This window comes from Onychomys torridus, chromosome 3 (genome assembly GCF_903995425.1).
Source record: "Onychomys torridus chromosome 3, mOncTor1.1, whole genome shotgun sequence".
Classification (NCBI taxonomy): Eukaryota; Metazoa; Chordata; class Mammalia; order Rodentia; family Cricetidae; genus Onychomys; species Onychomys torridus.
This window is the reverse complement of record NC_050445.1, coordinates 48,023,059-48,167,237: the sequence shown is the minus strand read 5'-3', so window position 1 is coordinate 48,167,237 and position 144,179 is coordinate 48,023,059. Positions and strand designations below refer to the sequence as shown.

The 144,179-nt window shown below is 39.4% G+C and overlaps 2 protein-coding genes across 3 annotated transcripts in view; one reads left to right on the top strand and one right to left on the bottom strand.

Moving 5' to 3' along the window:
* The window catches only part of Kcnd2 (potassium voltage-gated channel subfamily D member 2), a 507,175-nt gene extending 504,189 nt beyond the window's left edge, over window positions 1-2,986 (top strand). Inside the window, exon 6 of the mRNA XM_036181188.1 lies at window positions 362-2,986. Coding sequence (XP_036037081.1) covers window positions 362-539 — 178 coding nt within the window. The 3' untranslated portion in view covers window positions 540-2,986. The remainder of the gene's footprint in view (window positions 1-361) is intronic.
* A 46,662-nt stretch (window positions 2,987-49,648) lies between these two features.
* Window positions 49,649-113,757, bottom strand: Tspan12 (tetraspanin 12). Of its 2 annotated transcripts, XM_036182478.1 has the most exons (9): window positions 113,718-113,757; window positions 113,277-113,432; window positions 112,172-112,307; window positions 100,445-100,527; window positions 99,199-99,334; window positions 75,814-75,888; window positions 71,917-72,024; window positions 67,986-68,129; window positions 49,649-50,155 (listed from the first exon to the last, which is right to left on the bottom strand). In XM_036182478.1, exons 3-9 carry the CDS (start codon window positions 112,235-112,237, stop codon window positions 49,850-49,852), a joined length of 918 nt encoding a protein of 305 aa, XP_036038371.1. In that variant the 5' UTR covers window positions 112,238-112,307; window positions 113,277-113,432; window positions 113,718-113,757; the 3' UTR covers window positions 49,649-49,849. The 2 variants fall into 2 exon arrangements, with proteins under 2 accessions (XP_036038371.1, XP_036038372.1); XM_036182479.1 differs by lacking the exons at window positions 113,277-113,432; window positions 113,718-113,757 and adding an exon at window positions 112,665-112,726.
* Between the last annotated feature and the right edge of the window lie 30,422 nt (window positions 113,758-144,179).

The window sequence follows — 144,179 nt, the reverse complement described above, 5'->3', positions numbered from 1 at the left end:
TTTCCATGGAATGACATTCCATGCTGGTACCTTAAGCTTTTCAAAGTTCCCGCCAAAGAAAACTATTTCACTTTGCTGATCTCAGACATATAGTTGTCATCTGAGCCCTTTTCCTTATATTTGTGCAGAATATACTCTGAGAAACAATTGATTGAACTAAGTCGATCATGATTTTAGGGATATAATTCATGTTAATTAATTAACATTTAAGATCATATATATTAAAATTGTTGTAAATGTGGTATTTCTTACATATTTTAAATGTTATTTATTAGTAGTAAAATATACATTCTTCAGTTACAAGAAAAAAGCTTTTAGTAAATAGCCTAACCTGTTGAAACCTACTTTCCTCCCTCATCAGCCGATCCAGCTTAAATGCCAAAATGGAAGAGTGCGTTAAACTAAACTGTGAACAACCTTACGTGACCACAGCAATAATAAGCATCCCAACACCTCCAGTAACCACACCAGAAGGTGACGACAGGCCAGAGTCTCCTGAGTACTCGGGAGGAAACATCGTCAGGGTGTCTGCTTTGTAAGACACAGACCTTGTCACAGGTCTAAGAGAATCGGAGCCCTGAATATGGAAAGAATCTAAAGTAGAAGAAAGAAGAAATAATAACCCTTTTTTTGCAGATTAAGACAGCAAAGCGAAGGTTGGAAGTGAAAAAAAAAATCTTTCAAAGTTGAGAGGATGAATCAAAACAGCAAAAGGCATTTCTAGACAGAGTTCGACCTGCTCACAGAGAAGTCTCTGTGGCCCTTTGACTTTGTGAATGAGCACAATGAAATGCCACCTATTGATGCTTCTTACGATCAGAACTCTTTTTTAATAAAACAAATAAAATGAATCTTTGAACATAATGTTCCAGTTGAATGCAAAACAAAAAAAATATGGAAAACATTTTGATAAAATTTTTTCCTGTTAGAACCATGAACATTGGCTCTGGTGAAGATTATCATAGATGAACAAACTCATATGATCCATTTGTGTGGACTGAAGGAAACCATCCTAATGCATGCTAGAATTCTTTGGAGCAGTGATCTCAGTTTCCTTATGTTGTCTTCAGAATAGGCATGATAAACTATACCTGTAGAAAGGGGAACTTTCTGTGCACTTACAATGAGCTGATTGTCCATGTTCCATGGTGGGCTGTGCAAATAAACTCCTTTTAGCACTGCAGTGTTTCTCATGGGGATGCACAATAGTAAATCTAAAGTGTTTGGATAGTTCAGTATTAATTATTGTTTAACCTTGCACCTAGTCATTGTTATAACTGCAATAATTCATTCTATATCTGTTGTATCAGGAATCAGGATTTTTTTTTGGACTCTCCATATATTCATAGAAACAGTAAGAGCCACATTTATAGAAAACCTTCTTGTGTGGCCAGGTTTTAGGTGACTTTTTAATCCAAAACTATTGTGTCTTGAATGTTTTTTGGTAGTATTCTTTGGTCCACTGTATTCCAGTGACCCAGTGCATTATCTGTTCCTAAATCTCTCTAGTGTCTTTCTTCCAGGTTTACCCACTAATGACAGGATTAGATTTACTGTAGTAAAAATAAAAAGGTTTCCTGCTTTTGTATTTCCCAACTGGTTATTATAAGTAGACTGTCATCAATCCCCTTGACAAAAACTGGAGTAAAGGAGTTGACATGAACCGTCCGTCTCCACTGTTCTCACTATTGAGGAAAACGCAGATCCTGGAAACACCCTTATGTGTTCCATGAGAGGAGTTAAGAGGGACTAAAAATTATCCACAGAATGGATGATCTCAGAATCTATCTCAGTGGATTATTTATATTGCTTCAGATCTTGAATACATTTGAGAACACCTGAAATGCAGAGGTAAACTGAAGTGCTTCACATAGCAATATTTAATGAGAGCAGGCTTTTGAGGCCATCCAAGAAAGCATCAATTTATCTCAAAAGATCCTGTGTATCTAAGGCACAAAGTTCTCTGCAAAATTAGAACAGGAGTGTGATGATGTGAAGCTGACCACTATGTACATTGAAGTGAAGAGTCTTGCTATCTTTTCACCCTTAAATATCTGCAGACATGTCTGCACGTGACAGTGTAAAAAGTTTTATGTCATGAAAAGTTTTGTTCATTCCAAACCACCACTGTAAGAACGAAAGCTTAGTTTCTATACATGGTAAAAGTTAATGATTACTCCTCTGTCATCGAGATTTTGAAATGCTTATCACAATTTACCATAAAAAGGAATTAATCCAACCATTTTCAGGTAAAGCCAGAAGTCGTTGATTCCCGTTTATAGAATAGCTTCTAGAACTGTGCTAGGCACACAGTAGATCTTCATCAACAGCTGAGTGACAGGAAGGAGAACTCAGCTTTCTCTTGGGAAGACCTGGCTTTATTCCTAGTGCATCTTTTTAAAAGTTACTAATCTTCCTGCGGCGTGAATATTAACAATTCTATTAACACATGCCTCTTGTCACTTTATGCTTCTAGAGCAAATATATAGTGAAACTTCTTTGATGGCATTTATTGACAAACCTTTTAAAATATAGACTAAGGAAAATACAATCAGGAACACTTAACATCTTTTAATTCCCAATAAGAAGTTCTATTTTCATGTTCTTAGTAAATGAAATATACTTAGCTGATTTTGGTTCATAATTATTCTTCCTCTTTTGAATTGTCATTTATCACAAATTATTAATTTCTTCAGATTTTCACAGAAAAGAAATTTTAAAAAACCTTTTGATGTTTTAGGTGATTTAAAACTGTACTGTGATGGTGGTGAGTGACTATTGATGACTGTGTTAAGTGCATCTGTATTGTTAAGTGACATGTAATTATTTCTGTGTATCATACGGAGTAGTTAAGGTCATTGTTTTTTGACAATTTTGTTTGAAATTCATATATCTTATTTCAAAGGATAGCATAATATCTGCATTATGCTGGAAAAATAGACTTTTGGAGAATACTTAAATAAAACATGTGCATGCTTGAACAGGACAATGTGGTTGACTGTGGCCCTTTTTTCTTAGATGTAACTCCTTTCCAAAAGATATGTCACACTCATCATAAATCTGAGAGAATCCTGCACTCATATAGATAAAAAAAAAACAAACAAACAAACAAAAAACTCAGTAGTTCACCGTAATCTAAACTGATTAAGACAATAGCTTTTCAACAGTGGGGCACCAAGAAGAGACTTTATAGGGAAAAAAAAAAAAACCCTTAGAAGGCCCAGACTTTAAGCTATGTACACCCTTACCACTCTTGCTCATAGCAAGCAAAGTGAAGCTTTGAAGGCCAGTATTAGGTGGACCTCAGTTCAATTCTTAGTCAAATAGAGGAGTTTGGGTTAGGAAAATGGGTGATTTATATGTCTCTAGCTATGTGTGTAAACAGATGATAAATGCTGATAGAAAGATAAAAGGGATAGATAGATAGATAGATAGATAGATAGATAGATAGACAGATAGATAGATAGATAGACGGATAGATAGATAGATAGATAGATAGATAGATAGATAGATAGATGGATAGATAGACAGATAGATAGATAGATAGATAGATAGATAGATAGATAGATAGATAGATAGATAGATGGATAGATAGATAGATAGATAGATAGATAGATAGATAGATAGATAGACAGACAGATAGATAGATAGATAGATAGACGGATAGATAGATAGATAGATAGATAGACAGATAGACAGATAGACAGATAGACAGATAGACAGATAGACAGATAGACAGATAGACAGATAGACAGATAGATAGATAGATAGATAGATAGATAGATAGATAGATAGACGGATAGATAGACGGATAGATAGATAGATAGATAGATAGATAGATAGATAGATAGATAGATAGATAGATAGACAGATAGATAGATAGATAGATAGACGGATAGATAGATAGATAGACAGACAGACAGACAGACAGACAGACAGATAGATAGATAGATAGATAGATAGATAGACGGATAGATAGACAGATAGATAGATAGATAGATAGATAGATAGATAGATAGATAGATAGACGGATAGATAGATAGACGGATAGATAGATAGATGACATGACAGGTATAAATAAAGTTTTGTTTTAAAATGTTTTAGCTGGGCGTTGGTGGCACACGCCTTTAATCCCAGCACTCGGGAGGCAGAGGCAGGCGGATCTTGGTGAGTTCGAGGCCAGCCTGGTCTCCAAAGTAAGTTCCAGGAAAGGCACAAAACTACACAGAGAAACCCTCTCGAAAAACCAAAAAAATTAATAAAATAAAATAAAATAAAATGTATTATAATGTTCATGTTTTTAATTAAAATATAATTACTTCACCACCCCTTCCCTTTCTTCTCTCAAGCCCTTCCCATGTCCAGGCCCTCTAACCTTTCCCATGCTCTTCCCCAAATTGATAACCTATTTTTGATTACTGTTGCACTTATATGGGCAAATATATAAGTACAATCCACAGAGTCCACCTCTATTGTTTGTGTATATGGTTTCAGGAATGACAACTTTGGATTAGACAACCAATCAGGGAGCTCATCCTTGTATAAAATATATGCATGTACTGGCAGCCTTTTCAATATCCTAGAGGAGACAAAAGGGGGAAATTACATTTTTAATGAATTTTTAGAAGGAAAAGAGACAAGCCACTTAGTAGAGAGACTAATTTTCACTCTTTCTGTATATTATCATTTGGGGTATACAGTATCCATGCTTTTGTTAACTGTTTTCCATGATGGGCTGTGACTCCTGAGGTATCAGTCTTGCATTAAAAGGGTTCATTACATCTCTCTTCCCTTCACTTTTGTCACAACAATAGCTTGGAAACAGCCTCTGGGGAGTTATACTCCTGTCTGCCAGCAACACTGCTCAAAAGAATAAAAGCAGTTCTTGATATCAAACACCAGTCCTCTGAGTCTCATAAGATAGACATGCTTCTTCCCTGAAGAGTTATTGCAGCGTTTGCTTTGTTAACTCACGGGTAGAAGGATAGTTATGGCACTGTGTGAACCTCCAAAGATTTTTCAATACAACGGTTTAGACAGACCATTTTTTTTTTTTTACAAAGAATAAGAACTTAAACTATTTCTTTTTTTATTTTTTATATTTATTTATTTTTGGTTTTTCAAGACAGGGTTTCTCTGGGTAACTTTGAGCCTTTCCTGGAAATAGCTCTGTAGACCAGGCTGGCCTTGAACTCATAGAGATCCGCCTGTGGGATTCAAGGCGTTGGCCACCACTGCCTGGCTCCTGTTAGTTTTCTAATGAGAGACGTAAGAGAGGTGGAACCCTGGGAAGAACTGAGAGGAGCAGGGAGAGAAATCAGATCAGAATGTATTATATTTTTAAAAAATCTATTTTCCACAAAAGGAGGGGAAGGTAGATCAAATTTCCTCAAGGAATTAGGTAGTGGCAATGGCTGGACCCGATCTATGTCTCCCTGCTACAAACAAGCCTATTCTGCAAAGTTCTGCCATATTGAAGCACTACTTTGCCTCAATCTCCTGAAGACATTTCCCTGAAAAGCACTATATGTAGACAGTGATCTTTAAAGTCCTTCCTCAGATCATTCCACAATGCTATTGAAACCTTCTCTGTGTAGGCCATGGTTCTTTTTCTACCAAGGGCAAAAGGCCAACACATGGATTCCTGCTTATTCATAGAAAACTCAGGAAAAGGAAACAAATCCAAACCAGAGGCAGAGGTTTGATCATTGGCAAAAAGAAACTTCCCTTTTCTTGGTTTTCTACTCCACATTTCATATCACAGTTTCAGAGAATATAAGAAGCAATTATTAGAATGAGATTTTCTCCAGGGTGCTTATGCTGCTGTGATTCCTCACACCATACCTCAAATGAGTTTACATAATTAATCTTATCGAAATATATGAGCTGATAGGACATCTAAAAAGAAGCTTCTCTCCAGAACTCAACATAAAGAGGGATCCAGATCATCTATGGTAACTCCAAAGCGTGGGAAGAGCTGGCAGAGCACATGGCGTGAGCAGAGCCAAAGAGCCAGAGGCAGGCTTGGAAGAACACTGGTAGAGGAGAGGAGGGTGTTGGGACTAAATGGTAGTAAAAAAGCATCCTTTAATTCAATTTTAATTGATGAGCCAACATTTTTAACATTTTATTTTAATCTGTTTTAATTACTTTGTTGGAGTTATAAACTAAAACACCAAAAGTGTTTTATCAGTTTTCAGTAATTACTCTCAGAGATTCAAAGAGAGTCTTTGACTCCGTGCACAGCAGAGAATAAAACCTAAGACAGCACAGTACGGGATAAGTCCTAAGAACTGCAAAAAAGACACGTGAGAAAGTGGAAAGAGCTTTGAATTGGCTTCAATGTTCGTCAGATTTCCCTATTAAAATGCCTTCTTGGAGGGACGGAAGATTTTATATCAGAATATATGAAAATTGAGATAAAATATTATATACTTGACAATGTTATGCAATACTTAAATTAAACCTACAGTATTTTTGTCCTCACAGTCAACCTGGTAAAAAGAAATCAGTGCACAAATCTTAGAACTCAAACCCTAACACGCTCTCTCAGTTTACAGCTTTTAAAATAGATTCACATTGAGCACTAAATAATGATGAACTGTAATAACCATGAATGTAAAAACAATGTACCCACCCACTAGGTAACTGCAGAAAATCTCAAAACTGAGAAATAACAAGTCTGGATTTTCCTAGTTAAAAAATATAACATTTTTAATTGAAAAATGTCACTCTGTGAAATGGCCCTGTTGTGTAGAAATATTGAGATGTCATAGTTCTTCTAAATGCAAACATTATCAAGAGAGATAATCAATTTTTCTTCCTCTTTTCTCAATCCAGAAGTGTTCTTCTCCTAAAAAAAAAAAAAAAAAAAAAAAAAAAAAAAAAAAAAAAGTGTGCTGCCAAGAACTGCTTCTGGGTTCACTATTGGCAAATTAAAATAAAATGAAAAGCAGCTATGCAATACTATCCTAAATAACGAAGGTTTTCTCAGGAAACCCATGACAGTGCATCATTATGTGTGTCAATGGGAATGGAAAAGACTGTGCTAGATCATCTTGCTTTCATTTTGAAGTAAAATCTGCCAAAACTTTCTAAGTCTCTGACCAACTGTGCAATCACAGTCTGTAGCACCTACAGCTCCCAGTCTACATCCTAGAGGCTTAGGATAGCAGACTATAAATATTCCAAAATTATATAAATAACCTTGATTTCTTCACTTTACTACCATTTCTAACTTCTTAAAGTCTTGAAGAAAATTTCATAGAATGTTCGCAAAGGGCATATTGGCATCTAATACCACATGCAAAATGAGGCTCTAAGAGACCCCGATGAGTGAAACTGCATCCCCCAGCATTCTAAATAAATACGGTACAGTTACAATACCCCTGGTTGTTTCCATCTTCACAAAGAAATTTGAAAATTTTATTTGTCCCTAATAAAATAAAAAGCTTCAATAAAGTGTAAACACAGGCATTTGATTTATAGGGAACTGTAGGAAATTTAATGTACCTTTTTAAATGGTACTTGGGAGGTAACTACCTGCCATAAAACTTCTTCTTTTGGCTTCATCGTTTTCTTGTTTTATGCTCAAAAATCACACTAGCCTAATAATAATTTCTCTTTATCCTCCCTTTCAACCTTTCCCTTTCTACCTCTCAAGTGGTAAATTTATTATTCATTGTATTTTTCCCAAAACTTCTTTGACATGAAAGTTTGAGGTACAGCTAACATTGAAAGACATGCACTGGGGACACATGTTACATGCAGTTTATTATAGGGTAATCTGGATAATAAATTACATAAATTTGATTGAACAAATCATAGTTTTATAAAATTTTTTGATTCTACAAAGATATGGCTTCTCAAAATTACCTTCAGAAAGAGAACTATCACTTCTGGATGATTTTCCACACTAGGATTATCTATCAAGTAAACCTTACCATAAGTGCACACTACATTTAAAAAGGAGATACATCAGAAGGTGCCACTGTCTAAAACAAAATGCATCTGTTCACCCAAGGATGGAAGAGCCAAATAATTGAGTCATGAGTGGCTTAAAGAACTGGAACCCAGAAAGTCTTTCAAGGACCCAAGCTTTGAGCCTAGAGGGATTTGGTATTAGAATTTAATTTACTAGCAAAAATTTTGAGAACTTAGATTTTGATGAAATTATTTTTAATTAGATATAGACTTACTAATTTTGTAAGAGTGACTAAAATTAATTCACTACAGTACCTCTCTACTAGCTATTTCTTCTAATTATACTATGACAGCTAAATTTTTAGCAAATGTAGAAGAGATTACAGTGAACTCAATTTGAAGACTGAGATTCAGGGCAAAAATCAGAGACATGTTTGGTTTCTGTGACTGATGTCTCTGATTCTGATTAAACATTTTTAATTCTTCTGAACCGTATTCAAAATTTAAATACAAATGAAGGTCAGAAAACCTATTGTTTTCTCTTTTTTAAAGACTATAGTTCTTTCTGCTATTTTAAATTTTTCATACAATATATTTTTGTCATATTCTTTCCCTTTTACCAATGCCTGACATATTCATCCCTGCTCTATATTCACCCAATTTGGTGCTCTTTTTTTTTTTTTTTTTTTGAGACAGGGTTTCTCTGTATAGCTTTGTGCCTTTCCTGGAACTAGCTTTTTGTAGACCAGGCTGGCCTCAAACTCAGAGATCTGCCTGCCTCTGCCTCCCGAGTGCTGGGATTCAAGGCGTGCGCCACCAATGCCCGGCCAACTTGGTACTCTTTATCTCTCAAAAAACTTCAAAGCACACACGTACATACATGCCCACGTGCACAAGGCCTGCCTTGTAGTGTGATTTCCCCTCTCATCAGTTGTCAATCGCAAGTCGTTCCTTGACTAGGGCTTGACCAACTCCCCTTCTCCATGTTGGGACTTTGACTAGCTTGAACTTATGAAAGTCTTCACATGCTGCCAGTCTATGTGAGTTCACATGTACATCAGCCCTGCTGGGCCTGAAAAATATCGTTTCCTCAAGCCACCCACCACCACTGACTCTTTCTGTCTCTTCTTCCACATGGATCCCCAAGCCTTGAGGAGAGTGGTTTGATGAAAACATCTTATCGAGATTATGAGTGCTCCGAAGTTTCTCACTTTGCACAGTGTGGTTGTGGGTTTCAGTGTCCATTACCCTTCCTGCAAGAACAAGCTTCTCTGATGAGGCTTAACCAATGCACCGGGTATACGGATATAACAATATGTCACTAGGTGTTTTTTTATTGTTGTGTTCTTTTATCAGAACAATAGTAGGTTTTCCCCCAGTGATATGGCCTATCTAGTCTTGTGTTCTTGTCCTTATTAAAGGTATTAGGCATAGGTCCTATCTCATAGAATGAAAGCTAAATCCATTTAAAAAATAGTTGGGTACTCCCCTAACATTTGTTGCATCAGTAAACCCAGCTTGCAAGTAGGTTGTTATAACTAGCAGAATTCATAGATGAAATTGACAATATCTTTTCCCCTCTGACACCATGCATAGCACTTTCTAGCACTATGAAGAGTAGCCATAGGAGTGAAGCTTCCAGCTGAGTATCAGCTAGATTTTTCCATGCCTTAAGTGTGTAGTGTCTTCAGCAATAGGGTCTTAGCACTGGGTTGTGGAAGGTAACCAGAAGCATTGGAGACAATCTGCAATGTGCGGGAGAGGGAAGGCAGTTGGTCCCTTTGGGACCGTTTTTGGCAAATATCTCAAAAAGATGTAACCCAACCCTGCTATTGAGCTTTTATTTAGTAGCATATGATGTCTACTGGAGGTATTGTCTCCCTCATCATATGGTAACTCCATTTAAATTCCTTTTATACATGTGTATATTTTATAAAGCATCTACAGTAATAGGCTTTGATACGACTTTTCAAAAGACCTTTGTGTTAGTTGGTAAATTCAAAGATGAGTATTAGATGGAATAAGATGAGGGATAATTAACACTCTTGAGTTCCAATTAGACATATTAGTGTATCACTTCAAAGGAGAAAACTATATTGAGTGTCCAAAATATGTCATAAAAGTTTAATTTCAAAAACCTATTTTGTACAATATGTGAAGAAGCCAAATATACTGATTTAACTGCCAGTGAATTCCTCATAAAAGAGACACATAAATTCATATGATGAAAATATGAGTGTTTGAGAAATTTATTATATGTACGTTTCTATATTCAATCATTTTATCACAAAGTATCTGTCTTTCATGTCTCAAGTAGAACTTAGAAGAAAAAAGCTTTAAAGGAAACAGTGAACAACTGTGTTCACAGACACACTTACACACATATATACTATTGGTGAAATTATTAAGGCCACTCCATGTAGTTAAAAGGGAGGTTTATTTTGTGGGGTAACTTACAAATGAAGGGGTAGGTTGCAGGGTCTGGCAAAGGTATAGCGCAGTCCAGCAGTGTTCTCTGGAGAACTCTGCTCGGTCTACCTCCAGCGTCCAGGGTCCCAGAACCAAGAGAGAGACCTCCTCTAGATCCTTGGTCTTCTGCTTCCTCCTCCGCCCTGCCTTGTGGGAGTGACCATTACTGAAGCCTCAATGGGGGTTGGAACTTCCAGTCCAATGCTGGGATGGCTACCCACTACAATATACTACATATACAAATCTAGACAGGCAGAATGAGAAGTTCCAACACAATGTATAGCCTGAAAAAAATGTGAAATGGATCTGGATAAAAAATATCTTCTTCCTAGAAACTATTACACTTTCTAGGGTTTTGTTTTCTTTATCAGTTGTAGAAAATTATCATATGACAATGTCCATACAAGGCTTTTTAATGTTCTTCTCTAAAGAAGCAATTTAAAGTAGCATCTGTAGTATTACTGAATAATGTTAGCCTTTTTTTCTGAAGATGGAATGCCTGGGAGGCTGAAACCTGCACCAACAACTAAAAGAAGAGATAAATTGGCAATGAAGACACATATGAAAAGAGACTCACCATTGTTTTTTGAATTGAAAATACTACCTTTTTATTTTAAAGTATTTTTATGTAATATATTTTGATAATTATCCCTTTTCTCTCAATTTCTTCCAGATTCTCCTCATATCTTTAGCTCTCTCTTTCTCTTTCTCCCTCTCTCTCTCTCTCTCCACACACACACACACACACACACACACACACACACACACACACACACATGAAAACAAAACAAAACAAAAAAAGCCAATAAGACAAAGAATTCTAAAACAAAAAAAAAAAAAGACCACAAAAAATCATGGAATTTGTTTTATGATCACCAATTTATCCTTTATGTGAAGATAGTCTTCTTAAAATGTAATCAGCCTCTTAGATTTATTTGTTTTAAAATTTAAGGTAAGTATATCTGATGCTGATGTTGTAAAACCTAAACTTCTATTTCAGAACTATGAAATTAAAGAACACACCAAAATGTCAAATCCTTTTTCACTAAATAAATCTATGAGCTTCTAACCTGGTTAAGTAACATTCTTTGGATTTTGTCTTTTATAAGGGTCACAGCTATCTAAACCCACATTCATTGTCCCTCATTAATTGCTGTATAGGATACTTCATGGAGGACTAAGGACACACCTAGATAAAAGCAACAAAGTCCCTTCAATGATAATTTGGTATGTGCCCTAAATATCAAACAACGTGAAGCACAGCTCAAGAAAAGTGTATGTTTCCTTCATAAACAGCACAAATCTGAGAAATAAATTAATAAGCAAATTACAAGAAAGTATCTAAGATGATGAACTTTCCCCTTCTCTTACAATGATCATTATATGACATTTCAACTAAGACTCAGGGATCTACTGAAAACCACACTGTGTCGCAATTCTTCTTATCCATGTCCTTTGTAAGTGAGATGTGTATTCCAGATGCTAGGAGCAGAATAATACCAAAAATCCTCTTTCAGTAGTATCTGGGGTGTGCTGTTATTCTGGACCCCAAGTAGATTGTAATAATCTATATTTATAGTAAGATACACCCTGGGGAAAATAAAAACATCTAGAATGCTCACAACAACAATACAATGGAAATTCAGGGATGCACGATAAGTAAATGAGAATGATTCTAGCAGGAAAGGCACATGATAGCTGAAGTAGAAATAATCCACCACCAACCCCATTGCAGACCTGGGAAGCATACATACAGTTACCACTAGAATGTAAAGAAGCAATCTATGGGTGAGTAGCATTCACAGCTTTTAAATGCTTTTACATCTGTTGCCTAAGGTCAAAAATTGAATAACTTCAGCCAAAATTTTGACAGATAAATAAACCACTGGTTTATCAGCCTTGTTTCCTGTGTAAGTCCCTTTCATAGGTAAGTGCCAATATAGAGGTTGTTCAGTGAAATATAATAGTTAACATTTATCAATTAACCAACCAAGCCTTTCTTTTAATTTTATTTCTCTCCCATGACCATGTATGATGGTGTTAAGAAAGCCATCTTCAAAACAAAGATTAGTGAAACCTAGAGAAACAAAGTAACTGGCCCAAGGCCACTTTGGGAGGAGATTCAGACCAAGCTCCCATAGCAAAGGCCATCCACTTCCTCAACAAAAACTTTTCTATTGAAAAACTACAATGAAATGCTATTCAAGCTGTGTGCAACCTGCCACTCTAGATTTAATCACTTAAGTGCAAAAAGAATGGGAACCTCTTGTGACCACTTTACATCTAAATTCGCCACTAGTGGTGTCTACACCACTGAGATGACCATGAAGCAGTTATTATTCACATTTTGCCCATTCACTTTATCAATCCAGCAAATATTAAGTACCTCATCTGAGACAGATGCTCCTCTAGACACTTAAAACAATTGCAAGGCAGATATTATCGATGTCATTATAACATTTGTGTCTATTTAGGAAAACTATTAATCAATTAAATAGAGAGATAACATATCATTGCAATTAGTGATGACATAATGAAAATTCATGGGTACCATGAAATGCATTGGGAAGGGGATCTGCAGTTAAAATCCTAAGTTCAGAAAAGCTTTCTTTAAAGAATAAATAATTGGATTATTGGGGTCAAATGAAGTGGACACTATCCAAACAGGAAGAGACAATTTCCCAGGCATATTCTAGAGACAAAATGATAATCTGCAGAATATAAAAGGTTTTCTAAGCTTTGGAACCTCCTAGAAAGACTGGGCAGCTAATTCACAGTGACTGGAGGAAGCAGTGACTATGGGCCAGAAATAGGATGGGAGACTTGTCATGGATGAACTTATTGACCTTTCCAGCTAAGACTACTGGAGCTTGTCCTTGGTCTGATGGGAAGAATTTTGAGATGAGGGGTGACATGATCCAATTTATGCTTTTAGAAATTCAGCCTAGTTGCTGTGTGCCTAAGAGCAAGTTGGAGGAAAGGGCAGATGAAGCCAGGAGACCAATTTGGAAATCATTACAGTAAGTAACACAAGTGAGAAGTGAGGCGTAGCTGATTTAAGGTGGGACCTGAGAGAACTATGTGATTGGGATGACAGTTTGGAATCAAAGTGAAGGATCCTGGGTAATGATTAGTGTCCATTCGAGAGATACAAAGGGAAGTCATAAATGTCTGATTTTAGTAGCCGACTGACAGAGTAAAATGTCATTTGTTGAGATGATCAGCAATCCTGTTTTGACTATGTCCATGACTCATCCAGGAGGAACAAATAATAGCAATGACAAGAAGAATTAGTATGTACTTACCATGACTGTTGGTCAGGCAAGATTTTGAAATTAGGATGTTTAAAGCACTTGATTCCATATTGTAAGATGAAAATGGACACCTAGAGTTCTGACTCTTATTCCAAAGCTTCAAAACAGAACAATTCCAGTAATATCTCTTCTTGATTTAAAAAAAAAAAACAACCAAAAACCATGCTAGATACAGAATTGTGTGTCCCAGAAGAAAGTCTGAGAATTATTTATATAGAAACAGCAGCATAGAGGAGGAATTTAAGTTGAAATGTATTGAAGGTGCAGAATAAGAGAGAGCTCCATAGAGTGAACCAGAAAGGACTGTAGAGTAGTGTGAGGGTGTCCAGAATGACAGAAGGAAGCTGGAAGACATGAGGAAGTTTCTGAGATGAGTGTATGACATCACTGACCTGCAGGAATGCTCAGGAGAGTAGGAACTGAAACAGGTTAATGAGTTTGAGTGACTATTGCTTCACTGAGCAAATAACACCAATAAAAACCTGGGTGGACCTAGAGATGCCAGAGAAGAGAACTGTTGAAGCCCTTGGTTCTGAGCACAGGTCAGAAATGAGCTATCTTCTGAGGGGGCTAAAGGAGAAGTTGCATGGTGAGGGGTCGGGTAAATAGGTGAGTTTTCTATTTTCTCTACATGATAGGATATAAAATAGCACACTCAAATCCTGCAGCAATGATCTAAAGTCTAAGAAATGAAGCAGTGGTATGGCCTGAAAGAGAAGTAGACTGAGGAGTGTCCGTGAAAAAGTAGGAGAGACAAAGGGACATTGAATCAGGACATATGAGGAAAGAAACCCAGGACAAAGCTGGCTTTCTCTCAGGGACTTCAGTGAAGGCTCTCCTGTGTGACTGTGTGTGACAGGAGACAGTCACTGATGCACACTCTTACTGCCCTTTGCTTGTGCCTACCGAGGAGTGACTGCATCTCCAAGAAACAGGCTTATATGTTCACTATTCTGAATGAAAAGGAAAATACCAATCATTAGGGGGACCTTCAAAGCAAGAGGCTGAGGAGGTTCTGAAGATACTCAATAGGAACTGGAGATGGACTTCTCTGACTCGGGGTGTTGCCCAGTCCTATTGGTAATGGGTAGACTATAATACATGGGCATGTCACCACAACCAGCATGCTGAGGGCCCTGGTGTTTCCTTTCCTGAGACTTGTCTATGCATTCTTATCTTTGACTGTCATGGGCAAGGGGGCAAGGAGGGCAGTACAACTATAATGACTCAAAGGAAGGTACAATGACAATGTGAATCTCTAGACATTTGCATTTGACAAGAAACCGAATAAATTTCACGAATCTAGAGAAATGAGTTCCCTGGGGATTCTCATAAACCCTGTCTATACTACCAATTCTGTCTAAACAGCCTATCAGTCAGAGTGACCCTAAAACCAGATACACACACACACACACACACACACACACACACACACACACACACACACAAATGTACACACATGCATAAACTCAAGAAATACACTCAGGCATATCCACACACTTGCTATACCAACTCATACCGCAGGCACCAACATATGTACACATCCATAAATATAGAAGTACATGTGCACACAGTCTGTGCTTATGGAAGAGGAAATACAAATAATGCAAGTATGTCTTGCTAGTCAGCAGACAAAAGGAACATGTATTTAAAAAAAAACTGTCACATCAAGTTTGTATCTATTTTAAGTGAAATAAAAGGCCACAAGAATTTTTAATGAGTAAACTGTACTGATTTGCTTTTCAAAACAACATAATGGTTATAGTGCACAAAAAAAAAAAATCCAGCAAAATGCCTAGGAAAAGGGAAAGAGAGAGAGGCAAGGAGGGAGGAGGATGGAAAGGGAAGGAAAAGAAGGGAAGAGTGAAAAGATAAGGAGGGAGGGAAAGAGAGAGGGAGGGAAGGATAAGGGAGAAAGGTATGGAGTACTCTTAAAGGTCTCCTGTTGTTAAATAGTGGTAGGTTGAGCTAGAGTGTTAGCAGTAGATATAGAGAAATTTGAGAAAGATTAAGCTAAATTTTGAAAGAGATGCTAGCAAGACTTGTCTGAGACTCAGCTATGAGACAAGAAGAATTTAAGCAGGTAGGTAGATTCACTAAAAATGAGAAGGCTGGAAGAAAAGCAGGGTACTCAAGAGTTCCATTTTAGCTATGGTATGTTTGAAATTGATGTGTTCTATGTGAAAGTGTCAAGGAGAAGCTGCATATATAAAACTGAAATTGAAAGGCAAGGTCAGGGCTGGAGACAGAAATAGAAGAATGATGAGAATGGAGATGGTATATAAAGCGTGGTATTGGATGAAGCTGTAAGGTGATCGTGAACATAAAGAAGAGGCCCTGAGCAGATGGAGGCATCTAGCCTTCAAAGGCATGCAAAGGGGAGGGGGCGGGAAAATAAAAGGAACCATCAGTGAAGGATGGGACAGAGCCTGAGAACTTTCATCTGTTTTTATCAGTTTTACTAGTGTGTGAACCAGCTGAAGAGGAATAAATCTACTTTATGTTCTTTCTCTTCCTGCAAAAGCTGAGAATTGGGGAAGGCAAGGTTTTAAAGCTGTGTCCACAAATTCTTTGATAAGCCTTCATTTGAGAAATAGCTTAATTTTCTTCCCTGTGTGTGGGCAACATTTAATGATTCTCTTCTAATTAATCAAGACTGGCAGTACTATGGAGTAACAGTTCGAGATTAGATTACAAAGATACTGCAGCTCCCGTCTTGACTCTTGCTGACTTTCTCTGGAGTCATTTGCTCTGAGGTGAGCTATATAGAGAGAGGGTCCATGTGGACATCTGAGAATCTTGACCAACAGGCACAGTCAACTGGCTACCATATGAGTAATGTAGTCTTTAAAATGGATCTTTTAGACTCACTTGAGGATCTGGGTGTCCACAGCCTCATTCAACATCTTTCCTGCATCTTCAAAACAGAATATCTAGGGAAAAATGACTCTCAGAAATTTTGAGATAATAAAAGTTTGTTATTTAATACTTCAAAGCTTTGGTGGTAATGTGTTAGGAGGCAATAAATGGTGAATGTATCAGCATAATGGAGCAGAAAATGTCATGTAGCTATGCATAATAAGTTTTTTCCCAACATTCTTATTGCTTTGGTCCTAAGAAAAAACAAATCACAACTGGTAAGCGTATTTGGAAAACAATACTGTTTTCTCCACACAAAAAATATGATCCAATGGCATGGTACTCTGCAGCTAACATCCTCCACCTTCAACTAGTCTAGTTAAATACTGCCTACCCTATAGTATTTTTCTTAATGAAACATGACCTCTTAGAGGCTAGTTACAGCATATTGTGGTTTTGATAAGGCATTCCAAAAGGGATCACTTTAAGTCATCTCCAGCCTCACTGGCATTGTAAGGGCAAGACATAGTACCCAGTAAAGAATTCAAAGGTTGCAGTTATAATGGTTGCTGTGAGACCGTGGAAATCTACCCAGTTTGTGTAGCCTTGTTTCTTCCCTTTCTGAGATTATCTGCTAGTCCTGAGTTGTCAGAGAGGGAGGGTTAGATGAAGTGAGGCATGTGAAAGCCCTTTTAATGTACAGGATTTTAGGACAATCATGCCTACTATCCTGTGGACTCATTCTTTCACATGTACATTATTGTTGATGCTGGATAGAGGCCAATAATGCAGTTGCATTTTTTCTGGTGACCTTGAATGTTCCTTTTCAACCTCCTCACATACTGTAGTTGCCTAGTATCTCATATTTCAGAGCAGGCATTTCTAGCTGAGTGGCATCTCCATGTAGCCTGTTATACGTGATTCAATTATTCTTACATTTTACTTTTCAAATAGCTTATTTTTTGTTCTCTTTCATAATTCTTGGTATGAGCGTTTTTTTAAAAATCTGAATTAAACACACAGGAAATCCTATGGCATATCTGAACCTGAATCAGGACATCTGGGATTTTGAGCCTTAGTACCTACTCTGATTTCTCTCCTTTGGAATCACTGAAAAGAATGATACTAATCAGAGCAGCCAATTGTAAGTAAGCAGGTGATCAAATTAAAGGTGACTTTCCCACAGAAAGCTCGAGCTTTCTGCAGGACCCTTTACAAAAGAAAAGTGTTAAACCGGGCATGTATTCATTGTCAGTTACTGAGACAGCTTTGGTATCAGACTTAAGTGCTTCCTTTACTGTGTTCCTCCTTTCCTAACTCTAGGGAGGAGTACCTAGAGTTATGCCTGAAGGAAGCAGCAGATCACCAAGAAGGGATGAGTAAGACCACCAGACTGAGCAAATCAGTCCCACTAACTATTCAAAGACATGACATATACAACCCGCATTTCTGTATTTAAAAATTACTAAAAATGTAAATCATGGAAAGACATGGGCCCTAACAGAAAACCTAATAGTCTTCTCCTGCGAAATGGACATAATATCAAACTATCTTCTAAATATTTATCTTTATAACCATCGACTGTTGCAGCTCTCAGCCTCCATGAGAATACAACTTTTTGCAGTTGGGTTAATACAGAGACTCACCACCATTCAAGTGCAGAGAACAAGTGACTATGGAGAGCTAGGCTTAAAGAACATCACAGAGGAGGGAATGAAAGATTGTAAGACTGGAGAGCACTGTTGGGAAACAGGGCCTTGTGGACGTGACAGGGTTGATGCCGCCATGAACTCAGCAACTGTGATTACCTACACAAGAACCACACAAGACTGAACCGTTCAACATTTCATCCTGGAAGAAATGGCTCGTGAGGCTGCACTTCTCCCTGAGGGACTAGGGACAAGCACAATAGCTGCTAGAAGGAATGTCACCTTCCTCAGTGGCATAACTACCCAGTTGCCCAGCTCCGGTATGTATCCACCCACCCATGCTCACTCGGGCCACCTAATAAAGTTAGTGGATCACACACAGTAAAATGACAAGAAAGCAGAAGGGGGATTTGGGGAAAGAAGAGTTCCAGCCAGAGGGTAGGTGACAATAAGATAGCACAGAAAGAGGTAAGGACTAACATCCATTACACACATGTGTGAACTTGGCAAAAAATAAAAATAGATTTATTTCAAAAGTCAAAAACAAATTTCATTTATTCATTAATTTTGTCTTTGTCTTCTAGAAGTCTCTCTGTCTGCCTGTCTCTGTCTCTCTGTCTCTCTCTCTGTCTCTGTGTGTGTGTGTGGTCTGTGTGTCTGTCTGTGTGTGTGTGTGTGTGTGTGTGTGTGTGTTACTAGAACCCAAAGGCAAATGCTTTACCCTTGAGCTACACTCACAGTTCAATAGGCATTTTTAAAAAAGAATTCTTTCTAGGATTTTTATTTTTAAAATTGGTTTTTCCAACAGGCAATGTTTTCACAATATGAACTGTACTACAGACGTATTTAGTTACAAGTGTTAGTTTCATTTCAATTGTTTAAGATGTTAAAATATCTTAATATAAAATATTTTGAAAATACTGAAAATTAGAAAGCATAAACAAACATTTGTCTTCACACCATTAAGCGCCAACAAATGTTAGTGTTTTGCCTTGGTTCAGAAACATCTATTATTATTAAGAAATGAAGCATTGTAATTGAAAGTGGCATCCTTCACTCTGGCTGTCTTTTTCCCTCTGACTCACATGGTCCTAAGTTTGTGAGTCACACTGTCCATCTATGCTTTCATACTTATAATTGTCATTATGAGTCTCCTAATGAAAACCTAGCACACCACTATTAACTCTGCCAACTCTCTTTTTGCCCAGGGACTGTACTAAATAGCAGTTATAGTAATTTGGGGGCTGTGTCAACTTGGAATCCTGTTGTTACCAAATTCCAGAGACCTGAATCACCTCCATGTCCTACCAAAGTCATGTTGGTCCTAGAATTGAATATATTGAATTTCCGGTACACTGAAACTGAATTTTCACAAGTTGTCATTAAACCTGATGATATGCCTCTTTTTGCTCAGTATATAGTCTCCTTTTCTCTGTTTCATCCTTTTACTTGAAAAACAAAGAAACAAAAAACTCTTGTTCCACCCCCATCCCAACACATACACACACTTTGAGTTCTATTACAGGGTGAGCTGAGGTTTGTTTTTTGTTTTGTTTTGTTTTGTTTTGTCAAAACTTCCTGGATAATCTGTGGGGTTTGCTGTCTATTTCTTCTCCAATTTATCCCTCCTGTGAAATGTAGCTTGATTTCAGCCATTGTTAATCTTTTTATAGGGAATATGCCTGTGTCTCAGGATTCTTGAGAAAGTAGATTCTTCTTCATGAATTTTTAGTAGAAAGAAATTTAATATTGTATTTGGATATGGAAGGAATGTGCCCTATATTCTAAAAGCAAGAATTCTTGAGACAAAGCCACCAATGAAAATCCATCCTAGCTGCCACAAGATGTGAGAAGTGGGCCTCTGAATTTCTTAAAGTGTCTGTTATTGTAATAACTCCAAAACCACAAAAGTAAAGCATTTGATGAGCTAGTTTCAAGCTTATGAAAGAACACTTGGGGGCAAGGATGGTAGTGAGTTAAATGACAACCCAATTGTTGCCAAGGACCTGTACTCACCTGTCTAGAAATACCCAACCCTAAGCTCACTCTCTCCCCCTAAAACTGTGTCATCCTGATTGCCAACACACTCTCAAAAGTGAATCCAAAAACAAAACCTTCTGTACAAGCCTGTCTTTGCTCTTTTCGCCTTCTGTGTTCCTCGAAATCTTTGACTTTTAAGGCACAGAGCTCCTCTTTACTGCTGTCTCCGTCAACTTCACTTTTCCCTACTTCCCAAAGTTAGTGTCTTCCTTCTCAAAAATGTTCCAACCTTACTTAAAGTAACCAACACCTGGGCAGTTTCTCTATTTGCCTCTCCTTGCCTTGGTGGTATTATTTTCTTAGTCTCTCCTGGGAGTGACACTGATGTAGAACCTGTAAGGGATTCACCACATTTTCTGAATAAATCCCAGAACGCTCATGAAGTCTTCTCATTTCTGTTTCTATCTCCTCCACCTTGTCCAGCCAGAGTATGGTCCTTCTAGACCACACACACACACACACACACACACACACACACACACACACACACTCCATCTCTCTGATTCTTTTATTTAACCTAACCTAGAATACCAACCATATTTTTTCTCTTTCAAATCTGCCTTATAGAAGCATGACCTTTGAGTGCTCTGTGCAAGATTCTCCTTCCTGGATACCTTCATTCTATGGTATCTTTACCCCATGCATTTTTATAGAGCCTTATGCCATTTTTTTTTTTTTTGCAGAGCTGCCTCATTCAGTTCACAGACTGATGGATTCCTTCACTGTACCAGAGACTACAGCAGGCACTCAGTAACTACTCTGTGTCCACATGCCTCCCTGCTCAAGGAAACAGAGAGCTCCTTGAGTCAGAGATTGAATTTTATCATTTTCTTCTGGTCTCTAGTGCCCATCCCAACTCATTCTCTGGAGCAGATGCTTGGTATTTCTTCCTGCCTTGAATTGAATTGCTCACAAACTTGGCAGGAGAAAATAAGAAAATGAATTCCAAGTAAAACTAGGAGACAATAGAAGAGAATTAGGAATTACCATTAGACATTTGATTGTCAGATTGATTCTCATTGAACCTTAAGCAGAATAATAGCTCAGCCTTTCCCACCATAATTTTCTCCTTCTGAATATCCAGAGAACAGCTTTCCAGCAGATACAAGATTTTAAACCTATGTGTGTTAAATTCTCGTGTTTATTCTATAAAATATAAAAGGCAATAGTTTTAATTTTAAATTTCTTAAAAATACATCTTTTTTTTTCTTTTGCTATTCTTATAGTACCCTGCCCTTAGACAATCTAGGGATCAATGACAAAACTAGCCAGCAACATTTGGAAGACTGAGGCAGCAAGACAGAACTCAGGAATTAAGGGTCACCCTGGGTAATACAGCAAGGCCACATCTCAAAAATTGGTTTGCCTGCTTTCCTAATAGATCAGACAACATTTTTTCCTCATTTAGGTTTGCAAATTTACCCATAAGAATAAAAAGGGGCCGGAACTCCCATCTGGACCAGAGGTGAGTGCCTGGGTTATAGTCAGAGAGGCACCTGTGCCAGGGTCCCACTGATGGACACAGGCCACCCCAGGAGGACCTGACCAACTTGGCCCCAGTTTCCTGCCAATTGACGGGCCTTGTAGGAAGGCTCCCCTTTTCCAAGACTGCAGGCAGACACTGCAGTCTCCACATCCTGCCCCCACACCCATTTGCTGGAGACCCCGGCCACTTCCTGAGACTCAGAGACCAGCCCCAAGCTTCCATTCTGCCCTGGAACTCCCATCTGGACCAGAGACCAGAGGAACTCCCATCTGGACAAGAGGAGTTCCAATCTGGACAAAATAAGAAGACCCCCAGGGGCTTCCCGAGACTCAGAGTCCAGCCCCCCCAGCTCCTATCCAGCCAGCACTCTCATCTGGACCAGCACTCCCATTTGGCCCAGAGCCTCCATCTGGACCAGAGAGAGGCTCCCTAAATCTGTCAGCTCTCGCTGGACCAAGTACACTGATAAGACCAAGAAAAATCCACAAGGAGATGGGCAGACATCAAGGCAGAAGTACATACAACAAAATAAAGAGTAATATAGCATCACCAGAACCTAGCCCTTCTCCAACAGTTAGACCTGAACATCACGGAATGGAAGAAGAAGAAGAAAACAACCTTATAAGTAACATCATGAAGAGGCTAGAGCCTTATATAGAAGAAATCAAAAATAAAGTAGAGGAACAGACAAACAAAAAATGGGAAGAATGCTATAAAAAACTAGAGGAAAGGACAATTAAAGCAGAAGAAAACAATAAATCCTTGAATGAAAATCATGAAAAAGCAAGGGAGACAATCCAAGACCTGAAGAGGGAAATAGAAAAAATGAAGAAGACACTAGCAGAAGGAATGTTGGAAATAGAAAATCTGAGTAAACAAACAGGAACTTCAGAGGCAAGTATAACCAACAGAATGCAAGAGATGGAAGAAAGGATCTCTGGTGTTGAAGATAAAGTAGAAGAAATAGATTCATCCGTCAAAAAAAACACTAAAACCAACGAAGTCATGACCCAAAAGGTCCAAGAAATTTGGGACACCATGAAAAGACCAAACCTACGAATAATAGGGATAGAGGAAGGAGAAGAATACCAACTCAAAGGCACAGAAAATATATTTAACAAGATCATAGAAGAAAATTTTCCCGACTTAAAGAAGGAAATGCCTATGAAGATACAAGACGCTTATAGAACACCAAACAGACTAGACCCCCCAAAAAAGTCCCCTTGCCACATAATAATTAAACAACTAAATGTACAGAATAAAGAAAGAATATGAAGGGCAGCAAAGGAAAAAGGCCAAGTGACTTACAAAGGCAAACCCATCAGAATAACACCCGATTTCTCAAAGGAGACTTTGAAAGCCAGAAGGACCTGGACAGATATAATGCAGACACTAAGAGACCATGGATGTCAGCCTAGACTAATATACCCAGCAAAACTTTCAATTATCATAGATGGAGTGAACAAGACCTTCCAAGACAAAACCAGATTTAAACAATACTTATCCACAAACCAGCCCTACAGAAAGCACTAGAAGGAAAATTCCAACCTAAGGAAGGCAGATACACCCATGAAAACACAGGCAATAGATAACACCACAGCAGTAAACCCCAAGGAAGAGAACTACACACACATTACCACCAAAAAATAAAAATAACAACAGGACTGAAAAATCACTGGTCATTAATATCCCTTAATATCAATGGACTTAATTTACCTATAAAAAGACACAGACTAACAGAGTAGATACGAAAACAGGACCCATCTTTCTGCTGCATACAAGAAACACACCTCAAATTCAAAGACAGACACCTCCTAAGAATAAAAGGCTGGAAAAAGACTTTCCAATCAAATGGTCTTAAGAAGCAAGCTGGTATAGCCATCCTAATATCCAGCAAAATAGATTTCACACTAAAATCAATCAAAAGAGATGATGAAGGACATTACATACTCATCTCAGGAAAGATCCACCAAGATGAAGTCTCAATTCTGAACATTTATGCCCCAAACACAAGGGCACCCACATATGTAAAAGAAACATTACTAAAGCTTAAATCACATATAAAACCCCACACATTAATAGTGGGAGACTTCAACACCCCACTTTCACCTCTGGACAGATTGGCCAAATTGAAACTTAACAGAGACATAATGGACTTAACTGATGTTATGGTTCAAATGGACTTAATCAATATCTACAGAACATTCCACCCGAACAAAAAAGAATATACCTTCTTCTCAGCACCCCATGGAACCTTCTCTAAAATCGAACACATACTTGGCCACAAAGCAAATCTCAACAGATACAAAACAATTGGAATAACCTCCTGTGTTCTATCAGACCACCATGGTTTAAAGTTAGATTTCAACAACAGAAAAAACTATAGAAATCCTACAATCTCATGGAAACTGAATAATGCTCAACTGAATCACCACTGGGTTAAGGAAGAAATAAAGAAAGAAATTAAAGACTTCCTAGAGATCAATGAAAATGAATATACCACATACCCAAACTTATGGGATACTATGAAAGCAGTGCTAAGAGGGAAATGCATAGCACTGAATGCCCACATAAAGAAGCTGGAGAAATCTCACCCTAGTGACTTGACAGCACACCTGAAAGCCCTTGAACAGAAAGAAGCAAAGTCACCCAGGAGAAACAGACACCAGGAAATTATCAAATTGAGAGCTGAAATCAATAAAATAGAAACAAAGAGAACAATACAAAGGATTAATGAAACAAAGAGTTGGTTCTTTGAGAAGAGCAACAAGATAGACAAGCCCTTGTCCAAACTAACCAAATAACAGAGAGAGAGCATCCAAATTAACAAAATCAGAAATGAAAAGGGGGAGATAAAAACAGACAATGAGGAAATCCAGAGAACCATCAGGTCATACTTCAAAAACCTCTACTCCACAAAACTTGAAAATCTAAAAGAAATGGATAATTTTCTGGATAGGTACCACATACCTAAGTTAAATCAAGACCAGAAAAACCATTTAAATAGTCCAATATCCCCTAAGGAAATAGAATCAGTCATTAAAAGTCTCCCAACCAAAAAAAGCCCTGGACCTGATGGTTTCACTGCAGAATTCTACCAGATCTTCAAAGAAGACTTAATACTAATACTCTTTAAATTGTTCCACACAATAGAAGCAGAAGGTATATTACCAAACTCCTTCTATGAGGCTACAATTACCCTGATTCCTAAACCAAACAAAGATGCAACAAAGAAAGAGAACTACAGACCGATCTCCCTCATGAACACTGATGTGAAAATACTCAATAAAATTCTGGTGAACAGACTCTAAGAACACATCAAAACAATTATCCAACATGATCAAGTAGGCTTCATCCCAGGGATGCAAGGGTGGAACAACATATGAAAGTCCATCAATGTAATACACCATATAAACAAACTCAAAGAAAAAAATGACACGATCATCTCACTCGATGCAGAAAAGGCATTTGACAAAATCCAACACCCCTTCATGATACAGGTCTTGGAGCAATCAGGAGTACAGGGAACATACCTAAACATAATAAAGGCAATTTACAGCAAGCCAACAGCCAACATCAAATTAAATGGAGAGAAACTCAAAGCAATACCACTAAAATCAGGAACAAGGCAAGGCTGTCCCCTCTCCCCATACTTATTCAATATAGTACTTGAAGTTCTAGCCAGAGCTATAAGACAACATAAAGAGATTAAGGGGATACAAATTGGAAAGGAAGAAGTCAAGCTCTCCCTATTTGCAGATGACATGTTAGTATACATGAGTGACTCCAAAAATTCAATCAAGGAACTGATACAGCTAATAAAAACCTTCAGCAACATTGCAGGATACAAGATCAACTCAAAAAAAAAAAATCAGTAGCCCTACTATATACAGTAGCTAAACAGGCTGAGAAGGAAATCAGACATACATCACCCTTTACAATAGCCACATGATATAAAATAACTTGGGGCTACTCTAACTAAGCATGTGAAGGACCTATATGACAAGAAATTTAAGTCCCTGAAAAAAGAAATTGAAGAAGATGTCAGAAAATGGAAAGATCTCCCATGCTCATAGATAGGCAAGATTAACATAGTAAAAATGGCGATCTTACCAAAAGCAATCTACAGATTCAATGCAATCCCCATCAAATTACCAACACAATTCTTCACAGATCTGGAAAGAATAATACTCAACTTCATATGGAAAAACAAAAAACCCAGGATAGCCAAAAGAATCCTGTACAATAAAACAACCTCTGGAGGCATCACAATCCCTGACCTCAAGCGCCACTATAGAGCTACTGTAATAAAAACAGCTTGGTACTGGTATAAAAACCAACATGTGGACCAATGGAATCGAATTGAAGACCCTGACATTAACCTGCACACCTATGAACATATAATTTTTGACAAAGAAGCCAAAAATTTACAATGGAAAAAGAAAGCATCTTCAACAAATGGTGCCGGCGTAACTGGATGTCAATGTGTAGAAGGCTGCAAATAGATCCATATTTGTCACCCTACACAAAACTTAAGTCTAAGTGGATCAAAGACCTCAACATAAATCCAGCTACTCTGAACCTGATAGAGGAGAAAGTAGGAAGTACTCTTGAACACATTGGCACTGGAGATCACTTTCTAAATATAACACCAGTAGCACAGACACTGAGAGAAACAATCAATCAATGGGACCTGTTGAAACTGAGAAGCTTTTGTAGAGAAAAGGACATGGTCAACAAGACAAAGCAACAGCCTACAGAATGGGAAAAGGTCTTCACCAACCCCACATCTGACAGAGGGCTGATATGCAGAATATATAAAGAACTCCAGAAATTAGACATCAAAATGCCCAACAGTCCAATTAAGAAATGGGCTATTGAACTAAACAGAGAATTCTCCACAGAGGAAGTTCAAATGGCTGAAAGACATTTAAGGAATTGGTCAACATCCCTAATTATCTGGGAAATGCAAATCAAAATGACTCTGAGATACCACCTTACACCTGTCAGAATGGCTAAGATCAAAAGCACAGAAGACAGCTTATGCTGGAGAGGATGTGGAACAAGGGGAACTCTCCTCCACTGCTGGTGGGAATGCAAGCTTGTACAGCCACTTTGGAAATCAATATGGCACTTCCTTAGAAAATTGGGAATCCATCTCCCCCAAGACCCAGCTATAGCACTATTGGGCCTATACCCAAGGAATGCTCAATCATACCACAAGGGCATTTGCTCAGCTATGTTTGTATCAGCTTTGTTTGTAATAGCCAGAACCTGGAAACAACCTAGATGCCCTTCAACTGAAGAATGGATAAAGAAAATATGGTACATATACACAATGGAGTACTACTCAGCAGAGAAAAACAATGACATCATGAGGTTTGCAGGCAAATGGATGGATCTAGAAAAAATCATCCTGAGTGAGGTAACCCAGACTCAGAAGGACAAACATGGTATGTACTCACTCATAGGAGGATACTAGATGTAAAACAAAGATGACTAGACTGCTACACAACTCCAGGGAGGCTACCTAGAAAACGGGACCCTAGGAAAGACCCAAGGATCACCCAGACAGAAAAATGGATGAGATCTACATGAACAACCTGGACAACAGTGGGAGTAATGAAGGGCAGGATTTGAGAGAAAGAAAGCTTAGGGGAGCAGAAGATCCCAGCTGGATCAAGAACAGAAAGGGAGAATGAGGAATAATAGACCATGACAAATGAAGACCACATGAGAACAGGAATAGGCAGAGTGCTCAGAGGTCCCCAGAAATCCACAATGATATATCCTCTGTAGTCTGCTGGCAATGGTCGAGAGAAAGCCTGATCTGACCTAGTCTGGTGATCAGATGACTAAACACCCTAACAGCCGTCTTGGAACTCTCGTCCAATAACTGATGGAAGTGGATGCAGAGATCCTCAGCCAGGCCCCAGGTGGAGCTCCAGGTGTCCAACTGTCAAGAAAGAGGAGTGTCTGCAAGAGCGTGAATTGTTGAATCCAAGATTGCAAAAAGCACAGGGACAAATAGCCAATCGAATGGAAGCACATGAATTATGAACCAAAGGCTGTGGAGCCCCCAGCTGGATCAGGCCCTCTGGATAAGTGAGACAATTGAATTGCTTGATCTGTTTGGGAGGCACCCAGTCTGTGGGACCAGGACCTGTCTTTAGTGAATGAGCTGGCTGTTTGAAACCTTGGGCTTACACAGGGACACTTTGCTCAGTCTGGAAGGAGGTGACAGGACCTGCCTGTACTGAATCCACCAGGTTTAAATGAATCCCCAGGGGTGCCTTGATCCTGGAGGACATGGGAATGGAGGGGAGGGGCTGGGATAAGGTAGGGGTGGGTGCAGGAGGGGGGAGGACAGGGGAACCCATTGTTGATGTATAAAATTTAAAACACATAATAATAAAGAAAAAATTATAAAAAAAATAAAAATGGATGTATCCTTTTTATGTACGTGTGTGTGTGTGTGTGTGTGTGTGTGTGTGTATGTAATGTAAGGGACTTCCTTGCTTGCTGAATACCTGCTGCAAGTGCCTGGCAGATTAGCTTTAAGAGTAAGACCTATATTTGAATTGTTTAGCTCTATTCTTAGCAAACCACCTTAAACTAAAATAGAGAAACTTAGCCAAGTCCTCACAGTGTATTCCGTTATCAGTTGCTAACATGGATACTGAAGAAGGGATATTGAGTTGACCGGATTCAGACGAAGCCAGAGAACATCCATTGCAGCAGGAGCAGAACAAGAAGTGTGGCAAAGTTGACCCAGTCACGTGAGGACCTGGCCTGTGGGAGAGCAGGTTTCAAACACTGTCAGGGACGCCTCTTCACTTACCTAGCATACCTGCGACAAAGCGGCTTTGTTCCTATTCATTTCCTTTCAGGTAATATTTTCATGAACCAATAAAAACAAAACAAACAAACATTGTTTCTCAAAGAGCAGAGTGAAGAGACAGCTTAGAGACTGGGAGAAGAATCTTTGTGAATATTCATATAACAGGAACTTAATGCACAGAAACTAAAAGTAATTTTTTAAAATCTTAACCACTAAATCATCAACAAATGGGCAAATGAAATGAAGAGACAGATCATAAAAGTAATATTCGTGGTTAATAAATACGTGTGAAAACCTGTTAAGCATCCTTAGCCATCAGAGTAATACAAATTAAAACTATACTGAGGTCAGAATAGATGTCTTCTAGGAGAAAAACATGACAACAAATTCTGGCAAGGACAGGGGTGAGGTGGAGAGTAAAGGAACTTTGTTCACCGTGGGTGGAGATGCAAACTACCGCATCTCCTATGGGAAGCAGCCTGGAGGTTTCTAAAGCAAAATGAAAATAGAACTGTCATATGACCAAGCCCTACCACCCCAAGATATACCAAAGGAATCAAACACAGAGATCCTTGCTCATCCATGTTTATTGCAAAGCCGTTCACAATAGTCAAGATATGAAACCTGCTGAGGTTCTCACCAACAGATGGACACAAAAAGAGGTGTGCTACAAACACTTAATGGAGTTTTACTCCAGCACAAATAAAAAACAAAATTCTATCATTTGCAGAAAATCATATGAAAGACTATGAAGTTTACCATGTTAAATAAAATATGCCTGACTCAGAGTGTATGTTTTCTTTCATATGCAGAATCTGGATACTCATATACAGGGGTGTGTGTGTGTGTGTGTGTGTGTGTGTGTGTGTGTGTGTGTGTGTGTAGATATGGGTAGCAGGAAAATAGAGAAGAGATTATTTTTGAGGAATAAATATAAAGAGAAGAGGGGAAGAGAATGTGCTGGGGACAAAGAAGAACCATGTATCACATTTCCTCTCATAGGTTAGAAGGTTAGGTTTCCCTGTATTTAGTACGTATAGTATGTGAATACATCTACACACAACTACATAAAGGAGGAAGAGAACCACCAGAAGTAGGACAAGGGAAAGGGAAGGAAGTAGGGAGGTGGATATAAACGAAATACAATATCTGTACATGAAAATGTCATATTTAAATCCATTGTGTATAGAGCAACAACCAAAATTTAATTTTAAAATAAAGTGATAAAATGGGTAAAATGTCATTTTCAAGATTACAACATGAATATAGACAATTGATAAGTTTTTTGCACCCTGATAGTGCTCTCCACCAACACAGCCATCCAAATCAGACGGAATCAGGAAAAGCCCAGATTTAATGGGTAAAGTGTTCCCGGGTGATTCCCCAGCCCCTCAGAGAGGAGACTGGGATGAGAGACCAGAAGAACCACATGTCTGTTTTCTGGGATGCAGCTTATATATCCTGTGGAGTGGCCTTGAGCCAATCTGGGGGAGAAGCTGTGTGTTTGGCCAGCTTTGAAGGAGCCGGTTTGGGGAGGAGCTATATTTGGTAGGCTTTGAAGGGGTGGGTTTGGGAAAAGAGATGGGGGAGGGGAGTTGAAGTGGATCCTCCACCAGAACATTCCAGACTCTTTGGGTATATGGATGCCAGGGTACCAGGGACTGAGGTAGAGCTCCCACCCAAACATCCAGAACCCACAAAAATGTTCTGGTGGAAGATCTACTTCAACTCCCCTCCCCCATCTCTTTCCCCAAATGCTGCGGGTAACGGGTAAGTCCATTGACTTTCTTTTGGACACGGGAGCTACCTATTCTGTTTTGACATCTCACTCAGGTCCTCCAGTTCCCTCACCAATTTCTGTCACGGGGGTGGATGGGATACCTTCCTTTCCACTTTAGACCCTGACACTTCTCTGTATTCTTGAAGGGGGATTCTTCTCACACTCTTTGCTGGTCATACCTGCTTGCCCTGCACCTCTGCTTGGTCTCAATGTTCTCAGCCTTTTTAGAGCCACACTCATCGTGGCCCGCACACTCTTCTGAGTGTTTCACAAGTCCATTCACAGGGCCTCTCCAGATATGTCAGCCTCTGCACCAGCCTCGAAGATGCCAATCAGGCAAGGATTGGCAGGTAGAATTCACTCACATGCCCACACCTAAGGAACTCTGTTACATCCTAACTATGGTTGACACCTTTATCCTCAGGAAAGGTTGAGAAGGCCAATGGACTCATCAAACAACAGCTCACCAAGCTCTCCACTGAACTCAGGTTATCCTAGCTCTCCCTTCTCCCCGTTGTCCTGTTGTCCTTTCCCATCTGCGGGCCACGCCATGCTCTCCTACAGGTTTGAGCCCTTCTGAGCTCCGTTAAGGAAGGCCCTTCCTCCTCAATTACAACCTCCCAACCCAAACGCCCCCACTGGCTGGGTACCTCCGCTACCTCTCTCCTCTGAGGTCCCTTCTCTGTTCATACTGTGATACTTACCATCCCCTCTGCTGCCAAGCTCCTGAGACATCCATGCTGGTATCATCTCTCCAGGCTCAAGCAGGCATCTATTCAGGATACATGGTCTGTCCAGCAGCTGGGACCCTCCACCCTCCAGTTTTCCAAGATGTCCTAATAAAGGGCCTATCTGCTCGTCTGCTCTGTACATTCATCTTTACAGTACAACTAGGGCAGATGTTAATGATCGATTTTTTTTTCCCCTAGAAACTTGCCTTCTTTGTTTCCTCAAGAAACAGATGCCTGAGGTCTCCTGGACGACAATTAACTGGATGCTCCTCCACTCACACTTCCTGATGAATATGAGCTCACCAACTCCAGACTCCTCTTCCCCATGTAGTCCCATGCCCACAGGAATTAGTCAGACTTGAACTGGTGCCCCTAAACCCAAAGAGTCTGGAATGTTTGGATGGGAGCTCCACCTTAACCCCTGGCACTCTAGCATCCCTGTTCCTAAAGAGTCTGGAATGTTATGGTGGAAGATCCACCTCAACTCTGCTCCACCATCTCTTTCCCCAAACCCCCCCCCTTCAAAGCCTGCCAAACACAGCTCCTTCCCCAGAGGCTCAAGACCACTCCCACAGGGTATATAAATTGCCTCCCAGAAAACAGACACATGGTTCTTCCATTCTGTCATCCCAGTCTCCTCTCTGAGGGGCCAGGGAATCACCAGGAATGCTTTACCCATTAAACCTTGGCTTTTCCTGATTTGAGTCTGATTTAGATTGCTGCAACAGTGGAGAGGCCTATCAGGGTGCAAAAAGACTTATCCACAATAACAACATGTTACAACATTCCACTGACCTCATAAACAATAGAGGTGTGGTAGAGGTAAAGATGCAGCTCCATTATAACATGTGCTCACCATGTGTGTCCTGAATTTCACCAACAGGGAAACTCAAATTTTAAGGATTTATGTCAGATTCTATTCTCCAAAGGAGACATCATATGTGCCCTATGCTTTTCTGGAATGATGTGTTCATCCTCTTAAGGTCAGAATCTAATTCCTCTTCTCCTGAATCTGGACAGAGTGTGACTGGTGTAGCCAAGACAATGCCATGGAAGAGGTGCTGCCAGCCTCTTGAGGATGTGGAATGTAAGGGGGATTCAGCTTTAATCTGGCAGGCTGGGACTTTGATGCTAGAAGGTAAAACTCTGTGTAAGGCTTCTGGAGGAATGCTTAGGGCTCAGGTGAGCTAAGAAAATTGACTCTCCAACTGCTAACAACAAAGCCTGGACCCTTTCTTGGAATATTGTTCAGAACTTTTGTGAGAGGAAATGCTTTATCATCAGAGACCACACTGGGGAGAGAAACCAAGAAAGCTGCAAACCAAGTCTGAATGGAAAGTGTTGATATGGTGACAGTAAAAACAGGCATCGCCGGTCATTCTCACCAATTGCAATTACTCACATGGCATGTAAGGCATTTAATATGCTGAATTTATTTAATATTGGGCAAAACAAAACTTGGTTATATCAAATAAGTCTAAGGAGGTATATGGGAAATAAAATTATATCAAACTTCTCAGTGAGTGTTCTATTCTTTGAAAAATTTCAGGACCCTAAGAAAGACACAGGGATCACCCAGTGACAGAGAAATGGATGAGATCTACATGAACAAACTGGATGGGAGTGGGAGTAATGAAGGGCAAGGTTTGAGGGAAAGAAAGCTTAGGGGAGTAGGAGATCCCAGCTGGATCAAGAACAGAAAGGGAGAACGAGGAATAACAGACCATAATAAATGAAGACCACATGAGAACAGGAATAGGCAGAGTGCTCAGAGGTCCCCAGAAATCCACAATGATACATCCTCTGTAGACTGCTGGCAATGGTTGAGAGAAAGCCTGATCTGACCTAGTCTGGTGATCAGCTGGCCAAACACCCTAACTGTCGTGCTGGAACTCTCATCGAATAACTGATGGAAGTGGATGCAAAGATCCTTGACCAGGCCCCAGGTTGAGTTCCAGGAGTCCAATTGTCGAGAAAGAGGAGGAACTGTAAGAGTGTGAATTGTTGAGACCAAGATTGCAAAAAGCACAGGGACAAATAGCCAAACGAATGGAAGCACATGAATTATGAACCAAAGGCTGTGGGGCCCCCAGCTGGAGCAGACCCTCTGGATAAGTGAGACAATTGAATAGTTTGAACTGTTTGGGAGGCACCCAGGCTGTGGGACCCGGACCTGTCCTTAGTGCATGAGCTGGCTGTTTGGAACCTGGGCTTAAACAGAGACACTTTGCTCAGCCTGGGATGAGGGGACTGGACCTGCCTGTACTGAATCCACTAGGTTTAAATGAATCCCCAGGGGAGTCTTGGCCCTGGAGGAGATGGGAATGGAGGGGAGGGGCTGGGGGGAAGGTCGGGGGCGGGGATAGGAGGGGGGAGGACAGGGGAACCCATGGCTGATGTGTAAAATTAAACACAAATATACTAAATAAAAAATAAAAATAAAAATATTTGATATTATGAAATGATCATACATCATCTATTATCACTGGGGCCCAGTATGGTATTTGAGTATATGCATCCCACACACACTCATTAAAACAGGCTTTTCCTTATCTATCCACCCTGTCTACCTCTAGTAAGTTATTCTACATGAAAGTTAACTTTCTTTTATTTAAGGAAATTTTATATACAACATGAGCATATTTAATGTGTACAGTTTCATATTTGGATATATGTACACATTCATGAAACTATCACCACAATCAAGATCATGAATATAACCAAAGTCCTGAATGTTTCTTGTGCCTCTTTATCTGAATTAAGGCAGTAACTGCCTACTTTTGTCACTAAAAATTTGCTGGAATTTTCTAATCTTATACAAATAAAATCTTATAAATATTGCTTGACCTCTTTTATTAACAAAATTCAAAATTCCTTTCATTTTTGTCTATTTTCTTATGAATGTCCACAATTCATGTTCCCCATCGCCCTTTCCTTCCTTCCCCCTCTCTCTTTCTCTCTTCCCCCCATCCCTCCTCCCGCATCTCAATTGCAAGGCCAATCCATCAAGTTACGTATATCAACAGTCTCATCTGTTTCACTCTTGAGTGTTATTCCACTGCATAGTTTGTAGCACAATTTGCTTATTTTTTCACTTGTTTAGGTTGTTTCCAGGTCTTGATAATTTTTAAATATATGTTTCATTGAAATAGAATAACATCGATATAGCAGGAATCCTAAAAGTTCTTATTAATAAAATCAAATCTGGAGCCAGTTATTTGGGTGAATGCTGTAAGATCAGAGAAGCAGAACAAGCCACAGCTTTCTCACAGCTTTCCTCAGCTGATCCTGTTTCCTCAGACTGGATGGCTCTCAGCTGAACTGTGCTGCTCAAAAGCCTGAATGCTTCAACAGTCAAATGCTTCTAGTTTCTGATCCTCACACCTTATATACCTGTCTGTTTCCAAGCATCACTCCCTGGGAGTAAAGGCAAGAGTCACCATGCTTGGCTGTATCCTTGAACAGATGGGTTTCTGCCTCTGGAATGCTAGGATTAAAGGTGTGTGCAACCACTGCCTATCCTCTATGTTTAATATTGTGGCTGTTCTGTCTGTGACCCCAGATAAGTTTATTAGGGTGCACAATATTTCAGGGAACCAAATACCACCACACATCACTTTTTCCCTCCAAACACACTGCAGAGATTTTTGACTACTGTTAAAAAAAATCTGCCACAAACATCCATGTACAAACTAGGTAAGGAAATATGCTTTGTTTACTCTTGGATGAGTGAGTAGGATGGCTATGTCATATTTAGATCCATGTTGAATAATTTTAAATACTATCAAATCTATTTCCAAAGTGGCTCAACCATTTTACAGTCATGTCAATAGTATGTTCAAGTTCCCACAGACAGTCATCAACATTTGGAATTGTCAGATTTTCATGTCAACCATTTCTGTAGGTGTGTAGGATACCTTATGCTTTCAGCCTACAGCTTCCTGATGAATAATGAGGCTATTTGTTTCTTCTTATTTATGAAGCATAGATCTAAATATTCTAGCCAATTTTAATCAAAGGAGTTTTAAATTTGATATTTTAGTGGAATTGCTTTGAGTTTCTCTCCATTTAATTTGGTGTTGGCTGTTGGCTTGCTGTAAATTGCCTTTATTATGTTTAGGTGTGTTCCCTGTATTCCTGATCGCTCCAAGACCTTTATCATGAAGGGGTGCTGGATTTTGTCAAAGGCCTTTTCAGCATCTAGTGAGATGATCATGTGGGGTTTTCTTCTTTTTTTTTCTTTATTATTATGTGTGTTAAATTTTATACATCAGCCATGGGTTCCCCTGTCCTCCCCGCTCCTGCCCCCCCCCCCACCTTAACCCCAGCACCTCCCCTCCATTCCCATGTCCTCCAGGATCAAGGCACCCCTGGGGATTCATTTAAACCTGGTGGATTCAGTACAGGCAAGTCCTGTCACCTCCTTCCAGACTGAGCAAAGTGTCCCTGAGTAAGCCCAAGGTTTCAAACAGCCAGCTCATTCACTAAGGACAGATCCTGGTCCCACAGACTGGGTGCCTCCCAAACAGATCAAGCTATTCAATTGTCTCACTTATCCAGAGGGCCTGATCCAGCTGGGGGCTCCACAACCTTTGGTTCATAATTCATGTGCCTCCATTCATTTGGCTATTTGTCCCTGTGCTTTTTGCAATCTTGGATTCAACAATTCACGCTCTTGCAGACCCTCCTCTTTCTTGACAGTTGGACACCTAAAGCTCCACCTGGGGCCTGGCTGAGGATCTCTGCATCCACTTCCATCAGTTATTGGATGAGAGTTCCAAGACGACTGTTAGGGTGTTTAGTCATCTGATCACCAGACTAGGTCAGATCAGGCTTTCTCTCGACCATTGCCAGCAGACTACAGAGGATATATCATTGTGGATTTCTGGGGACCTCTGAGCACTCTGCCTATTCCTGTTCTCATGTGGTCTTCATTTGTCATGGTTTATTATTCCTCATTCTCCCTTTCTGTTCTTGATCCAGCTGGGGTCTCCTGCTCCCCTAAGCTTTCTTTCCCTCAAATCTTGCCCTTCATTACTCCCACTGTTGTCCAGGTTGTTCATGTAGATCTCATTCATTTCTCTGTCATTGGGTGATCTTTGGGTCTTTCCAAGGGTCCCATTTTCTAGGTAGCCTCCCTGGAGTTGTGTAGCAGTCTAGCCATCTTTGTTTTACATCTAGTATCCTCCTATGAGTGAGTACATACCATGTTTGTGCTTCTGAGTCTGGGTTACATCACTCAGGATGACTTTTTCTAGATCCATCCATTTGCCTGCAGACCTCATGATGTCATTGTTTTTCTCTCCATTGTATATATGTACCATATTTTCTTTATCCATTCTTCAGTTGAAGGGCATCTAGGTTGTTTCCAGGTTCTGGCTGTTAGAAACAAAGCTGATACAAACATAGCTGAGCAAATGCCCTTGTGGTATGATTGAGCATCCCTTGGGTATATACCCAAGAGTGCTACAGCTGGGTCTTGGGGGAGATGGATCCCCAATTTTCTAAGGAAGCACCATATTGATTTCCAAAGTGGCTGTACAAGCTTGCATTCCCACCAGCAGTGGAGGAGAGTTCCCCTTGATCCACATCCTCTCCAGCATAAGCTGTCTTCTGTGCTTTTGATCTTAGCCATTCTGACAGGTGTAAGGTGGTATCTCAGAGTCGTTTTGATTTGCATTTCCCAGATAATTAGGGATGTTGACCAATTCCTTAAATGTCTTTCAGCCATTTGAAATTCTTTTGTAGAGAATTCTCTGTTTAGTTCAACAGCCCATTTCTTAATTGGACTGTTGAGCATTTTGATGTCTAATTTCTTGAGTTCTTTATATATTCTGGATATCAGCCCTCTGTCAGATGTGGGGTTGGTGAAGACCTTTTCCCATTCTGTAGGCTGTTGCTTTGTCTTGTTGACCATGTCCTTTTCTCTACAAAAGCTTCTCAGTTTCAACAGGTCCCATTGATTGATTGTTTCTCTCAGTGTCTGTGCTACTGGTGTTATATTTAGAAAGTGATTTCCAGTGCCAATGTGTTCAAGAGTACTTCCTACTTTCTCTACTATCAGGTTCAGGGTAGCTGGATTTATGTTGAGGTCTATGATCCACTTGGATTTAAGTTTTGTGTAGGGTGACAGATATGGATCTATTTGCAGCCTTCTACACATTGACATCCAGTTATGCCAGCACCATTTGTTGAAGATGCTTTCTTTTTTCCATTGTACATTTTTTGCTTCTTTGTCAAAAATTATATGTTCATAGGTGTGTGGGTAAATGTCAGGGTCTTCAATTCAATTCCATTGGTCCACATGTTGGTTTTTATGCAAGTACCAAGCTGTTTTTATTACAGTAGCTCTATAGTAGAGCTTGAGGTCAGGGATTGTGATGCCTCCAGAGGTTGTTTTATTGTACAGGATTCTTTTGGCTATCCTGGGTTTTTTGTTTTTCCATATGAAGTTGAGTATTATTCTTTCCAGATCTGTGAAGAATTGTGTTGGTAATTTGATGGGAATTGTGTTGAATCTGTAGATTGCTTTTGGTAAGATCGCATTTTTACTATGTTAATCCTGCCTATCCATGAGTATGGAGATCTTTCCATTTTCTGACGTCTTCTTCAATTTCCCTGTATTCCTGATCGCTCCAAGACCTTTATCATGAAGGGGTGCTGGATTTTGTCAAAGGCCTTTTCAGCATCTGGTGAGATGATCATGGTTTTTTTGTTTTTTTGTTTTTTGTTTTTTGTTTTTTCAGTCTGTTTATATGGTGTATTACATTGACGGACTTTTGTATGTTGAACCACCCTTGCATCCCTGGAATGAAGCCTACTTGATCATGGTGGTTAATTGTTTTGATGTGTTCTTGGAGTCTGTTTGCCAGTATTTTATTGATTATTTTTGCATCAATGTTCATGAGGGAAATAGGTCGGTAGTTCTCTTTATTTGTTGCATCTTTGTTTGGTTTAGGAATCAGGGTAATTGTAGTCTCATAGAAGGAGTTTGGTAATGTTCCTTCTGTTTCTATTGTGTGGAACAATTTAAAGAGTATTGGTATTAACTCTTCTTTGAAGATCTGGTAGAATTCTGTGCTGAAACCATCTGGTACTGGGGCTTTTTTTTGGTTGGGAGACTTTTAATGACTGATTCTATTTCCTTAGGGGTTATTGAACTATTTAAATACTTTATCTGGTCTTGATTTAACTTAAGTATGTGGTACCTATCCAGAAAATTATCCATTTCTTTTAGATTTTCCAGTTTTGTGAAGTAGAGGTTTTTGAAGTATGACCTGATGATTCTCTGGATTTCCTCATTGTCTGTTGTTATGTCCCCCTTTTCATTTCTGATTTTGTTAATTTGGATGCTCTCTCTCTGTCTTTTGGTTAGTTTGGATAAGAGCTTGTCTATCTTTTCTCAAAGATTTTCTCCAAGAACCAACTCTTCATTTCATTAATTTTTTGTATTGGTCTCTTTGTTTCTATTTTGTTGATTTCAGCTCTCAATTTGATTATTTCCTGGTGTCTATTCTTCCTGGGTGACTTTGCTTCTTTTTGTTCTAGAACTTTCAGGTGTGCTGTTAATTCACTAGTATGAGATTTTTCCAACTTCTTTATGTGGGCATTTAGTGCTATAAATTTCCCTCTTAGCATTGCTTTCACAGTGTCCCATAAGTTTGGGTATGTGGTATATTCATTTTCATTGATCTCTAGGAAGTCTTTAATTTCTTTCTTTATTTCTTCCTTAACCTGTTGGTGATTCAGTTGAGCATTATTCAGTTTCCATGAGATTGTAGGCTTTCTGTAGTTTTTGTTGTTGTTGTTGAAATCCAACTTTAAGCCATGGTGGCATCAAGGTTGACCACTTGAGATTAGACAACATGTACAAGATTCTCCCTTTCTTAGCAACCACAGAATTCCTATAGGTCTCCATCCACATTGGCATGTCAATGAAAAACTTTATTTTCATTATGCAGATCTTGTTTAGGCAACCATAATATTGAGATTTCATAGGTATGAGTTTCCTGTTGTGTCTAGAGGATACTAATGGCAGTATCCTGATTCTCTGGCTTTTACAACTTCTCTACTCCCTCTTCTACAATGTCCCCTGAGCCATAGATGTGGAATTTCATTGGAGATGTATCAGTTGGGGTTAGGTAACCCCTGGTCACTGATTATCTGCATTTTAACAAGTTATGAATTCCTATAATAGTCCCTATTGGTTGCAAGAAGAATCTTTTTTGGCGAGGGGCTAAGAGCTATACTTGTTTGTGGGCATGAGGATGAGTATTTATAATATAATTAGAAATTGCATTCATTTAGAAAAACATAGGTAGTATGTTCTCTCTAGGATCTATTCCTTCTCCAGCCACAATTTAGTTGGCAGGTTTACAGTACCAGGCATGATTTCCTTCTTATTGAGGAGGCCTTAAGTCCAAGACAGCTGTTGGTTACCTCTGAAATGTAAGTACCACTATTGCACTTTTGGGGATAGCTTAGAATGCTGGTTAGTCATTGCTGTGATTAATAGACTTTACTCAAGTCAGAAAGGTGATTGCATTTCCTTCTTTGCAGCTTGCATAGTACCTTCTGGTACTATAAGAGGAAGTCTTCAGTTGGGAGGCCTCTGGGTCAGTACCAGCTCATTCCTCCAAATCCTATATCTAAGGTGTATGGACTCTTCATCAATAGGATCATTTCTTCAAGTTTTGAAAGGCAACCAAGGACAATGACAACAGCCCATATTATTTGGGAATATATATATATATGATCCAAATTCTCCCATTCATCTTTTGCATGTCCTTATTGAACTACATTGTTTGTTTGAAAGACTTTCCTTCCACCACATTTTTTGCATGATAGTCAAAAGTAAGTTGTACACATATGCAGTTTTATACTTATGCTCTCTATTCTGTCCATTCATCTATTTGTCTGTCTTAACACCAGAACCACAAAACACTGATGTCATTAAAGAAACTTTACATTATCTTTCTGCCCTTGTTCACATTTTTCAGCTTATAAACTTTAGTTAGATTCCAATGAGCCTCCTATATACACTGCCCCATTGTCTGGGAAAAAAACAGTCTGAATGACCTTTTATATCTATGTCTTGCCTTGCCCAATAAGAAACAAAACTTTTAAATATATTTACCCAGACAAGCACTTTCATTATTTTTTGTCTAGATAAATATTTTTGTCATCTGACATCATTTTCTATAGGATTGTGAACAGCTGATACAGTCCTGTTTGTTGTAGATGATATTGTTGTTAATTAGTGAGGAAAGGGTCTATTTGTCTGACACTTCCACATCCTAGTGAATCACTGAAGGACTTCAGGACAGCAACTCAAACAAGGCTGGAGCCTGGAGACAAGAGCCAATTCACAGGTCATGGAGGGGTGCTGCTTACTGGCTTAGTCAGCATGCCTTGTTGTATATAGAACCCAAGACCACAGCCTAGGGACTGCACCACACACAGTGGGCTGGGCCTCCTGTGAAAATTCCCTACAGGAGGATGGCATGGAGTCATTCTCTCAATTGAGGCTCCTCCCTTTTAGATAACTCTAATTTGTGTCCAGTTGACATAAAACTAGCCTCCATAACATGGATGGTGATTTTTTTGTTTTAGTAGGAGACACTATATTGCAAACACCTTGTTAGGAAGTTGTCCATCATCCTTAAGAATGTGAGACTTTTTCCTCTGGCTACAATAAAATGTTTCTACGTATGACTGAGTTAGAGAAAATTGAACATACTTTTCCTTGGTGAAATATTACTTCTTGAGGTCCTCTTAGATTCTTGCATCTATTAACAAACAAATTTGGTCATGAAAGATATAGAGCTAATTGGCTCTTTAGTTTTAAAACTATAATGGGAACTTTTTTTTTCTTTTCTCTGTTGTATAGATGCAGAAAAATATAATTGATATTTAAAATATCATATCCTAAGTGAAGTTCTAGAGCTTCAGAATAGCAATGTATGGAGCTTGGGGCTGGACAAATGGTCACTTCAACAGCTACTTTAATCTACCTGTGTGACGATTTTATTAGTGAGTTCAGTCAAATAAGGTCATTCTATATAAAAACAACAACAACAACAACAACAACTGGAAACTCATCTAACATTTAATCAAATCTCTCTTTCTTCCTTGAGGATCAAGTTACATAAACATTAGGTCACTTGTAGTTTGTAAAGCTTAATTACATTGTAATTATTTTAGCTTTTCTCTCTCTCTGATTTGTATTTCTGTGTTTTGATGTTTGCTAATATGCTCTTTTATGATGAAGAATATGTTAATTCTATTCAGAATATCTTCCCTGATTTTTTTCATCTCTAAGTCTGATTTGAGCCTTTCAACCATATGTCTTCCTTATTTCTTAACTTCTTGAATGTATGGATTTCTTCCATAGTTACTGTCTCTGCTGTCTTTTCAATAGTCATCAGTGACAGTCCAGGCCTATTTCTGTTGATATTTCCTTTTCATTATGGATCCTATTTTCTTAACTTTTCAGGCTTGCCTTGATAATTGTTATTGAATGTCACTGTGAGAGTCTTTTCTTTCTTTGTTTTTTTTTTTTTTTTGGGGGGGGGGACTGAATATAGAGGTCTTTCTATGAATCTTCTTAAGATTCTTTGTGGGTGCAGTTAAGCCACCTAGAAGCAGTGTGATGATTCAGGGTCTTTCCTTGGTGACTCAATGGTACAGGAAGAGCTGTGTTTATTCTAAGGTTTGTTTTGGCCCAGGACCTGAGGTGGGACTGTCCTGAGCACTCCACACAATGCTCCAAGAACAAGGAGATTTTCCAGGACACTATTCCCAGCCTTCTGCTGGCACTAGGAGAATTTATCCAGATCCTCCCATGCCAGCAATATCCTACTGAGTAAACAGGACACTCACCGTCCAGTATGACTGTTTACAGCTCTTTACACTTAATTCCAAATTGTATTACTTTGGTGTGCCTGAACTCTCAAATGTACCTCTTTTATTCATGGTATCCTCTAGGCTGTATCTAGCTTCTCTTTGCCTCTACCACATCCTGGAAGCCCACTCAAATCCGTGCACTGGGGAATCATAGGGCTGAACTCATTTTCACCAATTTCATACTGATCCTGTTCTTTTATTACCTGATGGACAATGTCAAAAATAATTAGTTTAAAATATTTAGGCACAAAGTTTTAAATTACTTATGTCAGGTAGGAAGTTAAATCTGGTTTCTGGTTCCTGTCATTCTTTCTTGACTGGAAGAAAATGCCTGGTTTTCTCACTTCCAATGTTGATAGAGGCTAACGATGGGGTGTACATCTTCCAACTTCTAAGGTTAAAGTAAATACATTTACAAGAGCATAGCTTCTTCTCTATACAATATGTGTCAAGGATAAATACATTCACACAGTAAAACAAACTAATGTTAATTTGGAATATATATTACAAAATTCTTAAAGAATACCATCTACATAATGCAATATGCTGATCTAACAATGTCACAACCATGAGAAATGGTTTTGCAAGTCTGTTAGCACAGCAGCCCCTTTATACAGTAGTTAAGAGTGTGGGCTGTGGAGTTAAGCAAACCTGGTTAAGTGCCAGTACATCATTTACCTGCCAGTGTTCTTCAGTCTCTTTTCTGGTTAGCAAAATGGAGCTCAGTGGGAGTTTTGAGAAGAGCCACTGTGTGTTGTTGTTACTCATGCACAAGCACTTTTTGATGCCTCATGTTTTTCAAGTCCTTTTCTAAAGTAGCACAGAAACTGCAATTTGAAATCACCTGCTTCTGTCTCTCACTCTCCAGGGGTTTTCTTAGTGATGTGTATGTAGCTTTTTATTCTGCATGTGACCAATCAAATAAATGTATATTGAAAGGCGAGTGATCCAGGGTTAGACACAAAAGGACTTTATAAATCTAAGGCACTATTATATTATATAGACCACAAGTACAATTTGAGCGTTCACTCAAACATTTATAAGACTTGACTGCGCCCTAAACACATTCTGCAGATCCAATCTACATCCATTTGTAGCTAAATGAGTGCTTAGCCCTTGATAACCCTGAGTTCTTGGTCCAACTTCTATCAGGAAAAATCAATGGCCTCCTTTCCTGTGGGTTGTCCTTCTTAATTATCATGGACAATGACTTTAGATGTACTTACTGTGCTCATTGTTTATGCATATATTAATTTATACAGATGGTAAATAAATGTACAAATTAAATATCGGAAATAACACCTGGACCTATGTATGCACACACTGAGTAGAATTAATAAAAATTAAAAATAATTTTTGTCAACAGAATTCAGACAAATAAAAAAAACAACATAAGCAGAAAAGTATAATATAAAATACAGAACACAAATTTAGATGGAACTAAGAGAGGTATTGCAATGGCCAGGAAAAAGACATTTCATGAAAGAATTGTCTGAGATAAAGTGTTAGGGAAGTCCATGATGTGACCAAAATCAAGAAGACCTGGGATACATAGTGTGTTACAGACTTTGAATTGATGATGAGTGTCCAGGCTGCATAAGAAAGTATTAAGGTATTCATTTAGAAAAGCAGTTGCAAATGGAAGACTTTATTCTGTAGATGCTGAAGAATGGTCGTACAATTTCCCAGTTAGCTGCATGTGTGGGTGTCCAGAATGAAGACTGTTTACCAGCCTTCCTTTCGCATGGTTGTAGAGTGGAAGTGATATACACTTCCTGGGATAGGACTGTGTAAGCTGGGAAAGCTAGCAGGAGAGAAGAGAATAACAACACCATCAGGCTGACACACTTGAGACTACTATTCACACATGTGCTTCCTAAAATGTAACTGCTCCTCAATTTTGTTTAGCCGGTTAATATTTTGAACTCTCTAACATGAAACATCAGTCTATGGATTGAGCCATTGCTTTCTTACAATCGTGGGATTAAGCAGTCAAGTCTTGGGATAGCTAATGACCTCTGACCTTTATGTATTCCAAAGTGAGTTATAAATGATACATAAGCTACTGAGTTGGATAGTTCTGTCTTCTTGAGACTAAGGACCCTTGGGATTAAAGCCATTTGGCAGGATCATGTTGACTGAGGCTAGGAATAGAGTTTCCAGGATTTACAAGAGAGCAAAAAGAAGGCATTTCTGAGACAGTTTTAATGCTCTACCTCTTGACTGTGCTATGGTTATGTAAGTGTTTGCATGCTGTATATACTAAGACAGGCACCTCGATAAAGTTGCCTAAAGAGATTAACTTGGATCTGCTGGTGTATACAAGGTAGACTACAAGGAGAGAAGTAGTGAAAAGAGGAACAAAGATGCATGGCATCAGTCAAAACTCCACACGATTTGGACTTATTCTGCATTAGTAGAAGGGGTGAAATTAGATGGAGTAAGAGACCGCTCTGAAGGAAGACTTTGAAGGACAACTGTGCCTGAAGATACTGAATCTCATGCAGGAGGATCTGGCTTTCTCACTGGAGGAAGATACTGAGCCTCATCACAGATGATAAAGACGCCGTATAACAAAGTGGCGAGCAGGGAACTGGAGTGCTAATTTGGTATGTACTAGATCAATAGTCTAAGTTGCTTTTCTTTGTTGGTAAAATGGAATTAATGGTGCGTACAAAGTGAAAAATAACCATGGAGAACAGTGGAAGTACGTGTCTGAAACCTTGCAGGCTGTGCCTGCCTGCCACTTATGAGGCTCTCATGAATGAATGCACAGAAGCCTACAATTATCATATTAAGATAGAAAATAAAAGAGCATTCAAGGTGATGTTCAAGATTCTTCTGTCTGTGTTTCTGGGATTTGCTTAGTAAGTACTCTGTCCATCGGAAAGGAAAATGCATTTTTAAATCTCAGGATCATACGAATGAACAAGAGTGGGCTACTGAAGCAACATGGCCGCTGGCAGTATATTTTTAAAGGAGGCAGGCTCTTCTGTCATTGAAGATTCAGTAGCTTATTTATTTCTCATTTCTTTACCTCCTTTGACATATCTGTAGGAATGGGAGTTCAGACAAAGAGAAGCTGTTGTTGCACCCTGTTTAAGATTCTCTTCATGAGATTTGGTCCTCGGCCCATTTTCTGTCAGGCTTCCTGAAATGGGAAAGCAATGCATAAAAAATTCTCAGGCTCCATGGTGAATTCTCTGTAGTGGCAGACTGGAATTTACAGCTGCCTGTAGACTTCTCCATCTGCATGTCCTGCAGGCATCTCCAACTCAGTACATCCCAAACCAAATTAATTACGCTTCCAGACTTTCATTCTCCTCCAACCTTCTATGTAGGTTAATGCCATTGCTAATATGCCAGTTACAAAATCTAGAAATATTGGTTATTTTATTTTCTACCCCATAATCCCAATGTCAACCTGCTGCTAACTTGCATAGATTCATACTGTAGCAGTCTAGTCTGTTTTATGCACCCTGTTCCTTGACTTCCATCTTCCTGGGGAGGATCTTTCTCTCTCTCCACAAGCCCAGAAAAAGTCCATCTGCTCTATACCCAGAGTTTGCAGAGTTGAAACTCCAGAGATCTCTTTTTCACTGGACCAGAGTAAAGCATGCTTTATCCCCAGGGACTGGTAGGACAGGATGGCTGCTCCTGTTCCCCTGGGCCCCATCCCTCTTGTTTGGATAAAACAGTGGAAGTTCTGAGTTAATGCATTTCCTTTTCTGAAAACAGGTCAGCAGCTTAACATGGGAATCTACAGAATGAAGTCCCAAGCCCACATTTCACCCACTTCCTCTCCCTGGTGTTCATTCCAGCATCCTATGCTGTGCAGTCACACTGAACTATGGATCCTATCTTCACAATATATGTACACGTATCTAAATCTCAGAGCCTTGACTCATGGAAGGTTGCAATGAGCAGGGTAAGTTTTACTTCTCCTTAATTCTGCTCGAGGATCATTTCCCTGATGGACTGGCTTCATTCCACTTTTCTCCTCTCCTTGCTCAGGACGGCCACACTCACTGGGTACTCCTTTATTTACTTTTCCTGGGGTTATCACAAGCGTCTCTAACCTGGGTTTTATAAGCTTTGTAACAGACATCATCTCTAATTGCCTTCTCAAAGTCTCAGGAGTGCTTTGAATTGCCTGTTAACCAATCTAAAAATAATCTCTTAAATTTTTTATTTTAAAACCTGTGATTTTACCCAAAAAAGCTTTTTAAAGTTCCCAAAGATATAGTTAACAGTTTTCCCCCACTGTACCCAAACAGAGAAGTCCCTCAGCTCTATGGTATTAAATGCACTTTGTAAAGTTCCTTGCAGCTTTATTATTCCAGGTGCACTGCTACCATAAGAGGCCTTCATGGACCACAGCTATAAATGTCATTTGTTCCCATTAAGTAAATGTATTAAATAGAAGATGATTGTCTAAATTTATGGTGACTATTCTAGAGGGTACTAAATTGGGCAATATATCAAAATACCTGTTTTAAAAAGTCAATTTCTATAATTTGAAGACTGGTGTTTTCTCCCTAAGCTCAATATGATATAAGCATGTTATATGACTGTGAGATACATCAAAAGAGATGCAACCAAACTTAACAGCTATCTAAATAATTCAAGTGAAATGCATAGCTTTGTTAATCTTTGGGTATCATAGGTGAAATTTGAGAAAGTGATTTATTGAGGTTTCATCCTATATAACTTCATATTCTGTTTCTCCCTTCCCCCCTTTCTCTCTAAAGAGCAAGAGTTTCTCTTTTTGCCCAGACTGGCCTTGAATTCTTGGACTGAAGTGATCTTCCTTCTTCTGCCCTCCAAGGAGATGAGATTATGGGGATGTAGCGATTCAACAAAAACTCTTTTGCTTTTACAAATTAACAACAATGAAATCTTCAATATGAAAGCACTGAGAAGACAAACTCACAGCAGTGACTTATTATATCAAATTACACTATCATTTTAGCTAAAATAGGAGCTTGAAAAATAGACATTCTCTTTTCAGTGAAGATGTGGCTTACATATTAGTTACTGAGTTTGAAAATTAGTAATATTGTGTCCAATCATTTGAAGGACAGGTCTGTAGACTTTATTTTATACTTTACAATACATCCTACCCCACCCTTGTATAGTGCCCCCCCCCCAAAAAAAAAGAGATAGAAGACCTATCATTGACTCTGATCGCGTGAGACATATGAAGGCCTCACAAAACCTGTTCTGCTTCTGACCCTGGAAGACCTGAAGCAAGACAAAGTGTGTGTGTGTGTGTGTGTGTGTGTGTGTGTGTGTGTGTGTGTGTGTGTCTGAAGGGGTGTCTTTTGTCCCTCACCCACAGGTTGGCTCAAGGCTGGATTTTCAGTCCTCTCTTCTTTCTGTAGCTGGCTAGGGAGTGAGAAGGACTTGACCCTCAGGGCAACCAACGTCTTCATGGTTGCTTTGAGGGACAGCCGTGCTGAGTACAAAGCTGGAAAATACTACAGACATCTTGGCAAGTGAGGGCCTCAAAAGAAATGGAGTTGGGTCCATCTTAGGGACCTTGATGCCTGGTATGGCACAGGACTCAAGAGAAAGAGGCAGACACCAGACAAACACTCGACATTCTTTCACAGGAAGGAATGGGCCTCTGGGTCTGGGTCTGGGGCCCTCATTACACAGCTTGCTCATGATGCTGCCTCCAGAGCTCCAAGGCTTCATCACATCTGGAAACATCAGAAAGCTCCAGAAGGGTCGAAGCACAGGGCATCGAAGGTGTTATCTGCCTACAAGGCCATGCCCACTGATCCTGGGGCCTGTGGCTTTGTTCTCAGGTGAAGGTGTCCTTATCCGGACATACTGTTCCTCCTTATACAGTTGTTAATCTTTTTTTTTTGTTTTGTTTTTCGAGACAGGGTTTCTCTGTGTAGCTTTGCATCCCTGAAGATGGTGGTAGTGTGGTGCAGGATCTTGAGGAACATGTCCTAGGACAGTGGGCTGCATCATTTCTAATCAGGCAGGCCTCTCCCAACGCCTGCTCCTCCCATTCTCATCCCCCACCTTGCTAGTCTCTTCACTGATAAAAGTGCTGTTGTGTACAAAAATGGGCACACGGTCCAGAACTACAGAGTGAGACCTTGTCTTGAAAATAAATACACACAACCATCATGCTCTAGAAAATATTTATTGTCACCTGTATTAATTTTCTTTCCATAATCCAAGAAATAAACACAGTACACAAAATACAGTAAAATGCACTTTTCCCATTTCAAATAAATATCTTCTACTTTTGTTAAACAAATTAATGTTCTGTGTAATTTGCCACAGTATATTAATTGGTGAAATAAAGCAAAAGTTCCCTCTAGTTAATCTATCACTTAATTTAGAGATTCCCATGAGCATCTCTCTGCAGATAATGTTGTTTCTCTGTAAAACTGCATCAACTTCAAGACTGTTGCTTCTACTTTGCAAAAGAAAAACATAAGCTCTTTGACAAAGTGTTTATTATCAAGAAGAATCTTCACTTGGGAGAAAAAAGCATCTGAATTTCTGCTGAGTCAACTATGTATAAATTTGTAGTTAATACTTCCTGCAGCCAGAGTTACACTGATTCTTATGTATCACATTGGTAATTTCCAACATTAGTGGTTAAGAACTTAAATTAACAGTTACAGATGTAATATAGACCCAAGACAGAATTTAAAAGCTCTGTTGGTGGGAAAGACAAAAAGTAATAGTGCTATATAAGACAAATTTATCATTTTCAAATATCATTATCTACTGAATTATACAGACACAGCACAGACTTATATACATATATATCCCTGATAAGTTTAAGACAATGTGTTAGCTCTTACAAGTGTTATTAATAAGATTATTTTAGTAACCAACAAAAATCGTATTTAGGTAGTCACCAATCTTAAAAGAGTTTTATATATAATTGAATCATCCTCAAAACAATACATCATCAGGTAATAAAGGTCATTAGTATTGTCTAAATTCCTATGTTAGAAGTCAGCTGATAGTTTATAGGCTAGACAGAGGAAGTTAGTTAACCTCACAGTAGCTCCAATGCTACCATGAATGGTTCATTTTCATGAATGGATGCAGAAACGCTGCCCAAATTCTGTCACCTCAAAACATCATTGTGCCCAAAAAGCAAAAAAGAAAGCACACACAATGGATGTTAACGCTACCCCCAGCAATTTGAAGGGCACCAATTATCATCTGTGTGTTATCATGTGGAACCTTTGCTATGGAATACCACTTTAACTACATAAAGGTGTGTTACATGTTTATGCTGCATTTGTTTAACAATGTAAAGATGTATTGCTTTGCCTGCCTAAGGCATCTGATTGGTCTAATAAAAGGCTGAGCAGCTAATAGCTAGGCAGAGGAGGGATAGGCAGGGCTGGTAGGCAGAGAGATTAAGTAAGAGGAGGAATCTAGGCTCGAGAGAGAACAAGAGAAGAGAGAACAAGGGAGAAAGAGAGGAAGATGCTTAGGGCCACCAGTCAGCCAGCCACCAGCCAGCCAGCTACCAGCCAGCCAGCCACGGAAGAAGCAGGAAAAGAGGAAGGTAAAAAGCCCTGAGGTAAAACATAAATGAAGAGAAACCGGTTAAATTAAGTTATAAGAGCTAGTGGGACAAGCATAAGATAAGGCCAAGCATTCATAACTAATAAGTCTCCATGATTTGGGTGCTAGTGGTCCAAGAAAGCCTACTACAAATCTTTGTTTTAAAGAGTGAAAATTATATTCTTAGACATTCTTTTGCAGAATATTCCTCTGTTTAAACATTTCTGAAACAGATAACCATGCACATTGAAACTCACTACTGCCACAAGCTTGTGATTTCCTCCTTTGACATTCTTCATAATTCTTCCATCTCAAAGTGTGTATTGAAGCTATTTGCCATTGATGTATGCTCAAAGATCCTTGAAAGGCTTGGTTTTAACAGTTCCACAGAGTGACATGACAGGTGCTGAGGAGTATCATTCTTCAGAGACAGCATTTGGTCTGTCCCAGGCTCCCTTCTATCATAATACAGAGCCCAGAGCAGAGTAATGGTGAGAATCATGGCCAGGATTTGTGTCACACCAATAGAGATCCCTAGAAACCTTAGCACTTGCAATTGTTTGGTTCCTCTCAAAAAGGAATACATTTTCTTCCCACAACCCTGTAAAAGAAACAACATAATCAATTTCACCTTTTCTGTGTTACACTGTCAAAAACAATGATTTAAAAAAAATAATCTGAATCAGTTAAGTTCATGAATTTTAAGTTAGTGACTCTCAACCCATAGAGGGTAGTATGCACCTTGAAAAGCTAATTCCATCCAGTCTTTTTTTGTTTTTCACACACAGACTTTTATATAAAACCCGGCATCTAGAGCAAGACTTATTAAATATTTTGTAATGGTAGCTGCTTTTCACTAGAGAATTTTAATATCACCTTGGGTATATAGGTTTATAAAATAACTATGCCAATAAAATATTTACTGATAATAAATCATAAAGAAATGTATTTTTAAAATAGTTCTTTGGGGCTGGAGAAGTAACTGGGCTGTTAAGAGCACTTGCTTCACAATTAGGACCAGAGTTCGAGCCAAGCATTCTTGAAACTAGACAGATGTCTTGTGCATGCCTGAATCTCCAACTTCAAGACAGTGAGACAGGAGGATTGATGGAGTTTCCCACCTGGGCCCACATTTGGGGAGAGACCCTGTCTAAAAGACAGAGCATCGGTGAAGGCCACCAGCTGTAGTTAAACACAGGCTAATACTCCTACACAGACAGACAGACAGACACACACATACACACAATAAATAAATAAATAAATAAATAAATAAATAAATAAATAAATAAATAAATAATTTTAGAATTTAGTATGTATATAAATTTACCATTTATGGGAGGCTAAAGAAATTTGCATAATACAAAATGGGTGAGATGGTTGTTTTTAACATGAAGAATTGAATCTTGGTTGAACATTTCAGATTGCTATGTCTTATCCTACCATATGCTTCAGAGCTGACCAATGTTTTTATTTAATCTCCAATGCCAAGGATACTGTTTTTGATAAAATACATAGTGGCAGAAGCATGGTTAGGTCCATTTCAGAAATGGAATGTTGGAAATTCTATTTTAATTCCAAGTCAACATTATCACTTAATAATTTTTAATAAACTAAAATCAGTAACAAAAAAGCAATCTTCAAGACTCAATTCTTACACAGTATAATCTAAAGGTATATTAGTATAATTTTTACATGGTGCGGAATGATGGTAGGAAAATAGTATTTTTCACAGTTAAACACTTGTTTCTTTAAAAGCATTCAATTTTGTTTATACAGTAAAAGCACTGCAATTGGTAGTATGTGATAGTCACATATCTGAGCTGAGCATCTTAGGCAGTGCTGTTGGCTCTGTATGGAATGAACAAACACAAATGTGCCCGGAACCAAAGCTGCAGTGACCTTTGTGATGTGACACGGACAGATGCTGTTACAAACACCTTGACTTCATTACAGGGTTGATTGTAAATTAACTTTTGGTCACTTCCCGTTCAGAAACCTTTTACTGTTGCCAAAACTTTTATAACACCTCACGCAGGATCATGAGCCAGTTTAAGAAGCTGTGATCTAAAAAATGTCGGCAAGTTTTTGGTGTACACGAAAAGGACTAACTAGAGAGTATTTTAGGCTTTGCAGCCTATATGGTCTATATTGCAACTTCATATTTCCACCATTGTGATGCAGAAACATACGCTGACAATAGCTAATAAGTGGAGGTGGGTGCTGCTATGAAGTTCCATGCACAGAATGCACTAGGCCAGATTTAGCTCAAGGCCAGAGTCTGCTGAGTCCAACCTAGATTTATGCAGATTATTTCAAAACAATGAATTATTAGTGTTATTAGTATTATTGTATTCATTGCTGGGCTCTAATAGTGCCTCATTTGGTAAGAGACTTTTCCCCTAAAAACCAAAAGCATCTTCTCAGTCGGCTTCCAAACACGCTGTATCCCTCCCTATCTTTGTACACTGCACAAAGGGTATTAATGGGGGTGTTACTGTCACAAAGTAGCATCTGTCCTACCAGGTACGAATATGAAACATACAAGTTCCCATACAGGTCACAGATAACTTGACTTGAGAAAAAGGTCATTGGTGGTGCTTAGTTTCATGAGAAGAGTCTAACAAGAATCTGCATCATATAACAGGAAGGAACTATAAAGGGAAGGGGAAGGTACACAAAAGTAGCAGTAGGAGAAGTACACTCTGATAGGTATTTAGAAAGCAACTGGGAATCACATTGGTTTAGGAACAATCGTAGGCTGTCTAGAGCCCATGACCTTATTTGCTCTCATCCCTCACCAAAGGTTCTTTTTGCAGCATGGGGAAACCATTACAGAAATCCACAACTGGTTGCAGTGCAGATGACAATTAACTGTAGATTGTTCATCCCCTACTGATGTGTCTACAACACAAGCCCTACTCCTAAGGTACAGAAAACATGTTGGAAGAGGGGGTAGAAAGATTTGAAAGTTCAGAGGACCAGAATGTCAGCTGCAAGATACTTGTCATCTATATATTATAGGGAGCTGCATCCATGAAATCTCAACAAAATGGTGACTTAAAATACCTGCACGATGGCAACGCCAGTTGACATCCCAACCCAGATAGGAGAAATCTCACAAAACCCCACTCTTAGATGAAGAGCTATCAGCAATTAATGGCTTCTAAGAGAAAGAGAATCTATGTTCTCCAGAGACAGGTTCTGATAGTCTCTCCAACCCCAAGTGGTCAGCCCTAAACACGTGTAAGGATGAGTAACACTAAATGAACCTATTGTGTTGTGTTTATACATACATATAGTTTTATAACAATAATAATTAAAGAAGAAGCCATGAAGCTGAGAGAGAGTAGAGAGAGGGGAATGGGAAGAATTGACGGAAGGTGAATGTGGGGTGCAAGTGATGCAAACACACTACTCATGCATGAATAAAAGTAGGAGGAAAAAATCACGACAGAAAAATAGAGTAAAGAAACGAAGAAACATTACTGTGACTAACATCTGCACCACCATCTTCTTGAGAAACCAGTGTCTTGTCTTTAGGTACCTGTGTCCACGGTGAGCATATGGTTCAGAAATAATTCATTCTGCTAAAGCGAATTTAATTTTAAATTAAGGTGAGTAGTTGAGATATCATTTTAGAATACATCTTAAAAACCTTGAAAGCTTTTGGTTTCCAGTAAAAGTGACTTAGTGTTTATCCTATAAAGACATCCACTTGAATAAAAGGAAATTCATAAATATTTAAATTACTGCCTCCTTGTCTTCTTTATCAGAGTCCACAAAGAATTCATATGTCTACGAGAACTAGACTTGGAATCAGTTATCATTTCACATATCTTAGTGGAAGGAAGTTCTTCCATTTGCAAAAATACTAGTTGGTAATTTTACTCCAATAATGAATCACAACAAGCAATATGAAACCCTTTAAAAGTGGTCAGACACTTTGTAATAACTGCCTTTGCCTGGTAATAAAAACTTTAAAGAAAAAAAAAGGGGGGGGTATCCATCTTACCAAAAGTAAATTTAAAGTGCTTAAGAATTTGTAACGTTTAACATCAACTTGTAGTGATGTCTCTGGCTTTCTTACTACAGTAAGAGAGGTGAGCACACACACTGATACGCACATATAATCTGTAGAAAACCAAAATACTCATCACCAAGACAATTTAACAAAGTTTAACAACATTTTAAACTGTTCCACTCAGGTATCTATTGGAGCCTAATCATTTTTAAAATGTTCATGTATAATCTTTATGTGGAACACTGTAGTACAATTATTAATAAACTAAAGCTTCAGTATTCTCACCTTAAAACAGATAACAGGAGCCATTTGTTTGGGATATTGGGAGGATTAATGAAAAAAAACACTCAGAATTGTGTTTAGAACACACCTAGAGCAAAGGGAATACTAATTCTGATCTCTGTATCACCTATGGATTAGAAACTAAATGCAGATGGAGAATTGGATGGCCAGCAGGTATAAAGTAAATGACAACACCTTGTAAGATTATGAAAGTACCAAAAACATAGCATTATTTCACCAACAAATACTGACGTTTTAACCTTTGCCTTCAAGAGCCAAAGTGGTAGTCAGTATTTTTCCAGGAAAGTGAAATCACTATCCAAAATGTCTACCTGCTATTGAGAGCTCAGACCACTAGCCTTCTGACCAAGCAGTCAAATAGTTTATATAACTGGAGAGAGTTACTTCAAAACCATTTAAATTCAGAAGTTTCAGACACATTGAAAGTTAATATAGATAGATACCTTCTTTAACTTTATCACTGAGAAATATGTATCATATTCTATCAGTGTCTCAGGAAATGAACATCAAAGTGCCTTGGGTCATGTGGGCTGATCTTTGCCCCTGTTTGCCAGTATTGGGTATAAATATGAGTCTTTAATGTGTATGAAAAATTAGCATGGAAATTTTAATATTTAGTTAATAATAAGTTTTAGAATGAAAGGTGAACCATTCTAGGATCCAAATTTTCAATTAAATGAGAAAAGTAAGTTCAAAGGATCTATTATGCAACACAGTGACTATAGTTAATAATGTATTTAAAAAGCAAAGCATTCAGAAAATATCCATGCTGGTGGCTCAATCCTTTGAACTACAATATACCAATTATTTCATTTTTACCCCTTCAATAGTCTCTGGAACTTAAATTTTGCCTATATATTTTTCCTTTTTGCATCAAGTCTCTCCCCTTCAAAATGATTCATATTTGACAGAAAGCTCATAGGAGAGGTAATATTTCTTTTTCAAATGTTCAGGTAAAGCGGAACAGAAGTTGGTTAGGTACAATCTGTTAGGCTTCATATTTGGGCATTACAGGAACTCAGTGCTGATATTTTTCAACATCAGATTTAACTTTTAAAAGTCACAGTAAATTGTATTATCCAGGATGCATTGGCAATGAGATACATTAGTTAATATAGGCTGTTCTAGAGTGAGGTGGATCTTGGAAGTCAAGAGGCTCCCTTTTCATTTTTTTTAAAAGCATGGCTAAAAATTAGTGACATCAGCAAAGTGTACCTAGTAAGACTACCCAGCAGTGTCTTTCACCCAAGCAATGACACCAGAGAAGAACCAGTCAGATTCAACTTTTTCAGAACTCTGAAAATTAGCCAAAGGTTTGCAGCAATCTGAGCAGCATTTATTCCAGAAAGCACCTGGCTTTCAAGAAGAGCAAAAAGCTTTGTGGCATTTGGATGTCACCTGTTCCATCTTTCTCCCCAACTCTGCAGTAGTCTTGAAAATCAGCAGTCTACATCCATGGTGGATGCTGGGCACAGAAGAGCAGGATGGAGTTGATGCCTTTTTAAAACCTAATTCCTAATGAGAATTGCTATTATTTGTCAAATCTGGTAATTCTCTGAAACTCTAGGTTGTTGTTATGTGACCCTAGAGCTCAGCCAATGCATCAGCTTTGCCCTAGAAGTGTCCACTAAAGACAATCAGAGTGTCTGCTGATCATAGAGGCTTCTAGAGGTGTTGGTTGACATTTGTACATTTGGGGAGCCAAACAAATGCTTAAGAGACCTCACAGTTGGAGAATAATGAGTCCATGGTGTACTTGGAAGAGTTCCTGTCAGTTTTTGAGGATCTAGAAAGTTACATACATGCCCAAGGTTATACATGAGCTTGGTAAAGACCTGAGAAGGTCCTAACATCTCACTTCTCAATGGCCTTGAGAGTCTGCGAACCCTTGAGAAAAGGCTAGGAGTTTTACCAGCTCCACTCATCTAAGGAAATCCCTGTTCATTCATTAACTGACCCCAAACTACCTGAGCAGAGACTTCAAAGGCCATTCATAACAAAGAATAACACAGACCTCATATAATTAGTGTAGAAAACTCAATATGTCAGCAGGCAACCACAAGAAACTTTTATGGCATAGGGTGGATGGGTTCTTAACTTATGTGAAACGCCTAGCTGGAAGGACAAAAAGGAAGCAAGGAAGAAAGATACAAGCAAAGAGAAGGGTGATGAAGGAAAACAAAGGCTATCATACATAAGCCTGGATCCAGGTGAGAAATAAGCTTTTTTGGCTCACTCAGAATATCAAACATGGGTTTGTATTGCTGTCCCACTAGACTGGGTATGATTTCCCTCTACACCGAGAGGCCATGAAAAGACTTGATCTCCACCTTGAGGTGAGAACATAGCAGAGATCCTACTGGAGTCCTCTGCTTTTCAATCAGTGTCTCTGTCTTACCACTTCATCATTTTGTCTGCAAAGTTCACCCTTCAAACATGACAGAATTTTCAGTCCTTAAGTTGGCCTCATATGAAATTATATTACATTTTCTCTATTAAAAGCTTCTTAGAAGTATTATCTATGGATTACTCAAAAGAAATAAAATAAAGTGGCATCTCCTTGTAGCAGCAAACCAGATCACAAAACTCAGACAATATGCAATATTGGGCTTCTATGAATTATGTCCCACTAAGGTATTTTGTTGAGAGGTTTGGAAGAACCCTGTGGTTCTTCTGTCTCTAAACTGGTGAAAATAATCTTGAAGATGTTTTTCTAGATAAATTATAAGCTGTACACATAAAATCCCACCTGAAAAACAGTACTTCAGAATATTCCTCCCTTGGAGAATTGAAACTACTAACTCTTCCAGAATCAGGATTATGCAGAAAAGCACATCTCCTGCTCAGGCTCTGTCAGGAAGCTCAGATGCAACCAGACACTCAACTACAGCAACCAGTAAGCTTCATTGAGCATGTCTCCTCGCTTTTCCCTTTCCATTCACCTTGAATTTTCAATTCTATTTTTATTTCATTATTATTAATACAGTGCATCTTATATGCCAAATTAGATTCTTTATTTAATAAAAGGCACAGGTATAAGCATATAAATAACAGCACAAATTCCTCTAAGTGCACACAATTTAACACATGTTGGACGACTCGGAACAATCTTGCAGCATAATATTTATTATGCTGAACATCAGTGAATCATTTCCAGAAGTGCTTACAGTAAGATGGACAGACGAACTTTGCAAACTAACACTGCTCTATGTGTCATTTTCCTCTCTTTTCCTTCTCTAAATGTGTCTCAGAAGCAGCTCTGTCATTCTGTTGCATTTCGCACCGTTCTTCTTGGTGCAGACACAAGTCATAACACAACCCGGAACTTATTCTGAACCACTGAAATTGGTTTGTAGTTTTCAACATAAAACTGAATTGTTGAAAAGTAGGATACTAGATCTAAACAAAACAACTGGAGTGTTTGCTTGGAGGATCTGTCACTGTTCGTAGATATGTAGTTGTTAACACAAACTTCCTACAGTAAGTGATAGAAATGATAGACAAAAATGGGTTTCATTTTTATTCTCCATAGGAAATAACTGAATTTCATTCATTTGCTTATTTGCAGATAAAATATTCTGAGTTGATTTTACTTGAATACATTTTCATCTTAAATAAAGCCATGTGAGAGCCCTATGTTAATAACCTCAGATAACTCAAAGGTATGAATAAGACTTCTTGGCTCACCTACTTTCCTTGCTGCTATATTAAAATTCTGGCCAACTATTAACCATAAATAACAATGCTACATTTATGAGAGCAGAAAAAAATACACATGAATCTCTACAGTTCCTGGCATCTATTTGAAGGCACGTCAGGATGCCTCATTTCACTTGAGGAAATTATACACTTGAAATTATTCTCTGATCTATCTCCAAAATGAGTTTCTAAAATTGGAAGAACACCCGTGGCTTTTCAGTACTCAATATTCTCAGGCCACATCAGAAAGCTAGGCAGGCCTTGAAAGGGTTATGAAGATGAAGTATAAGGAAGATCTAGGCACCAATATATGCACAACAGTATTGATATTTTTGTAATTGATTTCTGATGATATGCATGACTCTCAAGTTTGAAATGACTGTGGTAATTATCAGGTACAAATATATAATCTTCAGCTTTCTTTCTTTTAGAATCCAGGAACTGAATGATATCAGTTCATGAGTTCATAGATATAAACAGTTGGTCAAAACTTCATCAATGAAGCCGGGCAGTGGTGGCGCACACCTTTAATCCCAGCACTCAGGAGGCAGAAGCAGGCAGATCTCTGTGAGTTTGAGGCCAGCCTGGTCTACAAAGCGAGTTCCAGGAAAGGTGCAAAGCTACACAGAGAAACCCTGTCTCGAAAAAAAGAAAAAAAAATCATCACTGAGAATCTTAAACCCAGAATGGAAATAAATGCTTCCTTAAAGAAAAAACTTGGACAACATGTACTAAAACAAAACTTTATGACCTCTAAAGAGCACATTTATCCAGGCACCAGAAACATGAATGCAGAAGTTACTTTATTATTTTTGAATGTATAACAGAGCCTCATAGCTCACTGAATCTTCATAATGTCCACAGAATAAAGGCAACATTATCAAGTGTATAAAAAACAAACTGCTTTTGCTGCACACTTTGCAGTTTTATCAAAACTAAAGAGACTAGAGTCTAACAACTCAACAGGAACACCCAGGTTTCCACAGCAGAGGAGTGTTTCCACAGCAGTCCTGTGCCTGGCTGCCTCACACTGGGGTTCATTTGTGCCTGCCTCACACTGGGTTCATTTGTAGGCCCCATATAATGTGCTCTGTCCACCCTGGATGTTCAATTCCCTAAGGGGGAAAAGGAGAAACTGCAGAATATCAAAATCCTTGACCTGAAAAACCCACCTTCCATTAGCACAGAATCACATAACCAGAAAATGCAGATGTTTCTGTCAGTATGAGCAAACTGAGGGCCACACAGCTAGTTGAAAATCTGATTGCAAATCACTACTTTTGCTGTTGAATTCAATAAGCCCTTTAATAAATCGCTGTTATTGGCATCATTAGCTACCACTGTGCACTGAAGATGCCAAGTGGTGCACAGAGGATTTCTGTTTATCTTCGTACTGCTGATATCTTATCTAACAGACAAGAAATTTGAGAAGTTTTAACAAACTCAGCTTGCTCCTGATCATGTATTCAACACCTGAGAAATTTAAGCCTGGGCTCCGGAAACAAGCAGACTCAAGCTTAGTCACTCACAGCCTTACAACCTGAGGCCAAATCAACTCGTCTCTTCCTGGGCCACTTTTCCACAAAATGCTGATAGTACTGAGAGAATTGTCTTGGGGCCTCAATGAGGCAATGCCTTCAACACCCCTACTCAGAACATCATGTGAGGCGTCTATTTGAAAACCTCAGTGTGTTAGTCAGGGCTTGTTTTAGGCTGACCATGAAAAACCACTGCAGAAGCAAGGTCTCGTGGCTTCCTCCTGCTCTCCTCCCCCCTGTCTACCCCGCTTTCTACCCTCAAATCCAAGTACAGATTCTAGACTTCTGGTCCTCTGAAGCAAGCCATAAAACCTAAGGACTTCTTTTCTACTCTCCTCCTCCTCCCTGAGGAAATCCAGGGACATGTGTCTGGCCCCACATTTGGGGGCTAGGGACTATGACAAAGAGGCAAAGGTCAGACTCTGAAACTGGTCTTGCTGACATCCTTCCTCTCTGGTTGATCATCACTAGCTCATATCCCGTTTGTCTGGACATGCTTCTCCACTACCCCATGCTTCATTCATTAGATTTCAGGCACCAATGTACTGTAGGTGTTTGGATTTTCCTTGTTCCAGGTACCTTCTTGTGTAAAAGTTCTCTTGAGTAAGTGTTAAGCTGTCTTACAACAGTGTCAGCCATGACCCTTTGGCTGGTTGAGGAAACAGTACTGTATTTTGCCTCCCATATAGCTTTCAACCCTTGACTAAGGGAAGCCAAACCACAACATGCATACAAGCCTTTCTGGAATAGGCTATGATCCCACTTTGCATCCTTTCCTTCTGCCCAGGGCCCTTGAAGAAAGTAGGAGTAACTCTGACAGACAGGTACTTAGGAAGGCAAGGCTATATCACCATTGGCCCCTGAACATAGTTGACCTCAGAGCTGACTGGCAGTCCAAACTAGCTGGCTGCTCTAGGAAAGAGAAACAAGCTCCTGCCTCACCCAAGCCACTAAACTAGTCTCTTTAATTGGCACACACACAAGTCACCTCTCTAGCTGAATTCTGCCTCCTGAGCTCCATATTGTCTCCTGGGTTTCTGCATCAACCTGTACCTAACCATAGCCTTCAATGCAGCATTTCCACATCCATACTGATGGAACCTAATCCGCCCCACCCCCTCAGTACAGGCTTCCTCTATCCAGGGTCCAAATCAAAGTAGCACGCTTGCAGCTTCACTGCCATGACCCACGGTCTGCACCCAAGCTTTCTGTTCTTGATTTTAAGTGCCTTTCATAACTGTTCCCTCCACCCCATTCTCAATGCCATCCACTGAATCCTAGCCCGTACAATCACATGAATTATCCACCAGTCTCCGACCTAACTTTCCCACTTCAAGACCGGCTCCTCACCTTAATGCCCTGCCTCATCCCATTCTTTACAACACCAGCATTGTGATTGTTAAGGACAGATATAAAGTTATTGCTGTGAAACACACTTTCTCAGGCCAAAATACAACAAAAGCTTTTTTCATGGCACTACATTCTGCAGGCAAACCTTGCTAGTCTCTATTAATAAAGCAGAAGAGGAAAGTGGTCTTTTTGAACAGTCAATAAAGAACAGGAAACTCGCAATTGGACTACGTCAAGAAAGACAGCCAAAGAAAAGAACAATGCATGTGTATACCTGCGGCAAAACTGCAGTTTCCAGGCCAGATTAGATCAAGTGAAGCCTGGAGATAAAAGTCAGCCCCTGGCCCCCACCAGCCACAAACAACCCAAACTGGTCCTGCAGGGGCTTTGATAAAACAGGCACCACCCCAAGCCAGAGTCAACCTGATCCTGCTGGCCATTTAGAAAGAGATAATGAAGTCAGAAGAAAGGAAGGGGGGAAGATCTCTGAGTTTATACAAAGAACCCTGAGAAAGAACCTTCTTGGGGAAATTCCATCTAAATAACTGCTGAGCCTGAAAAGCTGCCTACTGTTCACCATCTGGGCAGGGGGGCTCTCTGTGTGTTTATCTGGCAGTGGAGATTCATTATTAATAAATCAGTATCCCACGACTACTTTGTCCTAAGCCTCCCTTTCATAGGAGTGCCTCAAATTTGTGAGCATGTTTGCCTTTTGACTAGGCAATTACAAACTTGAGTATAAAATCTATGTGTTAGAACATCCAGGGCTATTCATAACCCAGCTCCTGCTCCATGCATCACAGTGACAGGCCGTTCTCTTTACTTGCTGTCAATTCTAACTTTGTGCCACTGCTTAGCTGGACATGGCCTTCTCTGCCACCTGCCAATCAAATGCTTTCTCCACTTGGATAACACGTACTTACCCCTTTAGACTGAAAGGCTGGAGAGATACCACCATGCTATGTGTTCCTCCCACTGCACATCTGGAGCGCATAGACAATGGTGACTAAGGATTGCCTATTCCATACCAGCTCCTTTTTGTGCCCACCTTCCAGAGGATCTAATTCTTGCTTCATTTTCTAGGCCCTGTTGTGACTATTCTGTTAGTGACTTGGCCAACTCACCTGAAGGTCTAAACTCCTCCTCCTTCCCCTGTCCGTATTTCTCTGTAATTCTCACTCCTGATTTCTCATCTGTATCATGTGTGAAGACTTTCTTGGTCCTGAGGAGAATCCCACACAAACCGAAGAATAGGGTGACCTAGGTGAAAATCTACTGGCCCTGTCAGTAGGTAGAGTTTTACAAAATGCCACACTTACTTCCCACCAGAGCATTTTGTACCTTAGCTGTATTTCTACCTCAGCTCAGAAATGCTAGGGAAAATTGTAATAGGATGTCATGTGTGAAAAATGTTTCCATACACAGAGAATACTAATCATTACACTTGGTCATCAATGCTAACAGGACAGGGATATTAACAACCAGCAGTGAAGGCAGGGATGTTGCTTAGGAAAAAAAGAGAGAATGTATAATGATTATTCTTTGAGTACAGAAGAACACAAAAAAAGAAAAAAAAAAAAAACATCAAGAACAGAATCACATAGCACCTCAGTGATGATAAACAGCATGAATTTGTTATACTTAGCCCACATATCATATAATACTCAGTAACAATGAGAGTAAGAAGACTTCAGACAGTACTGATGACCAAATTCTAGGTTATTCTTAGTTCCTTTCAGCTACTCCATGTTCATTGTATGCCCCAATTTTAGCAAGAATTCTTCTGTTGATTTATCTAGAGTTCCCTATTCTTTGTATCTCATCCTTCATCCCATATCCCCTTGTGAAAGTTTGATCACATTGTTCTGACATCAGCAAGAATTCTGTTGGCTCCTGTTAGCTCGAATGCCCCTTGCTCCTAAAGTTTCCTTTTAGTAACTTTCCATTCGCCGATGCTCACCCACTCCTTAACTAAGCCCCCCGCCCCTGGTCCCCAGTCCATGTTGTATTTGAAGATCTATACACACTAGTCTTTGTCTAGATTCACTGTGTCCTAAAGGCCAAATAACAGAAAAGAGGGACATACCTTCACTTCCACACTTGCTGCCCTTTCTGACTTCCTTTACTCATTGATGGTAGTGGAAGAAGAAATAACCTACCATGTAGAGCAGTAGTTCTCAACCTTCCTAAGGCCATGGCCCTATAATACAGTTCCTCGCATTTTGGTGATCCCCCAACAATAAAATTATTTTTGTTGCTACTCTATAACTGCAATTTTGCTCCTGTTATGAAGTGTATGATATACAGGATATCCAATATGTGACCCTGTGAAAGGGTAGTCTGACCCCTAAAAAGGGTCATGACTCACAGGTTGAGAACAACTGATCTAAAGTCATACATGGTTTACAGCAACATAATTGCTTGAGAGAAAAATCACTGATTATTTGAGATTCATACCCAACACATGAAATATAGAAAGCCTAAGGGTTTAAAGGAAAAACGGCCCCAAAGCACCTTGCTATGTGAAGGGTCTCACCCTGTCCTGCACTTATTATGTACATTACTGAGAATACTACTTTTCTTGAGAAGCAGTTGGTGTATCTTAAAAACTGTCTCTGTTTTCACTACAAAACAATGTGTCTCTAGACATATTTCGATTGGTTTTTGGTCCCTCTTTGCCTTTACATTTTGAGTGCGTCCATTTGAAGTAGGGCTGCTATAAGCCTGTTTAGCTTGATGCATTTTTCTTGAGATGGAGCACTAAAGCCTTCAGATTCCCTTGCAGGGTCTGTTTCCCATCTGAGGTAAGGACTACGGTTATTCTCCCAAACAAAGCTCTTAAAGAGTCCGTGAAAGCTATGACTGCTGCTCACCAGCAAAATGCACACAAACTCCTGAAAGTGAGTTTGTTTGATGCTGCAATGTGCAGTTCTTCCAAGAAAAGCCCACATCCATGGGCAGCAGGTCTAGAGTCCCCGCTGTGTTAAACTTTCTAACATCCTTCCTGCATTTTCTCCTCTCTGTTTGTTTTTTCAAGGCCATGTCTAATCATTGCACATTTGTAATGGGAGAAAGGAGAAGTGCAGCATGCTGAATTTCACCAACTTCCACTCTGAGTTTGAAGCTTGGCTGAGGCCAAGTCTAATACCCAGCATTTGAGGGTACAACATAGACACTTCTCGAGAATGGGGTACCAGGAAGCCGGTGATTATTGGCCCAGGCCTCCTGAATGTTGATACTTGCAGTTTCCTAAGACAAAAATACTCTTCACCTCTTCGTGGATTTTGCACAACTGAGTCCCTGTCACCAACTGGTTTCAATTGAAATACTACCTGTCATGATAGCCTCATGCTATCCAAAGAAGCACCCTCACCAATAAAGCCTCACCCTATTACTGAGTTCAAAGCCTTCAAAGTGTTCACTATCACCGCTTGTTTTCGCCTTCTGTAATTGTTTTTTCTTCTTGTGGATAAACGTCGACATTACTACTTTTTTCAGCTATCGGGGAAATTTGTCCACACACTCTAGACTGCATGCAGAACTCAAGACAATCACAAAATATTTTGGGTAAATAAATATCCAAAATCAAAGTGAAAGACAGAGATAGTCGCACATATAATTATTAAGTCCATATTTTATTCAAGTGTGTATGTCATTTATTATGGACATTCAAGGGTTTGTGTGCCAAGCCTAACTGCACCTCTGGTGAGGACATTTCAAAAAATGTGCAGTTGTTGCTATATTTCTGCCCTATCATTTTTCACAGGTTTCAAAATGTGTCATAAAATATTATTGGGTCAGAGAACCAGGCAGGCCACCAGATGGTTGAGAATGATTTATTTCCCTGATTTCAGACTTCTGAAGAAAGAGTACAGGAAGAAAGCCAGTACTTATCTCTGAGCTCACAGAATATGGGAGATAAAGGAACCTTGAAGTCCATCTAGTACAGATTCACTCTTAATTTAAAAACACATTCTACAGCACCCAATGACGTAGCCATCCGACCTTGACTTTAATATTTTCAATGATGAGACACTTATCTTACAAGATAACCTGTCTCATGATTGGACAGATGTGGATGAGCAAGGTCTTCCTCCACTGATGCAAGATTTCCTTCCTGTAACTTCTGGCCCATGGAGCAACACTGTGTGTGCCTCATTCCTGTTCTGAATTTTGAACTTTGAGATATTTGAAAAATGTCTAAAATATTTTTCCTTAGTTTTCCCAACTTCAAAAGAACCCTCTCAAATCCTCCAGCTCTTGGTCACCCATTTCTCCTTTTAAACACTCATTTTGCTACTGGATGATCTCAGGATGCTTATTTCTTAATTATGGACCTAACTGTACTTGAGCCATAAAGCTACTAAACGGTCTACTTTTGAAAGTCAATTCCGCATATAACTGTGTACTGTTATCATTACTAATATCAGCACTGGTTGTTAATTGTAAAACACAGAAGCAGATTGTTCTGATACAAGCTAGCCAGAGGTCTGTGTCTGAAGTTGATTTATAACTGCCCATACCAGCTGACTACTGAAAGTCTTCTGATTAAAACAGGAAAACGTTTAAATTAATCTGGGTTACCAGTATGCACACAGACAACGATCAGGCTTCCTCCAATCTTTACATTAGACATCCTGAAAACAAGTCACCAAAAGAAAACATCCCATTAGGAAGCAGAAATAATCTAAGTCACTCTGGGGGGAAAAATGGGTTTTACAAGAAGAAAATTATAGCAAATTTAAAAAATGGACAACTTTAAGCTAAATAAAATAAAATCAAGGAGAGATTAACCACACTCGGGCTTTGAAGCACAATGGTGCTGCATTCTTAGGATCCCTGCCATGGTTCTACTCATCAATATCAAGGCAGAGGTCACACCACTGGGCGGGAGCCCAGTCATTTTCAATACTGACTCGCTGTTTCTCAGAACCAAGCAATGAGTAAAATATACACTAGGAACACTATAGGGTTCAATTCCCAAGTCTATACACATAGATGCTGTAATCCCCTGTTCTTTTCATGGATACAGTAAATAACAATGCATTTAAACCTCCGCAGTAGTGTCTGTACAACACTCTCAGAAATACTGAGTCCTTTGTTCTGAGGCATAGAAAAAGCATGGCTTGGTTGCATTTCATCATGTCCTACAATATTCGCTAGACAACAGAGCAGTCGACTTTCACCTGAGCACCACCACTGAGGGACCTAGAAACACTGACTCAAGATGTCTTGTTCAGTTAACTGTATCTGATGTATCCTTTGTGTCGTTGAAGCCGAATACATCTAGTCATAATGTGTTGAAAACAATAAAAGCCAAACACCGTATTATCAGTAATATAAGGAATCACAATACGTGTTTTTATTATCTTTTAAAATAAACAAGCTGAGTTACTCAGTTGTTACAATTCCTGTTACAGGTTAGACTATGTCCTCAAAGAAATTTATATTTAATCTGTTCCCTTCACAGTTCGGGATGTGATTTTATGACAACTGGGTGCTTGAAGCTGTAATGAAGTGAGGATAAACCCAGACTTCAGAGCAGTGGGCTCCAAGGTGACCTTCCAGGGGAAATTTGGAGACAGAAATTCACATGGAAAATACCATGTGAACAGAAAATATGGGCCGGGACAACTTTTCTACAAAACCAGAAGCTGGAAGAGGCACACCGTGCCCTTCCTCCAGGGCCTTGGGAGGATCTGACCTGAATTTGCAGACATAGTGACCTTGAATTTCTACTTGGTGGAACTACAAACCTGTTTCTGTTGTTGAAGCCGCTCAGCTTGCAGCACTGTATTGAAATGAATTCAAATCAAGTAGCGTACAGTACAAAATGTGTATCTCCACAATTGACTTTGGTAGGCAGCCTTAAAAAAGTGAGTGTACAATAAAAAGTATATTCTCCTAAAGTACATAAAAGGCATGAATCTTAAAAGTCCTGAGACTGGGGGGAGGGGGCTTCAGTGGGTGAAGTATTTATTTGTTATGCAAACATTAGAACCTGAGTTCAAATTCCCAGCACCTACATAAATGCTGGGCACAGCAGCACATATCTGCAGTCCCAGCACTGGGGTAGCAGAGACAAGCAGGTGCCAGAGGTTTGCTTGCCAATCAGCCTAGTCAAGTTAGCAAGCTCCAGGTTCACTGAGAGACCCTATTTCAAAACAAGGTGGAGCAATGGAGGAAGACAAGTGAAATCAACCTCTGGCCCCACATGCACACATGTGAGTGAGTGCACTTGCATAGATATGCGCGCACACGCACACACGCGCACACACACACACACACACACACACACACACACACGCGCGCGCGCGCGCACACACACACACACACACACACACACACAGATGTTTTATTATTACAGCCATATCATAGATACACATAATATATAAATACATATTCTGATTGTGGTATTAAAAGTCTAAGTATTTATGTTAAGCCCAAAATAAGTCCAAAGTGTTCAGCGGTGTCCCAAGATGGCCCAACCAATGCATCCACAGGTAGGAATGTACTTAGTGCAACCGAGGAAATAAAATCTTAATTTAATTACTTGATCTAATTTAGTGAAAATAACCACACATAGCCAGTGACTACTGTAAAACTTTAAATTTTTTCATTTGTTTAATCTCGTGTGTGTGTGTGTGTGTGTGTGTGTGTGTGTGTGTGTGTGTGTATGCCTGAATTTAAATATATGCTTGTGTGTACAGGAGCCTGTGTGCGTCAGAAAGAGTAACAGATGGTTGTGAGCCACCAGGTGGGTGCTGGGAACTGAAACCAGGTTCTCTGGAAGAGCAGTAAGTGTTCTTAACCACGGAACCATCTCTGCAGCCCAGTTTACAGTAAAACTTTATATTTTAATTTGAGAATGATATTCCATTACTAATTGTGAAACCACTAAATATGAAGGGACATAAAAACTCCTAAGAAATGGTAACTGATGATTGGGATAAGTACTGGAAGTACACACAATCTGTAAATTTTTTGGCACCAAATGATTAATTTAAACCCAGTATGTAAAACTGCTTCTGCAAACCAAAACTGAGGATACCAATTATCACCAGCAGGGGGAACCAAAGAGCAGCACACAGGGTTTTCTCAGTAGAGTTTTCTTTCCCCTATATAAGGGCCCTAAAATAGTCTGTCCAGGAACTGTGAAGCCCAGGCTTCCTACAGATCCAGTCAGCTACATAATCTGCACATGTTTACATTCAAAGGAGGCCTAGAACAGAACAGAAATTGGCTGTAGGCATTAGAGTGTATAATCTAATCAACAGGAAGGGTTATTTTTTAAATAATAAAATAAAATTCAATTAAGAACAGAACTAGGTCTTTCCCACTCTCAACTTCGTTAAAATGTGGTTAATTATTTTTTCCATGTTGTTTCCTCGTTGCTGTATATAACAGAGAAAAATTTCAGACCCAAAAATTTACCCAGAAAATGAAAATTTAATCAGAATAGCATTAAAGGTTATTTTGGGAAGGTTTGACCATGATATGATGACCATACATAGTCTTACCTCTTGGTAAAGGTCACTGAGATCTTCCTGGTGGGCCTGCTTGGAGCATCCTGGGAATTCCCTAACACAGCAGGAATCTGGAGGCCAGTCCATCTCTGTCATTTCCAGCCAGTCAGTGAAGTACACTACTCCACAACACTTAAACTGAAAAAGAATTACCAGCCACACTTAGGCACCACACAAAAATAGCTTTTGTTTAGCTCGAGAGAGATGAGATAGTAGATTTCTTAAATGTGTGTTCTCCAAGTTAAACTCATTTATCAGCTAAAGCTATGTAAAGCATTCTATCTTGATGACAGAAACATAAAGGATTAACAAAGTTACCATCCCATATTGAAATGGTTCAGAACAACAATACCCACCCCACAGAAAAGCAAATCTGTGTCTCACTCTCCAGCTCTAGGATCTTCTGCAGATGATCACAAGCATGATAGACTTCACACACATATTTACAAATTGAATGGCTGAACTTTTGTTATCATTAACTCCTAGTCAGTGGAAAGTAGCTAATCATTTTATTTATTATTCATTCACTGGCATTACTTCTCAACAAATTCAACTATTGTGACAAAAGTTTCCACAAATTCTATGGAAAGACTTGATGACCAAACATAAACTCTCAGGTTCCTTAGCCAGGGCAAAAATTCTGTAAATAATTTGTCCAACTTAGTATCACCCAACAGGATGGAGTTCTGGATATACTATCCTATTGTATCATTATAAACTCAGAAAGAAAGATGGTGTGCCAGCTTGAATGTAGTTGGACTTAAGAAACAAACGTGAGCTTGCCTTTCTCTAAACCGTGTTTAAGAAGACTGCCTTTTGTTGTACTCCACCATAGACTATTAAAAACTTTGATGACGGCTTAGAAACACTGCTTGAAGGCAGATGCAGACTGCATTCAGGAAAAATAAATGTGATGGGAAGAGCTTTGCCCTTGGATAAAAGAGAAGTTCTCCTCCGCAATCAGAAGGAAGGAATACGGGCAGTCACGGAGAAGAACCCTGCCAAGAGTGATGGCTAGCTATGCAAATTACAGAGGCCAGGAGACCAATCTGCGCTTAAGATTAACACTGAATCATAAAATATCACAATCCAGTGCCATTTCAGAGATTAACCAAAACTTGGAAGAATTCTGAATTCCTCATGCAACAGCAAGCGAGGAAAATGTTCAATGTACTTGGTATGTTTTCACTCACTATGCCTAAACAGCTTATGGTTTAAAGAGCTTATGATTTAAAAAGAAAAAAGGCATCTGAAAAGCACTTTGAATGATCATCGTTGGGAGCCATTAATAGTAAGAGTTTTGAGAAACTTTAAAAATATTTTCTGTATTGTTTTCAAACCATGGGGTGTACCACAAACTAAGACACATCCTAAGTACTGCAGGTGTAACATAAATGTCACTGATTGACGAATCTAATGTCACACATGGGCACAAAGCATTGGGAATCCTAAAAACAAAGCACATAATTAAAAGACTCCCCACTCCAAATGCTGTAAACTATTACATTTTGTGGTCAGTATTTCCAAAGCCTTTCACCCAGAGAAAGCCTTTTCCCTCATTCCCCAGCGACACAAGACCTTTTTGAGCTGACGTCACAGGGCAGTTCTTGGAGCCCTCTACTTCCAGTCACAGTGGAGTGGCCCATTTATCTGGCTTTGTCAGGAAATGAAAACTTCCACAGCAATGATTTTTCCAGATATCAGACATGCCGTGTTCTGTGCCAACATTGTTAAGGAGCCACTGACATCCGCTCTCTTCTCTGCAATTGTCTGGTCTGTCCAACAGAGGACAGTGGTTCGGTATGGAGGCTTCCTGACCTCCTCAAGATGAACTCAGTATTTCCCCAGTGCTAGTCTGTGCTCTACCACTACCTGCCAAGACTGCTCCACACCAAGCTGGTATTATGTCAAGCTGTAGAAAGTACCATAGAATCATTATTTTACATGTAAATAAACCGAAGCCTTGCTGGGTGAAGTCACATTCCAAAATCATAGGTCAGTGTACGGTAGCACCTGTGACTCCAAAGCTTATACAACCATGACTGTGTTAAAATAGATACATTTTTTTAAATGGGGGTTTAAAAGGGATATTAGTTAGTGTTGCTAAGAATTATGCAAGATCCATTCAGTCGTGGCACATTCACAGGGTAACAGTGAATGAGGGGCTTCTAGGGCTAAAACTCGACCAGGCAATTTTCAGGTCTATGGTTTATTGTGGAAGAAAAGCATCCTAGGCTGAGTTGTCTCTCTTGATCTAAATTTATATGTTAAAATTCTAACCCTCAAGCCACAGAATGCGACTGTTTATGGTGAAAAATCCATTAGAGGAGTAACTAATTTCACATAAGGCCATCATCGTGGGCCATAATTAGGTATGAATAACATCCTCATAGGAAGAGGAAAGTTAAACACAGGCGCAAATAAAGTCAAGACAATGAGAAGACATGGAGGAAAGGCCGTTTATCACCCAAGGGGAGGGACCTCAAAAGACATCAATACTGCCAATCTTGAACTTTGAACCGCTAGACTAGTGAAGAAGTACTTTTCTTAAGTGACACTGTCTGTGACACTTAACTATGGCAGTCCTATCAGACTAATGCAAAGGGTATTGAAAGTCTTCCAGGGATTTGGATTTGGATTCACCACTCTTTCTATGCAAACTAGCATTAGGAGATAAGAGAGAACAATGTGCCAAGTGAAACTAACATGTAAACTGTGCATGGAGGCAGAGCCCCATAAGGAGGAAAACAAGTTCACTGTGTCTCAACCTGGTTTATCACAGTTTGTATCAGCAGTTCCAAGAAGTAAAGACTTTGGGGCTCTACCCAGGACAGCCCCTAAACACAGCTTACTATAAACATCCCAGCACTTCACATGTCTCCTCATTGTCTTGTTTTTACTGTAACTGTGCAACAAACAAACAAAGTCGGGAAACAGTGAAATAACAGGAAATCTGTGTGACACTGATAATTTTACCATCTCAACAATTGTGACACAAAGCCAGGTTTGGAGGTTGTCCTAGACTTGAACCTCTGCCACAGGCATAAACAGGGCTGGCTGTCCAATAAGACATCCCTTCGCAAACGCTTCTTGGTCCAGAGCAAGAGAAAGGAAAGCAAACTAAGATGCCTATTATCCTAGAAATGTCATGGTCTGAAGCAAGATCGATGTTTAATCTCAAGTCATTGAATTTTAAACATCTAGAAAACAGTTCCCATTTAAGATACTTGGATGAAATGTAAAAGAGTTTTGGAACAAAAGTATAATTTGTAATATGGCTGTTAATAAGCATAAGCTACATGAGATCAAGTCGATGATATCATTCAGGCCTCCTCACTCTTCTCAGCACTCCAAGAGGTGAGTTCCTGTATTGCTCCTCTGTCATAGGTGTGGATACTGAGGCCTAAGGAGTTAAGCGAAATGATAATAAGTCGTAGAGCTAGGATTGGAACCAAGGACATCTGACAAGAAAAAAGAAAAAGAAAAACAGGCTGGTAATGATGTTCATACTAACGAAGTTCACAGAGGGAAGCAACCATGTAAAATGTTGAAATAATGTTTACAGCACAGGTAACTCTAAAAGTAGTAAACGTATCATGAAAGAGAAATTTTTGAGTGAAACTCTCGCCATTTATTAAATAACTTACAAAAAAAACCCAACAAAACTTCAGAGTAGTTGAGCAATACAACTTCTTAACAAACGCGTGTGGACTGGAAGGAACGGAGGCAAAACATGTAAATGAGAAGAAAAGACAAGCAGGGAGTGACCTGAGGCATGCAGGGGAAAAAAAAATGCACCAGTGACAACTGAGGCAGAGGCTTCGGTTTCCCTGCAGAAAACAATCAACACCAAAGCTTTGAACACCTCCCTTGACAACTTGTCACCTCTTCTACACGTTCCACCCCCAGGAACAGCAGCACTTACCTCTCTCTGAAAAAAGTTCCAAGCATGTGTAAGCCATCTATACCTGGGCAAGCCATAATTTGTCATTCTGGCTTTCAAAGTAACCATATCTGACCACTGTACCGGCACCTAGAGATAAAAAGCAAAATATCAACACATAAGCTCAACTAGCCAGGCAAAGGCATTCTCACATATGTAAATCTACAACCATCCGCATCTGGACAACACAACACCACATGTATACAGACTGTGTTAAAGCCGACACGTACCGTTCCAAATTATACTTGCTTATAGACTAAATTAAGCTCACACCAACAAGACTGGCATTTAAGAAATTGACATGGGGATCAAGAACTAGGATACAGAACAGAGAGGTGCATGTATAAGCCTCAAAAACAGTGGTTCTCAACCTTCCTAATGCTGAGACCCTTTAATACAGTTCCTCATGTTGTGATGACTCTTAACCATAAAATTACTTTCATTGCTACTTCCTAACTATAATTTTGCTACTTTTATGAATGATATCTGTGTTCTCTAATGGTCTTAGGATACCTCGATGAAAGGGTCATTTGACACACACACACACACACACACACACACACACACACACACACACACACACCAGTCGTGACCCTCAGGTTGAGAGGCACTGCTCTAAACCCTAAGACCAGGGTAATTTTGAAATCTTATTAAAAACAGTCAAATCAAGCAGGAGAGAGGTCTCTGTAAGTAAGAGGGCATGCTGCACAGCCTTAAGACCTGAGCTCAGGTCTCCATCATACAGAAAAGTCTGGATATGGCCACATGTGCCTGTAACTTCCAGAGGTAGGAAGAAGGGCAGAGAGCAGAGGACCACTGGAGCTTATGGGTATCCACCTAGCAGAAAATGCCACTCTCCAGATTCAGTGAGAGATCCTGTCTCAAAGGAACAAGGCAGAGATCAGTGGAGGACACCACCAGTTCTCCTCTGGCCTCAGCATCTGAACGTGTGTATGTGCACCTGCAGACACTGTGAACACACATGCACACAGTGTACATATATGCATACATTTTAATTAAAATTAAACTTAAAAGTAGTAATAACAGCTGGGAGGCAGAGACAGGTGGATCTCTGAAAGTTCAAGGCCAGCCTGGTCTACAAAGCAAGTACAAGGATAGCCAGAGCTACTTCAGGAAAAAAATAATAGTTATATCAGTAGAAGTAAGTTTAAAATTCCTTAGTCACAGAAATTCTTCAATTTTATTTCTTTTCTAATATTTTAATAATCACTTGGAAACACATAATACAAAAAAATAGCAAGTTGGTTGGAGATACATTCTGTTCTTATGGTTTAATAAAGTTCAGAAAACTAGACAAACTTCAAGCTGCCCACTATAATGATCATTATCTCATATCCGTTAGGGCATAAAGTGAATGGAAATAAAATAAATTCTCAAGACATATGTCATGTGAAACAGGTACTGTTATTGGCAGATTTTAACTGGAGTATTGATAGGAGCTGAGCACATAGAAACAATAAAATGACTGGAGGAGTGGACAGATGTCAAGTCTCTTGACTTAGTTAATAGACTAACTTTTTTCTAGATTTTTGCTTTCCAAAATAAACACTGGTCGTTTCTTCACTGTGGCCACCATCAATCTGAAACCAAATGTGGCAAGAGAACAGAGGACCATTGAGGTTCTGGCACGAAATCCTGGGCTCCAGCCATAAAGCAGAACACACACTGAACAGCTTGCTTGCATGAAACAGCTCAGCGCACAAAGCCCATTCTATGGAAAGGTTGGATTCTGCGAAATCTGGCAGATAATAAACTTTAATGACACTTTTCTTTTACATTGTTATTAGTACAGAAGCCATAAAAATTGCAAAGCTGACTTCTCCTTTTTTGCAAGGCTGCTTGGCCCATTCCCCTTTTAAACAACCCTTCCTTCCTCTCCCCTTGGTGATGTAATGGGGAAGATTTACACAAGCAAAGCAATGACGTGTGCCCGTGACTGAAACGGCTGGTGGTGTGCATTCATTTAGTGCCCCGGAGCTGGAGCCATGGAAGACAGTCCCTGAATAGAGAGCAGCAGCTGAGCAAGTGGAAGTTCCTTTGTTTCTTTTGCTTCTTAGCGTGGATGCAGCACTCTCAAACAGGCTGAATTAACTCATTCTAAGCCTCCCACAGCTTTGGAGATCCATCACATCTCAGTAGGACGTACACAGGTACTTCACAACCATTCTAGAAAATCCACAGAAAGAAGGGGTGCGCTGACTCATGACAGTAACTGTGGCACTCAGATGGTTGAGTCAGGAGGATTGCCATGAATATAAGGACAGGCTGCATTGCATAATGAGTTCTAAGGCAGCTTGGGCTATAAGATCAAATCAAATAAATCAAATAAACAAATAAATCTATAGAAAAATACTCATTTCAAAAAATATTTTAATTACCAAATAGAATACAACCAAAAGCTGGGGTTAAAAGAATTAAGAATTGTTTATAAGATTTATTCTTCTGTTGTTTGCCTGTCAGGGGTGTAGGTTATTTTTGAAAACTGAAAACAGGGTAAATCTCCTTACAGCTAAAATCTGGGGCACTACTACCTTTTCATTTTTCTAACTTAAGAAGTTTCTATAGACAACACGAAAATGTGACTAAAATAAAGCAGCCTGCACAGGTCAACTTCGACCATTAACCTGCTGCAGTAGCCACTGAATATCCATAGCCTCAGAACACTACAGATTCACCACAGAATCTTCCATAACTGTACCGACAATGGAAATGACATCAATTTTATTAAACAAATGGCCTGCTTATCTCTGGAAAAAATATAAAACTATCACCCTCTCTTAAGAGGTCTTGAGTTTTTAAATGTTTTAAATTCACCAGAAACTCATCAGGTGCCCAGGCCCCATCTTTCCCCTCATTCCAGCTGAGCACATCTGGACTAGAACAACCGAACACACATGATTAAAAAATCACCGTTGGCCGGGCGGTGGTGGTGCATGCCTGTAATCCCAGCACTCGGGAGGCAGAGGCAGGAGGATCTCTGTGAGTTCAAGGCCAGCCTGGTCTCCAAAGTGAGTTCCAGGAAAGGCGCAAAGCTACACAGAGAAACCCTGTCTTGAAAAAAAAAAATCACCTTTGGAGCCTCCATTTTGCAGAAGCAGAATTTCTCTATGAGGGATGACACCAGCCAGCATTCACAGACATGCAAAGCAACTCCATTCCTCACCGGGAACAACTGTACTGACTTCACCACTGAAGTGAACAGCTAGGCAATGGCCAAGGGTTGGGTGGGAGGCTGTTGGGAAGTAGAGGATAAGGGCAATGCAACTGGTGGAAAAGGCTGAAAAACACCTCCGTTATTCTAAGAAAGCTATGAAGGTTTTTTCTAGTGGTTTCAATGGCCGAAATAAGAGGGAAAATGCTGAACTGCTGTTTTCAAGCAGCCAAATCTCAAGCTGTGAGAGTTTTTCTACCACGGTGAGCACACAGCAATTCTTCAAATGCACTTCTTAAAGGGCACTATGGTTCAGCTTGTTGCAATCAGGAGATACCAGCTCCCTCCCTGCTTTCTGCTGTGGTCAGCAAGGATGGGCTTAAAGGAGGAGGTCTAGCACTCTCCACCAAGCACATGCTAATCTCCCTCATTATTAACTCAGAAGTTGTTGTAAATGTCTTAGACTAGTTCTAGTCCATGATGTCCATGTTTAAGAAATCTAAGGAATTAACGATGTATCATTGTACCCCAAGATAAAGATTTTAAATTATCACTAGGAAACATGCTTTAGCCATAGGGGGAAAAATACACGATTTTTCAGAAGTGTCAGGAATGTTCACTCTTACCATGTAATGTGATCATACTAAGTAAGAACCATGTAGCACAGTCCCTCTCCAGTGTCCCGCACTGTCCCTCTGGGAACTCACCATAACCTCCTGCTCGTATGTCCACACACCACAAGCCAGTTCTACACAGAAGATGACGAGTAATGTTCCGAAGTACTGCAGAAAGACAGAGAGAGCCGTTAGCATGAATCCACCTGAGGCAAATGTTACTCAGGGTTGTGTTTATCTATGACAAGAATACACAGAACCCCTCTTCAGAGAGCGTATGGTAAGAGTCTCCCCAAGCAAACCTGGGGCCAGCTATGGGTAGTCATCAGGCCTCGACTAACTGGGGCTTCGTTTTGTCATTCGTCAGCTGTTAGGGTAAATCTTTTTATAAATGTCAATATTTTCATTGAGTTAAACAAGAACTTGTGAGATGTAATTTAATAAAGCTGAATCAAGTTCTCTGAGAAATTGCACCCAGTTCTTCTCAGAATGAATGAGGTGAGGTCTGCAGTTTCAACACTTTCCCTGGTGCATATTTTCACTTTCTTTGGGGTAACGAGGCGAGGGGTTCCTTTACATTTGTGAAAATGACAATCTAGAACAAAGTCTCTACTACTCATGCTAATTTAGAATGAACGGTTGGTTTCTCCTGTGGGAAGAGGTCTTGGGAGGCATGCAAAAGCAAATAGGCAAGAAAGTTGAATGCAGTATTGAAAGCAGAAATGCAAATAAAGAGTCGGTATTTCTGAGAAACAGAGAATATGCAGGATCGTGAACAGGGAGCAGACCTTCGACAAAGAGAATAGAGAAGTGTAGGCAGATGAAAACAGTGTAAACAAATATACAAAGGCAGGTGGGTTGTGCAATAAAGCACCAAGGAACACAACATACATACCCAGAAGAAAGAAAAATGAGAGATAAAATGGAAAGGCAGATTGAAGCCAGATTGTGGGGGACACCAGATGACCCACTAATGGATTTTAAATATACCATGTAGGCAGTAAGGTGGTATCTCTGTGTTTCTGAATAAGAGAAAGACATAAATGGGTCAAATAATATCAGAACACTAATCAGTTTGAACGGGGAGGGCTGAGGGCTGAATTGAAAAGCTTAGAAGGCAGCAAACAGGGGTTTGAGGTAAAGACATGAATTTAGGAGGCAGCCTTGCAAACAAGTGGGTAACAATACCTTCCAACAATAGAGCAAAAGACATTGGGCCACCTGGATGTGCAGACTGAGAGAGAAAGATGTATCTCCCCAAAGTAGAGGAATAGGAAGGAGTAACTCTCCTGTGGCAGGATGGATGAAAGCGTGCACTTTATTTCCCAAATAGAGAAACACATTCCATTGGAAGTGTTACTTCAGAGCTCAGGTACCTGACATGGAACTGGAAAGTACTGTCGTCTTAAAAACAGAGCAACTTTTGGATAGTGTTCTATTTTTCATCTTGATAATTTAGTCAAGAGCTTTCTGAAACAGGATGGTCCCATTTCACACACAAGGAAACAAGTACAAAAGGTAAGTCGTGTGACTTAGGAATGTGCCTGATAAATTTCATGGACTAGATCTTTGCAGTGTTGCTCTGTGTGTTTCCCTTTGGTAGAGGTAACCTTACAGAAGCAAGTATTGAAAATTTGAGAAAGAGTGGGCTTTCTAGAAGTTCTCTCCACTGATTCCAGCAGGAACAGAACACCACTGAGCTCACGAGTCTATTTCCTGAGTAGTATGGGATTGGGTGGTAGCATTGGATGGTGGTGGTGCCTTAGATTATTCCTTCCTTGCCATCAAAGCTCTATGAAGAGTAGACACTGAAATGTGTTCTTTATCACGTAGTTAGGGCTTGATAAATACTTGCTACACAAAATAATGTAAGCGATGTAGAGTGGACTGACAGTGGTTCTGGTGCTCATGGGCGGGAAAGGACTTCTTAATAAAGGTGGTCTTTAAGAGGAGGAGGAAGCAGTACTGTTCGGATTCCAGAAAAGAAAACAAGGAAATCTCAGACCAGGGAGCACCAAATGCAAAGCCATCCTGTGGATGAGTGAGTTAATCAAACTCAAGGTAACCAGAGCGCAGATGTGTCTGGATCCATAGAGCAGATGCCAGTCAAGGTTTTGAGGTACAGCAGGCTGGGGAAAGGACTTTGCATCTTATTCTTAGTGTGATGAAACCATGAATGGGTGGCATGATCTGATGCACCCTACGAAAACATTCCTGGCTGTTTTCTTTACAGAGAGCAGCCTACAGAAAAAGCAAGGTCATGAGATTTACATAAAGGATGCCTGAACTAGGATAGGAGAGCAGGAAGAGAAGGAGTACATTGGTGCAGGGCTGTGGACTTTCAAGACTTGACATTTTTAGAGTTTTTGTTCAAAGTTTGTCAAAAAGAGAAGAGCAATCAAAGATGTAGAAAACTACAGTTTCCCACTATTTCTGCAAAATAGTCCTTATGACTTAAAAATTGAAATCATTGCTTGTAGTTTTAACTTGCTTCCTTCATATTTCTTCATTCAAACAAAAAATACAACTACATAATTGCTAAGTAACACAGCCTAGAAACAGTAAATGGTTCAAAAGATAAAGTAGCATTTGCCAAGGGGCCCCCAGCTCACCAGACACCTCTGCTTCCAGCATATTTAATATAGGTGCAGACATGGGCAGCTACAGGACTCAGATCTCATCTAGGGGTGAACTGAAAATTTTCAGCTTTGAAAGGCCAGCTAGAAGAACTCTGGTGAGCCAGGTAACCCCACATCAGTCTCTCTCTAATACTTAAGAAATATTTCAACATGAAAAATATGTTTACTAGTGTGTTACAAAGATATCAAATGTTCGGTGGTTTTCTGCTTAACTGATGTTCTTACCTTTGATTTTTTTTAAAAAAAAAGATATTAGGAGGCAGTAAGACTCCAGGGAAAAATTATTCTATGCAATGCCTTCACAGAGCCTTAACCTGAATTCTTTTGTTTTTTCTTTTTCTATTGTTGTTGTTTTGTTTGTTTGCTTGTTTGGGTTCATTGTTGGTGGTGGTGGTTTGGTTGATTTTTAATTAAAATTGATATTCTTCTTTGTATTTTTATTGTTATTTTTTATTATCTTTATCTTATTTTTATTTTTTCTCTTTTGGTTTTCCTTTGGAAGGACACTGCAGGGGTGAGGGGCTGATATGGGGAGACTGGGAGATGGGTGGTATTGAGATGCGTGATGTAAAATTTCTAAAGAATCAATAAAAAAATGCTTTAAAAAAATAGATGGTACCTGAACTGGCCATTTACTGTAATCAGATTGGTGACTACCCTAATTGTCACCACAGAGCCTTTATCCAGTAACTGATGGAAGAAGATGCAGAGATCCACAGCCAAGCACTGGGCTGAGCTCTGGGAGTCCTCCTGAAGAAGGGGAGGAGCCAGGGGGTCAAGGTAATGACAAAGGAACCCACAAAGATAGCTAATCCTGACAGTTAGGGAGTGTCTGCATGGGACCAACCTAGGCCCTCTGTATGTTTGTGACAGTTGTGTAGCTTGGTCTTTTTGCAAGGGCCCTAGCAGTGAGATCAGGGCCCACCCCTGGTGCTTAGCTGGCTTTTGAGAACTAGGCTGGATTACCTAACTCAGCCTTGATGTAGTGGGAGGAGCTTGGTCCTGCTTCAACTTTGATGTGCCGTGCTGTGTTCAAGTTCATGGGAGTCCTGCCCCTTTCTGAATGGAAATGGAGGAGGAGTGGATGGGGAGGGGGTTGATGGGAGGTGGGGAGGGAAAAGAAGGAGAAGAGGGAGGGGAAACTGTGGTCAGTGTGTAAAATAAATGAAAAAATGTTAATTAAATAAAATTTTTTAAAAAAGAAAAGAAAACTGATATCCACTCACAGTAAAAACCAAAGCAGTCCCCTCAAAAAGCAATAAATATGTATGCTGGCTAGGAAAAGGAAAATCCTGACTCTACGTTGGTGATTACCACAAAGATTTCTGGACTGAGCTAAACCCTTTGAAATCACAGCTGAGTTATCATCCTCATTCCCTGCCTTCTGGAGTCACTGGTGAGTCCGGAAAAGGTTCCAAGACCTGGCCATAGGCACATATTCAGTTGTATGTAATATGTCCAATACATGAAGAACTGCCAGGCCTATAGATTCAAGCTGTAGGCCTAGAACAACAGGTTTGCTACCATGTACAGTTTCTTTATAGTTTTATTATTGTGTGTGTCCATGTAACTGGGTGTATACAGGTGCCCAGGGAAGCCTTTGAAGAGAATGTAAGTTTCCCTAGAATAGGAGTTATATGTAGTTGTGAGTCACCCGCTGAACTCCTGGCCCTCTTCAAGGACAGCAAATGCTCTTAATAGCTGAGCCATCTCTCCAGCCCCTGCACCCACTTCCTTAAAAGAACCATTATAATGAGCTGCCATTATCGTTACTTAAGCATCCACAGATATGCATATGTAAAGCACATACATCAAAACATGCTCTCATTCCAAAACTCAGAACTAATTGATTGTTGGCTACAGGACAGGATAAATTCCATATGACTTGGCCATTCTTTTAACTCTGGGAAATCCCAGTGGTTTCATCCCACATGAAACAATCACTCTGCCTTATTAATACTCAAGGAGATTGACTTATTTGCCCTTGAGGTTGAAAATATTCCTTATTACATTATCAAGGTTTCTTGAAGTAAATTAAATGTGTAATTTAATTTGAGTAAATATTTTTATGGAGGATGCTACATATTCCTGTCTGTGATTCTACTCTGTTATTATTACTTTAACCTGAAACATTCAGTCACCTAGTTCCAGGAACACTCAAAATGTCAAATCCATTCTGGGAACATTCTGCATGTCAATTCCATCCTTACAGCACACAAGTTAACTGTACTTACTCTTTGCTTTTCTTTTTTATGAGATCTGATTCATGAAGTTAGTCTCCTACTGATCAATGTGCAGAGAACCATTCAATCACTGTTTTAACAGAAAAGCTGAGGTTGAACCATCTTGATGCATGATGCTAATCTTTATCTTCAGTAAAATAACATTAGCCAAGGAATTAGGCAACAAGTCCAGCTCTGCCACAGTATGAAGTGAATGCTCACACTGCATTCCACAGCTATCCTCTGTCTGTCCACACAGTGGAGGAACATCATCCAATCAACAGCCCACTTGGTATGGCTCTCTAGGTGCACCTCTTCCTAATTTTCCACTGCATGTGGTTTGTTTGATGAGGTTTCCTGATCCTGCCTCGCTTACACAGCAACCCAGCCTGTCTTCTCCCGTGTGCCTTCCTTCTGGAATACGGAAAGTTCTGAATTTGAAGCTGGAAGATTGAAGTTCAAAGCTAGCTTCAAATAGTGTGATTTGGGGGTGTACTTTGAAATGCTCTGTTGTGCACTGGCTCATCTGTACAATGAAGATAAAAAGGAAGATTTCTTTGCAGTTGTCAAGGGGACTTTGTATCCAAGGAAGTGCTTCAGAAAGTGTGAAGTGTGGTGGTATTGTGTTCGTCAAAATATTGTGCACCCTAATAAACCTATCTGGGGTCAGAGATAGAACAGCCACTAGATACAGAGGCCAGAAAATGGTAGCACTCACACCTTTAATCCCAGCACTTGGGAGACAGAGCTAGGCAGATCTCTGTGCATTCAAGGACACAGCCAAGCATGGTAACTCACACCTGTAATCCCAGGGAGTGATGGTGGAAAACAGAAAGGTATATAAGGCGTGAGGACCAGAACCTAGAAGCAAGCATTTGGCTGGTTAAGCTTTTAGGCTTCTAGCAGCAGTTCAGCTGAGACCCATTTGGATGAGGACTCAGAAGCTTGCAATCTGAGAAAACAGGATCAGTTGAGGAACTGGTGAGGTGAGGAAGCTGTGGCTTGTTCTGTTTCTTTAATCTTCCAGCATTCACCCCAATAACTGGCTTCAGGTTTGATTTTGTTTATAAGACTCTTTAAGATTCCTGCTACAGTGAAGTGTATTTCTGTATTACTTTGTGAAACTCAGTGCAATCCTGATTGGTCCTCTCTTTCCTCCAGCACAGCCTTTTTGTCCACAACGGGGCACAGTTTCCTCCTAAACTTTATCTTTTGCTCCTGACCACTGGCTGGACTCTCCTTTCCTCTGTGTATTTGGGTCTCCCTGTTTGTATTTTAGACCTCAGAGGCTTATGCCAGTTGCCTGCCTTTCTCCACAAATTATTGTGTCAGTCAAGAACCAGGCCACCAGTTCCAGCTGGCAAGATCTTATTCTCAAACATCATTTTATTCCCCATGCCTGAGCAATACCTGTCACACAGCACGTACTCAGTAAATGTCGGTGGAAATAATGATCGGTTTACAAACTCAAAAGGCCAATCTCAGCATTTCTTTAGGTTTCTTCCCCCTAATTTGAACCTTGAGTTTCTTGTTAACATCTGACTCTCTTGATTTTTGTCTACACATTTGTATGTTAAATACTGCCTCTCTGTTTTATGTACATCTATTTTTGTAGACTACACTCTGATAATCCAGGGTGCCTGGAAACATTTAAGACCATTTACACAGTTAAGGGGGGGGGGGGTATTGTGCCCCTTCCCATCTTCCTGGGCTACTAGCAGCTAAGCATTTTAAAGAAGTAAGAAAAAGAAATTGCATGTTTCCGTTGGGAAACTCAAATGCAATTATTTTCATTACATTTTAGTTACTTTGTAGTTACTTTGTAAAATTATTCGAGGTGAGGTTCCTTAAAATAGTTAAGACTCTCTATTCTAACTAAACTGAAATTTGTGTTATACATACCAGTTATTATCCTCAAAATCCTGTAATTTTTAAAAAACATCTAGTAATATGCTCTGATTTTCTGATAATAGGACATGCAACACACACATAGAGTTGCACTGCTGCCTTTTTTGGAAAATATTATAGTAATGGAAAAACATGGCCCTTGACATAATAGACCTGGCTTCAGTTCTGACTAATTTAACTAATAGCTTGATGGTCTTCCACAAACTAGAAAGACTGTTTCCTATTTCATAAAATGAGAATTGCTTAGCAGTACCATACTCAGGATTCAATGGCATAATGTGCCCTTGCATCCTGACCACTCCCTAAAATAATGGTAGCCATTCTTAATCACATAATAGACTCTATTAGGACACACATTATGTTTAAAATGACTAGGCTCACCTCCCAGCACATGGCCAGTACAGCACTGTTGTTATTATGTTATTTTGACTAGAGGATGGTCATGTCAAAAATTGTTCATCCTTTTGAGACTATGCGTATCATCCTCACAACAAAATACAATCCCAAAGATTACTTGCTAAAAGCATTAGTAAAATATCTGTCCAGAGAGAACGTAGTGGGAACTTTTCAAAATGTCTGTGTTAGAGAACTTCAGCGGGATGGTGTGAAGGATGGGGAAGTCAACTTTTTTTTTTTTTTGTAAGGCATTGAAATCAAAGTGTTTGTTATTTAAAAATAACTAGGTCTGCCCATAGCACAGCAGCATGGCATCAATGACTAGCCTTTGTCCACTGGAAGTTTCTGAAGAGGAAGAGAAAGGTGTGGCATCCCACCTTTTAGGAGAGGAAAATGCAGGGGGGAAGACCAGACATGTTTAAGTCCTTGGTGACTTATGGGTAAATGTATCTCTCAGTAGAAACAGCAGTGTTCATAGCCAACCCCTTTTAAAGATTATAGCAATAGCAAATCCTCAAGTTTATCAAAGAGGCAATTATTTACAGAAATGGTCTGGTTCCCTGATATCTCCTTCACTAGGATTCCACCCTAATGTAAACAGATTAAGCACATGCCTGTCTGTCTGTTATGTCTCTTAAAAATGTCACTAAAATAATCACAAAGGTATCATCCCAGAGAAAACAAAACATGAAATGACACAGCAGCAGGCATTCTTAGGAAAGAGCAAAGAGAACAGAAGAACAGTAAATCTATTGGTGAGTCTGAAAAAGCTACAGGATGGAGAGAGAGAAATCCCTGAACAAATTAATTCCTATTGAGTACTGGCAGCTTAATTCACTTCCAAGGGTGGCTGCTTCTGAAAAAAGATTTGTTGAAAATCCATTTAAAGAAACACTGGGCCCTTGACTATCCCCTCTCCCAACACCATGCAGCGGGTGACTACCCACTCTCCACCAGAAAGATGAGGCCATGGATACACTAAGAGAGCCTTGCACCAGGCAACAGCAGGTACAATAAAAGCGGATCTGAAAGTCAAGTCTACACACCTTTCCACAGAGTTTCAAAACTCAATCAAACAAATGTACAAGATGTTAAGCTAAAGGGCAGTGGGAAAGGGTCTCCAAAATTCTGACAAAACATGACTGCCAAGCTGTAATGCTTCACCCTCCAAAATCAATGTGTGAGCATTTAAAAAGCCATTTCCAGTCATAGACATAAAAAATGAAATCTCTTATGTGTGCTTTGCCAGGAAATTATAATGGAAAATGAGAGGATAAACAAAAAAGGAGCGAGGTAAAATCCAGGCAAATGTATTTAAAACAAGAGAAGGCACATGAAATGCCAGAATGGCAAAAGATCGTCTGATGGATGGCTACAACTTCAACAGACCTAGACAGGACCAAGTTTAAAACAGTCTGAGAGATCTGAAAAACTAAATGGTTCAATATATTTTAATAGGTGAAGAAAAATGATCCCACAAGGGATTATAGTTATGCAAGATTATAATAAGAAATGAAGTTATTAATTTTAACAAAACATGATTCCAGAAATAAAGCATAAATGCACTGTTTTATATGGCTGGCCCAGTTGTGGATAGATTTTCTATAGTTCTAATCTTGTAAACACTGAACTAACCGAAGCTGTGATGCCTCTGGGTCAAGGAGAAGAAATATAGCAATGGCGAGCAAGAAAGGACCAGGCGTCCCTCTTTTACTGAAGTCAGTAGATGGTACTTAAAACTAAGCCTGGAAGAATGAGAAACGTTACATAAAAATGTGATTTAGAGATATGGAGGTAAATGACAGAGGAATCTGCTGAGGCACAATTGATAGCAGTTGCCTTTGGGAGTGGGAAATGGCAGGGGTGAAGGACTTCTATATTTCATAAGGCTTTTAGCACTAAATTAACTCTAAATTATGTCCATGGACCACTCTGATAGAAGGGAGGACAAAAATGTAAAGCAGATATCTATCCCCGCAGCCTCAGGGCCAGGAGAAAAGACGTAGACACCAGAGGACTTTAAGTATGCCTTACACCGATGAATTAATTCTCAGAGAAGTCATTCCAAAATACTGAAAATTCTAAGCACATGAGATATGTCGCAGGGCTATTAGAGTCAAATGTTTTGAGTGGTATTCGGAAACTTTCCAAAATGCTCAGGTTACTATCTTCCTTTTGTTAATGTGCTCAGTAGTTTAAAATATAAGTGGTTTAGTAAAACACACGAAGTATGGAGTTAAATGTGAATTTATGGCCTTGACCTTGGCTGGAAATTGTGGTTGTCTTCTGAAATACTGTTCTTGAAAACCATATGCACATTCTATCTAAATCAGTATGAGTTAGATTATCTCCTACAATAGTTTCTTTCAATAACAAAATTATGAAGCTTAAGATGATATAACAAGGGTAACTTTATTCTGAGACCTGAATTTATTTGCCTAAGAAATATATCTACCTATGAGTATAATCAAATCATATACATCAAAATGGAGGCAAAAAAAATCAAGCTTATTTATACACAAATATTTATACATAGATGCACATTAACAAGTACACACATATACAAATCATATGTTATCTCTACATATATTTATGCAAACTTACTACTCAAAAAGTATAAAGCTATTATTTCTTTGTAATTAACTAGTATTTTAAACTTACTCTTTGAGAATTCAAACACATAGACAGTGTATTTTGATGATCTGCCTTCTCCCTTTCCTCTTCTAACGACTCCATGATTACCCCTCACACATGCTGGAATGTTTAGTGAGTCATACGTCAGGTCCAAGATGACAGTATTTCACAGCACTCCTCTCCATTCTGGGTCTTTTTTTTTCCAGATATATGTAGGAAGTGTGTGTGTGTGTGTGTGTGTGTGTGTGTGTGTGTGTGTGTGTGTCTTTGCATGTGTGCATGCACATTGGGAGTTTTCCTCAGCCTCTCTTACTGATTTCTTATACACACACACACACACACACACACACATATGTAACATGTTTATATAGGAAAAATCATTTCTTGCCTTTAAACTAGAAAGAAATATCCCCCAAACCCTGTGTATCCATCTTTTACCTTTCTGGTTACAGAAAGATAAAAAATCACCAATTCATCATTTTTAAAATGACATTTTAGAAATCCCCTTTTCCCTTGTCACACTCTGGCTAGTTAAAGGCACAACCTTAATTGCTCTGTTGCATCATTAGCAAATCTTATCAGAAAGCAGCTCTGCTGTGGATATGGCTCTGTGTAAATAAAGTTCTGATTGGCCAGTGGCCAGGCAGGAAGTATAGGCGGGACAAGAGAGAAGAGAATTCTGGGAGGTGGAAGGCTGGAGAGAGACACTGCCAGCCGCTGCCATGAAAAGCAACATGTAAAGACACTGGTAAGCCACGAGCCATGTGGCAAAGTATAGACTAACAGAAATGGGTTAATTTAAGATAGAAGAAGTAGATAACAAGAAGCCTGCCATGGCCATACAGTTTGTAAACAATGTAAGTTTCTGTGTGCTTTCTTGGTTGGGTCTGAGCGACTGTGGGACTGGCGGGTAAGAGAGATTTGTCCTGCCTGACTGAGCCAGGCAGGAAAACTCTAACTACACAGCTCCATATTCTTTTCTTTTTAAAGTTTCAACTTTGGTCAGATTAGCTTCTTTCTAAAAATATAATTAATTCATTTTTATTTACATGTCACATATTTATAAGGAAGGACTAGACAGCTGAGTGCCCAAAGCTCAGTAAACTGACAAGAGAAAGTGATTTTATTTCTTTTTATATCTTTACCTCTTTACTTTATTACTAACAATATTTTTTAAAAAAAAACTTTCTAGGTGAGCAATATGTGTTTTTAATTAAATATTTTAAATAGTTTTCATTATTAGGGAAGCTGACTTCCTAAATATTTTTGTTTCTAACTTTTGTCAATCTAATGGAACTACAAAACTAATCTTTGCCAACAAAATCAATGTTTTTAGCATGCTCAACCTCCTAGGAAGACAGTGAGAAATGTAGAAAATGAGTATTTTAATTACAGTAGTCTCTTTTAGTGGAAGTGTGCTCTGTGGAAAACTTAACACTATTCCACTCAGTTCTATGGTAAGAGCTACGTGGTATAGACTATGAATGAAAACCAAATCTCTGTATGTAACAATAAAAAAAGGTCATTGTTATCCATCCAGGTTCTGCCACAATACCAACTGGACAAGAAGTTTTTCCAAAAAAAAAAAAAAAAAAGTAATGTTTACGTATATTTTGTGAAAAACTGAATAATTTGCCAAGTATCAACAAACTCTATGAGAATGCTTCCTGATTTTAAAACAAAGTAAAAGTGATAAACACTATAAAAAGTTAAGCAGACTCCCCTCTTAATTTATAACTAACCGATTAGTTTTTTTTTCCATTCATAATATCCCACATAATTTCAAACCACAAAAGGTTATATTGCTTATCTAGGAAAATTCACACCATTCTCCCAAATAAAGTCAATTTCAAAATACAACATGCCTGAGTGGACATTTTAATATTTTAAAAACACAGACCCTTTGACTTTTTCTCCCCGTTACATTACAACCCTTTGAGCAAACAGAAAGTTTGATTAAAGGCCTGTGTTCGCTAAATGATAAATGATAAACTCCAGTCTCACCCCTGTCAAATACTGAACTCTGCGAGCTTTCGGCGCTAAGTATCTTTCTGTCAGTTGTTTATTTTCCTCCCTCAGTGACTGCAGGTTTAAAAATATTATATTACTTATAGTTAGTAAATAAGGGAATTCCAGCGCCAAATATTTGTACAAGATAATGGAACGGTTTGCCCTTCTGTTAGGAATTCACAGCGACTGAAATGCTAACAGCCCAAGAATACTCGCTGCTTCAAACACACATACATATACACAGCCTCGGTTGAGCTAGTTCTCATCATACAGAGTCAGGAGCGGAACATTCTGCAGGCACGTCAGTCCACTCTAATGTCGTCCTACAAAATTTTCAAATAAAAGGCAACACTGAATGTCCTTTCTTTGAGTAATCATAAACAGAATGAGGTTAATCTTGTTTTGGAAAAAACTAGAACAAGGGTGGTATAAGGAATAATCCTGCAGTCTCGTAACTACTCGACATGGGCAGAAATCCAAGCACGGGTGACTATTGGCATGCTACGATCTTATATTAATGCTTGACATCTAAAAATGTATAGAAGACTATTTCAAAGATGTATCTTCACCTACTCCCTTTGCAATTGTATTTTTACTGCTTTTTGCTGAGCCGATGTCTTTATCAAAGCTGTTGGTGAACCTCAAATCAGTGTTTGTATCACATGGTTTTTCAACAGCTCATCAGAGAAAAACGTCCTGCCAGAATCTGAGGGTCTGGCTGAGTGCCATAAGTTCCTGAAGTGGGGGTTGGGGGCAATGACCTATATCAGGAGAGGGAAGGCATTAAGGGTGAGGCAATAAAACAGCTAGACACGCTAGAGAGGTCACCACGTGTACAGCTTCTGTTCCCTTGTAAGCTAGGTCAGCTCAAGTCTGCAAACGCAGCCAGATCTCAAATAATTTACAGGCTCTTCCTGGTCTCTGAGGAGGCAATGGCTACCGATTATTGGGCCATTCCTCAGAATGGGAGACAGGGCCCCCTGTTCTCAGCACCTGTGCATGAACACACAAACAAATGGAAAGTTGCCTTAGACATTACCTAAGCAACATAGGCAAGCACACTAGACTTGATGTCCCAGAGAGTGATCTCATGCTGACCCAACCAAATGTGACAGCGCTTCCCAAGCATGAGGGTGGCAGGCATCACTATGACAATAATCCCAATAAGAAATGAAACTGGAAGTCTAAAAAGATAATATTCAACAGGAAAATCACTGGAGTATGAAAACTCAACTTTAAAACCTGCTAATAACCTCAAAATCTCACAACTGTGAAAGCAAGTTCTCAACCACATCATTTTACCTTTATTTTCAGTTATGCCATCCAATATAATTATGTTTGTACACACACACACACACACACACACACACACACACACACACACACGCCTATGTGTCAGAAAGAAAGGGTTTTAACCCAGCAGGGGAATATAACTTAGTCATAGAGCGCTTGCCTGGCATTCATGAAGCTTTGGATTCAATCCTCAGTATTGCCAGAAAGAGTGTTAAAGAAAATAATTTTTATTTTCCTAAATCCACATAGTCAAATATGTATAAGTAGACAAGCTTGTTCTTTCATAATTTTTAACCTATTCAGGTAAATAACTTTATCTTCCTGAGTGAAGAGCATGCTTTCTTTAAAATAAGATAAAATCACTCTATAGTAATAAAGTTACAGATAAAAATATCACACAGACACATTAAGATAGTCCCTCAGACACTTGTCTCATCCCAAACCCCATACGTCTCAGTGAATGTCTATAGAGTTAGAATGGCCATTCTGAAGGCATGGGGCTCCACTTAGAGTTTTACACTTTCCTTGTTCACTACATGTTTGTATCCATCACACGGAAAAGGAAAGTCTACCATACAGTTGGCAGTGGAAAGAGCCAGCTGTAAGAACAGAACTCTTGGCCTGGTAAGATGGCTCAATGGCTAAGGGCACCTCAACCCAAGGACTCCTGAAAAGGCAGAAGGGGAGAACCAACTGTCCAAAGCTGTCCTGTGATGTCCACTTGCACACCCTGGCAGGTGTGAATGCACACGAGTATAGAAACACACACATACATGTGTGTGTGTGTGCGCGCGCGCATCATGCATACACACATACTATAATAATAATAACAATAATAAAGGAAAACAATTCTTGGGGACTCATACAATCTGATTGCCAGTCATGGTCAGAATACAAAGGAGGGAAATCATGTGTGAATGGTAAAATCACTAAATCTCAAGTTGCCAAAACAGCAACAGTTCAGTCTAGATTAGTGTTTCTCAACCTGTGGGCCATGAAAACTTTGGGGTCACACATCAGATACCCTGCATACCAGATATTTATATTATGATTCATGATGGTAGCAAAATTACAGTTATGAAGTAGCAATGAAATAATTTTATGACTGGTGTCGCACATGAGGAACTGCATTGAAGGGCTGCAGCATCAGGAAGGTTGAGACATGATAGCCAGAAGAGTATGACTTGAACCATATGTTCAAAACAATTTTAAAGAAATGCACTTTTGTTACAAACAAATATTTGAATATAACAATTCTGAAAAGTAACTATCTTTAGAGACCTGCTTTCATAAACAAACACATGATGACTGTGTAAAGCATATACATTATATCCAAGTCAACACTTCCAACCCACATTAACTCGATCTCAAGCAAGGCATTAACTCGATCTCAAGCAAGTTAAACAATTATACCACAATTCTTACATAAATTAGCTGTTAGCAGAACTTTTTACTGGTGGGAACTCTTCCTATGTTGCATAGGCTAGACTCAAATCTGAAATCCACCTCCCTTGGTCTCCTCAGTGCCTGGGATTATACATATATACCATCATGCCCTACTGTCTATGAAACTGTTTTCTCTGAGGCTAGAAAAATCCAAGAGCATACCAATAAGTTCTGTACTGTTGTACCCTCCAACAAGGTCTCTGGGTGCTCACTTGTCTCCACAAACGTCTTAGACCAGCATGCAGTTTCTTGGTGTCAATTTAGCTAGATGGCTATATTTTTGCTAGCAAATCTGCACTAAAGACACTCAGACTGTCACAGTTTTATTTACAATGGATACTTTTAGAGCTAAAGGCATCTTGAGAGTATTAAAGAATCTATTCTGTTTGCTCTTGTCATTAAAACGGGATCTACAAACAGAAGCCCCCGTTAGTCCAGAGTGGCATAGTCAGGTAGTCATTTTCCTCCAGACTGCTGAGCAAAAGGCCCCAAAGTAGCTAAGAGCACACACTGCTACCAGGGATATACCCCAAAGATGAGCTAGATGGCATCATTCTTCTGCTTAAAAGCTTCAGACTGCCAATCATTCCTGTGATGTCAGGACTGTCAGTCCCTAACCCTACCCCAGCTCACTCACACAGCCCAGCTCAACTGTACCAGGCACACATGTGTGTGCCCAGCTCCTCGCCACCACGAGCTTCTTTTCTTTCCTTTTTTTTTTTTTTTTTTTTTTTTTTTTTTTTTTTTTTTTTTGAGATAGGGTTTCTCTGTGGTATTTTAGTGCCTGTCCTGGATCTCGCTTTGTACACTAGGCTGGCCTCGAACTCACAGAGATCCGCCTGGATCTGTCTCCCGAGTCCTGGGATTACAGGTGTGCGCCACCACCGCCCAACTCACCACCAGCTTTTAATGACTTGTTCTGCTCATTAACGTTTTAGTTCCTTGAATGTTCCCTGCTCTTATAAGGGCCCTGGTAGCCACTGCTCTGCCCTGCCCGCTATTCCCTACCAGTGCCTGCCTTTATCCTCAGTCCTCAGGTCTGAGCTCAGATGTAACCTTGTGTACCTTTACTAAACACCCTCCATGGAACAAGACAATTGTTTCTGAGTTCTTCCAAGGTACTTTTAATCACACAAAAGAAGTTTATGGGATTAAAATAGTTTAATTCTAAAAGGCAAACCTCTAATTGTTCTGTTAAGCTTTCAGTCCCTGTTTTAAACTCAGTGGTGCAAAGCCTAAACAGAACTTGAAATTGCAAAATATCTAAAGAGGGTGTTGCCTGGGAGATACCCTGAAAGCATTCGTATTTTTACGTAATTAGAAATAATTCTTAAATGAGCAAGCATCAACCAATAAAAATTCCTAGTTGAACACACTGCTTCTACAACAGCTTCACAGGTGCAATCATTTGAGCAAATTCATAGTTTCCAAGCTCTAGAATAATAAAACAGAAGTAATGACAATCTAAGGAAAATAAAATAATAGCCATTTATTTTGGAGTAATTCTGTGTATTGCTTAATAGAGGGGTGCCACTATAGTCGTTCTACATTTAAATAAAATTCAAAGAATTACTTTTGTCATCTTAACCTACAAACACATAACCAGGACCTGTTAGCACTTTTTATCTGACAAGGAATAAAGGCATATGGACTCCAATCTTTAAAAACTAAATTTCTAAGTGATTTTGCATTCATAATATTGCTTAGTAGTTGATCTCACTGGCCATTACACAGTTGATCTGAGCAGTTGATATGAAAGTTAGTTTCTTCGTTGGCGTAGTTACAGGACTTCATTTTCTCATGGTTTAGCTTCAGTATTTACCCTCTTGTTCTCAGACTCCGCAATGGGAGCAGTTTCTCTCATTTAAAGAACTGCATGATTTTAAAAGAATAGCTACCACTTGATATTTGCCAAGGAAATTCGGAAAAGGGGCAAGACAGAACCAGAGGCAAGATCAGGAGCATTTCACAGTTGCTACTTCCCTCGGCATAGGCACATGAGCAGGAGCGGTGAACCGAAGTTAAGGCGGGGTGATGAGGTGCCCCCTCGCAGACACCTAGCTTTAAACTTTGCATACCCTAAGAACAGTCACTACTTTAGTGGATGCAGGCTTACCTCTAACTAAAAAGTATCCCAAATGTATTAGGGAGCGGTCTGTAACAAGGTGCCTTATCATGACAGAACACAGGTAAATAATGCACAGGTCAGAATACCAAAACTAGAGCGGGTCACTCTTCAATCCCTGAAGTAAGCAAAAGGGCCAGTGCGCGCTCCTTCGCCCAAAAGCCCAACACCAAGGCTGTGAGTCCCAGGCGCTGATACTACATTTACTTTTAAACTTCCCTTTAGCTTCCTTAGGGCGCAATTTGTAGACAGACACACTAGCACTGCTTAAGGGACAGAAGCAGTCAAAGAACAAGGCCGTAGGCTCTTGTACACACATCAACTACTAATGAGGTTTCTTACTGCCTTCTACTAAAAATGAGAGTCATTTCATGCTATCCTGGAAATCCTCACTGGCTCTCTTTCTAGCCGGTGGCTCTCTAGAATCTAAAGGCACTCCTACGAAGACTTCACAACGCGACTTACTTCATCTCACCCTCTCTATGCTCCACAGCCATACCAAACGCCTTAACCTGCCCTGGACCGCCATGACCCTTTATCAGCAATGCTGTTCACATGACTCCAAACCCCACTCCTCTTCTCCACCAGAAAAGTCCTAATGCATCTTCAATACCGAGCAGAATCACCCTCCTTTGAACATTTTAAGGGTCTCCACTGATTCTGGGTTCCCACAGTAATTTACTTATAAATTGAATGTGTGTATTTTGCTCAATTCTATCTGTCTATTCTGCTCCTTATGGTCTCTAAGGAGTCTAGCACAGGCTGCAAGCCCAGTGCATGTGATAAACGTGGGAAAGCACAGTGGGGAGGAGGAGACAAGAGGAGGAGATCTAATCCTGTTTGATCCTGTGACAGGGTTACAGAGAGTAACTGTGGTTAAAAAAAAAGTCTTAGTAAAATATAAAGATTATATTTTTAAAAATAAGGTGGGTAGAAGTAATAAATACAGCATAACTAAGCATTAAAAAAGCATGGCCCCGATAGCCGATCAGATGTATTGTGACAGTGTTTTGCAGTGAAACGTGCATGGGCTTTGCACACAGATTTGTACCAGCTGAGTGTCTTCAGGCACGCTACTCCTCTTCTGTCACTAGCCTGCCCAAAGGCTAATCGTCATGACACTTTTTGAGAAGGCCGAAAAACTTGATGGATGGGGAGCATGTGGAGAATAGCACAGTGGGCCTCAATTTAGAAGTGGAGCCTGAAGTTGTTAGATTTGCAACTCAAGCCTTCAAACCAGATAAGGAACATTCTACCTAACAGATCCACTTTAACTTGATAACTAATGAATAACTTTATCACTATAAAATGTCCAGCTACCTAAGAGACAATTTTAAACCAAGGGTTTGTAGAAAATTTATTATTATGTAAGGATCTATTGGTTTTATGTTATGGTTTTAAACAATGCCATTGAGGAAAGGAAACTTCCCCGAGGTCATTGAAGATTTCTTTGATTTCCATGAAGGGAACCGTTCAGAGCCAGTTCAATCACTGCATATTTTGAGGAAGCATTTGGAATGCATCCACAAACACAATCATCTTATTTGTTGTCCGGAATGATAAAGTTGAAGAATAACCTTCCTTAAAGGAATCCACAGGTCCTCCACATGTCTACCAGCTTCCTTCTGACCAGCCACTGGCTACCTGTCATGTGCTGACAGGGGAGCAGAAACATCAGCTTTCCATTCTGGCAAATGATGACCTAATGGTCGCAGTTGGCTGCTGCGAACTCTCTAAGAGTGTCTGTCTATTAGTCTGTTTACATTCCCTCTGAGCTGGCACAGCTTCGCTAATGCCTGCCTTAATGGCAGAGCAGAACAGCAATAACAAATGAATTTCATTTAGTCTCCTACTAAAGCCTTGGGGAGTACCTATCTAAAGCTTAAAACCAATTTCCATTTAACTTCAATTTCTCTTTGAAAGATTGTGGGAATTTGTGCTACTGAAATTACTTTGAAAGTCACTACATGTCCAAGTTTCTTTTCCCAATTATTTCTGACCTATGAGAAAATGAAAATGTTCTTGTTGTAATTAGAATTTAATTACTCCTAATCTATTCATAGGGATATATGTTTCTAGGGTTGGAGAAATAGCTCCATGGTTAAGAGCACTTGCTACTCTACTGGGTTTGGTTCCAAGCACCCACATGGAGGCTCACACTGATTGTAACTCCAGTTCCAGGGAATCCAATGCTCTCTTCAGACCTCTGCAGGTACCAGGCACATACATGAAGTCAAACACTCATACACATGAAAATAAATCGTATTTTAAAAGAGAAATATAAAATTATGTTCTTATTCTATGATAGTTTCATAGTTATTAAGATCAAATCTAAGGCTGGGCTCTAACATGTATTGTATATACAAGGCCCTGCACCAGACATAAAAAGATGATGGAGGAAATATTTCTTTTTTCTTCCCCCCACCCCAAGAGAGGGTTTCTCTGTGTAGCGTTGTGCCTTTCCTGGAGCTTGCTCAGTAGACCAGGCTGGCCTCGAACTCACAAAGATCTGTCTGCCTCTGCCTCCGGAGTGCTGGGAATAAAGAAAGGCATGTGCCACCACCGCCTGGCAAAGGAAATATTTCTAATCATAGTAAGGTGTCCAGATTTTTAAAAAATACAGAATGCTCACATAAATCTCACATAAACAATAAATAATATTTTTGGTACATGTATATTCTGAACTTTACACATGACATACTCACATAAAAGTATTATCCATTATTTATCTTAAATTTAATTATATAATTTGTGTCTTATTTGGGCCCTTAAATCAGGGTGTTTAACCCCTTGCATCTATACACCAATAATTCAGTACAAGGGTTACACTAATGATCATCCATCAGAAGTTTTTGATAGGTGGCCTGTTTGCTTAGATAGTTTGATTCAGTGTCTTTCTTGGGGGTGGAGCATGGCAAGAGCAGCTTAGTTGTAAGGATTTGTTTGGAAGGAGACCCTATAACTATTTTCAACCAGACTGTTGGATGATGACTCTTTTCCTTTACTCGAATGGCATCCCAGTCTCACTGAAAGTCCTGTTTTCTTAACTGTTTAAGATACCCATCAACTCTCAGAAATAGCAATTGTTTTGAAAAAATAAAACAAAGCGAAAATAGCTTCTTCACACTAATCTGGCTTATAAGTCTTAAAACTGAAATAAGTCCTAATACAGGGAAACAGACACATTGGAGAAATGCGTTGCACACACTTAAATATTTATATCTAAAATAAAAGGAATAAACCTCCAGTTAGTTTTCCCAATCAGGATAAAAGGCAAAGAGACACTGAGAAGGAAGCCATGATGATTGCATCACAAATATTTACCCAAGACCTACCAGTGTCACATTCTGCACTGACTTGACCCCCACCCCCCTAGCCAAGCCTTGCTTTCTGTAATCTAAATCTTCCCAACAGCCAGGCTCATCCATCTACTCACACTGTATCCCAGGGACTATCTTCAGTCTAAAGCGCTGGTCATCCTCTCTTTGACCATGTTAATTTCATGACCATGACTGTATTTAATAAACATTTACTCAAACAATGGGAAAGGTGAACGGTTGCTCAAAGTATGGTAGTTTTGACTGATTTTACATAATAAGAAATTTATGACAAGGGCAACTCACTGGAATTCCAATTTGGAGAAAGGGCCCAGTGAGAATTGGCCTTGGCAATGAGAAGCAGCAAGGTCTGAACCACAGCCACAAGTCTTCAGCCTTCAGTGACCTTGAGCTGGTTATTAAGCTCTCTGAGCTACATTTAACATTTAGTTGAGAAGACAGAGACTATTGCTGTCATGTCTGAAGTTAACAACCACGTCTAAAATATTTATATGCTGCAACACACATTACAAACAACTTAGGAAAGGTCAGTGTTTATACAGTAAAATAGCAAAATGTAAGTTATCCAAAGTGGGTTGTTGTGGTCTGAGTGGCAGATTCTCTATGTAAGAACTATGCAGACTCAGAGAAGTCACTTAACATCTCTGCGATCTAGATTCCCCATCTAAATTATCTGACAATAATAGTGCCTATCTCACTAGAGTTGTGGGGAGAATAAAGTTGATTAATTCGTGTCAGAATCTTCATATAACAATAATTGGGTAAAACTCCACGGTGTCTGGCATGAGAAGCATCTTGGAAATATTACCTCTTACTTTTTCTCATCATTGTCATTATTCTTTCAGGAGATGACATTTCAGATAAGTCATGATGGAAAGGTAACAGCTAGACAGAAGTATTAAGAAAAGGATTCTTAAAGAGACAGCAGGGATAAAAGCAGGGGGGAGGGGGAAGAAGAACTGCACACAGATCAGCAAATACACCTTAACTAGAGAACAATGAAGAGGGTGAGAGGGTTAAAACTGGCAGATGAAGGCTTAGCTGTAGAAGGGTTTGATTCAAGTTCCACATGCCTGTAAAGTCTTCACTACCCAATGGGGAGACTATCAAAGTCTTAGAGCATACGAGGAGTAATATAATCATGGTCGTATTGGCTTTACCGAACTACACTGGGTGAGAGAAGGCAATAGCGGAGGCAGAAAACTGTATCCCGAGAACTTGTCCAAGAGCAAACCAAATAAGAACAAAAAAATGGGCTGAGCTCCTGAAGTTGTAGAAGCAGAACCCGTCGGGACTGGCTATGGCAGGGGAGCGTGGGGAAGAAGCTGGGGGAGAAACAGCTTGAGAAACAGCAGATACATATTAGTTATGAGTGATGGACCACTGGGAGCTGAGAGTGCAGTTTATTTTTAGCCATGGAGAAGCTGTGCTTGGAGCTAGACAGAGCAAGGTCTAGGAGTTTGCTGTGGGGAGTGAAGCTGTAGGGAGAATGGAGAGCAGACCGTCAAAGTCGATGGAAGGAGGGACCAAGATGCAGGAGGCACCTTTGGACCAAGAGAGCAGCAATAGCCTGAAGATGCCTCATGAAAAAAGTATACACAGAAACCAAGAAGGGAGAAGAGACAGAACAGGGCAATATGGTAGATGTGCTCAACATCACTACAACCCTAGACTGGCACTGACCCTTAAGACTGTGCTTGGAGCTATTTGTCTGTGGCCTCAGAGTACCCACTGCAAACCCTGTTAGAGGTCTTATCAGAGAATGCTCAATAAGTGTTTAAAGGATGAATGAATGAGTGAGTTAATGCCAACAGGACCTCCGTCCTCCGTGCCACTGCGTATTATAAGGCCTTTTCCACCATCACAAACTAGACACTCATTCACAAATCTGGGTCATATGTCAAGTAGCAAACCAAATTACTCTACTGCCTTCTTTTTGCTAGCATTGAAACAGCCTAATAGAATACATAAATGGTTTTTAAATTGTGTTCTCAAATGTTTTTGTGGTTCCATAATATACCTGACCCCACCTCACCCCATCATACTTTTCAAGGACTATCCAGAGTAAAGGTTGGAAGGAAGCAGAAAATGTCAATCATGCTGAAACTGGATATAAAATAAACTGGTCTTGAGAGACCAGTGTAACATTGTGGTTGTTAAGAAGGCTGCTGAGATTTTCTTACTGTTGAAATACATTTATGCAGTATTCAGATTATAGAATACATATAAAGTCATTCACATGAATTCTTAAACTTGCCCAAGCATTTTAAAGACATCAGAAGAACAACATAAGCTCAGAAACCCTTCTACCATTCTCCTTTTCTTTATGTGCCCCCATGTGAAGTAGGGTGCTGGGCACATTTTCCACAGCTTTTTTCCCCTATTCTCCAACCTGGGAGTTACTCTCCAAGGAAAATACAGAGAATTTATCCAAGGTTGTTCCTGTGACATTTAAAGTTTAATTCAGCTTCACAGTAAGATTCTGTTTGAATTGGCATGAATGGGAGCCTGGCAAGCATAGATTTGAGCAAGCTGGCTACAGTAAGCCCATCTGTGCTCTGATCCTCCCCAGCCCAGCATTCAGTGATGTCATCATGGTAACTTGAAGTCAGCCATGCTGAGAGTATTTGCCCTAAGGAAACACTCTCAGTGCTAAAAAGTAGGTCTTTCATTCTGCCCAAAGCTCCAGTTCACCAGCAAACTACTCATTTTGAAACCTACTACAAAAAAAAAAGGGGGACACAGCTGATGAATTAATCTTTCTGGAGTCTCTCCTGGCCACAATTTGGATGTTACCAGGCTCATTGCCTGGTGGCATAGCAATGCCACTTTCAGTAGTCTTTTAGAAATGCACAGGTAAACTCTTTTAATTGACTCTCATTTTTAATTTTTAAAGTTTAGCAGTCTTTATTTATAAGATTAATTATAGAAGCTGAAGGAGTAAAATCAATTTAAGAATTACTTTAGTACAAGTACAACTCTTTCAGCATTAAAAAAAAAAAAAGCAAAACATTTAGACTAAAGAAACGGAGACACTCTTGTATCCACCAGACCATATAAGGCAGTATGGGGATTACAATATACCATCCATCTCATCTCACTACCTGAATTTCTAAATAGGGTAGCCAGGTGGGTTGTTAAAAAGAGAAAACTTCCATTATGACGTCTCAACTCTAGCCCTGAAAGCAAGAAGGTCTGTACCACTTAAAAAAAAAAAAAAATCCAAAAGAAAATGTCAAAACAGAGCCAGAGTGAAATAATTAAATAGCATATGTTGTCTCCCTGCCTCATCATGCAAATATAGCAAATATCTGTACCAAAGTCATTTCTTTGGAAAGAAAGGTCCCTTCTGACAGGATGCTGAATATTGACGACCTCTTAGAGTTGATAATACAGTGATAGGCTCATAACAATGCGTTATCATGTGATGCTTTAAGTATAATAAAGAGGAGGTATAAACACTGTACCCATGCAAGAAGCAACAGATTTCTCTTCACTGTTCCACAATATCCCAACATCCCCACGATGATAAGGAAACAGCAAACAGCAATCATGACTGGGTGAACCACGGGAAAGTAAGTCAAGATGACCGCCTCTTCTACCCTAAAAGAGGAAGATCGTATCACAAGATAAATATAACATTATCAAAAACATCAAAATGCTCCCCAGACCCAGACACTGAACAAATGCCACCCCACCGTAAGCTATGGTTCCGCAAATTAGCATCCTTCAAAAGCTGGTGACTTTTATTGCTTCGTTTACCTTTGCTCTAGTTTCATGGTGTTTTTATGTAGGCATTAGTGTTTCTACCCTCAACACAGTTTAAATATAGGCTCCAATGCACTAGCCTAAGGAAATCATATGAGGTCCCAACCAGGAGTATCGCCCTCCTCTTTGATCTTGGAATCTCTATAGCACTTTTATTCTCCCTGGTAACTAATCTTTTTTGTTTTGTTTTGTTTTGTTTTGTTTTGTTTTGTTTTTGTTTTTGTTTTTGTTTTTGTTTTTGTTTGGTTTGGTTGCTTTTTGTTTTTTTGTTTTTTTGTTTTTTTCTTGTTTTGTTTTTCGAGACAGGGTTTCTCTGTGTAGCTTTGCGCCTTTTTCCTGGAACTCACTTGGTAGCCCAGGCTGGCCTCAAATTCATAGAGATCTGCCTAACTCTGCCTCCCGAGTGCTGAGATTAAAGGCATGTGCCATCACCACCCAGCAACTAATCATTTTCTAATGTGAGGAAAACAGAAATGCCTAGGAAAACTGAGGTATAGTTTGCTAGGACATATGTAGTCATTAACCAGAGTCTGTGATAGTGACCATAGTGAAACTTAGCCATTACTCAGTGCTTATAAGCTCTGTTATTTTAAGGACTTTTCAAAAAGGTTTCTTCTCACTTAATCCTTACCATGACTCAGAGTAGTATATATTATAGTCTCCACTCAGAGACAAGGACGAACCAGGCAACTTGTACATTACTAATCACAGAATTGTCCATGTAAATGTATTGTTACCTGATGTCCCACAGGACTAGTGGCATTTTTTAGTGAGAAAGTGAAAAAAAAAATGTAGATTACAGCAAATAAGTTGCTGGTGCAGGAAAAGGTGTTCTACAAGATGGTGTAGGAGAACTGTTCAATGAACAGGACAGAGCAAAGATGTTTAAAAACTGGGATCTGAGGAGATCAAGTGAAAGAATTCAACAGGCAATAATAGACCTACCTTGTTTCTGCAGTTAAAGTCAAAACATTATTCAGGTAGTCCCTCATCCAAGCAGAAACAGCCAAGACACTGATGGACATTAACTAAGGAGAAGAAATAACAAACTTGTTACCAGAGATTTATGCAGCACTCACTTGAAGATTAACAACCTTAAATGAAGGGTTTGTTATATAATTTTCATGTTTTTCCTAATTACCTATTGGCTTTCTATTGAATCTTAATGATACCATAAATATCTGACTAGTCCACTTAGTAATCATACATACATTAAATAAGATATCTGCAAACAAGATACAGACAAGTGAACTCTTAAGTGGGTGGCTTCAAGTTCAGTGAAGAAACTTCCTACGAACAATTCCACTTCTAAATGTATAAGATGAACCTAAAACTCTCATTCTTAAACAATGATGCAGTTAAATATGGTTACTGAACAATTAAATATTGTCAAAAGGGTCACAGGGGCCACAAAAAGGGGGGCTTCTATTGACTGAAACCCAAAGAAAGTCACATTAGAATGATAGTAATAACAATAAGTGCAATGGTTTGAAAGATTGCTGTGTTCCAAAATCAGTAATGATCACTATAGCATGATAGACACTCAAATCACTATTCAGAAAAATGACATGACCCTCTTATTTATTTTATTCTATTTTTCTTATACGAAGTAAAGGCAGAACCAAAGACTGGGTGAGATTTTTAGTAGTGGAATTGCTAGTCATGCATGCAGCCACTATACACAGTGACACCATTTAACAACTTCTCCTGAAATATTGAAGCTGTACAGGAAATTCTTCAAAACGAGCAGATCAGACATTCTCAATCTCATCTGTACATTAGAGTCACCTAGGACTCAAACATTTCCTGAGCCCACAGTAGACCAGCCCCTGGAGCAGGAACAAAGTGTCATTGGTGTGACTGTGTCGCAGTCATTCCGATTCATTTGCAGGGCCGAGGGCCACTGCAGCAATGAAAGGCTGAGAGAGGCGTGGAGAATGAGGAGATCAGCCTGCAGGTACCAGGCCCAAACCCAACTGACTCAGCTAGTTCAGTAAGAGAGACAGTCAGACACTGTAGGTCTCGTGATCTGAGCAACCAGCAGTACCCATACATATATAATTTTTACCAAGATGTCAATGTTGAACCCAATTAAGCATCAATTGTAGCAGTATATGGGTACAAACTACAAGGTATAGATCTAACTGCCACCTCTAAGATACAGTAAATAAAGTCAAGAACATGAAATCATTTCACAAGACAAACAAGATTGTTTCTTCTTCAGTTTAAAAAGTAGACATTGAAATATAAATTTAAAAAAAAAAAAAGAAAGAAAAAAGAAAAGCTGTTAAAGATTAAAAGAAGTTCAAGAGATTGCCCAATGCAGTATGTTGGTCTGCTTTGAACTCTGATTCCAACAAATCAATTGCAAAGAAATTTACAGACAACTGGAGAAATTTTAACATTGATTAGATGTTTAAAAATACTAAGAACTTAGCTGGGTGGTGGTGTACGCGGTGTCAGGTGGATCTCTGTGAGTTCGAGGCTAGCCTAGGCTACCAAGTGAGTTCCAGGAAAGGCGCAAAGCTACACAGAGAAACTCTGTCTTGAAAAACCAAAAACCAAACAAACAAACAAAACAAAACTAAGAACTTGACTATTCTTTTAGGTCTGAGTACAAATTTGCTTTATTTTTAAAGGTGCCTTACTTTCTAGAGATCTATTGTAAATTGTGGATGAAATTTAACTATGACTGAGAGGCAGTAATAAAGAACCATGTCCTGCAGGTAAGGTTAGCTGAAAGTTGAGCAGAGTGTATTGGCATCTACTGACACTCAGCAATGAGGAAATAGGGGTTAATTATAGCCATTTCAAGTTGAAATGTGTTTTAAAACTGTCATAACTCAAAAATGCAAGAAAAAAAAACTACCTAAAACATGTTGGTACTCCTGAGTTCTGAAGATTTCCCTATTTTGATCTGAAATATTTTCAAAATGTGTCTTTGTTTTCTTACACATAGTATACCATTCAAGAAATTTGATTTAACTGGAGTTTTAACATGTTTGGCATTTTGATGAACATCTGTCATTTCAGAGTTAATGCTGAGAAGATAGTCAGCTAAGATGATAATGACTCTGAGCCGATGTACACACTGACCTTGAGACAGGCTCTCTAGATAAAGCTTCCAAGGAGCTCACGTCCTCCCAGCCATGAAGAATGGCTCTGCTGGGAAGTCAGAGGATGAATTCACTATCCCATCACTTGTTTACAAAACTGTATTACACACCTTTCATCTCACATCTACTTGGCGATATGTGGGTCTTTAGCTTGTAAATGTCACAGGGTTAGGATATTTCATTGTTTTAAATTATTTTGCAGCTATAAAGAACTCTTTTATTGCTCTCCAAAGTAAGAAATGATCTTTATACCTCCATCCTTGAATGGCTTTCTTTTTTTCTTTTTAATCATTTTGAGAATTTCCTACATGAGTATAATGTGTTTTAATCATATCACCCACCCCGTCCAACTCACCCTTGTGTTTCTTAGTCCATTTTCAACATTACAATCCTGAGTCTTCACTGTGTAAAAGTGATAAACAGTGGTTGTGACTAGACACAGTTCTTCCACTTATAAAAAAAAAAAAGGAGAGAAAGAAAGAAATAGAAAAAAGGAACTCATTTCTTCTGAACTGTGTGTTTCAAGACATTTATTAAAGGGCAGGATGAATAAAGCTTTGGCTTTGAAGTCATTATTCCATTCAAAGAACATACATTGATCTTGGCCAAGTACTGTGCTATGTGCTAGAGACACACTAATGAGAAGAAACCGATACTGTCTCCATGATGCAGTTAACTAAGGGAGGAGGACACACACTACCAACTCATTGGAGGTGTGAATGGACAACCACAAACTTTACTAAGTGCAGGAGAAAAAAAAAAAAAAAAAACACTACACGATGCTTTAACAACTCCTAATCCACAGGGTCAAAGGGGTTTCTTTAAGGTAGCTGAGATCTGAAGAGCAATGTCAAGTTAATTAGGAAGGAAAAGGATAAAAAGAACTTTCCAGTCAAAGAGAAGAACGTAGGTTCCAGAGTGGAAGGCTGCTTGACATGTTCAGGAAAGGGAAATTGCTCCGAGTGGGAATGCACAAGCAGGCAGCAGTCAAGTAATAGCCTTCAAAGCCACCTGAAAGGTGTGTGTCCTTGACCATGATGACAATGGGAAGCCATTGAACTCTGAACTCCAAGTAGGAACCCCAGTTCCGTACCTTTTTAGCTGATAACTTTTGGTATGACATTTAATCTTTCCTTAGTATTAATTTTTTTCTCTTTTACAGTATCATTAAAAAAATCTGCTTTATAGAAAGTTCTTTTGATGAAATGGGCCTAAATATATTACCTATTATTATCATATATCACTTTTGGCCTATAAGTTTCTCTTAATCTTTCTCAATGTAAGAGTCTAGACTATTCCCAAATCAGTTCAGAAATGGAATTACGGGATATGTGCAGTCTACCAAGTGGAAAGCACAGAGAGCCACTGGATGGCCATTCTCAATCTTAGCATGTCTAAGGCTGATCTCAGCTTTGCTAGCTCTTTTGTCCCCGCCCCATGCTGTTTACAAGCCTAGAGAATGGAGTAATGAACCCTTGAATCACATCAACTGGCAACTTGGCAGACAGCCTGAACCTCTCCTTCCTCCCTCGCTGGACATTTAATTAGTTTTGAATCCTTCACATGGTTCCTGAGAGGTGTCTGGCAAATCACTCTCCATTTCCTGCTGTTTCAGGCTAGTTCAAGCCCCCATCCTCTCTTGACAGGATGTAGCCATCATCTTCATAAGATATATCTCCAGCTCATTGACTCCTATTCCACAATGCAGGATCAAGCATGCTTCAGCCTATAACTGTCCCCACACTATTCCCCAACTCCTACTGCCTCTTCCCTCATCTCTCTCCTAGAGAATAAAGTTTAAATGCCTTGCAGAGGTCACACAAGGCCCTCCTACTCACTCCTTAATCTAGTTCTTCAATCCTGTTTGCTGCCAGCTCCTTCCTGTAGTTGAACAATGATGGAAGACCTTGCAAAGGGCACCGTGCACACCTCCCAATGTCCCACGTCTGCTTCTGCAGTTGCCTCTGCCCCACCCCGGCCTTCCAGTCCTCAGAAGCAAAGTAACCTCCACTTCTCCTTGAACACTAGTCCAAACATCTGTCAGAGTGGAAAGACTGTCTCTAGCCTCCCTCTGTACACACAGCACTCTGAATGCTCTCTCCACAGTCCTGGGGGAGCCTCCATCTCATTTCCTGTTTTACCTACCCATCTGAAGAGTACTCTCTCATTAGTAGGGCCTAATACCAGTTGGGTGAGTGAATGGGAAAAGAATTAAATTACATGGAAATGTTTTCTGCCTTCTAAGCATGATGAGTATTAGAGATCATTAACAGAATTAGATGCTTTAACAGAACAGAACTTCAGGTGCTAGAAACTTTGTGTAGGGAAATGCTGGCCAAAGGACAATGTAATGATTTACAATGCAGGTCAGAAACTAGTAGAGGAATGCTTTAAACTGTACACTTTACATTCTCCCACGTGTCTCTATGTGCCTGACAGGTGTCTAGCAAACATAGTAGCTATGTCTGGAACACTAACTAGTCAAAATAAATATCAATACTTAGCCTTCTACCACAGTAAGCAAACCCCTTTGAAAATAAATGGCTTAAAGGCCTGAAAACAAGCTCATCCTCAGAGAGTGATTTCACTCACTGAGGCTCAGAAAGCAGCAACATAAGGGAAAAACGGAGCATGTCTACACCGAGGAACTAAACCCAAATGGGACGAAATCCTTTTACTAAGTCATCCTGACATTACATAATCCAGAATTGTGACTTGCAGGAGCAACTCACACTCCTAACTCAATCACAGTATTTTCTGTGAATTCTCCAATTTAGTTTTTATTTTGTTTTAGACTTAACATTGCTTCTTTTTGTACTAAGCATATAAAATACTCAGTGTATTTATGGGGTACTCATATTCTAATTTATGAATTTGATACATATGGATCAAATCAGGGACATAATTATTCACCTGTTTCTCATGATCTCCAGTACTGTCATGTATTGTCTAAAAACCTAGGAAATATGCAGAAAATAACACAAGTATTACTTCACAGACATGCCCTTGTCGTTTGCTGTATCCTGTCTTGTGAACTGCTTAGAAAAATGCTTGCTCTCCACGAATAATGAGAAATATCAAATGTGCTCTGTTGAAAGCATGGTCTGATTTCTCCTGAATCCAATTATGTGGGTAGGAGTGTAAAATCAAGTTGTTTTACAAATCAGAACTGTGTGTGCATCCACATTTTCTAAGTTGTGTTATGAAGCATATATCTATAGTTTGCACAAACTAGGTCATTGCTAAACACAAAACTTTAAAATTCTTCAACTGTTTACAGAAGTCATAGAACATGGCAGAGGTACAGATTCTCCTCAAGAATGATAGCTGTCTAGAGCTACCTTCCTGAGCTTTCCTTTGTGTGTTAAATCTGTTAGCAAGGATAGAACGTCAGTGAGGTCTAGATGTTAGCTCTCCTGTCTCCACAAAGAGCACGCAACAAAGAACCCAGGCTTTTGGAGCTCCATCTACCCATCTTGTAAATGCTGAGCATTACATTTTCAAGAGCATTGCTTCTTGAAAAACTGACTTGTTATTTACTTAAAAGTAAAATAAATTCTTGCTGGTTTGGAGGCTGAAGCTACATGTTACCATGATACCTCCACCCCTGCCCTGCATGCCTTCCCAGCTTCCCTTGTTGGAGTGGGTGCCAGAAGAGAAGAGAACAAACCGATGAAACTATTTGTCAACATCTTGAAAGAATAGACTATGTTAATAATGGCCAGAGAAGACTGAGAAATTACTAACGGGCATCATTTAAGCACAGACTGCATTAATCAGCGGTGGCAATCAATAGCACCCAGAATAACAGTTTGGAATGAGAGTTTTCATACATCATCATCTCTCCCTGGACCAGAGAGACTCACTTTTAAGTCTCTGATGTGCTGGTATAATTAGTGGAGGCATCATCTTCATTCTCAAAATCACACTGGTTCACAGGGAATGAATATGGTCGTGAAAGAAAGGTAGAGTGTTTCATTGGGCACTAGTTTGAGCCAGCTGCAGTCAACTCCACTGTCCCAGCAGGCCAGCTTAGGGTTATTCCCTGAGTGATGTTGATAGGATGGGTGAGGAACCAATGTTCCTCTCTCCAGTGGAAGTAGATGTAATCCAGAATCTACCATCTACTCTACAAAAGCATTTCATGAGGTACAAAGGGACTCACACCTGTGACAGCTGAAACATAATGTATTTTTAAAATACTAGTTTTGCCTTGATTAATTTTTTTCATGATGGAAATTTATTTTTAAGAAAGCTCAAAAAAATCAGATGGCTTTTCACCACCACTTATGAAGAGTTTCTTTTTTTTTTAAGCCCTTGAATGCCATTCATAGTATGAAGTTAAGAGTATCAATTATGAAAGTATTTTAATATGACAAAATAACTATTTTTTGGAGATAAACTCTCACTTGCGGAGAGTGTAACTTTTTAAAGAGTATATAGTAGAAAAGCATCTCACTACAGATGCTGATGTCCATAGAACACAAGGAGAATTCCTCCCGTGCCTGCTGATTCTTCATCTATCCCCAGCCCATCCCTAGACCATGAACAAGACTCCCCCTGTGCACTTTTTAGTCTTTCTAGGTCTCTTTTCATGTTTAATCAGGGAAGTCCACTTTTAGTATCTTTTAAAGTGGTAAGCAAACATAAATGATACCCATATGAAAAGTGAAATGGGAGTTAAACTACAGAAAAGTTAGCACTATTTTAGAAAATTACAAACAAATACACATTTTGTGAAATACAAAGTGTTTTGCATTTTCACAAACTTTAAAAAAAAAAATCATGCTTTTTTCTCTTTATAATAACAGGCATATATCACCTAAGAATAATGCCCATATCAGAAAGCTACAGAACTCATTTTTTAAAACAGAAGAAAGCTTTCATTTCTTTAAATAATGTGTTCTTTGAACAGGAAGTGTGTGATGCTTCAGATAAAAATAATCTCCACCCTTTCAGCATCTTAGGCAACAAAAAGCATCATCTCCAGAGAGTTCTCAGCAACAGAGATCCGTATCAATCACTCCCTGTGTGCTGCTCCCACACAGCTACACAATACCCAGGAAACACTAGGCACCAGAGTCTATCCTTTGTCCCTGTGCAACCACAGCAGGGTCAAGCTTCTTCATAACGTGGAAGACACTCAACAGATAGCAAGTCAGAGTGACAGATCCTCAGGAATGAAGAGAATGCAGAGCACTGGGGGCTGCGGACCTGTGGATTGTTTCCTCTTAAACACATCGACACCTCATACTTAGGAAAGTTAATACTCAAGATCTATGCTTTTCCTGAAAGATCTTTCAATTCTGAAGATAGCAAAACAAAAATTATATAGGTTCTCTATGTTTTCTCAATTAAGATGTATTGTTCTCTTTTGCAGAAAAAAAAAAACAAAAACAAAAAACAAACAAACAAAAAAAAACCTCACTGGGGAAAAGGGAATTGAGTGTCAATACAATACATAAAAGGTATGAGTTTGTCAATTTAATTTGAGAAGCGGTGAGCCAGGTAGCAGCATCGCACACCTTTAATCCCAGGACCCTGGAGGCAGAGCCAGGCAGATCTCTGGGAGTTCGAAGCCAGCCTGGTCTACAGAGGACAGGCACCAAAACTACACAGAGAAACTCTGTCTCGAAAAAGAAAGAAAGAAAGAAACAAACAAACAAACAAACAAACAAACAAACAAAAAGCATGGAAGGTTCTACTTTGGAGCCCTATGAGTAACAAGGGAAGGTGTGCAAACGGGGGGGGGGGGGGGAGACCCCTCTCTATAGTCAGAATGTGAAGTCTGAAGTCTGATTTAGGAAATGGGATGTAGATACCACATGTGTTTGTCCTACTTGTAATACCAAAGATAACTAAGGGGCTCAGACCAATTATATGACAGAGAAACTTCATTAACATGTTGAGAGCTAGGGATGTAACTCAGTAGCAGAATACTTGCCTGGCATGTCCAAGGCTCTCATTTTAATTTCAGTGTGCAAGCACATACACACACACACACACACACACACACACACACACACACACACACACACGTACACAAGGGCACACAGAGAAGCTGAGCCTGAAGTTGAGCAGCATGCGCTGGTGACTTTCATGCACTTTGTGGACTGAGAGGCCAGCTTTAGTGGTCTTGGAATGAGCAGGTGGACAGCCAATCCTTCTCCACTGAGGAAGAATACTTGACATCACTGAAAATACATTCAGCATGGTTCCCAGCAGAATAGCTTTTCTACTTATGGCTAAATAAACAAAGCTGGATCTGGACTTCCTGTTCTGATGCTTCCTAGCAAGTTATTGGACTCATTTGAGTACTGCTTTATCTAAAAAATAAAATAAAATAAAATAAAAAAGGAAGGAGAAAGAAAGCCTGTGCATGGTGCAGTGATGAAAATTAGAAGTTACAAACCCAGGGACAGGCCCAGTAAAGGGGCTGAAAGCTGCCCTGAGCTGGTCAAAAAAGGAAACTATTTTGCTTTCTCTCTGAAGGCTATTGCCAGCTTTTCCAAAGTTAGAATAATCATTTCATAAGAGTTTAACAAGTATTTCAGAAGTTTTTTTAAAATCTGCTGTTTTGTTTTAATTTTTGAAACAAAGTTTCATTTTTATCCAAGAGCTGGCTTAGACCTCTTAACTAACCAGGCTGAACTTGAACTCATAGCAATCCTCCTGTCTCAGCTTTCTAACTGCTATGATGGCAAGCACGAGCCACCATGCCTAGTCCTGTGGATATTTTTAACTGAATAAAAAATAAATAAACTTCACTACATTGCAGTCAGAAAAGGCTTGCCACGCAAGCCTAAGTACCCGAGTTCCACTGAATCCATATACAGGTAGAAAAAGGGTGTTGATGTCACAAAATCTTCCTGTGACGTCCACCCACAGGCCACGACACTGGCAGACCCCCTCCAACACACACACACACAGTTTTTTTAAATCTTAATTCTATATGGAAAAAGAAACCTTAGCCAAGACAAAAGGTGTTGGTACTATAAAAGAACACATACCGATCTACAGAATATTTGTATTAAAAAAAAAAAAGCTATAAAGATGTGTTTCACTACAGGTGGTAATTCTTGCAGGCATTGGGAGAGGTAGAAGCTAAAGTAGTAGTTACATAATACTTTACATTTTCAGATTGTCCAAAATTGAAAAGCCCAGTATTCCTAAGGAAGCGGCAACAGATACTTTCATACAAATAATAAGATACATTGGTGACTTTATTTCTAAGCTATAGAACGTCGAAACAAGGTTACTAGATCAAAGGCATAGTGGTAGTGGTGGCAGTAACAGCAGTTCGAACCAGGACAATAATAATTACCACTCCTACTACCAGGAATAGTAGCAATCCACTTCCTGTTTGTCTCCTGGAGGAGATTAGCAAGATTGTGGTAACTGTGCTGGGCACACAGCTCCTAAACAGAGAGCACTGTGTGCCACTGTTCTGGATGCTCAGCACACCCCTAAAACTACAGGAACAGGTTTACCTATTTTAAAAACTAGAAAACCAAGGCGCTAAATTTAACCTAGCAAATACATACTAACCACATAGGAGCTACTTTGCAGTTTTGTATTTTACTGATGTTAGCTACACTTTTGTCTTTGTGTGACTGCTGTCCTCATATGTATTTTGGTATAAGCAATCTCATGTCTATGACAATTATAAAAATAATGAAATGAAAAATCATGAACATACATGAAAATGAATAGATACATGTGGATAGCAATAAGTATATGGTTCTTCTGTCGAAAACAAATTAAAACACAGGGGAAAACATACTGGATTGTTACAGAGGAGATATTGGAGGGGAGAGAGGAGGGCTGGAGACAGAGCAGGTAACAATCTAGATAAACATGCAAATCATAACACACATACTTTCACAGTCAGAAAGTTGAAGGACAGGCTAACAGTAAAAGAATAACACTTAGCAGTCCCTGGTAGCATACAGGGGCCTGCAAATGATTAAGTGGGGGTGGTTTAAAGCAAATTTCATTATTCAGAAGAGTAATACCTTTGCAGAATGATTTGGGTATTTTTCCCCAATGGAAGAAAAAATTAAGAAATTCCCCCAAACACTCTATTTTTTTTTTTTTTTTATTGAACAACAAACAAGAGATCTTGTTAGTGAGGAGGTTCAGAGGTGAGTAGGGGCTGCGTGTTAAAGGCACCCTGTCCCTGGCACCATCATCGGAACAGCTGACCTCTGACATGCCATTTCGCTGGCTCTCAATTTCCTGATTTACAAAGAAAGGAAGTTCAACAGGCCTTCCATAAAGGTTCCTTTAGTGAGAAACTGCAACGGTTAACAAATCTGTCACTAGAGAGCATAATGCAGGCAAGTCAAAACCTAGCAATAGGAGTAATAATACACATTTTACAGAGTTCAGAGTCTTAATTCTTGATAGCTAAATCAGTAATTTAATGACCCACTTTAAACTATGTCCTTTTAGAACTGAAAAGTACAGTAAGATCAATTAGTGAATTTTCCATTTCCAAATGCCAGATGTAACTACTCGATTCTTTAATTTTCATATTGACTTTTTTTAAAGTTGTCATTTTGGATATGGTTCAGATGACTTATTAATGACTTAATTTGTCATCTTAGAATGGTGTCAATCCTAAAGGAGCAATTTAACAAAAATGCCATCCTCTAGAGACCAGATATAATGGGTATCAGGAAATAAGGAGGCTGCCCAATGCTAAGCAGACAACAGACAGAGAAATAAATAAACTGCACACTAAAATTTCCAGCAGGAAATGTTGAATATAAATTACTGAAAGGAAACGAAAGTGGCAAAAGGGAATTTGCTTAAGCATGACAGCCTTCTGAAGTAGCGTTCACAGTTTTAACATTTATATTTTTCTCAGCATTATAAATAATACAGTATTAACACTTTATGAAAGCATGAAGTGTCACCAACTCATACAGCATAATTTCCATGGGCCTGTTAAACTTGTTTCCTTAAATGGCTGTGTATTTTTTTTTTCTCAAAAGCATACATAAAATTCCTCAAACATCCCAACTTAGAAATAATTATGTGAAAACCACCTTTTAGACTGTATGGAATTCCCTTTAAAAACCTATTCAGACTTTTGATAGGATCTCTAGGTATGAATCCTTCTAAAGACATATTAAAACCATTTGCCCCAACCAATTTTTATAGGCTCAGAGTTATGACGTAAAGAAAAAATGCAAGGCTTGCACAGTTATCTAAAAGTCCTGCAGACTAGCGGTTCCCGAGTAGTATGTCATAATTATCTTATCTACCAGTACAAGCACGTGCATTTATTTATATCCTTAGATTAGCTCAAGTCTAATGTTACTGGCACTTGTATACAGGAGCGGACTTTTTTTTTTCTAATTGCAGATGGAACTTGAGCTAGATCAAAGGCATTTTAAGAAGGTCAAATTTTCCTTCTCTGAAAAACAGAGGATGTGATCTCACATCGTTAATTAATGCGGAGCCATGCCCCTTGGCGCCTTCTCTTAGTGGTGCTGAAAACCAGGTCCAGCCATGCTCACCTGCTGGGATGGTGGAAATGTAGACTTACCCAAAAGAGCAGGTTGAGGGCGTAGAGCAAACAGCGCAAACACTTCACGGAGTCTTCTCTGGCCATTGTGACTCTCCGGAGGGAGAAGCCCCATCCTTTCACCACATCCTACCGGGGCAGGCAAAGGAGCCGCGATCTGCAGGGGCGGGTACAGCAGAGAACTAACTTCACAGCAAGTGCGCCCCTAGGCCAGCCTAGCGTTCTACTGGTCCTCGGATGGGTCCCCAAGATCCCCAAGCCTAGTTTACTTGAGACATCGTCTCATCAAAACTCATTTGTTAGAGTCATAAAGGAAACAAAACTCCCAAAAGTTCTAACGTGGCTTCAGATAACACCTGCTGCCAAGAGAAAAGGCTGACTCTCCGGATGAATGAAGGTGTACAGTAAGCGGGTTCCCAGGAGACCTGCGGCGCGGCCTCCTGCATTCTGATGAGACTTTCTTTGCGCCCTCCCAGGGGACTGTTTGTTCGCATCTGTCCTAAAGGTTACAGACCTTTAAGTCTCTGGAGATGCCACAGGCTCTTCTGCTACCCTCACTCCCCCAGACGACGGACACACACACACACACACACACACACACACACACACACACACACACACACACGCACACAAGTGCCCTTCCTAACAGGACAATTCCTGAGTCCCAGCTCCGCGCTCCCCGCCCCACCACCAGGTCGCACAGCCCGGGTGTGAACTCGGGGGACCACAGGGGGCGCAGCGGGGAACTAGGATTCCGCCCCGGGACTAGGGTTTCTTTAGGAGAATGTGAGAAACACTGTTTGTCGTCCGGGAATAATGGATGAGCCCGGGGCGGGGTGGCGGGGTGGCGGGGTGGCGGGGTGGCGGGGAGGGGACTTTGGGGAATCAGGACCGGTGCAGTTGTGCCCACTCCGGGCAGGTCATTAACCCACCCCACAACCTCAGGGCCCTGCACGCCGCCGCCGCGACCCTGAGGTCCCAGCCGCCCGCAGAGCACAAAGCCCGCGCGGTCAGGCAAAGCCACCGCGGCCGCGCGCCCCCGGCAGGTCGCACCGTGCAGCGCAGAAGCCACTCGGGCGGTGCGGGGACGGCGGGCAGGAGAGATGCAGGACTAGTGGCCACTCACCTTCCGAGACGCGCTCCCGCCGGGGGACAGTCGGGAACACACGGCGGACACTCATCCGGGCAGGGACGCTCCTCCCGGAGAGCCAAAGGGCGGCATTGGCTCCAGCAGCGGACGCTTCCTCGTCTTACTCTCTCCAGCCGTCGCCGTCGCTGACTCCTGGGAAAAAAGGAAAAAAAAAAAAAAAAAAAGTGCCGGGCAGCAGTCCCTGGAAAGTCTCTGCTAAGCCACCTCCCAACACCGCTGTCCCTCCCAAGTCCTGGCCAAGTCCGGACGAGGCAGCCGCCTGCGGCAGCCAGAGCCAGCTGCACAAACTCTCAGCGCATGCTCGGCCGCTGGCTGCCGGGTTGGGTCCTAGTGGGTGTTTCTTGTCCCTCTCACCCAGAGTGACACCCCAGAGGGATTCTTCAACTCTGCCAAATAGAATGCTAAAGAGATAAAAACCTGCAAGGCTGGGAGGAGTCCTCGCAGCAAACCCCTTTAAAATGGAGGCGTCGTCTCAGGAATGGAGGTTGAGTTATAAGCATAAGGAAACAGGCTTTTATTATATGAAAATATTTGTGTTTGAAAAGGGGGGCCAAGGGGGCCCAACCCAATTCCTGCAACGAGAGACTAGTTTTCACAACCTTTATGGAGCCGCCTCCTGTGACTTGTCATTAACATGGTGCCCTATGATCCTTATTGATTTGTTGCACTCCCCAATAAAAAATAAGTAAATAAATAAATATATAAAATAATAGTTCTGTTCCACTCCAATCCACTAATATTTGCAAAACCACCAATGTATCCCTATCCAGGCTTAGATTTCAGATAGGGAAAGAACAAGCTAATTCTTTCAAAGTAATCCAAACTTTTCCAAATTTCTCTCGATCCGGTTGTGTTGACTAAGTTCTAACTGGTGATTTATCTCAAAATGCACAAAGGGTGGTAAGTCTTCGGAAAACCACCTTGTTTTTTAAACTAGAAGTTCAGGAAGTATCACGATAACCACAGAGCATCTCTGAAAACCTAGCTTCTATTTCAGAAGTAAGAAGTTTCAAACTAAAAAAATTAGATTGCTGGATCATGTTGCTCCCCCAAAGAGATTGTGTTTTATCCCTCACAATAGTAGACATTGCTGTGATCATTTGTTCCCACATCTAACAGCAAATAAAACCTCACTAATAAATGTGAGTGACCTGAGACCCAAACATCTTTGAGGAAAACTAATAACTGCAACCCTCAATACAATTTGCAGCTGTAGTCTGTGTCCATCATCACCTGTCTCCTGTGTGACCAAAGTGACAAGGAGACATGGTCTAAATTGGTTAGAACTGAGGTCAACACCGTGAGACAATGTGGATGCCCAGGGCTACGCTTTTAACATTCTTCCTAAGCAAATCATAAGATAGCCAGCCCTAAAAGGCATACCAGAAGTACAGCCATCCACACAAAGTGCCAAGGGAAGAATCCATCACATGACTCCCACTCCAGGAACACAGTGACTTCTGGAATTGTGGGGAGGAGCCAAGGAAGGCGCTTTTATCCGTTATGGATGTGTTCACCAGTGAAGGCAGCTGTCTGCTTCACAAGGAAGGCAAATGAGACAACTCGCCATCCAAATGCTGTTGGTGCCACACACTTCCTGAGAGATGTAAAAAATCCTCATAGAGGGCAGGCTTTGCCATTAAAACCGATAAAAGGAATGCCAACAATGCTCACATCTCAGAACAAAACCTCCCTTCCATTGTTAGAAGACTAGTGCTTAAGGATCACCTACCCTAGAATGATAACATAATAAAATAGATAAAAGTGTTTTAGAGGCACACTTGTTCCCTTTTTCCATAGTAAATAGGGAATGTGGAACCAAAAGAAAGTCAAAGTACTAGTTTCATGTCACCTCTTAGTACAATCAGAGTCCATGCTACTATAGGAAATCCCAGCTGTCTGTCTAGTACAACAGTCCAGTGGTTCTCAAGGTCCCTGTGTTAGGTCACTTCTAGTGAGCTTTGAGAGAAATCCTAAAGCTCTGGTGAATTCCAGCACACTGAAGTCAGAGTCTCCAAAGGTGTAGCCTTAGCATGCAATTTATTTCAAAATTCCCAAAGCAACTTTGGTGTGCACTAAAGTTTAAAAATCTACTGGGGTTTCGTGGAAGCCTAAAAATGAGCAGAGGAGCCTCTTCAGATGGAGCAGGGTTAAATTCCTCTCCTGCCAGTTGATGATCTGAGAGTATCCCCCACGTTACAGAAAGAGGAAAACAACTGTAGTTACTTCTCTAACATTCCTGACAAATGGTCTTCAGGAACTTAATCAACTCCAGCATAAGCAACGTCATCTGGTTTAAAACATTGCAGCACAGGGCAGTTGTAATGGCCTCAATTGGACCATACCTCTTGCAATTTCTCTACCCTCATTTTACCTTTTTGCTGCCACAGCCTGAGCAAGGTCTCCTACCAGAGAGCACTTGGGCTACAAGAGGGTAGTCAGTTTCCTCTCCCTCTCCAGGGGGGGGGGGGGCATCACAGCTGTCATTCTGTAGGCTCTGTAGTTTTCTCAAACCACATTCACTACATGGGCACCATTACCATTTGAGTAAGGAGTGGCATGTTAAGAATGCATATTTCTACTCATTGCCCAGAAGGCAGGAACCCATTCTAAGGCAGTGTGTGCTTCATTAAGTATTATTTGAGTGTAAGGCACTTACTGTACCTCCCTCCTGCTGAAGATGTTAAAAATGTAAGTCCCTGCCTGCTGAGAAAAGGCACAACAGTTCCTTTCTGTTTATTTAATGGTAATAATATGAGTAAGATCTGCATTTACAAGCAGCCTCAGAGTGAAAAGCAAAGCTCAGCCATGCAGTGAGACAGGCACAGGCTGTCTCTGCACCAGGCACTTCACTCCTGCACAGCCAGTCTTCCCATTCTGCTCAGAGAGGAAGGAACAGCACAGGTGCTCGGTTGCTTGGATGAAGGAGTTTGGCTGGCTTCTGAAGATAAAGAGCAGTTGAACTCTCCACGGCCATCAAACAAAAGAGGCTAACGGTTTTCTTTAACAAGTTTTATGTGCATATCATAATGGCTGCTTCCCACCACGACAGATGAACTTATCAGAACCATGATGGGATACTGAGACTCAACTGAGTTCTTCGGGACTATGCATGCAGCTAGTAAAGGAGGATCTAAGATTTTAGTTTCTAAATAAGCTTCGTCTTCCTCTTTCCACTGTTAACCTACATTACAGCATCTCAAATCTGGCTCGGGGTACATTGGCAGGCTCCAAGAAGGAAGACAGACTGGTCATTTTCTACTAGCCCTAGGTCAAGTGCATATGCTCAAGTTATGGAATATATTCTTACCAATAAAAAAAAAAGGCCTTTTCTTTGCTAAATCAAGTAACGTTCACTATACTATAAGTTTAAAATTCCCAAATAAAATGCAAGGTATTTGCTGAGCATAGTAACTCATGCCTTTAATCCTAGCATTCAGGAGGTAGAAGGAGGAGAATCCCTGTGAGTTCCAGGCCAGCCTGGTCTACTTAATGAAATTCAGGACAGCCAGGACCACATAGTGAAATCCTATCCCAAAAAGAAAAAAAAAAAAATTAAAAAAGCAAAGTATCTGGTCAGATTTAAATTTCAAATAAACAAAAAATGCCCCCATGCTCCACAGAACTAATACCACTATATGTAGCTTTCAATATTTACCTGAAATCATTATTTAACTAACAGCCTAAATTTTTCTTAACTAAATTTGAACACATATACAACTTGGAAACTAGAAATTCTACTCAAAACACCACTACACTAAGTAAGGAGAGCGTTTCACTGGACAGGGAGCTGACAAACGGCTCTCTTACTCTGTGGCAATCATGGGGGTCGTCTTCTCTCTCCTACGACTTCTGACATATAGGCATCATCTGAGTGGCCCGGGCCTTCCCATGTCCTCTCATAGTCACAAAGCCACTGTGTGAATCCAGACTTCAGATTCAGTCACTGTCTCTGGAGGAAAGGAAACTGCTTCCTCCCTGCGGCTCTCTCTAGGGATTAAAGAAACTTCCTCAGAGGTAGTATGGGAAGCTGTCACTCTGGCCTCATTTCCTATGGCACTGTGACATAGGCATGAACGAATTAGTTGCTAGCAATAAGTATGGCTTTACCACAATGGATATTAAACCAATCAGAATACAGTCTCTGCACCTGGGGCAACTCTTGTCACAACTTCAGAGATTTTTGCACTCATTAACCAGCAGGGATTGGAACCAACAACCCAGTTGTACTCAGTAGGTATCATTATTAGAAACTTAGATAGTAAAGAGTCAAAGTTCTAGAGAAATTCTAGCTCTCAATTCACAACTTTGTTGGCATACTTTCTCTTCAGATATAAAACTTAGAAAATCTAAAAATGCCTTTCCTTTATGAAAAACCTAAATTCAGATATTTCAAATAAAACGAATGGAAAGAAAAAGAAAAAATTCAAGTGCATTTAACTATTAGACACCAAACCCTTCATCCTTAACAGAGTTGTCACAAAGCACTCCATTGTGTCAGGATGACAGCTTTCTGTTATGTTCACAGTACAATTAGAGAAAGACTAAACCATCTGTGACACACCCTCACCTTTTGCTCCTTCAGTTCCTACTCCCACTGGACACTTCATAAAATGTTCATTCATTTATAATATTGAAATGTTTGTTTTTTAAAATTATATCCATTTAGCTACATCAAACACAGATATGCTCATTCTACCAGGCATAAGATAACTATTATATGTAGTGCAGCTATGATTTTGTGATTAGAACTCAGCCTTTACAAAAATCGAATCATTGGGATTTAAATTTTTCTCTTATTATATGTGTATCTATGTGTGTCTGTGTGCACATGTATGTATAAAGGTGTACTTATGTGTGCTTGGTAGCCAAAACCATATTTTCTGATCTAGAGCTGTAGTGAATTTCTATTTCATATTTCATAGTATGGATGCACACATGATTGAAGGGTGAGAAAAAACTGTCTTTATTCTCTCTTTAGTGATGATGCTATATTTACTTAAGTGACACAGATGCTTTCCATTATGTTGTATCTTTTTAGGGCTGATTTTTTTTCTCAAGGAACAATATAAACTGACCACTAATCTCAGGGGAAAAGGATAGAGTGGCGATGTATATCAGCAGCAGAGGAATTCCATAGTGAACCCCCACAGTTAATTTTAATGACTTCTGGGTGATTCCATCATTGGAGTACATCTCTTAAATTTATGATCAAATTAAGTCACTGTGACTAGCAGTAGAATAGATTTGCAATGTAGCAGGATTGGTTCAGAAAATGCATAAATATTTTCCAAAATAACTTGTAAGAATTAAAATATGTTTAGGTTTTTGTTGTTGTTGTTGTTGTTGTGTGTATAAGAGAGAGAGAGAATTTTCTGCTGATGTTTTATGAGTCTCTGTTACCTAGGTGAAATCTATGCAAGTCTGCCGTGTAGGATAAAGTGGTCCTCGTTTCCAGGAAGGAAGCTTAGGAACCAGCAGCAGTCAGCCGGGCTGGAGAGCTGACCACAGTGTCATTTCATTAAGTGGGTCCCAATGGCCATTCCTTAGATCACATGTGAAACTAAGAATCCAACAGGAAACTTGTGCTACCTAAATTGAGTCTCTCCCCATTTCTCCTTCCCCTTGTTGTCATGAACTTACCTATAGATCGATGACATCATATGTTCAGCTCCCCCTTTCCTTCTGCTCCACAACCTTCACGCTATTAGGCTCCAAGTCAACCAGGCAAACTTACCCAGTCCACAGCACATCAAGCTTTCACACACAGCCTCATTTCACTCAGTTATGGGAGCAGATGAGGACGGCCAGAACTTAAACTCTAGACCAATCAATTAGAGTGTGACTGGAACTTGAGCAAAGACTCATCAAAAGGCAGTGTAAATTCAGGCAGCCAAGCGGAACGGAGTATGAGGGGAATGTATTGGCAAGCCCTTGGTGGAAATCTCAGCAGGAAGGCAGAGGGCAGTCAAAGAGGCACAGCAAATGGTGTGGGGCAGGTGCCCTGGTAGATGGAGAGATCTCAGGGGGAAGGAATCAGGAATCGTGTAGGGGAGAGAGAGAAAGAGAGAGAGAGAGAGAGAGAGAGAGAGAGAGAGAGAGAGACAGAGACAGAGACAGAGACAGAGACAGAGACAGACAGTGAGATAGAAAGAGAGAAGGGAGGGACGGAGAGAGGGACGGAGGGAGAGAGGGTGTAGAAAGTCTCCCTGAAGCAAGACTCCCTTTCCTGTCAAGGTGATTTAGACACACTTTGCCAAAACCAAACTCTGAGGCTGATCCTGAGACCTAAACTCTAGTCCATACAAATCAGGGAATAAGGCTGCAGGGAGCCTAATTCTAAGAATCCAAAATTCTAATTGGGAAAGTTTGCAACTTCTGGATTGAAGATCTTAATGCTGGGTTGAGCATCTTGTCGTGAGTTTAGAGCCTGCAATGGCTGTATGTTGATATATGTGAATGAACAACAGCAAACCACAAAAGAAGTCTGAAGGGGTGCCTGCACTTGAGTGTTGGTTTTACCTCTTGCTAATGATGTGATAGAGACTGCCAGCAGCCTCAGTTTCCTTATCTGTACATCTGCCTCCTGAAGTGGCCATAGACGTTGTGTAATATGTGAGTGGGCCTAAATTTATCTGTGGTCACATTGTCCTTGAAAGTTTAAATAGAATAGGCTAAGCAACTTACCTATGAGCAGTGGGTAAAAATGTTTCCCTCTTGCATTCCCTTTGGGGATTCAAGAATGGGGCAAGAAGGAGGAAATACCTGCAGGTTTCTGATACAGTTTACAGATCATCTTGCCAGCTCCTGCACACCAGCCTTCTTGCGGAAGGTGACAGCCTTTAGGAAAAGTTTCCTAAAGCACACTAGTACAGGCTATGCTCACTGCTGCTTTTGACTTATGTCTCAAAGAATGAGGAGGGGCTTCTGTAACACCACACAGACCACTCAGAACAAGCATTAGCAAGACCCAGCCTGCTGTGATCTCTGTGTTCCCAGTAGACCCTCTTGCTGGTGTCTCACACTAATAAAGCTTCAGTTTCAAATTCCAGGTGACTTCTCATGCAGATGTTGTAGCTATCTCTTTTATTTTATTATCTGCCTCTACCCTAGAACTTTCGGCTTTCACATAATCCTCTCCCCACCCCCCAAAAAGCCAACTTTTGTTTTGTTTTACAGTACTTACTATATGGTAGGCACTATCTTTAAGCATCATACAGATGGTGGCAATTTAATACTCCATCTATCTCAGTCATGAGGAAATCAAGGCAGGACATGTTAAATAAAGGCCAGAGACAAAAATGCAATGCTAGGTTGTCTAGCCCCACAGTCTTCTAAGACCTAATAGTCCAGGAAAATACCTAGAAACAAATGACTGTGTAGTAGTTAGGAAGAGTATTTTGATAGAAATAGGTAGGGTGTGCTGGAGGAGATCTGGGAAAAAGACCTTCTCTATTGGCAGTATTTAACAAAGGGAACAAACACTAATCTTTTAAAGAGTCTAAGGGCAGGGGAAACACTGGCTATTATAATTGTTTCCTAGACATTGGCAAAACCTTGAATGTATTGACCATTCTGATAACTCCTGTAGGAAAGAAATTCCCTTTACTTTGTATATACAAAGCCAGAAGTGTGTGTGTGTGTGTGTGTGTGTGTGCGCGCGCGCGCACACACACACACTTAAATGTGTACATATGGGAGATTCTTATTAACACCAAATAAGCTTATTACTCCATTGGGCATGCTTTAATAAACACTAATTTTTATAAATACTGAGTCATTCTAAAGGATTTGGCAAAGGAAATGTGAAGAACACAGAACACAGAAATGACAGTGTGAATGGAAGGAAACTGTGTGTGAGAGAGGGAGGATTGGAGAGAAACGGGGAGGAGTATAGAAAATAGCTAGAGACAAAGTAAAAAGCAGAAAGAGGGGAGAAAGAAAACAAAGAGAAAGGAGAGAGGAAGAGGGAAAGAAAAGAGACAGAGGGAGGAAAGGAAGGGAGTGGACTTTCCATGGCTGCTGCCCCAGAGCTGGGAAGCCAGCCCTCCTTCTTCTCAGCAGTCACTTCCTGGTACTCATCTCTAAAATGCGAGTCCTAACACAGCCCTCACCCCATACAAGGTAGAACAAGAGAACAGTCTCCTTTGTTTCCAGGCCTCTCCAGAGACCCTCTGTGTTCCAGAGGAATATTCATGATTCTGACATCCATTCTTAGAAACTTCAACAGCTGGTATGATAAGGGTATGCCCTTTAATTCTATAGACAATAATAGTTCAATGTTTTTTAAAAAAAGAAAGAAAGAGAGAAAGAAAGAAAGAAGGAAGGAAGGAAGAAAGAAAGAGAGAGAGAGAGAGAGAGAAAGAAAGAAAGAAAGAAAGAAAGAAAGAAAGAAAGAAAGAAAGAAAGAAAGAAAGAGGGAAAGGAGATGGCAGCTCCTAGGTATGGTGGAGGAGAAGGCTTATTATGGCTATGTGGGAGAGCATAGCCAGAGTCAGAGACAACTGGGAGAGTGAGGGGAAGAGAGAGGAACCAGGCGCATCAGCAGGGAGGCCCAAAGAAAGTACACTAAAAAGACCAGGGCCAGGTGGTGGTGGTGCACGCCTTTAATCCCAGCACTAGGGAGGCAGAGGCAGTCGGACCTTTGGTGAGTTCGAGGCCAGCCTGGTCTACAGCGCGAGATCCAGGAAAGGCACAAAGCTACACAGAGAAACCCTGTTTCGAAAAACAAAACAAAACAAAAAAGACCAGGTAACCAAAATAGTTGGATTATATGGGGAAGGGCAACTCAGCCCCTGGGCTGGAGAAGTTTAGGGTAGGGCCTGGGGTATGGCAGCCAGGATACTCCAGTAACAGACAGGCACTCAGGAAAGAATGTGCAAGGAAAACCTGGCAGCCAGAGTCAGCTTTGGTAAGTTAAACAAGTGCCTCAGCTATTTGTCCTGCTTTTGAAACCTAACAGTTTTGATAGAGACAAACCCTACCACTGTTCTGGAGGGTTTCAAAGGTACAAGGTTAGTTTACATACTTTCTTTACTCCAAAATAACAATAACAAAAACTTCCTATTTAACAGAACTTCAGAAATGGCCAATGTGTTATAGAGGTCAAATATTCATTGTTTTTTCTGGGTGCATCTAAGAATTTTAACTCTTAAGTCTGCTTTTCTTTTGGTTCTCCTTTGGCTTTTCAAGTTTTAAAATTGATGTAATTAAAAAACACAGTTTCACAAAGCACCTGTGTTCATATTCACTCATAATTTCTTTTAGACCTCAAGCATTTATCATAAGTGTAATTGCACTTTCTGAATCTGGATCAACCAATAGCTACTGATTTGTTCTTCTAACCCAAGTTCAAGCACATAAACCGTGATGCACTTAATTTATTTTCATTCATTTATAGTGCCAAATGACAATATTATTGGATTTTTTTTTAACTTGGAAATCATCACAAAATAATTAATGGATCAGTGATCTGCAGTAACTCAGTGAAAATGTCCTTGTGATTTTCAATTCAATAGAATGAGGGAAAGGTATGATTTCTAAAAGGCATGTTTTCTGCTAAAATTCACAGGGCAGTCCCAATGTTGTTGCAGAATACGTGTGTGCACTTTAAAGATGTGTCTCTGCTTAAGGCACCTTCTGATTGGTTTAATAAAGAGCTGATATGGCCAATAGCCAGGTAGGAGAGGATAGGGAGGATTTCTGGTGAGAGAGAGGAAGAGGAGGAGGAATCTAGGCACCAGATTTCGGCAAAGATACTGAAGAAGTCAGACATACAGTACAAAACAGAGATAACTGAGCCATGTGGCAGAATGTAGATTAAAAGAGAAAGGTTAATTTCAGTTACAAAAGCTAGTTGTAAAAAAAGTGTAGGCCAAGCTTTCATAATTAATATTAAGTCTCCATGTCATTATTTGGGGGCATGGCAATCCAAAGATAGTCTGACAAGGAAGTTTACTATAAATGTTTCAGAAATTTCTCATGATGTAGGTAGTCAAGCTGCAGTGAAATCAGCTAGAAATATCAAAGACATTTCAAACCCTTGGCTTGGTCTTCAGTGTCAAACCCTCTACTGGCACTCTGATCCTCCACATGATTGTTACAAGGAAACACTTACCATGCCCTGATGAATACAACAATTACAACACAAAAGAAATCATTAATGCATCAGAACAGAAAGACTATGGTCTGTTAGCTTGTAATTAGGCTTCTGCTGTAATTATCCTCCATCTGAGAAATTTTCTTAATGTAAAAATGATAAAACAAATCATAAGCATTCACTTCATTTAATTAATGAGCAGCTAAAGGCACATTGAGTTTAATCTGTACCTTTTTATATGTTTTTGTAGGCATCTTAATTATAAAAAAACCCTGAGTGTGTTTTAATATTAACATTTTACAATACCTATACCCCAAAGCCTTTCCCAGACACCCTTATTTCCTCACCTCAGAATCTTGTCCAAAGTTCCATTGTCGATGCTAATTGTAGGTACTGAAGCATTAGAAGAGGAAAGAAAGGATTAGCGGAGCACAGGGTGAGTGGAAGTAAAAAAGACAGGTCTGTAGTGATGCAGAGAAGGAAGAAGAAAGTAAGGAGGAGGGGAGACAACAGGGGGTTGAAGAAAGATGCTAAGAGGAGGAGAAGGAGGAAAAGAAATGGAGAGCAAAGAACATTGGAAAAATGTAGGAAAAAGTGGAAAAGTAAGCCTTGATGACATGGCTTGCAAGATGTGGAAACAGGAATACAGAGATCATGTTGTGTTCATATTGCTCAGTAGGTGATCTAAGATGATATATATATATATAATGTGTATGCCCAATGGTCATCAATCATCTACCAATCTCTCAATCTATGTGTCTGTCTATTATCTATCATCTTACCTATCCTATAGAAGAAAGTGATTAATGGCATTTTTGTTTATTTTTCTTTTGTTTCTTGTTTTGGTGGCCATTTCTTTTACTTTCTTTCTTGGAGGTAGTGTGTGTGTGTGTGTGTGTGTGTGTGTGTGTGTGTGTGTGTGTGTGTGTTTATGTGTGTGTGTGTGTGTGTGTGTGTGTGTATTGCTTGCATAGATAGATAAATAGATGATATAGATTGATTGATGGATAGATAGATAGATAGATAGATAGATGGATGGATGGATGGATGATAGATACAGCCTATACACTTACTGTTCATATAAGCCAGAAGGAGGCATTAAATCCTCTGGAACTGCTGTTAAAGATGGTTGTGAGCCACCATGTGGGTGTTGACAATCAAACCCAGGCTCCCTGTAATTGCGGTCAGTGCTCTTAACTGCTGATCCATCTATCTAGCCCCATTTTGAGTATCCTTATGTCTCTGGAGAAAACTGCAGAGAGGACTAAATTTGACCTATTAGTTTTGAAGAGATAAAGTCCTCCAGTTACCTAATAGTTTATTTTACCTTCTCTATAACCAAGGGAGCTCTTAGCCACCGTGTTGGACTATTTTGTTTGCCAGAAGCACACATCCCTTATTGCCTCCTGGAAAATGTGGCACGTGACCATCAGGGTCTGTAGGAGAGGAGAAGAGAAGTTAATTCTGTTGTGAAAAAGCTATTTACTGTTTGTGCCCTAGTTTGCTTGGTCAGGGCATACATTGGGCATGTGGAGTAGAACCACAAGTGAGACAAACTCAAGAGCCAATACAGAGGTTTTGAGTCCTCTCAACTTGCTTACGATGGCAAAACAACAATTTCCTTTATAATCTATGGCTAGAAAAGATTATGGTCCACTAAAACTCATGCTTGGAAAAACCGTGCTAAATGCGTTTTTTTTCCCAAATTTTCTGGTACTGTGGTCCTGAGATATTTCAAATACATGCATATGTATTAAAAATTGTGGCCAGGCTCACTGGCACATGCCTTTAATCCCAGCACTCAGGAGGCAGAGGCAGGTGGATCTCTGAGTGTGACATCAGCCTGGCCCACAGAATGGGTTCCAGGACAGCCAGAGCTACACAAGGAAATCTTGTCTTGGGAAAAAAAAAAAAAACATTGTGTCTCAATACATAAATGGAACATTTATTTGGACTTATAAATAAGTCACTTGATAATTGTTTTGATTGTACATCTGAAGTATAGAGTCTCAAAATAAGTACTTCTGAAATGTTTTCTGTCAGAACTGATGTTTAGTAAACTAATATATGATAACTATGATGATGATGATATAAGTGGAGATTGCCACCTCTATAAACAATATGTGCTACGTGTCATTGATTGAAGTTTTCAAAGTTTTCAATTAGAATTTTTGTCCAATTTTTCCAGAGACCATACTCTTCTAGCAAGCATTGATGTGACCAAAATGATCATGAAAATAATTGTATTCTGAACAGCACAGCTGCTACTCTAAGTGCTTTCACTACCACTCTCCAAAGGTTTGGAACGCCAATTCTAATTTGTTGAAGTCTGGACTATAAATTAAATATATTTAGTACAGTCCCTTAATGGACTACATATTACAAATTCCAGAAACCACATGAGTGGAAGAATGATATTATACACACAGGACACAGCAGGCCACCAACCAGGTCCCAAATCATGATGCCAAGATATTATTAGTTATGAATGCTCAGCCTTATCTTAGCTCTTATTTTAATCTGTTTCTCTCTATCTACATTTTGTTTCATGGCTTTTTACCTTTCCTTTTCTCTCTCTCTCTCTCTCTCTCTCTCTCTCTCTCTCTCTCTCTCTCTCTCTCTCTGTATGTATGTATGTATGTATGTATGTATGTATGTATGTATGTATGTACATATGTTGTACTTCCTTATTTCTTGTGTCTGGCTGGCTGGAGGCTGCCTGGCTTCTGGCCCCAGGCATGTCCTTCTATTTTTTTCCTCTTTCTCGCCCTCCTCCTCCTCCTCCTCCTCCTTCTTCTTCTCTCATTCTTTCTTCTCCTTCTCTTTCGAGCCTAGATTGTTCCTCCTACTTATTCTCTCTGCCCACCAGCCCCACCTATCCCTCTTCTGCCTAACTATTGGCCATTCAGCTTTTTATTAGCCCAATCAGGTGCCTTAGGCAGGCCAGATGAAACAAATGCAACACATCTTTGCATAATTAAACCAATGCAGCATGAACAAATGTAACACACCTTTACACGGTTAAAGTAATACTCAACAATAAGGTTTTTCTCTTTTCAGACTGTGAGGTTTTTATATATACCGTTCTGTGCCTCAACAAGGCCGCCTTACCTCAGCATGCCTGCAGGCATCATTAAAGGAGATTTAGAGACGAGACTGAACTTGCTTTCCCACTGTTAAACTCTATCCCAGTGATGTTGCTTGGGGTGATGCTGGAAAATAATGACATTTTGCCTCCTTTCTTGCTCTGGTCCCTCAGTAGAAGAATATCTATTTATGGAGCTAACATGGGGCTTCTCCCACAAGGACAGCATTTCTTTGAGTTGTGTCATGACCAGAAAGCTTTGGAACTCCAACATATTCCTAAAGAAACTTTGAGTTTGAATATTTCATTGGAACAAATTTCCTTTAAATTTTGAAAGCACCCGGAGTAGCAGACACCAAACCTTGCCAGTAATGTTTAACTTGCACAGCTCAAAAACAGAACACTTTGGCTCTCCCTTTTTCAAACTGAGTTCTCTGGAACTAAGATCACCATTAAGAAAAATCTTTTGCTCTAGAGTTTATTGCAAGTCTCAGGTCACTACTATTGTGAGCAGACATGGCTGTCTTCCAGGGGGTCATTAAAGCCTTCAGAGGCATCTGGGATGAGGGGACATGCTGGCTCCACCACATGCTCACAGTGGGACAGCCATAAGAAGGTACTTGTCTTAGTCTTCCTTTCTACATTTAGTGTCTTGCTTTTGTCATCCTTAATTAGTCCATCCTTGTCAAAAACATATTCAAATAATTGTAGGAACTTGGGGTTTTTCTTCTTACAAAAACAAAATCAGATGAAAGTTTGCCACTGCAGCCGGGCGGTGGTGGCACATGGCACATGCCTTTAATCCCAGCACTCAGGAGGCAGAACCAGACCTATCTCTGTGAGTTCAAGGCCAGCCTGAGCTACTAAGTGAGTTCCAGGAAAGGTGCAAAGCTACACAGAGAAACCCTGTCTCAAAAAACCAAAAAAAAAAAAAAAAAAGTATGCCATTGTTTATTCTGTATTGTATGAGGCAATGGTTTTTTTCTGATGTAAATTCACCTTATTTTAAATGTATTACCTTGTTCCTATTCTGTGCAATAAAGGGGGCTTTGGTGAGACGGGATGGGCAGTGGACATGTCACCTGAGACTTCCCCTTTCCCACTCAGCACTAAAGAAAATATTTGCCTTCTACTTAACCAACAGGTCTTTTCTTTAAAACTCGCTGAACTTGTTTTTTAACTAAGTAACCCCAGTACAGACCATCACAGGGTTGCTTTAGATTTTTCAACTCATTGAGGCCTTAGAAAAAGAAAAGAAAGAAAACAGAGCCAAACAAAAGTCTCCAGGCTTTGAGGCCAAATAAGGAGAAGCAAGAAAAGCTTCTTAGTCTGTGAAATAATTATTTAAAAGCTATCAAGGGCTTATTAGATTATTGCTTTCCAGTAAATGCAAACTAAAAAACAATCACTTACTAAACACTGCAGAGCTAGGATAGGCAAATTTCCAGCGTGACCTTACTTTCTTTGAAAACTATACAAAGCATAGATAGAGAAGGCCTCGTTTTCAATGATACACGGAGCATTACAAGTTTAGTAATAACATAGGCTCATTGGAATAACTCATATGATGTCTCCTAATTTTCTACATATTATAAACATTCTAATTCTACTTCAAAATGCCTTTCTGTGAATGTATCCATGCAGTCAAAGAAGCATTGGTAAAATGTCAGGATATGCATGGCCTAAGAATATTTTCTATAACAAAATATTCTCCTGAAGCTAAATAAATACTCATCGGGTTACGATGTAGAAGAGCGAGCAGCTGTTTCTATTTAGGGGTTTCATATATGTCTCTACTGTTCCCCTCCTACCCCGCAAAATTAACCCAGGATTAATTTCAAGAGCCGCTCACCCTGCGGGGCTCTGAGGGCAGAGAACAGCTGCATGGCTGAGCATTTTGTCTCTTCCAGCTGTTTGTCTTAATTAGTTCTCTGGCTTTACATTACAGGTAAACCCTGACTCTAGCCTAGAACTCTTGTATCCAAACTCACATAACATCTTATATTTCCATGGTGGACAACCACACTGCTTGTCAGTAAGCGGTGAATAACCAACATTTATTCAAAATATTTTTTCCCAACTGGAAATCGAGTTTTAAATCCCCAGGTTACTCTTATCCCTAAGTGTAGTCACTTGAATGGTAAGTTTTACCAACTCTACTCCAGTAAGATGTTCAGTTGGTTCTCACTCTCTGTGTCTACTGCCATCAACCTAAGCAAATGCCTGCCGTGCCTCCGGAGAACTGCTTCCACAGCCTGTATCACATCTGCATTACCATCACTAATCTACTATCCCTAAAGAAGGAGACCATAAGCACACAGATAAAATAGATAATTTGCAAGCCTACACACTGAGATATATTCTTCTTGCAGTTACAGTGAAATACAAACTCGTCACCATGGTTCCTTGTGTAGGTGGGTGTTCACATTCACATACATGATGTGTGTGTGTGTGTGTGTGTGTGTGTGTGTGTGTGTGTGTGTGTGTGTATGTTTGTGCATGCACATGTGTGCACATGCATTTGACTGTTAGAATGAGTGTGTGCCACAATGTGTATGTGAAGACAAGAGGACAACTTTGTAGAGTCAGTTCTTCCATGCCAAATTTACATGAATTCCAAACATGAAACCAAGGTTAGAAGCAAGTGCCTTTGCCTGATGAACCATCCTTCAAGCTCTTCCCTACAATTATTAAGCCTTGCTTGAACTTGTGGTCAAACTGAGATCTGCCTGGCTCTGCCTCCCGAGTACTGGGATTAAAGGCGTGCGCCACCACTGCCTGGCTTGTCAATCACTTTTTGTTTTTCAAATATATTGGCCTTTTTCTTTTCCTGGATCTTTGCATATATTGTGTCTTTTACCTAAAATAGTCTAGCTTCTCCCATTCTCATTTCTGAGACTTCCTTTTAGATATCCTAAACTAGGTTCCAAGATTACATACTTTAAAATGGCTAGGAATTTAATTCAGGTGAACTAACTAAGCTGTTGAATAATTTAGCCCACTTTACATAAGTAACCAGATAACAGATCTGGATATTTTATTTTTTAGTTATTTTTGCTAGATTATGCTAGTACCCCATAGCTGCAGGAATAGTGGCCAAAGAAATACTTTTATGATCCCCAAAATAAGACAGATCAGAAAATACAATTGAGCATGTGAATACATATATATTGTAAAACAATATAAGAAGAATAAGTGACTCTAGGGAAGAAGCAGAAGTAAGAGACTCAGAATGATTTAACAGTCTCATCAACTTCTGTGTGTTTTTCAGCTCCCCTTACTAAAAGCATATATTTGACCTCATGGAAAAACTATAATAAAATTGAAATAGACTGAAGTATATGTAAAGTGACAAAGAAAATACGCTAAATTGAAACGTTTGACCCTGTGGTATCAACTTGTAGCTATTTTATTGCTTTCAATTTTTATTAATTTCTTACTGATTTCATAGACTGTCATAGGAGCTAGCAAACAAGCACTGTGCACCTAAGACTAGGACACACTTTGGCTTTTTCTTGCATCATTCCTGAGAAAAATGATCAAATCTTTGTCTATTAGATCTAAAGCCACCCAAAATAATACTTATAGCTAATTTGCATTTTCCTATATTCTTAAAACTTATCATGAAGAATAACACACTTCCTTGTGAATAGCAATGTTCTCCAAGCATGATTTTTTTCATGAATGTGAATATTCCCTAGCTCTATCTATAACTTGTACTTGAAATTGATACAAGTAAATCAACACAGTATACAAAAATCAAAACTTTCCACAGCACCAGGATAGTTACATGCCCTCCACCAATGTTCCCAGAACACATTACATCAACCCCTCGGACAGGCAAATTATACTTTACAATGATCTTTTTCATCTATATTTGTCACTAGGCAGCAAGCTCTTTAAATATAATTTCCATTGCTCATCTTCTGAACGGATTAGCATTATTTTAGAAACAGTCTCAAAACATTTTTCAAACTAAAATAATTAACTTCTCTGAAATAAAAATTAAAAATGTTTTACTCAACCCAAGCCTATATTATCATAATATATATAATTAACACTTGAAAAAATGTAATCAATCAAAATATATTTTATAATTAAAACCTTTAGTTTCATCTGGGCTAGTCTGGGGAAAATTCCATGAAGCGGTATGGAGACCCACAAAGGTTTCCTAGTGAGATCTGAGCTTGCTTTACCCAGCAGTGCTGCATTGGAGGATTGCTTGACTATGTTCATGGTTACTAGGTGATTAGAAGGATCTACACTTGGCTGAGCTAGGGGGAGGTCTTTTGCTCCATCCTTGGCATTCCTATACATAGTCCATTAGAAGAGACAGGAGGGGCTGTGGATAATGATCTTGGCCCTCCTGAGGCTGTCCTGTGTTCTATCTGTCTCTCTCCCCTCTCTCCTTCTACCTCTGTATCTCTACCTAACGCTCTCATCCCTTTCTCCTCAAGGGTTTCCTGTAGGAGCTGGTCTCCGACAAAGCAGTTTGTCAAGAAGGAATTTTTGACTGGCATACCTGACTGAAGGTATCAGCAAAGTAGATTTGGAATGCTGGTTAAGCATTTTATTTCAGCTCTCTTGGTGGAATTGGTATCAGTTTTCTTCTGGTATTCATTAGATCACATCTCTATTATTTTGTATAAAAGATGTCTTTATATATTCAAAGAACTCACAGAAAACTAGTTAATTTCCACAAGTCTGCCAATGCAGAAGGTATTGTTTTGCTTTTTATGTAGCTGTTTTTAAAAATCCACACACTCTGTTTCAGAGTCTTCATATCCAGAATCTTGTCAGCGTCTTGGACCCCCACACCTTCTCAATTCTAGACCATCTTGTTGGTTATTTGAATGCAGTCTAGAGTTGTGGCTTGATATAAAATGCCATATCAGAATTACACCAGTCATAACAGTGTGTGAAAGAGAATTGCTTTTTACAAGTTCCATAAACAGTTGAAATTCTGTTTATTTAGTTCCAATGATCATGAGGCTAGAGAGGATGTAAACAAGCATTCAGTGGTCATGGGACCAAAATACCTGGGAACATAGTTGATGAAGGGAAGAAATCCTAAAGAATTAAGTAAACATCCCCAAAAGGCCGTGTGGATAATTGTTGGGCTTACAGACTTTTCTCACTGTAATGAGTGTGAGATCTCTGGGAGTTTGTGTTGGGTTTCTACCCCATGAAATCTGAAGTCAGGGCTCCAGCAGGATATCATTTATACTCATCACCTAACTTTGCACAAGAGGCTTTGGAGCCTCTGTTTGGCAGCCAGCCATGATTCACTGCAGCAGAGTGCTGTCAAGGCAGCTGGTTCTGCACACACACACACACACACACACACACACACACACACACACACACCACAACCACTCACACACAAACTCATTCCTCTACAATAAATTAACCCTTTCTCATCTCAGTTTACATACACTCATCAGAATCATGTCTGAACTAGGGGTGTAGCTCAGTGGTTCACATTTTTCTAGCATGCTAGATGCTCTGGTGTGAAACAAAAACAAAAACAAACGTTATCCGTTATCCATTGAGTCGGTTGTGAAATAAGCTTTTTCATGTAATACTTTAAAATTTTACAACACCACTATAATGTGTTATCACCCAATTAGAAAAGTAGGAGTTTGAAGATTGTTATCTTGTTCAAGTTCTGAAAATGAGTACAAGGTTCACCTGGAATTCACAAGGTCTGCTTGTTCATATCTAGTCATCTATCCATATATCATGACAGGCCCAGAGACATGGCAAAAGCTTGTTTGAAATGTCTTAGAAGGTCATTAAGAAGTTAGGTCAATTATATTAATAAAGGTACAAAGTTGTCCTCATTATTATCAAAATTGACTTGCTTGGGAACTTTTGGAATATGTAATTATCACTGAAAGTAAATGTGGGTTTGTGTGTGTGTGTGTGTGTGTGTGTGTGTGTGTGCACTCAAATGTGCCTGTATCAGTTAATGTGCACAGGTGCATGTGCCTATGGAGACCAGAAGAAGGTACTAGATTCCCTGGGATTGGAGTTACAGATTGTTGTGAGCTGCCAGGTGAGTTCTGAGAACTGAATATGGGTCTTCTCCAAGATCAGTAAGTGTTCTTAACCCACAAGCCATTTCTTATAGCAAGCATGTACACATTAATGGAAAATTTATATTGTATTTTGATTCCCTTGAACCTTTCTAAAATGAAACCTACCTCTTCCTAGACATGAAAAAGTGCATTTTGAAGCTCACTGTGATACCTACCACTAGAGAGGCTAATGTAGAAAGACTGTGAGTGTGAGAACAGTCTAACAGGTAGTTCCCAACCTTCCTAATGTTGGGACCCTTTACCACAGCTTCTCATGTTGTAGTGACCTCCAACCATACAATTATTTCATTGCTACTTAATAACTGTAATTTTTCTATTGCTATTAATTGTAATGTAAATATCTGATATGCAGGGACATCTGATATGTGAGTCATGACCCACATGTTGAGAACCATTGGTCTAGACTGAATAGCAAGGCACTATTACAAAAGCCTACCATTGACAATAACCTTTTCCACAAAGAAAATCTCACAAAATTTTGTGAAGTTTTCAATATGTGTGTGTGTGTGTGTGTGTGTGTGTGTGTGTGTGTGTGTTGTATGCATGAGTGTGCACAGGTGTATGTAGATACACATTATGTGGAGGCCAGAAGGAAATGTTGGGTGCACTCTTCTATCTCGCTCCACATCGTTTTCTTTCTTTTTTATTATTATTTTGTTTTTTCATTTATTTTACATCCCAACTGTAGTTTCCCCTCCCTCCTCTCCTATTCCCACTTCCCCTCTGTCCTCCCCATACACCCCTCCTCTGTTTCTGTTCAGAAAGGAGCAGGCCTCCCATGGTAATCAACAAAGCATGTCATGTCATGCTGAGGTTGGACTAAGCTCATCCCTTTGTATTAAGGCTGAGCAAGGCAACCCAGTATGGGGAATAGGTTCTCAAAAGCCAGATCAAGCATGAGGAACAGGCTCAAATCCCACTGCTAGGAATCCCACAAATAGTTAAAGAGAGGGAGGAGGGATTGTACGAGCCAGTGGGTGATTAAAGTCATCACAAGGGAACCCACAGAAATAACTAACCAGGGCTCATAGGAGCTCATAGGCTCTGTACCGACAACTAGGAAGTCCTCAGGGGACGGACCTAGGCCCTCTACATATGTGTGACAGTTGTGTAGCTTGGTCTATTTGTGGGACTCCACTTTGTTTCCTAGGTAGGTTCTCCCACTGAACCTGGGATTCACAGATTGGCTAGGCCAGCTGGTCAATGGACTCCAAGGATCCCCTTTACCTCAGGCCTTCATGGCTGGGTTTATAGGTGGCACCAGCTTTTACATTGGTGCTGGAGATCAAAACTCAAGTCCAGCTCTTTACCCACTGAGCTGTCTCCCCACACCATAATTTTCCAAGCTTCTCAATAACTGAAGGATAGTCCTAAGACAAGACTGTATCTTGTCTATGGCATGAAAACATTGTGAGCCTTTAAATTGATTACAAGTACATTGTAATAAAAACTTCAAAACTAAAGAGAAAATGCTGATATGACATATATATTATAAATGAATCATATCAGTATCCAATTTCAAGTCAGTTTATAATCTATTAACTTTCAAACAGCTAACTATATCTCTGATTTTGATTTTATTTTTCCCAGTTCTTGAGGAAAGTAAATATAATTTACACCTCAGGATGAAAATATTTGAATGTAAAGAAATCATACATATTCTCTCACTAATCAAATAATGAAACTCTTCCTGATATTGAAAGCATATCAGATAAAGTGATTAAGCATATAACTTTACCTGTTTGGCATAAAAATGTCAAGATTAGCTTGTGGCTTGACCTTTCTCTTGTGGATAGATACATATTAACCCGGCTCAGGAAAGAGAAGTATCAAATCAAATGGCCAATTATTAATTCACACGGAGGAATATAAATACCAAGGAGACCAGACACTTAAAATCGGCTGCACACATTATTTTCCTAGAAATAAGCCTCATAAAGACTACGGTTACCATTCTAGAGCTTCTTGATACCATGGGATCAAAAGCAGAGAAGGTAAGAATATGATTGGGTAGTTAATGACATCAACCTGAGAAAACTTATGTCAGGATTGAAAGGAACCAGATAGGTAATACCCTTTTCTTCTTTAGCAAGTTCAGTATACACTGGAAAGCAAATATGGACCCAAACAGATGAAGCTCACAATACCAGCTTTATTATTGATGAAGAGTGGATAAAAGACAAAGCTTTGGCTATGAAAAGAAGTGAAGTTGATAATCCTTTCCCAATGCATTAAACTAACTATTACTAGTATAAATTGTTCAATCTCATCTACTACCTCCAAAGCTAGGCTGCTGAACACAGGGAAGTAGAGAAGATCAAAATGTCTGTGTCCATCCTGTCGGGGGGTTGGCTTCTAGATATGAGGGCAGGGATGCAAGGGAGGGAAGAGAGAAGGATGGAGACAGGGAGAAGAGGAAAGAAGTAGAAAGAGAGGAGGGAAGCAGGGAAGGAGGAAGAAAGAGAGTGAGCTCTGCGAAGGGGCCAGGGAGAAGCTGTGCCCTGCTTCCTGCCACAGGAGTAAGGATGGGTGCTGCTTGTATTTGCATGCACCGTAGCCCTCATCTTCCCACATTTCCACAGTGCGGTCCTCCCTTTTCTCATCGGCAGTGTTTTCAGGTTCCCTTAATACTTTATTTCAAACTGATGTCAAGTTGAATGGGCCTAGAAGCAGCTCGGCTTCTTTCTTGTCTCTTCTCGGATCCATGTTCTGTTTCTCAAATTCCCTCAGTTACAAAACCAGGAATGGAATTCCCTTCAAGTGCCCCCACAAACCCACAATAGAAGTACAAAGAGGCTTACTGTAGAGAATTATCAGAGGAGAGAGAAGATATGGTCTACTACTCATCAGCCAGGACTTCATTATCTGAAGGCTCTAGATGCTGCTTCAAGGCTTTTCCTTACGTCTGTCCTACCTGCTCCTGTGTCCTCATCATCTCTAGAACATGCTCTAACTGGGAGGGGATACTGGATACAAGAAATGAAATTACATATTTGTTACTGAAAGTATTTCATTTAAAGTTTGAATTTTATGTACTTCTTCCATTTATTTCTTTACTTGTTAGCAGAAATTGCAAATGTTATATTATTAAATTGGTTTTGAAACATCTATTTCAATATAATCTACTAGATTTAGGTTTCCTAAATCTACCCACTGTGGAACCAGTAATTCCTGGATAAAAATAACAATCAGCTCTAGGCAAATACAGAGGAAAGCTGGAGCACACCAATTGGTTGTCCAGTGCCAAATGGTCAGCCCTGAAAACAAATATACAAACACCATTATATGGACCTAACTGGTTATATTTAGGAATATATAGGTATATACATTATATACATACAATAATTCATGAACAAAGACCCCATGAATGTGAAGGAGATTAGGAAGGGGTATATGGAAGGGTCTGGAGTAAACACAGGGAATGGAGATATGCTGCAATTAAATTATAATCTCAAAGAAAGGTAACCAGCAGATTAGCTAAACTATTGGACAATGAAGAAAAAAAAGGATAACTATTTTAGTTTCCATTCAGCAACAATTTTTTCTTAACATTGACCCTATTATGAGATCCCAGCACAACAATGACAAAAATGGCCATATATGACATTTTCTACATAATAAAGTCCCACTGAAAACTACTTCTAAAGAGTAAATTATGTTACATAAAACATAATTCCATTATCAATTAGGTTTATGAAATCCATAACAAGGGAGAGAAAAGTTACATATTTTGCAAAACTTAACATCATTAACAAATACTGTTTCATCTATTGATCCTGATAGTGTGATTCTTTAATGTTTGTCTGATTGTTTTGAGACAGGTCTTTGTGTATCTGAGGTTGGCTTTGAACTTACTACATAACTGAGAATGACCATGACTGTCTGATCTTCTGGCTTCCACCATCTCCCCTTCCAATTGCTGACATTACATGTGTTTTTTACCATATCTGGATTATGCAGTGCTAGGATCCAATCTGGGGCTCCCTGCAGACTAGGCAAGGACTCTATCAATCAAGCTGTGTCTCCAGCTCACTTCCTAGTAAGTATTGCATAGAACATTAGTTTATGTTCCGTTAGGGAACATAAAACTTTATCAATTAAAATATGACAATCTCATGTGACTTGGTTTATTTACTTGCTTCCCTGCAAGTTTTAGAAGTACTGGGAAACAAACACATGGACAGGTGCATGCTGGGCTACTACTCCACACTTAACCTGTGTTCCCAGGTAATTTGTTTATGTTTGTCTATCTGTCTGTCTGTGTATGTATGTATGTATGTATGTATGTATGTATGTATGTATGTATTTATTCATTCATTCATTCATTCATTTATTCATTTATTTATTTATTTGTTTATTTATTTATGTGTATGAGTGTTTTGCCAGCAAGCATATATGTGTGCCATATAAATGCATGGTGCCCGAGACAGTCAAAAGGAGATGTCAGAATCGCTGGATCTGAAGCTATGTGTGGTTATCAGCCACCATGTAGGTAATGGTAACCAAACCTGGGTCCTCTGCAAGAAAAGCAAGTGCTCTTAAGCACTGAACCATCTGTCTGATTCTGTGATGACCTTCTTAAAGACAGGAGTTAAGTCTTACCGCCAGATGCTAGCTAAAGCTCCTCCCAGATTAATTTTGGTCAGATAGAAAACAAAGCACTTAAAGTGGTCCAAATAGTATTTCTCACTTGGAGTGTAACTATATTCAGCCACTTTTTGACCTGACGTCATTGGCATTGATGCTGTTCCACACACCTTGTCTCTGTACCACCATGGCACTGAGGCTGCAGCATTTCCAAGAAAAGATCCAAGGTTTTCCTCCAAACTAGACATCTTTTCTTCAGATTTGACTATTGCACATCCTAGCTTCTAATGAAACATGTCAAAAACATGGCTATATCCAGCAAGCAGAAGTTACAGTCTTTCCTCCAAATGTTCCTGGAATGATTTGCTGATTAACAAACACATTTGTGGCTATATGTTGCCTCCAATACTAGTGGTGAAAACAAGCTTCTGTGCGCAATAAAATACAAATCTATTCTGTCCATCCAACATTAGAAAATGCCACTGATTTTAATTTAATCATGTTAAATATGAAAATATGTATCTTAGAATTGATAAGTATGAGGTCTAATAGGCTCTTACGTTTTATAGGCATTGCCCAACATTGTCAAGACAATGTGTGCTCAGAGCATCTAACTGTATGTTCAATCACCTGTTCTTAGTTAAGGTAGCCAAATCATATTGGAAGGCATGCTGCACATAGAAAATAAAAATGCAGAGTACCTGATTAAATTTGAATTGTTGATAAACCATATTCTTTTCTATTTAGTATGTCCTAGAGGGACTGACCAAAAATAAAGTATTCATTGCTTATTCAAAATTCAAATTTAATTGGTCATCCTGGACTTGTTTCTGGCAACATTAAGTATAGGTCAGAAGTGTTACAATCTTGATTTAAAGTCATTACAAGCCTAGTATTATCTTGAAATAATGATTTGGTATAAGAATAGAATATATTTCCAATTTCCATAAAAATCATCAAAATGCTAACTGCAGATATTTCAAAACGGTAAAATTCACAATAGTTAAAATGAATTTGGACTGGATTATGCTTGGGGTTCTTCCTCATGTGTTAATGTTCTTCTATTATCAGTGTAATGAGAAAATCAATAAAGCTATTTTCATTAAAAAGGATATATAAATTATACATATAAAAAGTTATTAAATGAAATTGTGTATGCAACCTACTTTTTCAGATTTCTAATTATTAAACTGAGTTCCTTCACACTTATTTTCTCTAGTTTATGAAATGGGCTGAGGCTGTAGCTCAGTGAAAAAGCAACCAGTCTAGATTCAGTCCTCAATAATACACACGCACGCACACACACACGCACACACAAACATGCACACACACACACCCCTGATATGTGTTGGACTGGTACAAATGTACAAATGCATTCCTGGTGCCAAAATCTTTATTATTTTTCTTTTATTACTGTAACAAACTACCACTTCCATGTAGCTGACAAAATTTGAACAGAGCATCTTTGTGTAGTCGTCATGTTTTCCATCATATATGGATCTAAGATATCATTACATAATTAAGTATTTGTCTATAAGCAATTTTCTTCTAATTTTTAAAGATACCAAAATTTATTTTTAAAACATGAAGACATACTGTCAAGTATAAGCATTATTCAAAAATAAGTTTTAACTGAAATATAGATGACATCGTTTATTGAAAATAAAAATTGTTTTATTGGAAATAAAAAACATAGTTGAAAAGTAGGTACTTTAAAATTTTTATTAAAGAAAATGCAATCTGGTAAATACTGAAAACTCAGACTTTGGAGATAACTTAGGCCTTTTTAAAAATCAGGATTTTTCTAACAAACATTAGAGAAGGTTAAAGTAAGATGATGACTTCACATGTCATGTGTATTTGTTCACAAGGAAGCTTTCTACAGGTGAAATAAGTGAGGGTGGAGACCCGTTATTGTATCCCACCTAGGCCTCCTTCCTATCTCATCTCTTACCTTTGTTAAAATCCAATCCAACAGGAATTTACTCCTCTAGACTTAAATTCCGTTTTAAAATGGCAAAACACAGAATAACAAAAAAGCTAGATATGAGCAGACACCTTGCCTTGCAGCCATTGAAAACTAAGATACAATTTGACCTTTAGAGGGGAGATATGCCTCAGACACAAGTTACCAGGAGCAGGTAGTTGGTCATTGAGATAGAAAGTACAATGAGTTTTATTTTCTATTTTAAACACACCATCCTCTACCAACAAAAACATGAGCTGTTCCAACCAGCTAGTGAAAAAAATCAAATGTATGTCATTGAGGCATTTCTATTAAATTAAAAAAAAAAAAAAACAGAGTCCTGAGAGCATCAGAGAGATTGACAAAGGACACTTGATGGAATAATGTGAGAGTAAGATGTAATTTTAAAGAAAGGAAATAGGTACATGCAGGGAATTATGAACCATCGATCATATTTATGACTCATGTTTTCTAACTTTCCTTGCAGTGCCCATTGTTTATTTATATGAATCTTTAAAACCCTGAAATTAGTGTCAACCGCCCTATGAAAATACTACAAAACAAGGACATTACTTACAAATGACGTGTGCCTCTCCCAGCAGTTCCAAAGCTGTAGATCACTTGGCGGTGTATTTCTCTTTAAGCAGCCTCATCTACTTTCATCTTTGTGCTATGTATAGCATGCTGAACTGTCTTCCGAAGATCAAAGAGACGCTGGCTCTGCTCTATTTACAAAGGCAAATTTAATGGGTAACCAAGGTGCTTATTTTACGAAACTGACTGGTCCCTTTGAACTACTATCTCCACTGATCCGTAGACCATGCTCTAAATGCAGAGGCTCTCTTGAATCTGGAAAATGTTCTTAGCTTAATTGGTGCCCTCTCTTTGAACTACGTGCCATGATTTTACTGGGCTGGAAGTGCACACAGAGGTTCCTTACAGCCTCATGAGTGCTAAAGGACTTTGGAACAGCAGAGCAAACAAAACAAAATAGAACTATGAAACTGAAAATATTTATCTCAATATCAGTAAAGGAACTACAGGATACAGTATCAGTGTCTCATCCAAAACTGGGATACTGATCCAACCTTGATATGAGTTCTAACCCTCACTGCTCCCCAGGGAAGTAATGTATTTGTTTTGTGTGTTGCATTAATGTAAATGTAAAAGTGAATGTATGTGAAGCAACAAGATACAAAAGAAAGAAGATTTGGGAGATGTGTATCCCAACAGGGAACATGAGTTTGTTTCAGATGTCCATATCTCCCAGAATCTCACATTCTCATCTTCAAAAGGAGAAATTGCCTTTTAGGACAAAACAAGACTGCTTGTCAGTATCTGTAACTCCCCTCCTATGAGCTGTGCATTCTATTCCTTTTTGAGTTTATGCATTTGTTTGAGCCAATGAGTGATGAATAGAAGTAACATGTTAGTTCTGGAAGATGCATTGGCTTGGGAGAGTTTACAACTATTCTCTTCATTTCTGGAACAATCTAAGAAGTATCTGTTAGCATGATGAAGTACACAGTTATAGTGCTATGGATGGCCAATGCCTCTGAGATTCACCTTCTCTTTCAGCCCTGCTGTTTTAAACCATTGAACTTTGTCATCACCGCATGACCTGTCCAACCCAATGGAACAACTTATGCAATCAATGCAAAGATTCCATGAGATAGTGCAAACACTTGGGAGCTGATAAGTTAGTGCTGACTCTTTGTTTTTCCCCCATCTTTTTAAACTTGTGCATTTAAAAAAGTGAACATGCTATTTAAACTTACAGTGATATATAATTAATGAAGCCATCCCCTTCTCCTTTTCATCTTTTTCTGTTATCACTGTACTTCTCCTGCCTTCTTCCTAGAATCTCTACAAGCAGTGACAATAGCCAGACACCAAGAAGAAAAGAATATAGAAAAAAAGAAAGAATAAAAAGTACTCAACTTCCACTCATTCCTCATGGCGGCTAACTCAAGGATTTAAATATTAGCTTAAATAATCTGTGATTGATATTGTTGCTCTCAAAAGCTGCAGGAATGGTTTCCTCTGGACTATTTCCTTTGACAATAAGACTTTAGACAACTTCCCGAAAACCATAGCATTTCCAAAGAGGATGTTCTATTGTCTAGAGCCCACAATTGTCTTGATCTGGTTCATATGAGGATTAGCTGACTTGGTCTCACATAAGTTTTCTTTATTTATATATTTTTTCTATTGATAAGTACTATTCTATTTAAAAATTATTCATTTTACATACCAACCACAGATGCCCCTCTCACCCCTTTTCCTGCTACCCCACTCCCACCTAACCTTCCCCACTCTGACCCACCCCTCATTCCCTTCTTAAACTTGCCTGTAGGACCTAGAAAATAGAAGCACACAAAAATGTAAAAGGCAATTCTTTTTTCAACTCAGTGAATGCAAGCAATGGCCTTAAACATGTCTAAAACGGTTAATGACTAGGAGATACAGTCTACTGGCCACATGTCAAACATTGTACTAAGCACTTTAGGGAACACCACTCTGGAGTCTTCTTCACAATGCTGTGCAGTATAGCCTGCATTTGTGGAAGGTGACGTTTACAGAAACAAACTCAGGAGTGGCCATAGAGAGCAATGAATAGAGCAGAGAGGAGTGACTGAGCAGTGTGACTGCAAAACCCATGCTCTTACCCAGTGCTCAGCACTACCGCCATACAATCGGACTGTCATAAAGTCATCCTATTGCTATTAAGGGCTATGTATATAGTCTTATGCAGGCAGATTGCTCTAAGTTTTTTCATTATAAAGGAAGCTGTACTGCTCAATTGCAAATGGTTAAGGCAACAACACACCACATTCTCTTATGATAAGTAGAATGCCTACACCTACACACAGCAATGAGAACATATTTATTTATGAATTCACAGCAGATAAGATTTCCTGAAATTCACAGGGAGGAAAAAGAGGATTTTTTTTAAAAGTACTGTTTCCTTATCATTCAGTTATTATTTTGTATCTTCTGGTTAAGTACAGAAAACACTTACACTGACTTATTTTGAAACATTTAACTGAATTGTTAAATATATGGTACTCTATATGACATGAGAGGGGCTGGGTATACAGCTCAGTAGTAGAAAGTATGCCTAACATGTGCAAAGCTCTGAGTTCAAGCCTTTCTACCAAAAGCAAAAACCTAACTGAATCCAAACAAAACATAACAGAATGCTTATGAAACTCAAATATCTAATCTTGCCTTCCAAAACTCAGCCCCAGAAGGATATATGGTTGAAATACACATTCGATTTCTGTTACTACTTCAGAACTCTGCCATCTGATGCAATGGGGAAGTGACTAATATGTTACGAATTTCATTATAGAACATTTCCGTTTCAACCCATGTTAAAGTTAAATAAAGCCATTATAAACACTATCTTCCATGCATTCTGATCTTATTCCTTTCTAAGGTGAAGGGAAAAAGAAGATATCCATTATTTTATCTACTAGTTTTCTCATCCTAACTGTTGTATAAGGAGGTTGATGAGAGTCCTTCAGAAATCTTGAGGTTGAAAGAAAAGAGCAGAAACAGAATCTCAGAGTGAACAAATGGTGTCTAGATCAGCAAACCATACTTCTTTAAGGTGGAAACCTTAATTTTTCCCAACTGTTGTTATTAGTTCAGTTGAAACATACTGAGGTCCACAATTTGTACATACATATATATTCATAGAAAATTTCAAGGCTAAAATTTCTTGAATATATGTTATAGACTGGCATATCTTCTATAAACACTAGCAATTCTACTCCAAACAATGTTATAGAAGAGAAAATTATTTGGAAGAAATATGAAGAATGTTGTTTCAATTATTTAATATATATTCATATAAATATAAAAACATGTGCCTAGTCAAAGAGTACTTGAGAGAGAATCTAGTACATGTTATGGTTCTGGATAGCAGAGTTCTGGTTATCAAAGGCAGGTAGTTACCCAAGAAGTTTTGCTTGATGAACCATGGATTGGCTGCAGCGGGCTAGAGATGAAGTGGTAAGATAGCTCACATTTTCTCAGACAGAGATTCAAATTAAAATTTTGTCGAATATCTGTCAGTACCAGATGCTAGCTGTGACAAGGAAGACAGACTTGCAAAAGATACACAAAGCCAAACAAAAATAGGTCATGTTTTAAATACTCTCTTCTTCACTCAACAGAGATACCATATAGGTATATACACCAGAGCAGTTCCATCTCTGTATCAGTATGTCTCTCTCTCTCTTCTTTTTCTCTCATATAGCTTTCATTTGTTTGCTGTTTTACTGACATGGGGTAATATTATACTAATGCACAGCCTTTCACTATAATGACACTGTTTGCATTTCCCTCAGTTTATAGTAATAACTAGAACCCATACTTATAAATAAATAGTTTACAAGAATTCTTCATTGACTACTTTTCCTATTAACACCATTCAAAATTTCTATAGGTTCTGTTCATTAAGAAGCTTTGAATAAATTTTATGTGCAAATATTTTCAAATTGGTTTGTCTTCATATTCACTTATGTCTATGTAGTAAATTTCTTGAGTTTAGCCTATAAGTTAGCTTACATAATAACTACTTCCAATGTGAACCTTGTTCAATGGGAAGCCATGGCTTTACATCCCTCACCTATAGTTATGTGCATCCATGAACACTTACTTGGTGACCAACTTGTACTGATCAAGTCAGATCAATACATACAGATGTATCGTGTATGCACACCATTTGGCCTCTTTTCTTGCATTCCCAGTTCCTTACCTATGTCATGAACATACAGGTAAATTTCTTTTCCATTGCCTTACATGGTGATGATCACAGTGTTGGTTAGTTGCTCTTTGAAAAGGAACATACTGTCTCTCCTTTATCTTATGCTTCTTTGATTACTTTGTTACTAGAATTATACTTGCCCCCAGGTAAGATCTTCTGATTCTATCTGTGATCTGATTTTTTCAAAGGCAAGTATAAACTTATTTTAGTGTTATATACACATACAGTAGGTTATGCAACTGATGCCTAAGTGTCTATATGTTT

What these genes read in the sequence shown, in the direction of transcription:
- Tspan12 (XM_036182478.1), bottom strand. Translation starts at nt 112,237, where the DNA reads ATGGCCAGAGAAGACTCCGTGAAGTGTTTGCGCTGTTTGCTCTACGCC. An exon ending in ACTTTAACTGCAGAAACAAG is followed by an intron (nt 99,335 to 100,444) that starts GTAGGTCTATTA and finishes TTCCTCTTTTAG; the next exon opens with GGTAGAAGAGGCGGTCATCT. An exon ending in GGAACTTTTTTCAGAGAGAG is followed by an intron (nt 68,130 to 71,916) that starts GTAAGTGCTGCT and finishes ATTCTTTTTCAG; the next exon opens with TTTAAGTGTTGTGGAGTAGT.